We start from the raw sequence: 137138 nt of genomic DNA, 5'->3' as shown, positions 1-137138 counted from the left end.
AACACTAAGTCTAACGCTAAACCAACCCTAGCCCTAACCCTAACTATAATCCTAACCCTAGCCCTAACCCTAACCCTAGCCGGAATCCTAGCCCTAACCTGACCTTGACCATAACGCTGACCAGAACCCTAACATATGGTTAACCATAAGCCTAAACCTCACCATAGCCGTAACCTATGCCTAACCCTAACGCTACGTCTAACGCTAAACCAACTCTAATCCTAACCCTAACTGTAATCCTAACCCTAGCCCTAACCCTAACCCTAACCAAAACTGGACCCTGACCATAACCCTGACCCTAACCCAAACGTAAGTTTAACCATAACCCTAAATCTAAACCTAACCCTATACTAGGCCTAATCCTAATGCTAAGTTTAACCCTAAAACAACCCGAATCCTACCCCTAAGCCTAACTCTAAGATTAAATGTTACCCTAACCCGAACCCTAACCCTAACCCGAACCCTAACATGAACCCTGACGATGACCCTGACCGTAACACTGACCAGAACCCTAACATATGTTTAACCATAAGCCTAAACCTCACGATAGCCGTAACCTATGCCTAACCCTAACGCTAAGTCTAACGCTAAACCAACTCTAATCCTAACCCTAACTATAATCCTAACCCTAGCCCTAACCCTAACCCTACCCTAACCTGACCCTGACCATAACGCTGACCAGAACCCTAACATATGTTTAACCATAAGCCTAAACCTCACCATAGCCGTAACCTAAGACTAACCCTAACGCTAAGTCTAACGCTAAAACAACTCTAATCCTAACCCTAACTGTCATCCTAACCCTAGCCCTAACCCTAACCTAACCCGGACCCTGACCATAAGTCTGACCCTAACCCAAACGTAAGTTTAACCATAACCTTAAACCTAAATCTAACCCTAACCTAGGCCTAATCCTAATGCTAAGTCTAACCCTAAAACAACCCGAATCCTAGCCCTAAGCCTAAACCTAAGCCTAAATGTAAACCTAACCCGAACCCTAACCCTAACTCGAACCATAACCTGAACCCTGACCATGACGCTAACCGTAACGCTGACCAGAACCCTAACATATGTTTAACCATAAGCCTAAACCTCACCATACCCGTAACCTATGCCTAACCCTAACGCTAAGTCTAACGCTAAACCAACTCTAATCCTACACCCTAACTATAATCCTAACCCTAGCCCTAACCCTAACCCTAACCCTAGTCGGAACCCTAGCCCTAACCTGACCCTGACCATAACGCTGATCAGAACCCTAACATATGTTTAACCATAAGCCTAAACCTCACCATGGCCATAACCTAAGCCTAACCCAAACGCTAAGTCTAACACTAAACCAACTCTAATCCTAACCCTAACTGTAATCCCAACCCTAACCCTAACCCTAACCCTACCCCTAAACATACCCGTAACCCGAACCCTAACCCTAACACTAACCTGACCGTGACCGTAACGCTGACCAGAACCCTAACATATGTTTAACCATAAGCCTATAACTCACAATAGCCGTAACCTAAGTCTAACCCTAACGCTAAGTCTAACACTAAATCAACTCTAATCCTAACCCTAACTGTCATCCTAACCCTAGCCCTAACCCTAACCCTAACCAAACCCGGACCCTGACCATAACCCTGACCCTAACCCAAACGTAAGTTTACCCATAACCCTAAACCTAACCCTAACCCTAACCTAGGCCTAATTCTAACGCTAAGTCTAACCCTACAACAGTCCAAATCCTACCCCTAAGCCTAACCCTAAGCCTAAATGTAACCCTAACCTGAACCGTAACCCTAACTCGAACCCTAACATGAACCCTGACCATGACCCTGACCGTAACGTTGACCAGAACCCTAACATATGTTTAAGCATAAGCCTAAACCTCACCATAGCAGTAACCTATGCCTAACCCTAACGTTAAGTCTAACGCTAAATCAACTCTAATCCTAACCCTAACTATAACCCTAACCCTAGTCGGAACCCTAGCCCTAACCTGATCCTGACCATAACGCTGAGCAGAACCCTAACATATGTTTAACCATAAGCCTAAACCTCACCATAGCCATAACCTAAGCCTAACCCTAACGCTAAGTCTAACGCTAAACCAACTCTAATCCTAACCCTAACTATAATCTTAACCCTAGCCCTAACCCTAACCCTAGCCGGAACCCTAGTCCTAACCTGACCCTGACCATAACGCTGACCAGAACCCTAACATATGTTTAACCATAAGCCTAAACCTCACCATAGACATAATCTATGCCTAACCCTAACGCTAAGTCTAACGCTAAACCAACTCTAATCCTAACCCTAACTGTCATCGTAACCCTAGCCCTAACCCTAACCCTAACCAAACCCGGACCCTGACCATAAACCTGACCCTAACCCATACGTAAGTTTACCCATAAAGCTAAACCTAAACCTTACCCTAACCTAGGTCTAATCCTAATGCTAAGTCTAACCTTAAAACAGTCGGAACACTACCCCTAAGCCTAACCCTAAGTCTAAGTGTAACCCTAACCCAAATCCTAACCCTAACCTGAACCCTAACCTGAACCCTGACCATGACCCTGACCATAACGCTGACCAGAAACCTTACATATGTTTAAGCATAAGCCTAAACCTCACCATAGCCGTAACCTATGCCTAACCCTAACACTAAGTCTAACGCTAAACCAACTCTAATCCTAACCCTAATTATAATCCTAACCCTAAACCTAACCCCAGTCGGAACTCTAGCCCTAACCTGACTCTGACCATAACGCTGACCAGAACCCTAACATATGTTTAACCATAAGCCTAAACCTCACCATAGCCGTAACCTAAGCCTAACTCTAACGCTAAGACTAACGCTAAACCAACTCTAATCATAACTCTAACTGTAATCCCAATCCTAACCCTAACCGGAACCCTAAGCCTAACCTGACCCTGACCCTGACCGTAACGCTCACCAGAACCCTAACATATGTTTAACCATATGTCTAAACCTCACCATAGCCGTAACCTAAGCCTAACCCTAACGCTAAGTCTAACGCTAAACCAACTCTAATCCTAACCCTAACTGTCATCCTAAACGTAGCCCTAACCCTAACCCTAACAAAACCCGGACCCTGACCATAACCCTCACCCTAACCCAAACGTAAGTTTACCCATAACCCTAAACCTTAACCTAACACTAGCCTAGGCCTTATCCTAATGCTAAGTCTAACCCTAAACCAGCCCGAATCCTACCCCTAAGCCTAACCCTAAGCCTAAATGTAACCTTAATCCAAACCCTAACCTTACCTGAACCCTAACCTGAACCCTGACCATGACCCTGACCGTAACGCTGACCAGAACCCTAACATATGTTTAACAGTAAGTCTAAACCTCACCATAGCCATAACCTATGCCTAACCCTAACACTAAGTCTAACGCTAAACCAACCCTAGCCCTAACCCTAACTATAATCCTAACCCTAGCCCTAACCCTAACCCTAGCCGGAATCCTAGCCCTAACCTGACCTTGACCATAACGCTGACCAGAACCCTAACATATGGTTAACCATAAGCCTAAACCTCACCATAGCCGTAACCTATGCCTAACCCTAACGCTACGTCTAACGCTAAACCAACTCTAATCCTAACCCTAACTGTAATCCTAACCCTAGCCCTAACCCTAACCCTAACCAAAACTGGACCCTGACCATAACCCTGACCCTAACCCAAACGTAAGTTTAACCATAACCCTAAATCTAAACCTAACCCTATACTAGGCCTAATCCTAATGCTAAGTTTAACCCTAAAACAACCCGAATCCTACCCCTAAGCCTAACTCTAAGATTAAATGTTACCCTAACCCGAACCCTAACCCTAACCCGAACCCTAACATGAACCCTGACGATGACCCTGACCGTAACACTGACCAGAACCCTAACATATGTTTAACCATAAGCCTAAACCTCACGATAGCCGTAACCTATGCCTAACCCTAACGCTAAGTCTAACGCTAAACCAACTCTAATCCTAACCCTAACTATAATCCTAACCCTAGCCCTAACCCTAACCCTACCCTAACCTGACCCTGACCATAACGCTGACCAGAACCCTAACATATGTTTAACCATAAGCCTAAACCTCACCATAGCCGTAACCTAAGACTAACCCTAACGCTAAGTCTAACGCTAAAACAACTCTAATCCTAACCCTAACTGTCATCCTAACCCTAGCCCTAACCCTAACCTAACCCGGACCCTGACCATAAGTCTGACCCTAACCCAAACGTAAGTTTAACCATAACCTTAAACCTAAACCTAACCCTAACCTAGGCCTAATCCTAATGCTAAGTCTAACCCTAAAACAACCCGAATCCTAGCCCTAAGCCTAAACCTAAGCCTAAATGTAAACCTAACCCGAACCCTAACCCTAACTCGAACCATAACCTGAACCCTGACCATGACGCTAACCGTAACGCTGACCAGAACCCTAACATATGTTTAACCATAAGCCTAAACCTCACCATACCCGTAACCTATGCCTAACCCTAACGCTAAGTCTAACGCTAAACCAACTCTAATCCTACACCCTAACTATAATCCTAACCCTAGCCCTAACCCTAACCCTAACCCTAGTCGGAACCCTAGCCCTAACCTGACCCTGACCATAACGCTGATCAGAACCCTAACATATGTTTAACCATAAGCCTAAACCTCACCATGGCCATAACCTAAGCCTAACCCAAACGCTAAGTCTAACACTAAACCAACTCTAATCCTAACCCTAACTGTAATCCCAACCCTAACCCTAACCCTAACCCTACCCCTAAACATACCCGTAACCCGAACCCTAACCCTAACACTAACCTGACCGTGACCGTAACGCTGACCAGAACCCTAACATATGTTTAACCATAAGCCTATAACTCACAATAGCCGTAACCTAAGTCTAACCCTAACGCTAAGTCTAACACTAAATCAACTCTAATCCTAACCCTAACTGTCATCCTAACCCTAGCCCTAACCCTAACCCTAACCAAACCCGGACCCTGACCATAACCCTGACCCTAACCCAAACGTAAGTTTACCCATAACCCTAAACCTAACCCTAACCCTAACCTAGGCCTAATTCTAACGCTAAGTCTAACCCTACAACAGTCCAAATCCTACCCCTAAGCCTAACCCTAAGCCTAAATGTAACCCTAACCTGAACCGTAACCCTAACTCGAACCCTAACATGAACCCTGACCATGATCCTGATCGTAACGTTGACCAGAACCCTAACATATGTTTAAGCATAAGCCTAAACCTCACCATAGCAGTAACCTATGCCTAACCCTAACGTTAAGTCTAACGCTAAATCAACTCTAATCCTAACCCTAACTATAACCCTAACCCTAGTCGGAACCCTAGCCCTAACCTGATCCTGACCATAACGCTGAGCAGAACCCTAACATATGTTTAACCATAAGCCTAAACCTCACCATAGCCATAACCTAAGCCTAACCCTAACGCTAAGTCTAACGCTAAACCAACTCTAATCCTAACCCTAACTATAATCTTAACCCTAGCCCTAACCCTAACCCTAGCCGGAACCCTAGTCCTAACCTGACCCTGACCATAACGCTGACCAGAACCCTAACATATGTTTAACCATAAGCCTAAACCTCACCATAGACATAATCTATGCCTAACCCTAACGCTAAGTCTAACACTAAACCAACTCTAATCCTAACCCTAACTGTCATCGTAACCCTAGCCCTAACCCTAACCCTAACCAAACCCGGACCCTGACCATAAACCTGACCCTAACCCATACGTAAGTTTACCCATAAAGCTAAACCTAAACCTTACCCTAACCTAGGTCTAATCCTAATGCTAAGTCTAACCTTAAAACAGTCGGAACACTACCCCTAAGCCTAACCCTAAGTCTAAGTGTAACCCTAACCCAAATCCTAACCCTAACCTGAACCCTGACCATGACCCTGACCAGAAACCTTACATATGTTTAAGCATAAGCCTAAACCTCACCATAGCCGTAACCTATGCCTAACCCTAACACTAAGTCTAACGCTAAACCAACTCTAATCCTAACCCTAATTATAATCCTAACCCTAACCCTAAACCTAACCCCAGTCGGAACTCTAGCCCTAACCTGACTCTGACCATAACGCTGACCAGAACCCTAACATATGTTTAACCATAAGCCTAAACCTCACCATAGCCGTAACCTAAGCCTAACTCTAACGCTAAGTCTAACGCTAAACCAACTCTAATCATAACTCTAACTGTAATCCCAATCCTAACCCTAACCGGAACCCTAAGCCTAACCTGACCCTGACCCTGACCGTAACGCTCACCAGAACCCTAACATATGTTTAACCATATGTCTAAACCTCACCATAGCCGTAACCTAAGCCTAACCCTAACGCTAAGTCTAACGCTAAACCAACTCTAATCCTAACCCTAACTGTCATCCTAAACGTAGCCCTAACCCTAACCCTAACAAAACCCGGACCCTGACCATAACCCTCACCCTAACCCAAACGTAAGTTTACCCATAACCCTAAACCTTAACCTAACACTAGCCTAGGCCTTATCCTAATGCTAAGTCTAACCCTAAACCAGCCCGAATCCTACCCCTAAGCCTAACCCTAAGCCTAAATGTAACCTTAATCCGAAAACTAACCTTACCTGAACCCTAACCTGAACCCTGACCATGACCCTGACCGTAACGCTGACCAGAACCCTAACATATGTTTAACAGTAAGTCTAAACCTCACCATAGCCATAACCTATGCCTAACCCTAACACTAAGTCTAACGCTAAACCAACCCTAGCCCTAACCCTAACTATAATCCTAACCCTAGCCCTAACCCTAACCCTAGCCGGAATCCTAGCCCTAACCTGACCTTGACCATAACGCTGACCAGAACCCTAACATATGGTTAACCATAAGCCTAAACCTCACCATAGCCGTAACCTATGCCTAACCCTAACGTTACGTCTAACGCTAAACCAACTCTAATCCTAACCCTAACTGTAATCCTAACCCTAGCCCTAACCCTAACCCTAACCAAAACTGGACCCTGACCATAACCCTGACCCTAACCCAAACGTAAGTTTAACCATAACCCTAAATCTAAACCTAACCCTAAACTAGGCCTAATCCTAATGCTAAGTTTAACCCTAAAACAACCCGAATCCTACCCCTAAGCCTAACTCTAAGATTAAATGTTACCCTAACCCGAACCCTAACCCTAACCCGAACCCTAACATGAACCCTGACGATGACCCTGACCGTAACACTGACCAGAACCCTAACATATGTTTAACCATAAGCCTAAACCTCACGATAGCCGTAACCTATGCCTAACCCTAACGCTAAGTCTAACGCTAAATCAACTCTAATCCTAACCCTAACTATAACCCTAACCCTAGTCAGAACCCTAGCCCTAACCTGATCCTGACCATAACGCTGAGCAGAACCCTAACATATGTTTAACCATAAGCCTAAACCTCACCATAGCCATAACCTAAGCCTAACCCTAACGCTAAGTCTAACGCTAAACCAACTCTAATCCTAACCCTAACTGTCATCGTAACCCTAGCCCTAACCCTAACCCTAACCAAACCCGGACCCTGACCATAAACCTGACCCTAACCCATACGTAAGTTTACCCATAAAGCTAAACCTAAACCTTACCCTAACCTAGGTCTAATCCTAATGCTAAGTCTAACCTTAAAACAGTCGGAACACTACCCCTAAGCCTAACCCTAAGTCTAAGTGTAACCCTAACCCAAATCCTAACCCTAACCTGAACCCTAACCTGAACCCTGACCATGACCCTGACCATAACGCTGACCAGAAACCTTACATATGTTTAAGCATAAGCCTAAACCTCACCATAGCCGTAACCTATGCCTAACCCTAACACTAAGTCTAACGCTAAACCAACTCTAATCCTAACCCTAATTATAATCCTAACCCTAAACCTAACCCCAGTCGGAACTCTAGCCCTAACCTGACTCTGACCATAACGCTGACCAGAACCCTAACATATGTTTAACCATAAGCCTAAACCTCACCATAGCCGTAACCTAAGCCTAACTCTAACGCTAAGACTAACGCTAAACCAACTCTAATCATAACTCTAACTGTAATCCCAATCCTAACCCTAACCGGAACCCTAAGCCTAACCTGACCCTGACCCTGACCGTAACGCTCACCAGAACCCTAACATATGTTTAACCATATGTCTAAACCTCACCATAGCCGTAACCTAAGCCTAACCCTAACGCTAAGTCTAACGCTAAACCAACTCTAATCCTAACCCTAACTGTCATCCTAAACGTAGCCCTAACCCTAACCCTAACAAAACCCGGACCCTGACCATAACCCTCACCCTAACCCAAACGTAAGTTTACCCATAACCCTAAACCTTAACCTAACACTAGCCTAGGCCTTATCCTAATGCTAAGTCTAACCCTAAACCAGCCCGAATCCTACCCCTAAGCCTAACCCTAAGCCTAAATGTAACCTTAATCCGAACCCTAACCTTACCTGAACCCTAACCTGAACCCTGACCATGACCCTGACCGTAACGCTGACCAGAACCCTAACATATGTTTAACAGTAAGTCTAAACCTCACCATAGCCATAACCTATGCCTAACCCTAACACTAAGTCTAACGCTAAACCAACCCTAGCCCTAACCCTAACTATAATCCTAACCCTAGCCCTAACCCTAACCCTAGCCGGAATCCTAGCCCTAACCTGACCTTGACCATAACGCTGACCAGAACCCTAACATATGGTTAACCATAAGCCTAAACCTCACCATAGCCGTAACCTATGCCTAACCCTAACGCTACGTCTAACGCTAAACCAACTCTAATCCTAACCCTAACTGTAATCCTAACCCTAGCCCTAACCCTAACCCTAACCAAAACTGGACCCTGACCATAACCCTGACCCTAACCCAAACGTAAGTTTAACCATAACCCTAAATCTAAACCTAACCCTAAACTAGGCCTAATCCTAATGCTAAGTTTAACCCTAAAACAACCCGAATCCTACCCCTAAGCCTAACTCTAAGATTAAATGTTACCCTAACCCGAACCCTAACATGAACCCTGACGATGACCCTGACCGTAACACTGACCAGAACCCTAACATATGTTTAACCATAAGACTAAACCTCACGATAGCCGTAACCTATGCCTAACCCTAATGCTAAGTCTAACGCTAAACCAACTCTAATCCTAACCCTAACTATAATCCTAACCCTAGCCCTAAACCTAACCCTACCCTAACCTGACCCTGACCATAACGCTGACCAGAACCCTAACATATGTTTAACCATAAGCCTAAACCTCACCATAGCCGTAACCTTATCCTAACAATAACACTAAGTCTAATGCTAAACCAACTCTAATCCTAACCCTAACTGTCATCCTAACCCTAGCCCTAACCCTAACCCTAACCAAAATCGGACTCCGATCATAATCCTGAACCTAACCCAACCGTAAGTTTAACCATAACCCTAAACCTAAACCTTACCCTAACCTAGGCCTAATCCTAATGCTAAGTCTAACCCTAAAACAACCCGAATCCTACTCCTAAGCCTAAACCTAAGCCTAAATGTTACCCTAACCCGAATCCTAACCCTAACCCAAACCATAACCTGAACCCTGACCATGACCCTGACCGTAAGGCTGACCAGAACCCTAACATATGTTTAACCATAAGCCTAAACCTCACCATAGCCGTAACCTATGCCTAACCCTAATGCTAAGTCTAACGCTAAACCAACTCTAATCCTAACCCTAACTGTCATCCTAACCGTAGCCCTAACCCTAACCCTAACCAAACCCGGACCCTGACCATAAGCCTGACCCTAACCCATACGTAAGTTTACCCATAAAGCTAAACCTAAACATAACCCTAACCTAGGCCTAATCCTAATGCTAAGTCTAACCTTAAAACAGTCGGAACACTACCCCTAAGCCTAACCCTAACCCTAAGTGTAACCCTAACCCAAACCCTAACCCTAACCTGAACCCTAACCTGAACCCTGACCATGACCCTGACCATAACGCTGACCAGAAACCTTACATATGTTTAAGCATAAGCCTAAACCTCACCATAGCCGTAACCTATGCCTAACCCTAACGCTAAGTATAACGCTAAACCAACTCTAATCCTAACCCTAACTATAATTCTAACCCTAACCCTAACCCTAGCAGGAACACTAGCCCTAACCTGACCCTGACCATAACGCTGACCAGAACCCTAACATATGTTTAACCATAAGCCTAAACCTCACCATAGTCGTAACCTAAGCCTAACCCTAACGCTAAGTCTAACGCTAAAACAACTCTAATCCTAACCCTAACTGTCATCGTAACCCTAGCCCTAACCCTAACCAAACCCGGACCCTGACCATAAACCTGACCCTAACCCATACGTAAGTTTACCCATAAAGTTAAACCTAAACATAACCCTAACCTAGGTCTAATCCTAATGCTAAGTCTAACCTTAAAACAGTCGGAACACTACCCCTAAGTCTAACCCTAAGTCTAAGTGTAACCCTAACCCAAATCCTAACCCTAACCTGAACCCTAACCTGAACCCTGACCATGACCCTGACCATAACGCTGACCAGAAACCTTACATATGTTTAAGCATAAGACTAAACCTCACCATAGCCGTAACCTATGCCTAACCCTAACACTAAGTCTAACGCTAAACCAACTCTAATCCTAACCCTAATTATAATCCTAACCCTAACCCTAAACCTAACCCCAGTCGGAACTCTAGCCCTAACCTGACTCTGACCATAACGCTGACCAGAACCCTAACATATGTTTAACCATAAGCCTAAACCTCACCATAGCCGTAACCTAAGCCTAACTCTAACGCTAAGTCTAACGCTAAACCAACTCTAATCTTAACTCTAACTGTAATCCCAATCCTAACCCTAACCGGAACCCTAAGCCTAACCTGACCCTGACCCTGACCGTAACGCTCACCAGAACCCTAACATATGTTTAACCATATGTCTAAACCTCACCATAGCCGTAACTTAAGCCTAACCCTAACGCTAAGTCTAACGCTAAACCAACTCTAATCCTAACCCTAACTGTCATCCTAAACGTAGCCCTAACCCTAACCCTAACAAAACCCGGACCCTGACCATAACCCTGACCCTAACCCAAACGTAAGTTTACCCATAACCCTAAACCTTAACCTAACACTAGCCTAGGCCTTATCCTAATGCTAAGTCTAACCCTAAACCAGCCCGAATCCTACCCCTAAGCCTAACCCTAAGCCTAAATGTAACCTTAATCCAAACCCTAACCTTACCTGAACCCTAACCTGAACCCTGACCATGACCCTGACCGTAACGCTGACCAGAACCCTAACATATGTTTAACAGTAAGTCTAAACCTCACCATAGCCATAACCTATGCCTAACCCTAACACTAAGTCTAACGCTAAACCAACCCTAGCCCTAACCCTAACTATAATCCTAACCCTAGCCCTAACCCTAACCCTAGCCGGAATCCTAGCCCTAACCTGACCTTGACCATAACGCTGACCAGAACCCTAACATATGGTTAACCATAAGCCTAAACCTCACCATAGCCGTAACCTATGCCTAACCCAAACGCTACGTCTAACGCTAAACCAACTCTAATCCTAACCCTAACTGTAATCCTAACCCTAGCCCTAACCCTAACCAAAACTGGACCCTGACCATAACCCTGACCCTAACCCAAACGTAAGTTTAACCATAACCCTAAATCTAAACCTAACCCTATACTAGGCCTAATCCTAATGCTAAGTTTAACCCTAAAACAACCCGAATCCTACCCCTAAGCCTAACTCTAAGATTAAATGTTACCCTAACCCGAACCCTAACCCTAACCTGAACCCTAACATGAACCCTAACCATGACCCTGACCGTAACGCTGAGCAGAACCCTAACATATGTTTAACCATAAGCCTAAACCTCACCATAGCCGTAACCTATGCCTAACCCTAACGCTAAGTCTAACGCTAAACCAACTCTAATCCTAACCCTAACTATAATCTTAACCCTAGCCCTAACCCTAACCCTACCCTAACCTGACCCTGACCATAACGCTGACCAGAACCCTAACATATGTTTAACCATAAGCCTAAACCTCACCATAGCCGTAACCTATGCCTAACCCTAACGCTAAGTCTAACGTTAAATCAACTCTAATTCTAACCCTAACTACAATCCTAACCCTAGCCCTAACCCTAACCCTAGTCGGAACCCTAGCCCTTACCTGACCCTGACCATAACGCTGACCAGAACCCTAACATATGGTTAACCATAAGCCTAAAACTCACCATAGCCGTAACCTAAGCCTAACACTAACGCTAAGTCTAATGCTAAACCAACTCTAATCCTAACCCTAACTGTCATCCTAACCCTAGCCCTAACCCTAACCCTAACCAAACCCGGACCCTGACCATAACCCTGACCCTAACCCAAACGTAAGTTTAACCATAACCCTAAACCTAAACCTTACCCTAACCTAGGCCTAATCCTAATGCTAAGTCTAACCCTAAAACAACCCGAATCCTACTCCTAAGCCTAAACCTAAGCCTAAATGTTACCCTAACCCGAACCCTAACCCTAACCCAAACCATAACCTGAACCCTGACCATAAGGCTGACCAGAACCCTAACATATGTTTAACCATAAGCCTAAACCTCACCATAGCCGTAACCTATGCCTAACCCTAATGCTAAGTCTAACGCTAAACCAACTCTAATCCTAACCCTAACTATAATCCTAACCCTAGCCCTAACCCTAACCCTAACCAAACCCGGACCCTGACCATAAGCCTGACCCTAACCCATACGTAAGTTTACCCATAAAGCTAAACCTAAACATAACCCTAACCTAGGCCTAATCCTAATGCTAAGTCTAACTTTAAAACAGTCGGAACACTACCCCTAAGCCTAACCCTAACCCTAAGTGTAACCCTAACCCAAACCCTAACCCTAACCTGAACCCTAACCTGAACCCTGACCATGACCCTGACCATAACGCTGACCAGAAACCTTACATATGTTTAACCATAAGCCTAAACTTCACCATAGCCGTAACCTATGCCTAACCCTAACGCTAAGTCTAACGCTAAACCAACTCTAATCCTAACCCTAACTATAATCCTAACCCTAACCCTAACCCTAACCCTAGCAGGAACACTAGTCCTAACCTGACCCTGACCATAACGCTGACCAGAACCCTAACATATGTTTAACCATAAGCCTAAATCTCACCATAGCCGTAACCTAAGCCTAACCCTAACGCTAAGTCTAACGCTAAACCAACTCTAATCCTAACCCTAACTGTCATCGTAACCCTAGCCCTAACCCTAACCCTAACCAAATCGGACCCTGACCATAAACCTGACCCTAACCCATACGTAAGTTTACCCATAAAGTTAAACCTAAACATAACTCTAACCTAGGTCTAATCCTAATGCTAAGTCTAACCTTAAAACAGTCGGAACACTACCCCTAAGCCTAACCCTAAGTCTAAGTGTAACCCTAACCCAAATCTTAACCCTAACCTGAACCCTAACCTGAACCCTGACCATGACCCTGACCATAATGCTGACCAGAAACCTTACATATGTTTAAGCATAAGCCTAAACCTCACCATAGCCGTAATCTATGCCTAACCCTAACACTAAGTCTAACGTTAAATCAACTCTAATCCTAACCCTAATTATAATCCTAACCCTAACCCTAAACCTAACCCCAGTCGGAACTCTAGCCCTAACCTGACTCTGACCATAACGCTGACCAGAACCCTAATATATGTTTAACCATAAGTCTAAACCTCACCATAGCCGTAACCTAAGCCTAACTCTAACGCTAAGTCTAACGCTAAACCAACTCTAATCATAACTCTAACTGTAATCCCAATCCTAACCCTAACCGGAACCCTAAGCCTAACCTGACCCTGACCCTGACCGTAACGCTCACCAGAACCCTAACATATGTTTAACCATATGTCTAAACCTCACCATAGCCGTAACCTAAGCCTAACCCTAACGCTAAGTCTAACGCTAAACCAACTCTAATCCTAACCCTAACTGTCATCCTAAACGTAGCCCTAACCCTAACCCTAACAAAACCCGGACCCTGACCATAACCCTGACCCTAACCCAAACGTAAGTTTAACCATAACCCTAAACCTAAACCTAATCCTAAACTAGGCCTAATCCTAATGCTAAGTCTAACCCTAAAACAACCCGAATCTTACCCCTAAGCCTAACGCTAAGCCTAAATGTAACCCTAACACGAACCCTAACCCTAACCCGAACCATAACCTGAACCCTAACGATGACCCTGACGGTAACGCTGACCAGAACCCTAACATATGTTTAACCATAAGCCTAAACCTCACCATAGCCGTAAACTATGCCTAACCCTAACGCTAAGTCTAACGCTAAATCAACTCTAATCCTAACCCTAACTATAATCCTAACCCTAGCCCTAACCCTAACCCTAGACGGAACCCTAGCCCTAACCTGACCCTGACCATAACGCTGATCAGAACCCTACCATATGTTTAACCATAAGCCTAAACCTCACCATAGCCGTAACCTAAGACTAACCCTAACGCTAAGTCTAACGCTAAACCAACTCTAATCCTAACCCTAACTGTCATCCTAACCCTAGCCCTAACCCTAGCCCTAACTCTAACCCTGACCATAACCATGACCCTAAACCAAAATTAATTTAACCATAACCCTAAACCTAAACCTAACCTTAACCTAGGCCTAATCTTAATGCTAAGTCTAACCCTAAAACAACCCGAATCCTACCCCTAAGCCTAATCCTAAGCCTAAATGTAACCCTAATCTGAACCCTAACCCTAAACCGAACCCTAACCTGAACCCTGACCGTGACCCTGACCGTAACGCTGACCAGAACCCTAACATATGTTTAACCATAAGCTTAAACCTCACCATAGCCGTAACCTATGCCTAACCCTAACGTTAAGTCTAACGTTAAACCAACTCTAATCCTAACCCTAACTATAATCCTAACCCTAGCCCTAACCCTAATCCTATCCCTAACCTGACCCTGACCATAACGCTGACCAGAACCCTAACATATGTTTACCCATAAGCCTAAACCTCACCATAGCCGAAACCTAAGCTTAACCCTAACGCTAAGTCTAACGCTAAACCAACTCTAATCCTAACCCTAACTGTCATCCTAACCCTAGCCCTAACCCTAACCCTAACCATAACCATGACCCTAATCCAAACTTAATTTAACCATAACCCTAAACCTAAACCTAACCCTAACCTAGGCCTAATCCTAATGCTAAATCTAACCCTAAAATAACCCGAATCCTACCCCTAAGCCTAATCCTAAGCCTAAATGTTACCCTAACACGAACCCTAACCCTAACCCGAACCATAACCTGAACCCTGACCATGACCCTGACCGTAACGCTGACCAGAACCCTAACATATGTTTAAGCATAAGCCTAAACCTCACCATAGCCGTAACCTAAGCCTAAACCTAACGCTAAGTCTAACGTTAAACCAACTCTAATCCTAACCCTAACTACAATCCTAACCCTAGCCCTAACCCTAACCGTAGCCGGAACCCTAGCCCTAACCTGACCCTGACCATAACGCTGACCAGAACCCTAACATATGTTTAACCATAAGCCTAAACCTCACCATAGCCGTAACCTATGCCTAACCCTAACGCTAAGTCTAACGCTAAACCAACTCTAATCCTAACCCTAACTGTAATCCTAACCCTAGCCCTAACCCTAAACCTAGCCGGAACCCTAGCCCTTACCTGACCCTGACCATAACGCTGACCAGAACCCTAACATATGGTTAACCATAAGCCTAAACCTCACCATAGCCGTAACCTATGCCTAACCCTAACGCTAAGTCTAACGTTAAACCAACTCTAATTCTAACCCTAACTATAATCCTAACCCTAGTCCTAACCCTAACTCTAGCCGGAACCCTAGCCCTCACCTGACCCTGACCATAACGCTGACCAGAACCCTAACATATGGTTAACCATAAGCCTAAATCTCACCATAGCCGTAACCTAAGCCTAACCCTGACGCTAAGTCTAACGCTAAACCAACTCTAATCCTAACCCTAACCGTCATCCTAACCCTAACCCTAACCCTAACCCTAACCAAACTCGGACCGTGACCATAAACCTGACCCTAACCCAAACGTAAGTTTAACCATAACCCTAAACCTAAACCTAACCCTAACCTAGGCCTAATCCTAATGCTAAGTCTAAGTCTAAAACAACCCGAATCCTACCCCTAAGTCTAACCCTAAGCCTAAATGTTACCCTAACCCGAACCCTAACCCTAACCCGAACCGTAACCTGAACCCTGACCATGACTCTGACCGTAACGCTGACCAGAACCCTAACATATGTTTAACCATAAGCCTAAACCTCAACATAGCCGTAACCTAAGACTAACCCTAACGCTAAGTCTAACGTTAAACCAACTCTAATCCTAACCCTAACTGTAATTCTAACCCTAGCCCTAACCCTAACCAAACCCGGACCCTGACCATAACGCTGACCCTAACCCAAACGTAAGTTTAACCATAACCCTAAATCTAAACCTAACCCTAACCTAGGCCTAATCCTAATGCTAAATCTAACCCTAAAACAACCCGAATCCTACCTCTAAGCCTAATCCTAAGCCTAAATGTAACCCTAACACGAACCCTAACCCTAACCTGAACCATAACCTGAACCCTAACCATGACCCTGACCGTAACGCTGACCAGAACCCTAACATATGTTTAACCATAAGACTAAACCTCACCATAGCCGTAAACTATGCCTAACCCTAACGCTAACTCTAACGCTAAACCAACTCTAATTCTAACCCTAACTATAATCCTAACCCTAGCCCTAACCCTAACCCTAGACGGAACTCTAGCCCTAACCTGACCCTGACCATAACGCTGACCAGAACCCTACCATATGTTTAACCATAAGCCTAAACCTGACCATAGCCGTAACCTATGCCTAACCCTAACGCTAAGTCTAACGCTAAACCAACTCTAATCCTAACCCTAACTGTCATCCTAACCCTAGCCCTAACCCTAACCCTAACCCTGACCATAACCATGACCCTAACCCAAAATTAATTTAACCATAACCCTAAACCTAAACCTAACCCTAACCTAGGCCTAATCCTAATGCTAAGTCTAACCCTAAAACAACCCGAATCCTACCCCTAAGCCTAATCCTAAGCCTAAATGTAACCCTAACCTGAACCCTAACCCTAACCCGAACCCTAACCTGAACCCTGACCACGATCTTGACCGTAACGCTGACCAGAACCCTAACATATGTTTAACCATAAGCCTAAACTTGACCATACCTGTAACCTATGCCTAACCCTAACGCTAAGTCTAACGCTAAACCAACTCTAATGCTAACCCTAACTATAATCCTAACTCTAGCCCTAACCCTAACCCTAGCTCTAACCTGACCCTGACCATAACGATGACCAGAACCCTAACGTATGTTTAAACATAAGCCTAAACCTCATCATAGCCGTAACCTAAGACTAACCCTAACGCTAAGTCTAACGTTAAACCTACTCTAATCCTAACCCTAACTGTCATCCTAACCCTAGCCCTAACCCTAACCAAAACCGGACACGGACCATAACCCTGACCCTAACTCAAACGTAAGTTTACCCATAACCCTAAACCTAAACCTAACCCTAACTAGGCCTAATCCTAATGCTAAATCTAACCCTAAAACAACCCGAATCCTACCCCTAAGCCTAACCCTAAGCCTAAATGTAACCCTAACCTGAACCCTAACTCTAACCTTACCCTGACAGTAACGCTGACCAGAACCCTAACATATGTTTAACCATAAGCCTAAACCTCACCATAGCCGTAACCTAAGCCTAACCCTAACGCTAAGTCTAATGCTACACCAACTCTAATCCTAACCCTAACTGTAATCCCAACCCTAATACTAACCCTAAGCCGAAACCTAAGCCTAACCTGACCCTGACCCTGACCATAACGCTGACCAGAACCCTAACATATGTTTAAGCATAAGCCTAAACCTCACCATAGCCGTAACCTAAGACTAACCCTAACGCTAAGTCTAACGCTAAACCAACTCTAATCCTAACCCTAACTGTAATCCTAACCCTAGCCCTAACCCTAACCCTAACCATGACACTAACCCAAAATAAATTTAACCATAACTCTAAACCTAAACCTAACCCTAACCTAGACCTAATCCTAATGCTAAGTTTAACCCTAAAACAACCCGAATCCTACCCCTAAGCCTAATCCTAAGCCTAAATGTAACCCTAACCTGAACCCTAACCCTAACCCGAACTCTAATATGAACCCTGACGACGACCCTGACCGTAACGCTGACCAGAACCCTAACATATGTTTAAGCATAAGTCTAAACCTCACCATAGCCGTAACCTAAGCCTAACCCTAACGCTAAGACAAACGCTAAAACAACTCTAATCCTAACCCTAACTGTAATCCTGACCCTAGCCCTAATCCTAACCCTAGCCGGAACCCTAGCCCTTACCTGACCCTGACCATAACGCTGACCAGAACCCTAACATATGTTTAACCATAAGCCTAAACCTCAACATAGCCGTAACCTATGTCTAACCCTAACGCTAAGTCTAACGTTAAACCAACTCTAATCCTAACCCTAACTGGAACCCTAACCCTAGTCCTAACCCTAACCAAACCCGGATCCTGACCATAACCCTGACCCTAACCCAAACGTAAGTTTAACCATAACCCTAAACCTAAACCTAGCCCTAACCTAGGCCTAATCCTAATGCTAAGTCTAACCCTAAAACAACCCGAATCCCACCCCTAAGCCTAACCCTAAGCCTAAATGTAACCCTAACACGAACCCTAACCCTAACCCGAACCCTAACCTGAACCCTGACCATGACCCTGACCGTAACGCTGACCAGAACCCTAACATATGTTTAACCGTAAGCCTAAACCTCACGATAGCCGTAACCTATGCCTAACCCTAATGCTAAGTTTAACGCTAAACCAACTCTAATCCTAACCCTAACTATAATCCTAACCCTAGTCCTAACCCTAACCCTAGCCGGAACCCTAGTCCTAACCTGACCCTGACCATAACGCTGACCAGAACCCTAACATATGTTTAACCATAAGCTTAAACCTCACCATAGCCGTAACCTAAGCCTAACCCTAACGCTAAGTCTAACGCTAAACCAACTCTAATCCTAACCCTAACTGTAATCCTAACCCTAGTCCTAACCCTAACCCTAGCCGGAACCCTAGCCCTAACCTGACCCTGACCATAACGCTGACCAGAACCCTAACATATGGTTAACCATAAGCCTAAACCTCACCATAGCGGTAACCTATGCCTAACTCTAACGCTACGTTTAACGCTAAATCAACTCTAATCCTAACCATAACTGTAATCTTAACCCTAGCCCTGACCCTAACCCTAACGAAACTCGGACCCTGACCATAACCCTGACCCTAACTCAAACGTAAGTTTAACCATAACCCTAAACCTAAACCTAACCCTAACCTAGGCCTAATCCTAATGCTAAGTTTAACCCTAAAACAACCCGAATCCTACCCTTAAGCCTAACCCTAAGCCTAAATGTCACCCTAACACGAACCCTAACCCTAACACGAAAAATAATCTGAACCCTGACCGTGAACCTAACCGTAACGCTGACCAGAACCCTAACATATGTTTAAGCATAAGCCTAAACCTCACCATAGCAGTAACCTATGCTTAATCCTAACGCTAACTCTAACGCTAAACCAACTCTAATCCTAACCCTAACTATAATCCTAACCCTAACCCTAGCCGCAACCCTAGTCCTAACCTAACCTTGACCATAACGCTGACCAGAACCCTACCATATGTTTAACCATAAGCCTAAACCTCACCATAGTCGTAACCTAAGATTAACCCTAACGCTAAGTCTAACGCTAAACCAATTCTAATCCTAACCCTAACTGTAATCCTAACCCTAACCCTAACCCTAACCCTGACCATAACCATGACCCTAACACAAAATTAATTTAACCATAACTCTAAACCTAAACCTAACCCTAACCTAGGTCTAATCCTAATGCTAAGTCTAACCCTAAAACAACCCGAATCCTACCTCTAAGCCTAATCTTAAGCCTAAATGTAACCCTAACCTGAACCCTAACCCTAACCCGAACCCTAACATGAACCCTGACCACGACCCTGACCGTAACGCTGACCAGAACCCTAACATATGTTTAACCATAAGCCTAAACTTCATCATAGCCGTAACCTAAGCCTAACCTTAACGCTAAGACTAACGCTAAACCAACTCTAATCCTAACCCTAACTGTAATCCTAACCCTAGCCCTAACCTGACCCTGACCATAACGCTGACCAGAACCCTAACATATGGTTAACCATAAGCCTAAACCTCACCATAGCCGTAACCTATGCCTAACCCTAACGCTAAGTCTAACGCTAAACCAACTCTAATCCTAACCCTAACTGTAATCCTAACCCTAGCCCTAACCCTAACCCTAACCAAACCCGGACCCTGACCATAACCCTGACCCTAACCCAAGCATAAGTTTAACCATAACCCGAAACCTAAACCTAACCTAGGCCTAATCCTAATGCTAAGTCTAACCCTAAAGCATCCCGAATCCTACCCCTACCCCTACCCCTAAACCTAACTCTAACCCGACTCTGACCCCGACCATAACGCTGACCAGAACCCTAACATATGTTTAACCATAAGCCTAAACCTCACCATAGCCGTAACCTAAGCCTAACCCTAACGCTAAGTCTAATACTAAAACAACTCTTATCCTAACCCTAACTGTAATCTTAACCCTAACTCGAACCCTAACTCTAACCTTAACCCTAACCCTGACCGTAACGCTGACCAGAACCCTAACATATGTTTAACCATAAGCCTAAACCTCACCATAGGCATAACCTAAGCCTAACCCTAACGCTACATCTAATGCTAAACCAACTCTAATCCTAACCCTAACTGTAATCCTAACCCTAGCCCTAACCCTAACCAAACCCGGACCCTGACCATAACCCTAACCGTAACCCAAACGTAAGTTTAACCATAACCCTAAATCTCAACCTAACCCTAACCTAGTCCTAATCCTAATGCTAAGTCTAACCCTAAAACAACCCGAATCCTACCCCTACTCCTACACCTAACCCTAACATATGTTTAACCATAAGCCTAATCCTCACCATAGCCGTAACCTAAGCCTAACCCTAACGCTAATTCTAACACTACACCAACGCTATGGGAGGTAGACCTGGGGTCCCGGGGTGGTGGGTATACCTGGGGCCCCCGGGGTGGGGGGTGGACCTGGGGGTCCTGGTGGGGGGGTAGACCTGGGGGTCCTAGGGGGTTTTGTGGACCTCCACTTAGCTCTCAGAGGGCCAAGGGACCGAATCCATCTTCAACAGAGGAAAATGCCACGTGAGCGAACGGCCGCCTTCCTGCATCACCGGGTTCACAGAATCACAGAATCACAGAATCAACTGGGTTGGAAAAGACCTCAGAGATCATCGAGTCCAACCCTTGGTCCAACTCTAGTCTGTTTACTAGATCATGGCACTAAGTGCCATGTCCAACCTCACTTTAAAAACCTCCAGGTACGGCGAGTCCACCACCTCCCTGGGCAGGCCGTTCCAATGCCTGACCACTCTCTCTGTAAAGAATTTCTTCCTAATATCCAGCCTAAATTTCCCCTGGCAGAGTTTAAGCCCATGCCCCCTTGTCCTATTGCTGACTGCCTGGGAGAAGAGACCAATCCCCACCTGGCTATAACTTCCCTTCAGATAGTTATAGAGAGTGATGAGGTCACCTCTGAGCCTCCTCTTCTCCAGACTGAACAACCCCAGCTCCCTCAGCCTCTCCCCATAGGTCTTGTGCTCAAGTCCCTTCACCAGTAGTAGTGTTGCTCTTCTCTGGACCCACTCCAGCACTTCAATGTCTTTCCTGAACTGAGGGGCCCAGAACTGAACACAGTACTCCAGGTGAGGCCTCACCAATGCAGAGTACAGGGGAAGGATCACTGCCCTTGTCCTGCTAACCACGCTATTTTTGATACAGGACAGGATTCCATTGGCCTTCTTGGCCACCTGGGCACACTGTTGGCTCATGTTGAGCTTCCTGTCAATTAGTACCCCCAGGTCCCTTTCTGCCTGACTGCTCTCCAGCCACTCTGTTCCTCTTCAGTGTCTACAGGAACACGAGAAAACACACGCTCGCTAAGCCGTGCCGGCACACGGCGTCGTGGGGTAAACGCTGACCCCTTCCGCAACACCTACCTCCTGCTAAGTTCCACGGAGTTCCGTTCGGCGCGTCGTGCCGCGGGCGCGGTCACAAACCCCCATCGCTGGTGACGCCTAAGACGGCGAGAAGGAAAAGAACTGTAGCGCCTGGAATGAGTCGCCGGCCCCACGCTCCTCCTCACTGCAAATGCTCCTCCCAGTCCAAAGGGCCCATGAAGCGCCTGCGAAGTGAGAAGAAAACACTGAACCCAGTCACCGGGCAATATCGGGCTCCTCCACGCCCTCCGCCGCCTCACCTTCTCGGCTGCCGGCCGGCCTGCGGCTTCACCCCTCGCAGCTCGTCTGCGGCACCTGCCAAACCAGAGGCACGCGCTCGGACGCCGCCCGAAAACACAGCCTGCCCGCAGACGGTCCCATCTCGCCCTCCCTTACCTGGGCCGCTCACCCACCTGGGCGCCCGTGCTTTTGCCTGCTACGCTGGTGACCATGAAGACATTCAGCTACCGCCTGTAAAACGCAACCAAAGGACGCTCAGACCTGCACCAGCAACACGGGACCTGAAAACAGCTGCCGCTTCAGCCCAGCACTCCGTGCTCACCTTGCCCGAGGAGCTGCCGTGCCCATACGCAGCTTTCCTCTTCGCTTCACACCTAGGAAACAGAGAAACGACCAAGCTCAGCGAGAGCCACGCGGCACAGCTTCCCTCTGGCGCCACGCACCGACCCACCTGCTTACAGCGCGCAGCTCGCCTCCTCCGTCGCTCTTCTGTGCCAAGTTGTCCCTCTGCATCTGAAATCAAGGTATTCAACAAGTCACCCAGCAGCTCATCAACAGCTTGACCATCCCACAAGTCAGCTTTCTATTCAGGAATCCCACCAGAATGTCTAAGTCCCAAAGAACACTGGGGAAGGGACAGTCCGCTCCCCTGCCCACAGCTACTCCATCCCAGATGCCTGCAGAACCTCTGCCTACGCAGGTTAACATGTCCACAGATTAACCGCGCACCCCTAGAGCTCCGTCCACCCGCCCCTGACTCCACGCCTCCGGGCAGAGCAGCTCCAGCCAAATGTGCACGTGCACAGACAGACGCGCCTCAGAACATTATAGACAACACATCAACAGCACCAAAAACACTCTGTAACAAGAACGACTCCAAACCAGAGACTGCATCGACCAAAAGAACCTACAGGGAGGCAGCGGTGAGGCGGGGAGCCTCTACTGCAACCCCAGAAAAAAATAAGAGCCGAACATCACGGCCCCTTAAGAGACGGCGGCACTGGCGCAAACACACACACACAGAGACAGCGGTGCTGGCGCAAACACACAGATACGGCGCAAATACGAGAAGCTGCTGCAAGACTTAAAACCTTCAAGATGCTGGGAAGAAGCGCCACTCCCTTAGACTGGATGGGTAGAAAGCAGAGCGGCTGTTGCAGCCCAGAACTACACCATAAAACACAACTGACCGGAAACGTTCAAGTAAGCAGTTACAATAAAAAAAACACCAGGACCCTGGAATTTCCAGGAAAACCCACCGCAGCGCCTCGACGTGTCCAGAGACTGTCGGTGCCGGCTCCGCCAACAACGCGTCCAACGAACCCCACGGTGCTGCCGAGGCTGCGGCAGCGCGATGGAACCGACCGGAGCGCGGGGAGGAGACTCAGCCCAGCAGGTACCGCACGCAACGTGAAACACCGGGCAGCGCAACTTCATTTCAAAGAAGGAACACACACACGGAGCACAAAGGATGTTTGACGCTCTCTCCTTAACAGCTGCACAGCAACATTGTGACTTGGAGATCTGGTGGCAAATGAGGGAGTTCCGCACGTTGCACCTTTCAAATCTGCACACGGAATCACACTTCACCCCACAGGTGACACCAGAAACTAGGAAGCCTCCAAAAAGCATTGACAACCCCACACCCAAACCAGTTCCACCCACCTCCACAACCAATCCTGCTCTATACACATCTCCTTCTCCTTCACGCACCCTTCCACAGCCAGATCCACAGCCGTCTCCTGACGGTCATTGGCTGCACTAAACGCAGTGAACGAAAGCTAAAGGAAACGTATTAAAAACTCCCTGTGTTTTTTTTTGGTGGCATTTTTGGCGTTATTTTCGTTGTGGGACACGTTGGGGTATTTTTAATTAAGGAAACTGCTGTGTGTCGAAATAAATAACTTACGCTTTTTCTATGGATAAACAACTTTTAGTCCAATTCCTTAATTGTATTCCTTAAACACGTGTTCATTAGAGCACAAGCAAAACAGCGCTGGGTGCGCGGGGGATTCGCTCCGCCCAACACGCACACCTTTAAACAACAAGAGCTGTGGGGTCTTTGGGGGTCTTTGGATGAAGCTCCTTCAGCTTCATCACAGTGAACTTTGTACCTTTGGCTCATTATGTTGAATTGACTAGGACCCGAGCGGCCAAGTCGATTGAAACCAGATTAGCGCCCCTTTTTGCTTTAAATCTTCATTATCTTGTCTCCTCAAGTTTACAGCTGGTGCAGTAAAACTTCTTATCTTGGCATTCAATGGGGTTCTGTTCTTCTCAACATAAAGCTCTAAACTAAGCATTTCTTGTGTGGCTAAGCCTTAAAGAGTTAGTTCGTTAGCAGGCACCCATTATATGTTTAGTTAACTGTCGCGGTTGAGACGGACAAACGACATGGACAAGATGAAAGAAATAGATGCCATTTATTGCTACAAGTGCATTTTTATACAATTCTACCAGTTCATGTGTCTTTTCACTCTTGGTTACAAGTTACAGCACTAACTATTAAATCCTGCAAGAATCCGTCTCTAAAATACCGTAGATCAACAATGACAGTCGTAAGTCACAGAGACTCCTCGTTTTCTCTCTGACTCTCACAAAAGTAATAAGTAAGTCCCGAAGGATGGAAAACACCAGGATCGGCTGGGAACGACAACAAAGGTAGGTCAAAGAAGGTAAATGGGGGCTCTCAGAGGTACATTTGAACGATCTACCGGGGGCCGCTGCACGCTGCAAAGGTCCTGGAAACAAAACACTCTTCTAGGAGAGGAGATTTTATTAACAGCTATTAATACAGCAATGCAAACCAAAACACAACACTCCATCTTCATCGTGGTCAGGAATTACTGGAAAATGCGAAGCACCTGGAACTGAATCAGCCAATGAAACATAATGACAAACAACCTTTCTACTACAGCTGCTACTGAACCTTTGCTGCGCCCAAAGCTCTTACCTCAAAGGGACACCTGCGCTTCTGCTAAGACGTCTGCCCACGTAGCCGAAACAGCTCAAAAGCTGCCGACTGCTGAAGGAGCAGCAGAGAACCAGCACTGAAGCTGTCCTGGAGCAGAATGAGCTCCCTACCCGGGGACTGGGGCTCAAATACCCTGAGTCCCGCCCACCCCTTCCCACAATCCCCTGGAAAGGGGAGGGATCAATCACCCCAGGCCCACCCACCACCCTTATCAAATTACCTGGAATCTCACTTGAAGTGACAGCACCTGCACTTTATTGCTGCTATTGCATCTACAATGAGACTCAGTATGGATGTCAACTTAGGTTTTCTAGGGAGCAGATAGAAAAGGAGACACAATAACCAACACTCCATCTTCATCGTGATCAGAAATTACTGGAAAATGCAAAGCACCTGGAACTGAATCAACAAAGGAAACATAATAACAAACAACCTTTCTACTACAGCTGCTACTGAACCTTTGCTGCGCCCAAAGCTCTTACCTCAAACAGACACCTCTGCTTCTGCTAAGACGTCTGCCCACGTAGCCGAAACAGCTCAAAAGCTGCCGACTGCTGAAGGAGCAGCAGAGAACCAGCACTGAAGCTGTCCTGGAGCAGAATGAGCTCCCTACCCGGGGACTGGGGCTCAAATACCCTGAGCCCCGCCCACCCCTTCCCACAATCCCCTGGAAAGGGGAGGGATCAATCACCCCAGGCCCCGCCCACCACCCTGATCAAATCACCTGGAATCTCACTTGAAGTGACAGCACCTGCACTCCTGTCGGGCTTTTTCTACGGATAAACAACGTTTAATTGTATTCCTTAAACACGTGTTCATTAGAGCACAAGCAAAACAGCGCTGGGTGCGCAGGGGATTCGCTCCGCCCAACACGCACACCTTTAAACAATAAGAGCTGTGCTTAAATACAGTGAGGTGTTACATATTCATAATGATCCTGGAACGCCTGTACACATCCATAACCTATCCCAATTCTCATTAAAATGAGTCTCAGAGAACCATTTCCATAGACGCTCCCCTGTTGGCCTGCGCAGCGCCACTTGGTGAATTTGAGGAGGGGTCTTTGGGGGTCTTTGGATGAAGCTCCTTCAGCTTCATCACAGTGAACTTTGTACCTTTGGCTCATTATGTTGAATTGACTGGGATCCGAGCGGCCAAGTTGATTGAAACCAGATTAGCGCCCCTTTTTGCTGTAAATCTTCGTTATCTTGTCTCCTCAAGTTTACAGCTGGTGCGGTAAAACTTCTTATCTTGGCATTCAATGGGGTTCTGTTCTTCTTAACATAAAGCTCTAAACTAAGCATTTCTTGTGTGGCTAAGCCTTAAAGAGTTAGTTCGTTAGCAGGCACCCATTATATGTTTAGTTAACTGTCGCGGTTGAGACGGACAAACGACATGGACAAGATGAAAGAAATAGATGCCATTTATTGCTACAAGTGCATTTTTATACAATTCTACCAGTTCATGTGTCTTTTCACTCTTGGTTACAAGTTACAGCACTAACTAATAAATCCTGCAAGAATCCGTCTCTAAAATACCGTAGATCAACAATGACAGTCGTAAGTCACAGAGACTCCTCGTTTTCTCTCTGACTCTCACAACAGTAATAAGTAAGTCCCGAAGGATGGAAAACACCAGGATCGGCTGGGAACAACAACAAAGGTAGGTCAAAGAAGGTAAATGGGGGCTCTCGGGGCAATGGAATGCTTACCTGTTGATAGGGACAGATTCACATCTTGCAAGACGGGCAACAAGAAACAGGTGACCAAGAAACTGACCAACTGCCTATAACATCCCATTCACGTGAATACTTCATACGAAAGTGGGAGATCACGAGGATCTTGTCCTCTTGGCCCTTTTTGGTCCCTTCTGCCTATGGTGACATTAGGAGAGGACCTTGCTAGTCATCCCTGTGAACTGATGCCTAGTGAGAGACTGAATCCAGCTCCGATTGTCTGCAGAGTCCAGTCCAGGGCTTCGGGTGCCGGCTCTGCAGGTGCTGAGACATTCGAGATTGGTTTTGTATATTTTGTATGATTTTCTCTATTCTTATTAGTAGCATTAGTAAAACACTTAATTTTTCCAAATCTAAGGGGGAGAGGGAGGGGCAAAAGGGGGAAGTGGGGGGGAGAGGGGGTTAACAATACATCTGCCAGGGTGTTACTGTCACCCCGCAATCTAAACCCTCAACAGGGGCCAACAGACGGGGGGTCCTGAGAGGGGACAAGAGGGAACAATGAGGCCTCTGGGATGTGTCAAGAGCAAATGGGCACGTTTTGAGGGGAATTTAATGGGGCGAAGGTCAAACAGGCACCGTGATGCCACCAAAGAGCCTGCAGGGACCCAAAGGCAGGCAGGGTAATCGCAGAGGAACTGGAAGGAAATGGGTTTCTGAGGGAACCAGGGGGCGAGTAAGCTTGTGAGGGGTCCAGAGGCAAAGGGATGTGTCCTGAGGGGAACAAATCGAAAGGTTCTTACCTCTGAGAAGTTGTCCTTGACTTTGGTTCCACCAGCAGCCGTCCTGTGGTCCCGGCACAGCCTGGGGATCCCTGACCCGCACCACCACAACCTTTAACAGGACATGGGGCCGTTCCAGAACCTGGATGACAAACAGCGAGTATTTCTCTAGGACGGCTTTGATGTGGGATTGTTCTGTTTTCCCTGCAGCGGACAGGGAGAAATTTCTCCTCCCCACAGTACCACTGAACACCCCGCCCATGACTCTTCAGGCATTTTGGGGCTATAAGCCCCCATCTCTCGCTGGCCTGCTCCTCCAGTAACATCATCGTCACCCCCCGAGTCCCCCCATTTATTCACTCCAAAAAAAAAGGGAGAAAAGGAAAACGGGGAAAGAAACGGGACGGCAGAGTCAGCAGCCGCATTCTTCACTTCATTTGATGAGGTTATTTATAACTGTTTGGTTTCTCGCTGACAACACATCTGTGAATTCTTAGTTAAATACAAACTAAGCTCTGAGCTTCTAAAAAACGTCTTACTTAACCTTCCGTCTCCCTCTTGTCGTGCAGAACGATCTAAAAGGTGAAAAATGTCCCCTCAAAATGTCAGAAAGCGTTTCCCTCACGTCAACCGGTTAATGAGGGCAACGTCTTCTATAACTTCAGCGCAGCATACGTTACCTTGGCAGCTTCTCTTCAAAAGCGAGAAGAGAAAACAGGGACAGGCGTCTGAAAAAAACAAGGCAGAGAACAAAGAGTTTATAAATCCGCTCTTACCTTTTCATCTGATCTCAACAGAGTGATCTCAGCTCCTCACGCCGCGAGGCACCGCTACCGTCCCATCGCTGGTGACAGCTTATTTGGACCCTAATTCTGATTCGGCTATAAATCTCCTATTCATTTCTTAGCCTCTTTGTCACAGTTTCCTGATGGTGGTTGGAGGAGACAGCCACCTGGGATCAGAGACGTGGCTCCTGTATCGGTCTCCGTCCTTTACGTGGCTGGTTTTACAGCCAATTTATTTCCAGTTTCCTGATCGGTGTTTCCCTTTGCAATGCATGGTGGTGACTTTTCAAGCCATTTTGTGCTGCTACTCGAGTAGCTCCTTCTCCATTCAGTGGAACGTTCCGTTTTACCAGCCTGTGAGCCAAGGACATCCCCCCCGCTTTGCCCCACCTCCAGTCCCTATAGAGCTCGTTTTCCTCCGTTAGGTTTCTGTTACGTTAGGCCCAGTCTTGCTGCCTTATGCCGAGGGCTTTCTAAAAGATTCTTGTTCCTCCTGTCAACGGGAAGCAAGAGGAAGAGCAACAGGCACAGAGAGAGAAGGCGAAGGCAGGGAGGGAGGAAAGAGAAAGACAGGAAGGTCGGGCGACAGAGCAGCACGTACAGACACGGAGAGGAAGAGAGCAGCGGGGGCGGCAGAGCAGCACCAACCCCAATCCGAACCCCGCGAGGTAGACGGGGCCGCCCCCGGCGCGAGGTAGACGGGGCCGCCCCCGGCGCGAGGTAGACGGGGCCGCCCCCGGCGCGAGGTAGACGGGGCCGCCCCCGGCGCGAGGTAGACGGGGCCGCCCCCGGCGCGAGGTAGACGGGGCCGCCCCCGGCGCGAGGTAGACGGGGCCGCCCCCGGCGCGAGGTAGACGGGGCCGCCCCCGGCGCGAGGTAGACGGGGCCGCCCCCGGCGCGAGGTAGACGGGGCCGCCCCCGGCGCGAGGTAGACGGGGCCGCCCCCGGCGCGAGGTAGACGGGGCCGCCCCCGGCGCGAGGTAGACGGGGCCGCCCCCGGCGCGAGGTAGACGGGGCCGCCCCCGGCGCGAGGTAGACGGGGCCGCCCCCGGCGCGAGGTAGACGGGGCCGCCCCCGGCGCGAGGTAGACGGGGCCGCCCCCGGCGCGAGGTAGACGGGGCCGCCCCCGGCGCGAGGTAGACGGGGCCGCCCCCGGCGCGAGGTAGACGGGGCCGCCCCCGGCGCGAGGTAGACGGGGCCGCCCCCGGCGCGAGGTAGACGGGGCCGCCCCCGGCGCGAGGTAGACGGGGCCGCCCCCGGCGCGAGGTAGACGGGGCCGCCCCCGGCGCGAGGTAGACGGGGCCGCCCCCGGCGCGAGGTAGACGGGGCCGCCCCCGGCGCGAGGTAGACGGGGCCGCCCCCGGCGCGAGGTAGACGGGGCCGCCCCCGGCGCGAGGTAGACGGGGCCGCCCCCGGCGCGAGGTAGACGGGGCCGCCCCCGGCGCGAGGTAGACGGGGCCGCCCCCGGCGCGAGGTAGACGGGGCCGCCCCCGGCGCGAGGTAGACGGGGCCGCCCCCGGCGCGAGGTAGACGGGGCCGCCCCCGGCGCGAGGTAGACGGGGCCGCCCCCGGCGCGAGGTAGACGGGGCCGCCCCCGGCGCGAGGTAGACGGGGCCGCCCCCGGCGCGAGGTAGACGGGGCCGCCCCCGGCGCGAGGTAGACGGGGCCGCCCCCGGCGCGAGGTAGACGGGGCCGCCCCCGGCGCGAGGTAGACGGGGCCGCCCCCGGCGCGAGGTAGACGGGGCCGCCCCCGGCGCGAGGTAGACGGGGCCGCCCCCGGCGCGAGGTAGACGGGGCCGCCCCCGGCGCGAGGTAGACGGGGCCGCCCCCGGCGCGAGGTAGACGGGGCCGCCCCCGGCGCGAGGTAGACGGGGCCGCCCCCGGCGCGAGGTAGACGGGGCCGCCCCCGGCGCGAGGTAGACGGGGCCGCCCCCGGCGCGAGGTAGACGGGGCCGCCCCCGGCGCGAGGTAGACGGGGCCGCCCCCGGCGCGAGGTAGACGGGGCCGCCCCCGGCGCGAGGTAGACGGGGCCGCCCCCGGCGCGAGGTAGACGGGGCCGCCCCCGGCGCGAGGTAGACGGGGCCGCCCCCGGCGCGAGGTAGACGGGGCCGCCCCCGGCGCGAGGTAGACGGGGCCGCCCCCGGCGCGAGGTAGACGGGGCCGCCCCCGGCGCGAGGTAGACGGGGCCGCCCCCGGCGCGAGGTAGACGGGGCCGCCCCCGGCGCGAGGTAGACGGGGCCGCCCCCGGCGCGAGGTAGACGGGGCCGCCCCCGGCGCGAGGTAGACGGGGCCGCCCCCGGCGCGAGGTAGACGGGGCCGCCCCCGGCGCGAGGTAGACGGGGCCGCCCCCGGCGCGAGGTAGACGGGGCCGCCCCCGGCGCGAGGTAGACGGGGCCGCCCCCGGCGCGAGGTAGACGGGGCCGCCCCCGGCGCGAGGTAGACGGGGCCGCCCCCGGCGCGAGGTAGACGGGGCCGCCCCCGGCGCGAGGTAGACGGGGCCGCCCCCGCCGGCAACACAGAACCTGAAACCAGCTGCCGCTTCAGCCCAGCACTCCGTGCTCACCTGGCCCGAGGAGCTGCGCCACCCATACGCAGCTTTCCTCTTCGCTTCACACCTAGGAAACAGAGAAACGACCAAACTGAGCTAGAGCCACACGGTACAGCTTCCCTCTGGCGCCACGCACCGACCCACCTGCTTACGGCGCGCAGCTCGCCTCCTCCGTCGCTCTTTCGTGCCCAGTTTTCCCTCTGCATCTGAAATCAAGTTATTCAGCAAGTCACCCAGGAGCTCATCAACAGCTTCACCATTCCACCCACCCCTGCCTGCACACCTCCGGGCAGAGCAGCCTGAAAGACACTCTGCCTTATGGTCCTGCTGCTTCCTTTCGAAATGCTAGAACTCTACTTATAGATATGAGATGCTCATTTTAACCCCTGCTAGATAACCAAAGCATCAGCCCTAGCAGGAAAGATTATATCAGCAACTTGTTACATGCCAATACAAACCATAAATTAACACCTCATCTTCATTGCAGTCAGGAATTTCAGGAAAATGCAAAGCACCAGGAATTTATTCAATAAATGAAACCTAGTTACAAACATACCTTCAACTACAGCTGGTACTGAAGCTTTGCTGCGCTCCTGAAGGTCCTGCGTCAAACAGGCATCTCCACTTCTCCAAACACAACTGCCCAGGAAGCTTAAACAGCCCAAAAGCTGCTGACTGCTGAAGGAGCAGCAGACAACCAGCACCCAAGCAGCCCAGGAGCAGCATCAACTCCTGTTCAGGGGCTGGGGCTCAAATACCCTGAGACACACCCACCCCTTCCCACAATCCCCTGGGAAAGGGGAGGGATCAATCACCCCAAGCCCCGCCCACCACCCTTATCAAATCACCTGGACCCTCCCTGGAAATGACAGCACCTGCACTCCTGTCGGGCCCTGTCAGACACTGTTGAATTAATAAATTAGGATTAATTTATCATTAATACTAATGATAAGTCTAACCCTAACACAACCTGAATTCTAACCCTAACCCTAACCTGACCCTGACCATAACGCTGACCAGAACCCTAACATATGTTTAACCATAAGCCTAAACCTCACCATAGCCGTAACCTAAGCCTACCCCTAACGCTAAGTCTAACGCTAAACCAACTCTAGTCCTAACCCTAACTGTAATCCTAACCCTAACCCTAACCCTAACCCTAACCAAACCCGGACACTGACCATAACGCTGACCCTAACCCAAACTTAAGTTTAACCATAACCCTAAACCTCAACCTAAACCTAACCTAGGCCTAATCCTAATGCTAACTCTAACCCTGAAACAACCCAAATCCTACCCCTAACCCTAACCCTAACCCTAAACCTAACCCGAACCCTAACCCTAACCCTGACCCGAACCCTTACCCTAAGCATAACCTGACCCTGACCCTGACCATAATGCTGACCAGAACCCTAACATATGTTTAACTATAAGCCTAAACCTCACCATAGCCGTAATCTAAGCCTTACACTAACGCTAAGTCTAACGCTAAACCAACTCTAATCCTAACCCTAACTGTAATCCTAACCCTAGCCCTAACCCTAACCCTAACCAAACCCGGACCCTGACCATAACCCTGACCCTAACCCAAACTTAAGTTTAACCATAAGCCTAAACCTCAACCTAACCCTAACGTAGGCCTAATCCTAATGCTAAATCTAAGCTTAAAACAACCTGAATCCTACTCCTACCCCTACCCCTAACCCTAACCCTATCCCGAACCCTAACCCTAACCTGACCCTGACCCTGACCGTAATGCTCACCAGAACCCTAACATATGTTGAACCATAAGCCTAAACCTCACCATAGCCGTAACCTAAGCCTAAGCCTAACGCTAAGTCTAATGCTAAACCAACTCTAATCCTAACCCTAACTATAATCCTAACCCTAACCCTAACCCTAACGCATAGGGCCCCCAGGTCTCCCTCCCATAGGGACAGATTCACATCTTGCGAGAGGGGCAACAAGAAACAGGTGACCAAGAAACTGACCAGCTGTGTAGAACATCCCATTCACGTGAATACTTCATACGAAAGTGGGAGATCACGAGGATCTCGTCCTCTTGGCCCCTTTTCGTCCCTTCAACCCAACCATAACACAACCCTGACCCCCCGACTGTTATTTTGGGATCACCCTGTGATGTGAGGCACCAAAACCCCCCAAAAACAGATTTCAAATCCCGTCACTTTGGGGTGTTTTATTGTCCATGTTCAGCCGCGGGGACCCCGGGACCCGTCGCTGGGGACACCGGGGACACCGGGGACACGCGGCGGTGCCGCTCGCAGACGGGGCGCCCGTTGTCCTCGAAGAAGGTGCCGCGGGGGAAGGGGGAGGCGCATACCTGGGGACAGGGGGACATTGGGGACACGGGGACAGGGGATGTGGGACACCAGGGATGGGGACACACGGGGAACGTGGGGACACCAGGGACCACAGGGGTGATGGGGACATGGGGACACCAGGGACACCAAGGACCAGGAGACACGGGCCGGGGGGACCCCAGTGACACAGAGATGCAGGGACACGGGTGGGGGTGTCCCGGGGGACACGGGTGGGGGTCCCCAGGGTGTCACCTGGCAGACGAAGCACCGCGGGTGCCACAGCCCCCCCATGGCGGCCACGAAGTCGGTGACGACGGGACCCGAGCAGCCCGGGCAGCGCGGGGAGAACAGGAGCGAGAAGTCGCGGGGACAGAAGGGACGGCCGTCCTGCTCCACGAACCCTGCGGGCACCGTGGGGACACCGTGGGGACACCACGGGGACACCACGGGGACATCAGCGGGGTGGGGCGTCATGGGGACATCGTGGGATCAATGGGGACACCACGGGGACACCACGGGGACATCAGCGGGGTGGGGCGTCATGGGGACATCGTGGGATCAATGGGGACACCATGGGGACATCATGGGGACATCGTGGGATCAATGGGGACACCATGGGGACATCACAAGGGCATCATAGGGACGGCACAGGGCCATGGGGATGGGGGGACCGGGGGACATGGGGACGGGGGGGGCAGGGGGATGGGGGGACATCAAGGGGACGGGGGGACATGGGGACATGGGGACAGAGGGACAGGGGGATAGGAGGACGAGGGGACAGGGGGATGGAGGGACAGGGGGACGGGGAGATGGGGGGACGGGGGGACAGGGGGACGGAGGGGCAGGGGGATGTGGGAACATGGGGACAGGGGGACGGGGGGACATGAGGACAGGGGGACGGGGGAACGGGGGGACAGAAGGACAGGGGGACGTGGGACATGGTGACAGGGAGACATGGGCAATCCCTAACATCCTGTGGTTCTGTGATGGGGACATGGGGACAGGGGAATGGGGGGACATGGGGACATGGGGTCATGGGGACAGGGGGACAGGGGGACATGGGGACAGGGGGACATGGGCAATCCCTAACATTCTGTGGTTCTGTGATGGGGACATGGGGACAGGGAGACTGGGGGACTGGGGGATGGGGGGACAGGGGGACATGGGGACAGGGGGACATGGGGACAGGGGGACATGGGGACAGGGGGGGACAGGGGGACGGGGGGACTAGGGGATGGGGGGACAGGAGGACATGGGGACATGGGGACATGGGCAATCCCTAACATCCTGTGGTTCTGTGATGGGGACATGGGGACAGGGGAATGGGGGGACAGAAGGACGGGGGGACAGGGGGACAGGGGTACATGGGCAATCCCTGACATCCTGTGATTCTGTGATGGGGACATGGGGACAGGGGAACGGGGGGACAGGGGGACTGGGGGACATGGGGATGGGGGGACATGGAGACAGGGGGACAAGGGGACATGGGGACAGGGCCACCCACCCTGGTCCCCCAGGGGTTTCCCGCAGTGGGCGCAGCAGAAGTGCTGCGGGTGCCACGTGTGTCCCAGCGCCGTCACCACCTCCTGGGGACACGGGGACGTGGGGACGTCACCGCGGGAGCTCCCGCCACCCCCGTGTCCCCACGCGGCCTCCCGTGACCCCCATGTCCCCCGTAAGGTCCCATGTCCCCCCACATCCCACCATGTCCCTCCCTGCCCCCCCATATCCCCCTAGAAGTTCCCATGTCCCCTCCTGCCCCCCACATCTCCCCATGACCCCCCATAAGGTCCCATGTCCCCCCATAAGATCCCATATCCCCCCCAACCTCCATGTCCCCCCACATCCCCCCATGTCCCCCACAAGGTCCCACGTCCCTCCATGTCCCCTCATGTCCCCACGATCCCCCGTGTCCCCATTGTCACCTGCAGCACGGGCTGGTGGCACTGGGCGCATTTAGGGGCAAAGAGGCGTCCGTAGTCGGGGGGGCAATAGGGGACCCCCCCCCGCTCCAGAAACGGGGACCCCCCCAGGGCCCCCCCGCAATGGCCACACACCAAATGTTCGGGGTGCCAGAGGCGCCCCAAAGCCACCAGAGCCTGGGGGGGACATTAGGGACACCCTCCAGTTGGGGGACACCCCCACTTGGAGGGGGCACCAAAGGACCCCCCCATTTTTGGGGTTCAATGAGGGACCATCCCCATCTTGGTCCCATTGAAGGGTCCTCCAAAGAAGCCCCAACTTTGGGGTTCCCCGCAAGACCCCTCCCCACAACACTGGGGGTTCCCCACCAGCCCCCTCATTTTGGGGTCCACCAAGTGTCCCCCACATGCTGAGGTACACAAACACCCCCCACACTTCGGCGTTCACCAAAAGACCCCCCCATTTTGGGGGTTCAATGAAGAGCCATCCCCATCTTGGCCCCATTGAAGGTACCTCCAAAGAAGCCCCAACTTTGGGGTTCCCCACACAAACCCCCAACTTTTGGGGGTCTCCCCCACCTTTGGGTTCCCCCCCCGCCCCAGGGGGGCCCCCACAAACCTACCTTGCCCACGATTGGCCGCCGACAACCCCCACAAACCCCCTTGTCCTGCGTGGGGACTCCGCGACTGGCCAGGTCCTGCTCCAACGTCACCAGAAGCTCCTCAAGGTTCCCCCCGCTGGGACCCCCCATTTTTTGGGGGGGCTGGGGGGGGAAACGACCCCAAAAGAAACTTATGGGGGGGAGGGGTCATGTGGGGGGGGAAACACCCCAAAACCCCCTGGGACTTACGGGGGGGTGAAGGTTGAAGTCGGCGAGTGAGGCCATCAAACGGTCCAGCTCCTGCATGGCCGATGAGGGGGGCGCCCCCAAATTTCTACGGGGCATGGGGGGAGTTTTGGGGTGAAAACGGCGGGTTTGGGGGGGTCGGGGGGTGGGGAGGTACTCACTGCGCCCCAGATTTGGAGGGAGGTGGGAGCTCTGGGGTCTTCGTGGGGGAGACGTGGGGCTCGAGTTCAGCTGGAGGGAGATTTGGGGCGATTAGGGAGTGATTGGGGGGTGATTTTGAAGGGTTCGGGGGTGATTTGGGGGGATTTCAGGTCCGATTTTGGGGTGATGGGGGAGGTTTCGGGGTCCGGTACCTGCGGGTCCCCCCTGGGTGCCGTCCAGGTCCTGCAGGAGGCGCTCGAGCTGCCCCAGGGTGGGCGGGGCCCGGGGGGGGCGGGGCCTCCACACCGAGCTGGGGGAGGGGACACGGCCCCATGGCCCCAATGGCCCCGTGTCCCCATTGTCCCCATATCCCCATTGTTCCCAAAATCCCCATGTCCCCATTATCCCCATTGTCCCATTATCTCTATTATCCCCGTTGTCCCCATTGTCCCCCAATGTCCCCATGTCCCCCCCCAGACCTGTAAAGCTGCTCCGTGTCCCCCCCTGGCACCTGGGGACAGAAACATTGGGGGATTAAATGGGGACATGAGACATCGTCACCCCCCAGTGCCCCCAATGTCCCCAGTGTCCCCAACGTCCCCAGTGTCCCCAATGTCTCCCAGTGCTCCCAGTGCTCCCAATGTCCCCAGTGTCCCCAACGTCCCCCAGTGCTCCCAGTGCCTCCAATGTCCCCAGTGTCCCCCAGTGCTCCCAGTGACCCCTGTGCCCCCAATGTCCCCACTGTCCCCAATGTCCCTCAGTGCTCCCAGTGTCCCCCAGTGCTCCCAGTGTCCCCTGTGCCCCCAATGTCCCCCAGTGCCTCCAATGTCCCCAGTGTCCCCTAGTGCTCCCAGTGCCCCCAATGTCCCCAGTGTCTCCAGTGTCCCCCAGTGCTCCCAGTGCCTCCAATGTCCCCAGTGTCCCCCAGTGCTCCCAGTGTCCCCTGTGCCCCCAATGTCCTCACTGTCCCCAATGTCCCTCAGTGCTCCCAGTGTCCCCCAGTGCTCCCAGTGTCCCCCAGTGCCCCCAATGTCCCCCAGTGCCTCCAATGTCCCCAGTGTCCCCCAGTGCTCCCAGTGCCCCCAATGTCCCCAGTGTCTCCAGTGTCCCCCAGTGCTCCCAGTGCCTCCAATGTCCCCAGTGTCTCCAGTGTCCCCCAGTGCTCCCAGTGTCCCCAATGTCCCCCAGTGCTCCCAGTGCCTCCAATGTCCCCAGTGTCCCCCAGTGCTCCCAGTGTCCCCAGTGCCCCCAATGTCCCCAATGTCCCCCAGTGCCTCCAATGTCCCCAGTGTCCCCCAGTGTCCCCATCGCTCACATGACCGTAGGGGAGTGGTGGTCGGGGTGGGGGGATGTCCCCGCCGGGGGGGGAGGGGGGGCGCGCCAGCCGTGACGTCATCTCCAGGTCAGCCAATAGGGCGTCTGGGGAGGGGGTGTGAGGGGACTCAGGAGTTCAGGAGGGACCCAGGCGTCCAGGTGTCCCCCCCCCCGCCCAGGACCGACGGACGGACAGACGGACGCAGTCCTTACCCAGGTCCTCCATGGCTGGGACGGGGTGTGGCCCCCCCGGTGACGTCACTGCACGCGGGCCCCTTGGTGGCCTTGTATGGAAGCAGCCAGACGCCGGGACCCCCCCGGACGCCTGGGTCCCAACCCGGAACCGGCCGGATGCGGGGAGGGGCCTGAACGCCTGGGTCCCTCCCGAATTCCTGGGTCCCCCCCAAAACTCCTGGGTCCCCTCACGAACTCCGGGACTCCGAGGGCTGGAAACCCCAAAAATGGGGCTGGAACCCCCCCCAAAGTGGGGCTGGAAACCCCCCCAAAACGGGGCTGGAAACCCCCCAGGAGTGTGGCGCAGGGGGTGGGAACCCCAAGAAGAGGCAGTGACTCTGCTCACCCCCCAATTTATTGCTCAGAACCCCCCCCCCAAAAATGGGGGTCAGGCCTGGACGAAGCATTCCCGGACACCGGGGTCCCCCCCGGACACCTGGGTCCCCTCCCGGACGCCTGGGTCCTCCCAGGATTCAGGGTCCCCCCAAGTGTCAGGGTCCTCGGGGAGCTGGGCCTGGCGCCAGGTGTCAGGGTCCCCCCGGACGCCTGGGTCCTCCAGGACCCCAGGGTCCCCTGTGGTTTCGGGGTGCTCCCGGATGCCTGGGTCCCCTGTGGGGTGGGGTTTTCCCCGGACACCTGGGTCCTCACTGGCTTTGGGGTGCTCCAGGACACCTGGGTCCCCCCAGACGCCTGGGTCCCCTGTAGCATTGGGGTGCTCCAGGAGGCCTGGGTCCCCCCGGACGCCTGGGTCCCCCCGGACGCCTGGGTCCTCAGTGATCCCGGGGTCCCCTGTAGCATTGGGGTGCTCCAGGAGGCCGGGGTCCCCCCGGATGCCTGGATCCCCCCGGACGCCTGGGTCCTCAGTGATCCCGGGGTCCCCCGTAGCATTCGGGTGCTCCAGGAGGCCTGGGTCCCCCCGCACGCCTGGGTCCCCTGTAGCATTGGGGTGCTCCCGGACACCTGGGTCCTCAGTGGTCCTGGGGTGCTCTGTGATTTCAGGGTCCCCCCGGACTCCTGAGTCCCCTGTAGTATTGGTGTTCTCCCGGACGCCTGGGTCCCGCGTGGTCCCAGGGCTCTCCCGGACGCCTGGGTCCCCCATTGTTGGGGTGTCCCCCCAGTCTCCAGGCTCCTCCCAGCTGTCGGGGTCCCCCCAGATGTCGGGGTCCCCCTCGTCCTCCTCTTCCTCCTCTTCCTCGCGGGGGTCGGGGGGGGTCTGGCTGAAATAGGCCTCCCGGGTGACCCCCAGAATCCAGCGCTCGTATTGGGGGGCGGCCGTGAACTTGGGGGGGCCCTGGGCCCCGCAGCCCCCCCCGCCGGCCACCCCCAGCAGGAACCAGACCCCCCGCTCCAGGCAGAACAGGGGGGACCCCGGCGGCGCCTGCGGGGACACCCCAAAGTCAGGGCCATGGCGGGGGGGGGACACCCCAAAAGCGGGGATGGAGTGTCCCGGGGTCACCCCCCCCAAAGGGAGACACCCCGAGGGACCCCAAAACATCCCCAAAGGGACCCCAGAAAGGGACAGGAGGACACCAAGGGACCCCAAAAAGGACCCCAACCCACCCAAAAGGGACCCCAGAATGACACATGGGGACTCCAAAATGGGACCCTAAAACCCCCAAAAAGGGATCTGGGGACCCCAAAAGGGATGTTTGGGACCCCCCAAAGGACCCCAAAGGGACATGGAGACCCCAACCCCCCCCAAAGGGACATGGGGACCCCGGGAGGCCGTGTGGGACCTGGCAGGCGCTGTCGCTTTCGGGGCCGGTGACACAGACGGTGTCAGGGGGGGGCGGGGCCCCTCGGGGTCCCCAGCGTCCCCGCAGGATTCGGCCATTGTCACCTCCACGCTGAGCAGCTGCTCGGGGACCCACGGGCCTGGGGGGACACGGGACATGGGGACGGGGGGACATGGGGACGGGGGGACATGGGGACGGGGGGACATGGGGAGGTGAGGATATGGGGGGACATGGGGACAGGGGACATGGGGACGGGGGGGACAAAGGGAGGTGGGGATATGGGGGGACATGGGGACATGGGGGACAAAGGGAGGTGGGGATATGGGGGGACACGGGACAGGGGACATGGGGACGGGGGGGACATAGGGAGGTGGGGATATGGGGGGACACGGGGACACAGGGACATGGGGATGTGGGAGGACACGGGGACACAGGCACATAGGGATCATGGGGATTTGGGGGGACACGGGGGTTATGGGGGGACATGTGGGGACATGGGGATGTCACCGGGGGGGGACACAAGAGCTGGCAACACCAGGGATGGAGGTGACACTGCAACTGGCGACACCAAGGTTGGGGACATCAGGGCCAAGAGTGACACCAGGGTTGGAGACAACAAGGATGGAGGGGACACCAGAAATGGGGACACCAGGGACAATGGGGACACCAGGGACAATGGGGACACCAGGGACAATGGGGACACTGGGGTGACAGGGGGTGACAGGGGCCGCCCCGGCGCCACTGACCGCGCGTCCCCAGGAGGGTCCAGCAGCGCGTCCCCGGGGGCGGCCGGTGGTCCCCGTAGGGCAGGCAGAGCGGGCGCAGGCTCCTCCCGAGCTGCAGGGGGCGCTGCAGCCGCAGCAGCGCCACGTCGTGGCCCTGCCCGGTGCCCACGAACGCCCCGTGGAGCTGCAGCCGCGACCCCGCGTGGGCGGCACCGCCCGCGGACACCACGCGCCAGCCCTGCGGGTCCTGAGCCCTGCGGGAAACGGGCCTCACCGGACGCCGGGGTCCCTCCCGGACGCCGGGGTCCCCTCCTGAACTCCTGGGTCCCTCCCGGACGCCTGGATCCCCTCCTGAACTCCTGGGTCCCTCCCAGATACCTGGGTCCCCTCCTGAACTCATGGGTCCCCCCCAGACGCCTGGGTCCCTCCCGGACGCCTGGGTCCCCTCCTGAACGCCTGGGTCCCCTCCTGAACGCCTGGGTCCCCTCCTGAACGCCTGGGTCCCTCCCGGATGCCTGGGTCCCCTCCTGAACTCCTGGGTCCCTCCCGGATGCCTGGGTCCCCTCCTGAACTCATGGGTCCTCTCCCGAACTCATGGGTCCCTCCTGAACGCCTGGGTCCCCTCCTGAACTCATGGGCCCCCCGGATGCCTGGGTCCCTCCCGGACGCCTGGGTCCCCTCCTGAACTCCTCCCGGACGCCTGGGTCCCTCCCGGACGCCTGGGTCCCCTCCCGGACGCCTGGGTCCCCTCCCGGACGCCTGGGTCCCCTCCTGAACTCCTCCCGGACGCCTGGGTCCCCTCCCGGACGCGTGGGTCCCCTCCCGGACGTGGGGCGCTGTGGGTGGGTTTCGTGGCTCCCCCCCGCCCCAGGGGGTGTCCGTGGGCGCTGTGGGGTGGGGGTCCCGGGGCTCACTCACCCGATGAAGCACTGGGCGGCCGTGAGCACCCACCGCTCGGCCACCAACGCCCCCCCGCAGCGCGGCTGCCCCTCCAGCAGCAGCGCCACCGCCCAGGGCCAGGCCGGCCGCGGCGGGAACGGGGGCGACAGGGGGGGCCCCCCCTGCATCCCGCAGCCTGGGGGGGAAACGGGGTCACACAGGGCGTCTGGGTCCCCCAACAAACACCTGGGTCCCCCCCCGAGCTCCTGGGTGTCCCCCCGAACCCCTGGGTGCCCCCCCTGTACTCCTGGGTGCCCTCCCGAACTCCTGGGTGCCCCCCTGAACTCCTGGGTGCCCCCCTGAACTCCTGGGTCCCTCCCTGAACTCCTGGGTCCCCTCCCGGACTCCTGGGTCCCCTCCCGGACTCCTGGGTCCCCCCCGGTTCAGGGCTCCCCAGCTCACCCAGGCACAGCCCGTCCTCCAGCCCAGCAGGGGGCGCCTCCCTGGGGCTGGGCGGGAAGGCGGCGGGCGGGAGGTGGCGCCGCAGCCACCGCGCGTGGGCCGGGAGCCCCGTGGCTACAGCCGGACCCCCCGCGCGGGCACAGCCCGCCGAGAACGACAGCACCCCGGCCTGGATCCACCGACCGCCGGACAGACACACAACCGGGCCCCCCGAGTCCGCCTGAGGGGACACAGCCACAGAGACACCATAGAGACACCACGGAGACACTATAGAGCGTCTACAAGCCCCATAGAGACACCAAGGAGACACTCTAGAGCGTCTACAAGCCCCATAGAGACACCATAGAGCATCTACGGGTACTATAGAGACACTCAAAGGCACCATGGAGACCCAAACAGACATCACATACAGACCCACAGACATAAAACAGGCCCCCCCCGAGTCTGCCTGGGGGGTACAGAGCACCTATAGACACCTATAAAGCCCTGTGTATCCATATAGAGCTCTATAGAGCCCCATAGACCAGCCCCAGTGCCCCCAAGTCCGCCTGGGACACCCATAGGGCCCATAGCCCCCCCATGGATTCTGTAGGGGACTCTGCATTCTACAGGATCTGTAGGTGACCCTATGGATTCTATGGCATCTATAGGGTGTTCTGTAGGTCCCTGACAGGCCCCATGCCCCTCCTGTCTGCCCACACACACCAGCGCCCCCGAACCCCCATAACCCCCACACCCCCCGTATCCCTATGGGAGGTTTCCCAGGGTCTATAGGGTGTATAGGTGGTTCTATAGGTACCTGGCAGGCTCCGTGGCCCTCGGTGCCGCCCGCGCACACCATGCCGCGCCGCGCCGGCCGCTCCAGCTCGCGCCGCCGCAGGGTCCCGTGCAGACAGTTACAGGTCGGGGGGCTCAGCAGGGACAGCGCCACCTGCTGGAGGGGGGACCCCGCGGGCAGGGACACTGCAGGGGACAGGGGACATGAGGCAGGGGACAATGGGGACAATGGGATATGGGATAATGGGGACAATGGGGCAGGGGACATGGGGCGGAGGACATGGGGGACAATGCGATATGGGATAATGGGGACAATGGGGCAGGGGACATGGGGACAGGGGGACAATGAGGACAATGGGGATGGGGGAAAATGGGACAATGGGGTCAATGGGACAGGGAGACATGAGGACAATGGGGACAATGGGATATGGGGACAATGGGATATGGGGACAATGGGATAATAGGGACAGGGGGACAGGGGGACAGGGGGACAATGAAGACAATGGGGACGGGGGAAAATGGGACAGTGGGGTCAATGGGACAGGGGACAATGGGGACCATGGGGACAGGGGGACATGAGGACAATGGGGACAATGGGATAATGGGGATGGGGGGACATGGTGACAATGGGTAATAGGGACAGGGGGACATGGGGACGGGGGAAAATGGGACAATGGGGACAATGGAGACAATGAGACAATGGGACAGGGGACAATGGGATAATGGGAACAATGGGCCATGGGGGCCATGTTCCCCCCAAGAGGACCCAGGCGTCCGGGTCCCCCTCACCGTTCTCGGCCACGTGTCCCCAGCCGGTGACCCAGCAGGTGGCGCCGTACGGGAGGGCGTGGCCGGGGCGGGGCAGGCACACGGGGGCCACGCCCGAGCCCGGCCCCGCCCACAGCGGCTCGGCCAATCGCAGCAGGGCCAGGTCGTGACCGCCAGCCACGCCCCGGAAACCAGGGTGAACCAAGATGGCCGACAGCGCCCGCTGCTGCCCGCTGACCTCATCGCTGACGTCATCGCCATCGGCCAATCGGAGCTGCCCGGCCACCACCTGCCACGCCCGCAGCTCCGCCCGGGGGCCTGAGGGGCTGGGGGGGGACAGGGGGACAATGGGGGAGGGGAGGACGAGGAGGGACGGGGTGACAATGGGGGTCTGGGTGGTTCTAGGGGGCTTGGGGGGGTCTAACAGGGGTCTACGTGGCCCAATAAGATTTTAGGTGGCCCAGTAGGGTTCTGGGTGGTCCAACCAGGTTCTAGGTCTCCCAACTAGGTTCTAGGTCTCCCAAGGGGGTTCCAAGTGGTTCCAGGGGGTTCAAGGGATCCCGGTGATGCTCTAGGTAGCCCAATAAGGTCCCAGGTGGCCCAAAGAGGGTCTGGTGGCCCAAAGAGGTTCTAGGGAGTCCAACGGGGATCTGGGTGGCCCAAGGGGGCTCTAGGGAGCCCAATAACATTATAGGTGGCCCAGTGATGCTCTAGGGGGCCCAATGACATTATAGGTGGCCCAGTGATGCTCTAAGGGGCCCAATGACATTATAGGTGGCCCAGTGATGCTCTAGGTGGCCCAGAGGGGTTCCCAGGCTCTCCCAAGGCCCCAGGGGGTCCCCAGCCCCCCCTAAGCCCCCAGACTCACCCTATGAAGCAGTGAGCGGCCGACAGGACCCATTGTGGGGCCACCAGCGTCCCCCCGCAGAAGTGCTGCCCCCGCAGCTGCAGACTCACCTGCCACGGCCACTGCCCGGCCCTGGCGGCCGAGCCCCCGACCACGCGGCCCCGCTCGCGCTGCCGCCCGCACTCCAGCCCTGCCAACAACGCGCCCGCACGCCTGGGTCCACCCCCCAGGACACCTGGGTCCCCCCGGGACACCTGGGCTCCCCTCCCCAGACGCATGGGTCCCCTTAGGGGAGGGTCCCCCGGACTCCTGGGTTCCCCCCACACACATGGGTCCATCCCCCCCAGAAACCTAGGTCCCCCCCAGGACACCTGGGTTCCCCTCCCCGGACGCCTGGGTCCCTCTCCCCGGACGCCTGGGTCCCTCTCCCCGGACGCCTGGGTCCCCTTCTGGACGCCTCGGTCCCCTTAGCGGAGGGTCCCCCCCGCACGCCTGGGTCCATCCCCCCCCCGGATGCCTGGGTCCCTTTGGAGAGGGTCCCCCGGATGCCTGGGTCCGTTGTTCCTCCTCCTCCCATTTCAACTGTCCCGGGGGTTGTTGCGACAGCAGGAAGGGGGTTGCGACAGCGGGGGGCGGGATGGGGGTCCCTCCCGGACGCCTGGGTCCCCTCCCGAACTCCTGGGTCCCCCCGGACTCTTGGGTCCCTCTCCCACACTCCTGGGTCCCCCTGGACTCCTGGGTCCCCCCGGAATGGCTGTGGGAGGAGCCAAGGGGCTGCTCATGAATATGCAGAGTCTCATTTGCATGTTTCTCACCTGGGGGAACCTCCCCAGCTGGAATTTCAGCGTCTGTGGGCAAAAATGACCCATAAAAACGGCGGTGGCAGAACCTGGGACCCCCCCGCCGCTCCCCAGCGAGGAACCCAGGAGTCCGGGAAGGGACCCAGAAGTCCGGGAAGGGACCCAGGCGTCCGGGAAGGGACCCAGGCGTCCAGGGTTCATTTTTGGGGGCGATGACCTCAGGATTTTGGGGGGTGGTGACGCCATTGCCCCTTCCGGTCTGACTGGTCCAGCGGGCACTTCACCCGGACGCCTGGGTCCCTTCCGGCGCCGGACGCCTGGGTCCCCTGGGGGGTCACCCGTGTGTCCCCCCCCCCCCGTGTCCCCCCCACTCACGGAGCAGCAGCAGCAGCAGGAGGGCGGGGCCGGGGGGGGCGGGGCTCCGCATGGGGGGTCCTGGGGGGGAACACAAGGGGGTGGGGGTCAATGGGGGTCTGGGGGGGGTCCCTGTGGGTCTAAGGGGGGTGAGTCTGGGGGTCTTTGAGAGTCTGGGGGTACATGGGGGGTCTCTGGGGGGGGAATCTGGGGGTCTGTGGGGGGTCATTGGGGGTCTATGTGGGTCTGGGGGTACATGGGGGGTCTCGGATGGGGGAATCTGGGGGTCTATGTGGGTCTGGGGGTACATGGGCGGTCTCTGGGGGGGTCCCTGTGGGTCTGTGGGGGGTCATTGGGGGTCTATGTGGGTCTAGGGGTACATGGGAGGTCCCTGTTGGTCTAAGGGGGGTCTGGAGGGTCCTTGCAAATCTGAGGGGAGTCCAGAGCCGTCCTGGGGTGCCTGGGGGGGTCTCTGTGGGGGTCCCTGTGGGTACCTGTGTGTCCCTGTCCGTGTGTCCCCGTCCGTGTGTCCCGGTGTCGCTGTCGCCGCCTCCTCTGCCCAGCCCGGGCCCCGCGGCCGCTTTTGAACCCCCGGGCCCCGCCCGGACGCCTGGGTCCCTTTTTTGCGGGCTCCCCCCTCAGCGCGCACTACAGTTCCCAGCAGCCCCCGCGTCAGGGCGGGGCGCGGCGGCCGGCCAATCAACGTGCGGGCCGCCTCAGCGCGGGTGGGAGGGGCGGCGGGCGCACTGGCCAATCAGCGCGCGGGGCGCCTCAGCGCAGGCGGGGCGGTGGGAGGAGCGGCGGGAGGTTTGGCCCAATGGGCGGGCGCGGCGGGGCGGGGCGGACCAATGGGGAGGGCGGCGATGGCGGCGCGCGCGGCGGTGTGCCTGGCTGGGCTGGCGCTGTCGCTGTACGCGCTGCACGTGGAGCGGGAGCACGCGCGGGACCCCGGCTACCGCGCCGCGTGCGACCTGGCGCCCGCCGTGTCCTGCACGCGCGTGTTCGGCTCCCGGTAACCGGGAAAGGGGGCGGGGGGGGAGGGGGGGGGAGGGAAGGCGGGGGCGGGAGCCGGCGCGCGGGTAAACAGCGCCACGCGGCGCGGGGGGCGGGGCTTTGGCGGCGGCCAATGGCGCGCGGCCGAGCGGGGGGGCGAGACTTCGCGGCGGCCAATGGCGGGAGGGCTTTGGGCGCTAAGGGGGCGGGGCTTGGCTCGCGGGGGCGGTGGGCGGGGCTTGGGGCGGGGTGAGACGCCACAGCAGCGCTATGTACGGACATGGAGGGCGTGGCCATGCGCCCCGCATCGGCGTGGGGGGGCGTGGTCACACCATGTATGGGTATGGTGGCCGTGTCTCGGCAGGTGGGGGCGTGGTCACACTCTATGTATGGGCATGGTGGGCGTGTCTCGGCAGCTAGGGGCGTGCTCACACTCAATGGATGGGTATGGTGGGCGTGTCTCGGCAGGTGGGGGCGTGGTCACACTCTATGTATGGGCATGGTGGGCGTGTCTCGGCAGCTAGGGGCGTGGTCACACTCAATGGATGGGTATGGTGGGCGTGTCTCGGCAGGCGGGGGCGTGGTCACACCATGTATGGCCATGGTGGCCGTGTCTCGGCAGGTGGGGGCGTGGTCACACTCTATGTATGGGCATGGTGGGCGTGTCTCGGCAGGCGGGGGCGTGGTCACACTATATGGGCATGGTGGGCGTGTCTCGGCAGGTGGGGGCGTGGTCACACTCAATGTATGGGCATGGTGGGCGTGTCTCTGCAGGTGGGGGCGTGGCCTCGGGCTGGTGCAGCCGCTGCTGGGTCCCGACAGCGTCGCCAACGTTCCCAACGGCGCCATCGGGGTCGCGTTCTACCTGCTGCAGGGGCTGCTGGGTACGGGCCCTGGGGGCGCTGGAGGGCACTGGGAGCACTGGAGGGCACTGGGTGGGCACTGGGAACACTAGAGGGCACTGGGCGGGCACTGGGAACACTGGAGGGCACTGGGTGGGCACTGGAGGGCACTGGGATGGCACTGGGAGCACTGGAGGGCACTGGGAGGGCACTGGAGGGCACTGGGATGGCACTGGGAACACTGGAGGGCACTGGAAACACTGGGGACACAGGGGGACCCTGTCAACCCATCTCAGAGACACTGGGGGGGGACACTGGGGACCCCTTGGGGACACTGCGGGGGGCACTGGGGACACTGCGGGGAGCACTGGGGACACTGCGGGGGGCACTGGGGACACTGTGGGGGGCACTGGGGACCCCTTGGGGACCCCGTGGGGTCACCAGTGCTGCCGTGTCCCCAGGGCCGGCGCGCGGGCACGCGGTGACGCTGGTGCTGCTGGCGACGTCGGCGGCGTCGCTGGCGGCGTCGCTGTGGCTGGCGGGGGTGCTGGTGCTGGCGCTGCGCGACCTGTGCCTGGTGTGCCTGGGCACCTACGTGCTCAACGGGCTCCTGCTCGTCCTCAACGTGAAGCGGCTGCGGAAACACAAAACCGCCTGAAATCCACCCAAAACTGGGGGGGGGGGTCACCTCACCCTGGTCCCAAATAAAACAGGGGGTATCACCTCATCCCCAAAAAACACGGTGGTGTCGCCTCCTGTGTGACCAACGGGGTCCCAACCTGCGGCTGCAAAAGCACAAAACGCACAGGATTGAACCCAAAATTCAGGGGTGGGGTCACCTGATCCCCCCCCAAAACATGGGGGGGTCACCTCACCACGGTCCCAAATAAAACAGGGGGTGTCACCCCATCCCCAAAAAACACACGGTGGTGTCGCCTCTGGTGTGACCAACAGGGTCCCAACCTGCGGCGGCTGCAAAAGCACAAAACGCACAGGATTGGACTCAAAATTCAGGGGTGGGGTCACCTGATCCCCCCCCAAAACGTGGGAGGGTCACCTCACCCCCGTCCCAAATAAAACAGGGGGGGTCACCTCGTCCCGAACAAGGCAGGTTCACCGTGGGGTGTCGTGTGTGTCACCCCCGCCCAGGGGGGCGCTGGGGGGACCCCAGGAAAGGGACCCAGGCATCCGGGACCCCTCAGGACGGGACCCAGGAGGGCGGGGACCCCCCCGTTCCCGCCCCCCAAAACAGACCCAGGCGTCTGGGGGGTCCCCAGGTCTTGGGAACCCCCACCTGAGGGGGAACAGGTGACGTGGGGACCCCACGAGGGGACACGGGTGACGTGGGGACCCCGACATCCACGGGTTCCCCCTCGGGACTCCATTTCCCGCCCTTCACAAGATGGCGGCGGCTCCTCCCCCTGCCGCGCGCCGTTCCCGCCCTTTCCGGTCACGCGCCGTTCCCGCCCTCTCGGGGAGGGACGAACCATTTTGGGAGGGGGGGAGGAACAGGAACCGTTTTGAGGGGAAGCGAGCGGACAGGACCACTCTGAGGAGAATCCCGGGGGGGGACGCGTCCCGGACGCCTGGGTCCGCCGGTGGGTGAGTCGTGGGGGGCGCCCGGACGCCTGGGTCCCTTGTTTTGGAGGGAGAGGGACACGACACACGAGGACTGAGGGGACGAGGGGGGACCCGGCCGGCTAGCTCCCCCTGAGGGGACAAGGAGGGGCCGAGACGGCCGGGCTCCTGTGGGCCCGGACTCCTGGGTCCCCCTGAGGGGACAAGGGGGGGCCCGAACTCCTGGGTCCCTTGGGGGGCGTGGGGGCCCGGACTCCTGGGTCCCTTTTCGTGGGGGCTGGAAAGGGGGCCCGGACTCCTGGGTCCTTTTTTGTGGGGGCGGGAAAGGGAGCCCGAACTCCTGGGTCCCTTTTCGTGGGGGCGGGAAAGGCGGCCCGAACTCCTGGGTCCCTTTGCGGGGCGTGGGGCCCGAACTCCTGGGTCCCTTGTGTGTGTAGGAGGGTTGTGAGTCCCTGTGGGTCCCCGTGTCCCCCCCCGCCATGAGGGGACCCCGGCGTCCGGGAGGGACCCCGGCGTCCGGGAGGGACCCCGGAGTTCGGGAGGGACCCCGGAGTTCGGGAGGGACCCCGGAGTTCGGGAGGGACCCAGGCGTCCGGTTCCCCCCCAGGCGATGCTGCGGCGGGTCCTGGGGGGCTGCCGGGGGGCCCCCGTGCCCCCCCGCGCCCCCTCCCGCGCCGCCGCCGACCAGCCCCCCCCGGCCGACCTGGCCCGCGAGCGCTCCAAGGCCGTCACCTCCTTCTACCACCAGCCCGCCATCGACGCCGCCGCAGAGAAGGTAGGGGGACGCGAAAATGGGGGGGGGGGGACCCGAAAATGGGGGGGACCCAGGCGTCCGGGAGGGGTAGACCCAGGTGTCCGGGAGGGGACCCAGGCGTTCGGGGGGAAGCTCCTTATTGGCAGGACTGGGTGTCCTGGGGTTCTCGGGGGACCCAGGCGTCCGGGGGGGGACCCAAGCGTCCGGGGGGGACCCAGGCGTCTGAGGAGAAGCTCCTTATTGGCAGGACTGGGTGTCCTGGGGTTCTCAGGGGACCCAGGTGTCCGGGAGGGGACCCAGGCGTCCGGGTGACGTCCCCCCGCTGTGTCCCCCCCCCAATGCAGCCCTCGGTGCGCCTGACTCCAACCACCATGCTGTACTCGGGGCGCTCGCAGGACGGGAGCCACATCCTGGTGAGTGGGGGGGACCCCAACATTGGGGGGGACCCAGGTGTCCGGGAGGGACCCAAGCGTCCGGGTGGGCGGGTCTCTGAGAACAGGGGGAACCTCCCCGTGGCTTTGAGGTCCCGTGTGGGTTTTGGTGGACCCCGGTGTCCCCCCTGAGGGACCCAGGCGTCCTGCTGTGCCCCCCGCCTTGCAGAAAAGCGCGCGGTACCTGCAGCAGGAGCTGCCGGTTCGAATCGCCCACCGCATCCAGGGCTTCCGCGGGCTGCCCTTCATCATCGGCTGCAACCCCACCATCCTGCACGTGGTGAGGGGGGACCCAGGCGTCCGGGGGACCCAGGAGTCCGGGGGGAACCCAGGAGGATGGGGGGGGCGGGACTAAAGTTTCAGGTTATGGGGGTGTGGGGGGGAGGAAAGAATGGGACACTGAGGTGAGTGGGGAATGGATTAGAGGTGACACCAAGGGAAATGGGGGGACCTGGGTAGACCTGGGGGGACCCAGGAGTTCGGGGGGGGACCCAGGAGTTCGGGGGGGGACCCAGGAGTTCGGGAGGGGGACCCAGGAGTTCGGGGAAGACCCAGGAGTTTGGGGAGGGACCCAGGAGTTCGGGGAAGACCCAGGGACCCAGGCGTCCGGGTGCTGACATTTCCCCCCCTCCTCCCCCCCAGCACGAGCTGTACATCCGCGCCTTCCAAAAACTGAGCGAGTTCCCGAGGGTGAGTGTCACGCGGTGTCCCCGTGTCACCCTGACCTTGTCACTCTGTCCACATGTCACCCTTGTCCCCGCCTGCCCCGTCCTCACGTCACTCCCGTGTCCCTGTCCCGTGGGGCGGGGGTGTCACCGGCTGTCCCCATGTCCCCGGGGTGTCCCCACGGTGTCCCCACGGTGTCCCCGTGTCCCCAGATCCAGGGCACAGCGGACGAGGCGCGGTTCTGCGCGCTGCTGCGGGAGCTGCTGGACGATCACAAGGACGTGGTGACGCTGTTGGCCGAGGGGCTGAGGGAGTGCAGGAGACACATCCGGGTACGCCTGGGTCCCCTCCCGGACTCCTGGGTCCCCTCCCGGACTCCTGGGTCCCCTCCTGGACTCCTGGGTCCCCTCCCGGACTCCTGGGTCCCTCCCGAACTCCTGGGTCCCCGCAGGACGAGCAGCTGCTGCGGCCGTTCCTGGACCAGACGCTGACGTCGCGGTTGGGGATGCGCATGTTGGCCGCTCATCACCTGGCTCTGCACGAGGACAAGGTTCCCTATACACCCTATAGATCCCATAGGTCCTATAGGGCCTCCCCCTCACCCCCTATATCCCCCTATATCCCCCCAGCCCGACTTTGTGGGCATCATCTGCACCCGCCTGTCGCCCAAGAAGCTCATCGAGAAGTGGGTCGACTTTGCCCGGTGAGGCGCCTATAGATGTATATAGGGGGGCTGTGGGGAGCCTGGGTGTCCCTATGGGGCTGTAGGGGCTTCTGTGCGTGTTCCCGGGCGTGCCTATGGCTTCCTATAGGCGCCTGTGCGAGCACCAGTACGGAAACGCCCCCCGCGTGCGCATCAACGGACACGTGGCCGCGCGGTTCCCATACATCCCGCTGCCCCTGGACTACGTGCTGCCCGAGCTGCTCAAGAACGCCATGAGGTGCGGGACCTATGGAGGATGTAGGGGCGTACCGAGGGTTATAGGGGGTACAGGGTTTATAGGGGCTATAGGTTCCCAGCTGTCCCGCTGCCCCTGGACTACCTGAGCTGCTCAAGAGGTATAGGGGCTGGAGAGGGATGGGGGCTATAGGGCACTGGGAGGTGTACAGGGGCATATAGGGGACTGGGCGGGGGGGGATAAGGGCCCATAGGGGTGTGTGGGTCTATAGAGTGTGTGGGTCCCTGTTCCCAGGGCCACCATGGAGTGCCACCTGGACACCCCCTACAACGTCCCCGACATCGTGGTGACCATCGCCAACAACGACATCGACCTCGTCATCCGGTACGGACGGACACACGGACACGCGGGGCACAGGGGTCCCCGGGGACGGTCCCCACGGCCGCGTGTTCCCCGTGTTCCCCCCGGTCTCCCGTGTCCCCACGTTGGTGTCCCCACGTTGGTGTCCCCACGTTGGTGTCCACGTCCCCATGCGTTTGTCCCGTGTCCCCACGTTGGTGTCCCCACGTTGGTGTCCACGTCCCCACGCGTTTGTCCCGTGTCCCCACGTGGGTGTCCCCACGTGGGTGTCCCCACGTGTTTCTCCCGTGTCCCCACGTGGGTGTCCACGTCTCCACGCGTGTGTCCCGTGTCCCCAGGATCTCGGACCGCGGCGGGGGGATCCCGCACGAGCTGCTAGACAAGGTGACCCAGTACCACTTCAGCACGGCCGAGAGCAGCGCCCAGGACCCCCGCCTGGGGGGGCCCTTCCGCCGGCTCATGGACCTCAGCAACAGCCCCATGCACGGGTAGGGACGCGGGGTGACCCACGGGGTGCTGTGTGACCCACGGGGTGCTGTGAGCTCAGCAACAGCCCCATGCACGGGTAGGGACGCGGGGTGACCCACGGGGTGCTGTGTGACCCACGGGGTGCTGTGAGCTCAGCAACAGCCCCATGCACGGGTAGGGACGCGGGGTGACCTGTGGGGTGTGACCCACGGGGTGCTGTGAGCTCAGCAACAGCCCCATGCACGGGTAGGGACGCAGGGGGACCCACGGGGTGCTGTGTGACCCACGGGGTGCTGTGTGACCCACGGGGTGCTGTGAGCTCAGCAACAGCCCCACGCACGGGTAGGGACACAAGGGGTGACACGGGGTGGGGGTGACACGTGGGGTGGTAAAACTGACGGGTGTAACCGAGGGGGTGTAACATCTCAGGGTGTGAGCCGTGGGCTGGTGACACCCGCAGGGTGGTGACCTGGGGGAGACCCAGTGCTGACCAGGGGTGTTTGACCCACGGGGTGGTGACACCGTGGTGACCCGGGGGGTGGTGTGACCCACGGGGTGTGACCCACGGGGCATTTCCCACGCAGGTTCGGGTTCGGGCTGCCCACGTCCCGCGCCTACGCCGAGTACCTGGGGGGGTCCCTGGCGCTGCAGTCGCTGCAGGGGGTGGGCACCGACGTGTACCTGCGGCTGCGGCACATCGACGGCAAGGCCGAGAGCTTCCGCATCTAGGGCTGGACCCACAGCCCCCGCAGACCCCCGGCGGCACCGCGGAGCTGAGCGCGGGCCTGCGGAACCCGGCCCGGGGGCGCCGGGCGTCGTGGAGAACCCGCCGGTGCGTCTTGGTCAACGTGGAGATCAGGATGGACCTGAGAACATCCCCATGTTGGACGTTGGTCACCGTGGACCTGGAGAACATCCTTGTGGTGGACGTTGGTCACCATGGACCTGGAGAACATCCTCATGTTGGACACTGCTCACCATGGACCTGGAGAACATCCTTGTGGTGGACGTTGGTCACCGTGGACCTGGAGAACATCCTTGTGGTGGACGTTGGTCACCGTGGACCTGGAGAACATCCTTGTGGTGGACATTGGTCACCATGGACCTGGAGAACATCCCCGTGGTGGACATTGGTCACCATGGACCTGGAGAACATCCCCGTGTTGGACGTTGGTCACCGTGGACATGGAGAACATCCTTGTGGTGGACACTGCTCACCATGGACCTGGAGAACCTCCCTGTCTTGGACATTGGTCACCATGGACCTGGAGAACATCCCCATGTTGGACGTTGGTCACCATGCACCTGGAGAACATCCCCATGTTGGACGTTGGTCACCATGGACCTGGAGAACATCCCCGTGTTGGACACTGGTCACCATGGAGGTCCAGGAGCTCCTGGAGAACATCCCCATGTTGGACATTGGTCACCATGGACCTGGAGAACGTCCCCATGTTGGACACTGGTCACCATGGACCTGGAGAACGTCCCCATGTTGGACATTGGTCACCATGGAGGTGAAGGAGCTCCTGGAGAACGTCCCCATGTTGGACACTGGTCACCATGGAGGTCCAGGATCTTCTGAAGAACCTTCTCCTGGTGCCTCTTGGTCGTGTGGAGGTCGAGGGGCTCCTGGAGAACCTTCTGCTGGTGGATGTTCATCCCCATCAGGGTCCCGTGGACCTGGAGACCCCCGGTCGCCATCGACCCGTGCGGGTCAAGCTGGGCCTAGAGTCCCTGCTCTGATTGGTCACTGACCCCGGAGACCCTGCTCTGATTGGTCACTGACCCCGGAGACCCTGCTCTGATTGGTCACTGACGCCCGAGCTCCGCCCCCTCGTTAGCGGAGCCTCATTAAAGCCGCAGCTGCCAGCAGAGGCCAGGGGGAATCATTGGGGGCCCTGTAGGACCCCCTATAGCTTGGTCCCCAGCCCCATAGGGGACACTGGGGGTTCTCTGTACATCACTCCCCAGCCCTATAGGAGATACCCAGCCCTATAGGAGCCCTTGTGCATCACTCCCCAGGCCTATAGGGGCCAGTGGGGGCTCCCAGCGGCGCAGCAGAGCCCGGCAGGGGTCGCTAGAGGGTTCCTATAGGGCTCCCGCGGCCGCCATAGGGCTCCTGTAGGTCTTCCATAGGCTCCTATAGGTCCCTACGAGCGGCGGGTGCCTCCCCGAACCACGTGACCCCGGTGGCTCCGCCCACCTCCCTGAGCCCTTTGATTCCCCCTCAGCGGACGGAACCATCGCAGCACCGCGGGGGGGGGGGGGGGTGAGAAGCGGTTCCCCCCCCCCTTCCCGGAAGTGGCACGCGCCGGCCGAGGTTATAAAAGGCGGGCGGGGGCAGCGGGGCCGCAGTCGCCACGTGGACGGGGAAGCGCAGGGTCCGCGATGGCGTCCAACGGTACGGGGGCGATTGGAGGGAGGTCCTAATGCCCCCCCCATTAAACCGGGGCGGGGGGTCCCTATTGCTCCCCTTAAACCGGGGAGGGGGGGTCCCTACAGGCACCGCTCAACCCGGGGGATGGCGCTAAAACCGCGGGGGGGGCCCTAAAAACGGGGGGTGGCCCCGCAGGGTCCCAGTGCCCCCACCCCACAACCGCTTGCGTTCGGTTCGTTTTTAAAAGATATTTTTTAAATCGAGCGGGTTTTTCTATTTATTCGCTACCTTATTAACCGTGCAACTGGTTAATTTTGATCGTTATCGCCCTGGGCGGGAGGGGCTGTGAGGTGATGCCTCCCCCCCTCCGCGTGTAATTGTTCAGTAGTCCCGTTCCTCCGCTTTATTGTTCGTGTTTTTAAGTGTCCGCCATTGAGCCTCATCCCGCTGCACTTTGAGCGTAAACTCCATTTTGTGTTTGTTTTGGTTTCCTTTAAATAGGCGGATGGCGGGGGGGGCGGACAAAGCGCTGATGGCGCACAGAGCGGCGGAAGGGGGGAATTAAAACATAAACCTCTGGGTTGATACATGAGAAGTTTATGGATTAAAGTGTGAGAAGCGCGGTGTAGATGGAAAAAAAAGAAAGGGTGGTTTTGGGGGGGGCGGATTTAACGGGCCCGTTGGCGCCATTTTGTGCGGGGCGGTTCCCGCCGGCGCCATTTTGTGCGTGCGCGCGCTGCCGCAGTCCCACATCCGGGCACTTCCCGCCTTTTAAATCACCCCCCCCACACACCCGGGGGCCATAAAACTCATGAAAGCCCAAAAAAATAACCCCCCCCCCCCCCGGAAAAATAAACAGTACGCGTTTAAAAAACACCCCCCGGCGGGGAATGTGGGGTTTAAGAGCTTTATTCGCGTGTGAAACCCCCTGGGCCGCTGTGAGGGCGCCCGCTCCGCTCCGCCGCCATTTTGTGAGGGGTCGGACCCCCTTTTGTTCGGGTAAACCCGCATACGGCCCCGCTTTGTGCCTTATTTCCGCTGTTTTCCGCTTTTTGGCGGTGAATAAACGATGTTGTTCGGTTCGTAACACAAAGTCGGTTGTGTTTGTTTACACAAGTAGTGATTTCTGGGGTAAATTTCTGTCAGTTTGCTTTAAAAAGCGGCTGCTCCGCTATGGGGGGCGGGGGGCAGACCCCCCTTTTCTTACACAAATCTGAGGAAAAATCCGGTATTTCCATTTGTCTTTAACTTGGTAAAACGCACAACAGTTACATTCATCATTTAGGGGCGTTTTTAAGGGGGATTCTCCCTTTTAAAGTGGATGTTTCGCTGCCCTGAGATGAATAAGGACCCGCAGCCTTCACTTGGTGAACAAAGTCACCGTATTGAGAGTATAACAGCGGTGGTTTTAATGCCAATTAACTGAGGGTAGAACGCGGCTCTGCGTGTTCATTGAGCCAATTAATTACGGGTTTGGATGTATTTGGGGTATTTACCTTTAAATTTGGGGTTCTGAGAGGGATCAGCATTCGCATCTTGTGTCTAACTGATAGTATGAAGTATGGAGTTGACAGCACTGAATGTATAAGATACATTTGTGTTTAATCTTATTAAGTAATAATATCAAGTATACAACTGACAGCACTGAATGCATAAGGTACATTTGTGTTTGATTTCATTAACTAATAATATCAAGTATACAACTGACAGCACTGAATGCATAAGATACGTTTGTGTTTAATCTCACTAACTAATAATATCAAGTATACAATTAACAGCACTGAATGTATATAGATACATTTGTGTTTAATTTCATTAAGTAATGTCAAGTATACAACTGATAGCACTGAATGCATAAGGTACATTTGTGTTTAATCTCACTAACTAATAATATCAAGTATACAACTGACAGCACTGAATGCATAAGATACGTTTGTGTTTAATCTCACTAACTAATAATATCAAGTATACAATTAACAGCACTGAATGTATATAGATACATTTGTGTTTAATTTCATTAAGTAATGTCAAGTATACAACTGATAGCACTGAATGCGTAAGGTACATTTGTGTTTAATCTCACTAACTAATAATATCAAGTATACAACTGACAGCACTGAATGCATAAGATACGTGTGTTTAATCTCACTAACTAATAATATCAAGTATACAACTGACAGCACTAAATGCATAAGATACATTTGTGTTTAATCTCATTAAGTAATAATATCAAGTATACATCTGACAGCACTGTATGCATAAGATACATTTGTGTTTAATCTCCTGTGCATTTATTGGCGCAATTAACGACATTTTTGGGGTGTTTCTCCCCCCAGATTACAGCCAGACGGCGACGCAGAGGTACGGCCCCCCCTTTCCTCCCCTTTGTCCCCCCCGGCGCTTCGGAACGCCGCCTTTGGCGGGGATTTGACCGTTTCTGGCCGTTTCGGCCCCGTTTGCGCAGCTACGGCGCGTACCCGACGCCGCCGAGCCAGGGCTACTCGCAGCAGAGCAGCCAACCCTACGGGCAGCAGAGCTACGGCGGCTACAGCCAGAACAGCGACAGCTCCTACGGCCAGAACAGCTACAGCTCCAGCTATGGGCAGAGCCAGAGCAGTGAGTGCGCGGACGGGACCGGGGTTCTGTGGGGCAGGAAACCCCGTCCAGACGGGACCGGGGTTCTGTGGGGCAGAAAACCCTGTCCGGACGGGGCTGCGGCTTCTGTGGGGCAAAAACCCCGTCTGGATGGGGCTGCGGCTTCTATAGGGGAACAAAACCCCGTCCGGATGGGGCTGCGGCTTCTATAGGGTAGCAAAACCCCGTCCGGATGGGGCTGCGGCTTCTATAGGGCAACAAAACCCCGTCCAGACGGGGCTGCGGCTTCTATAGGGGAACAAAACCCCGTCTGGACAGGGCTGGTATAGGGGAACAAAACCTGGGTGAATGGGGCAGGGGCTTTTGACCCCATTCCAAACAGCCTTAGGGTCACTTGACCCCATTCCGGGGATTTTACAGAGGTTATAGTGACAAAAGCACCATTCCAAACGGGTTTGGAACGTTGGGTCCCGTTCCAAACGGGGTTGGGGCGTTGGGTCCCGTTCCAAACGGGGCTGGGGCGTTGGGTCCTGTTCCAAAGGCGTTTGGGGCGTTGGGTCCCGTTCCAAACGGGTTTCCTAGGTCCCCGCACGGTTTGGGTGTCCCCCCCCGCGTCTGACGCGTTTGCCCCCGCAGGCTACAACACGCAGTCGGCCCCCCAGGGCTACGGCAGCGGCGGCTACGGCAGCGGGCAGAGCTCGCAGAGCTCCTACGGACAGCCCTCCTCCTACCCCAGCTACTCACAGCCGCCCGCGGGGGGCGGCAGCTCCGGAAGGTACCCGGGGGGGCAGTCGGGGGGTTTAGGGTGGGAACGGGGCGTTTTGGGCAGGAATGGAGCGTTTGTGCGCTTTGCCGTTGCAGCAGCTACGGGAGCAGCTCGCAGAGCTCCAGCTACGGGCAGCCCCCCCCCAGCAGCGGCTACAGCCAGGGGGGGTACAGCGGGGGCCAGGGCGGCTACAGCCAGCAGGGCTACACCCCCAGCAGCAGCTACAGCCAGCAGAGCCAGTACAGCAGCAGCACCTGTGAGTGGCGGCGGCCCGAGAGGTTTGGGGGAACCCAAGGGGTTGGGGGGTCCCCAGGGGCTTTGGGGTTGCTGAGGGGCTTTGGGAGGTCCTGAGGGGCTTTGAGGGTGCTGAGGGGGTTTGGGGGGTCCCGAGGGGCTCGGGGGAACCCAAGGGGGTTGGGGGGTCCCCAGGGGCTTTGGGGTTGCTGAGGGGGTTTGGGGGGTCCTGAGGGGGTTGAGTGGTCCTTGAGAGGCTTTGGGGTTGCTAAGAGGCTTTGGTGGCTCCCGAGGGGGTTGGGTGGTCCTTGAGGGGCTTTGGGGGGGTCCCGAGGGGCTTTGGGGATGCTGAGGGGCTTCCGATGTGGTTTGGGGGGGTTTGGATGTGATTTCGGGGCCGTTTGTGCCCGTTTCGGGGCCGTTTGTGCCCATTTCGGGGCCATTTGTGCCCGTTTCGGGGCCGTTTGTGCCCGTTTTGGGGCCGTTCCCGAGCCGCGTTTGGTGTCTGCAGCCAACAGCTACGGGCAGGAGCAGCCGGCGCTGGGCGGCGGGTACCAGGACTCCAGCGGCGGCTACGGGCAGCAGGAGCGGAACCGCGGCCGCGGCGGCTACGGCCGGGGGGGCTACGAGCGGGGGGGCCGCGGCAGCCGGGGCGGACGCGGAAACACCATGGGGTAGGTGTCCGGGGGGGAGATGGCGCTTTGGGGACAAAAACCCGCGGTTTGGGGACAAAAACCCGTGGTTCGGGGACGAAAACACGCGGGTTAAAGACCCCACGGTTTGGGGTTGAAAAACCCGCAGTTTGGGGGGTCAAAAGCCCCACAGTTTTGGGTTGAGAAGCCCACAGTTTGGGGGTCAAAAGCCCCACGGTTTGGGGTCGACGAGCCCACAGTTTGGGGTTGGAAAACCCACAGTTTTGGGTTGAAAAAACCTGTAGTTTTGGGTCAAAAAGCCCCACAGTTTTGTGTCAAAAAAACGCACAGTTTTGGGTCAAAAAAACCACACAGTTTTGGGTCAAAAAAACGCACAGTTTTGGGTTGATAAACGCACAGTTCTGGGGTCCAAAAACCCCACGGTTTTGGGTCGATAAACCCACAGTTTGGGGCTTAAAACCTGCAGTTTTGGGTCAAAAAAACGCAGAGTTTTGGGTTGAGAAACTCAGAGTTTTGGGGTCCAAAAACTCACAGTTCGGGGTTGAAAAAGCTGTAGTTTGGGGTCAAAACCGCTCCCGGAAATAAAGGGCTGGAGGGGGTGCGGCCCAGGTGCCATATTTGAACCAAAATCGGCACAAACACCCCCAAAATGCAACCGAGAGCGGGGGGCGCCGAGAGGTGGTTGAACCCTCCCCGAAACGGGGGGGAAAAGGTGCTTTTTGGGCAAAAAGCAACACTCGGCAAAGCTGGTTGTGACGGTCACCGGAGTCTCTGGTCGCAATGGGCTTTTGGGGCAAAAAAGGAGGAAAATGGTGCGTTTTGAGGTCACTGCGGAGCAAAGCGCTAAAAACCACGTGGTTGGGCTTAAACTTAACCATAAAAACGCTGGTTTTGGGTGTTTGAGAGCGTGTGTGCGGCGCAGAACACAAAGCGTTGGGTTTGCGCGTGTCGCCCCCCCGTTTTGGGCCGAAAATGACGCTTTTTGGGCCAGCGGGAGGTGAGTATTGGGGGGGGCGCTCGGCGCCTTTTCGGTGGTTTTTTTTTGGGGTGTTTTGAGGGTTTTTTGGTACCTTTTTGTCGTGCCTGTTAACAAACTGTGCGTTTTGTGTGCCGCAGGTGCGAAAGGCAGCGAAACCTGCCCAATGCGACGCTCTTTTTGGGTTAAAAAATGGCAAAAAAGGGGGCAAAGTGCAAAAAATAACCACAAAGCCAAACTGAGGATTAAAAAGCCGAAAAAAGGCGATGTGAAAAATGTGAATTTTCAGGGTTGGGAAGCGACGCCAGGGGGAGGGGGGGAAAATGAGGTGAAAACAGCCAAATTGGGGGTTTTTTGGTGCATCCGGCGGCTGAGACGAAGCGGCGGCGGCGGCTGGAGGAGGAAACTGCTCAAAAGCGCTCATTTGGCCCCAAAAATAATAGGCAGGGTGATTAAAATCCAACGTGATTATCTTCCCGTTTATCTCCTCAGCGGTGGTGAGCGCGGTGGCTTCAATAAATTCGGTGGTAAGTGCCAAAAGTTGGGCGTTTGGACCCAAAAACGCGCCGAGGTCAAAGTGTTTTTAACCCATTTCTCCCCCCGTGAGCAGTTTTGGGGCGAAAAACCCCAAAATAGGGGTTTGTAGCGAGCGGCCGGAGGCGAAATATCCATCAAAAGGGGCGATTTTGGGGTAAACGGTGGAAAAACAAAGCGGCGCACAATGGGTTGAAAAACACCCGCAATGGGACTCGCAGAAAATGGTTTTTGAGCGAAAATGGTGGTTTTTGAACGGAAATGGTGGTTTTTGAGCTAAAATGGTGGTTTTTTGAGGTAAAATGGGTGGTTTTGAGGCAAAACGGTTGCATGTGGTGGTAAAAAAAACGGATCGACAAAAGGTTTGGTGCAAAGTGCGGTCATGGGGAAAATGAGCTGAAAAAGGTGAATTTTGGGGCCTGGTGTGAAGTGCCGGTGACCGGAGGTTGGTGAAAATGGTGAAATGTGGGGTTTTGGCCCCAAAACGGGGCGCGAGCCGCAGTGAAGCTGGTCCGACCCAATCCCGCACCGTTCTCGTGGGCGTTTTGAGGTGAAAACGGAGCGTTTCGGGACAAAACGCAAAGCGAAGCGCCCCCGTTTTGGGGAGGAAACGGTGAAAAGCACGAGTTTGGCCAAAATGGTGATTTTTCGCCCCAAAAAGGGGCGCGGGTTCAAGGAAACAAGGCGGTTTTTTCCCCCCGTTTGTCCCTTTTTGGGGGGTGGGGGGAGGGGCCGGGGGGTGAGACTAATTAGCTAACGAAGCAATTAATGCTCGGCCTTTTGATTCTTGCATGTGCTGAAGGACCTCGGGACCAAGGGCTGCGGCACGATCCTGGTAACGAGGGCTAATTAATTAATGGAGGGGTAATTAGAGGGTTAATGGGGGGGAAGGGGCAATTGGAGGGTAATTAGGGTTGATGAGGGGGAGAGGGTTCATTGGGGGGGTAATAAGACGATTAACTGGGGTTAATGACGGGGGGAGAGGATTAATTGGGATAATGGGAAGATTAATTAGGGGCTAACAAGAGGATTCATGTGGGATAATGCAGGGGAGATTAATTAGGGGCTAAGGAGAGGATTAATGAGGGGGAGAGGATTAATGAGGGGGAGAGGATTAATGGGGCAGAAGGATTAATTGGGGGCTAATAGTTAATTGGGGTTAATGGAGAAATATATTAATAGGGGTAATGGGGGAGAAGATTTAATTGGGGGGCTCATGAGGGCTAATTGGGGTTTAATTAGGGTGATTAATTAGGGGCTAATGAGGGGAATGGGGCTGCTCAGTGTTAATGATGGCGGAGGGTTGATGAGCTCGTTAAGGCCAAAGGGCTCCGGGGGTGGGTTAATGAGGTCGGGCAGGGGGTTAACGGGGCCGGGGCCGCTAATGAGCACTAACGAGGCAGCGCTAACGAGCCGTTCCCGCAGGCGAGCAGGATAACTCGGACAACAACACCATCTTCGTGCAGGGCCTGGGCGAGAACGTCACCGTGGAGTCGGTGGCCGATTACTTCAAACAGATCGGCATCATCAAGGTGGGAGCCCAATTAACCCCCCCGAGGCGCTAATGAGGCGCTAACGAGGTGCTAACGAGGCTCTTCCCCCCCAGACCAACAAGAAGACCGGGCAGCCCATGATCAACCTGTACACGGACCGCGAGACCGGGAAGCTCAAGGGGGAGGCGACCGTGTCCTTCGACGACCCCCCCTCGGCCAAGGCCGCCATCGACTGGTTCGATGGTGAGACCCGAAACCCCCGGAATTCACCCCAAAACTTCCCTCCTCATCCACTGGTTTCACAGCCCAAACCCCCCCCCCCATCAACTTGGTTCGACCCAAACTCCTCACCCCGCCACCTTGACTTGGTTTGATCCACCTCCCCCCTCAGCACTGATTGGTTCAACCCCCCAGAATTCACCCCAAAACTTACCTCCTCATCCACTGGTTTCACAGCCCAACCCCCCCCCCCATCAACTTGGTTCGACCCAAACTCCTCAACCCCCCACCTTGACTTGGTTTGATCCAACTCCCCTCCCTCAGCATTGATTGATTCAACCCCCTGAAATTCACCCCAAAATGACCCCCCACCACAACTTGGTTCGACCCAACCCTCCTGGTTTACTTGATTTGATCCAAACCCCCCCCCCAGCTTCACTTGGTTTGACCCACCCCCCCCAACTATTGACTGGTTCAACAATGAGACCCAAAACCCCCTGAATTCAACCCAAACCTCCTAAAATTCACCCTGAACTCCGTCACTATTGACTTGGTTTGACCCAAAACGCCCACTCTATTGACTGGTTTGACGCTGACACCCAAATTTATCCCAAAATCCCCCTTTACCAAGTGGTTTGACCCCCCGAATTCACGCCAACGCCCCCGCCGTTAACATGGTTTGACCCACAACTCTGTCACCAACTGTCTTGACAGACCCAAAACCTCCTGAATTCCCCCCAGACCCCCTCATTTTGGGCTGAATCCGCTGCTTTTCAGGCAAGGAGTTCTCCGGGAACCCCATCAAGGTGTCGTTCGCCACCCGCCGCGCCGACTTCAACCGCGGGGGCGGCCGGGGCGGCCGCGGCCGGGGAGGTGAGACCCCAAAACTGCTGCGTTTCACCCCAAAACCGCTGCGTGTCACCCCAAAACTGCTGCATTTCACCCCAAATCTCCCCTGTGTCCCCGCGCAGGCCCCATGGGCCGCGGCGGCTTCGGCGGCTCTGGCTCCGGTGGCTCCGGCCGCGGTGGCTACTCGAGCGGGGGAGGGGGCCAGCAGCGCGCCGGCGACTGGAAGTGCCCCAACCCGTGAGTGGGGGGACTGGGGGGCACTGGGATACACTGGGGGGGACTGGGAGGAGATTGAGGGGGGACTGGGAGGGGATTGGCGGGGGACTGGGATATACTGGGGGGGACTGGGAGGGGATTGGGGGGGACTGGGATATACTGGGGGGACTGGGAGGGGATGGGGGAGACTGGGAGGGAACTGGGATATACTGGGGGGACTGAGAGGGGATTGGGGGGGGACTGGGAGGGGATTGGGGGGACTGGGATATACTGGGGTGGACTGGGAGGGAATTGGGAGGACTGGGATGGACTGGGAGGGGATGGGGGGGGACGGGGATATATTGGGAGAGGATTGGGATATGCTGGGGTGGACTGGGAGGGGATTCGGGGGACTGGGATATACTGAGAGGAGATGGGAGAACTGGGATATACTGGGAGGGATTGGAGGGGACTGGGATAGACTGGGAGGGAATTGGGGGGACTAGGAGGAGGGGATTAGAGGGGAGTGGGGGCACTGGGCTGTACTGGGGGACACTGGGCTGTACTGGGGGGCACTGGTCCGTACTGGGGGGTAACTGGTGTCCCGGTCCCCCCAGGGCCTGCGAGAACATGAACTTCTCGTGGCGCAACGAGTGCAACCAGTGCAAGGCCCCCAAACCCGAGGGGCCCGGCGCCCCACACATGGGGGGCAAGTACCCCGGGGGGGGCGGCCCCCGCGGGGCCAACCACATGGGTGAGAGACCGGGGCGCTGGGGGGAGCCGGGAGGGGGCTGGGGGCAACTGGGAGGGACTGGGAGGGGGCTGGGGGGAGCTGGGATGGACTGGGGGGAACTGGGATGGACTGGGAGGGGATTGGGGGGAACTGGGATGGACTGTTAGGGGATTGGGGGGAACTGGGAGGGGATTGGGGGAACTGGGAGGGGATTGGGGGGAACTGGAATGGACTAGGGAGGAACTGGGATGGGCTGGGGGGAACTGGGATGGACTGGGGGGGCATCAGAGAGGAAGGGGGGGAATGGGAGGGGATGAGGGGGATCTGGGTGGGCACGAGGGGGATCTGGGTGGGCACTGGGGCCCCCCGTGCCCCCTCAACCCCGGTGCTGGGCCGGCAGGCGGCGGTGGCGGGTTCGGCGAGGAGCGGCGCGGCGGCCGCGGCGGATTCGACCGCGGTGGCTACCGGGGCGGCCGCGGCGGCGAGCGCGGCGGCTTCCGAGGGGGCCGGGGAGGCGACCGTGGTGGCTTCGGACCCGGGAAGATGGATTCCAGGTAACTGCGGGGGGCGTTCGCGCTGGAGACTACTGACATGTTATCAGTAGGTTCCAGAGTTAACGCTGCACCGGGCGCGCTGTAGATGTTATCAGTAGGTTCCAGCGTTAACGCTGCACCGGGCGCACTATAGATGTTATCAGTAGGTTCCAGAGTTAACGCTGCACTGTGTGTGCTGTAGAGGTGATTAGTAGGTCGCAGAGTTAACACCCCATTCTGTGCCCCGTGGAGGTGCTGGAGGCTGTTAACTCTGGAGCCTACTGACAGCGCTCTCGGCAGTTCCCGTGGGGTGCTGCCATCGTTATGGCCCAGAGTGAACGCTGCGTTGCTGCTTCCTGCCTGCAGGCTGTTGAGACAGCGCATTAACTCTGGGCCCTACTGATGGTCGGATTCCAAGCTGTGTTACTGTTAACTCTGGTCCCTACCGACAGCCACTGTTAACTCTGGTCCCTACTGCCAGCTGCTGTTAACTCTGGTCCCTACCAATGGCCGCTGTTAACTCTGGTCCCTACCGACGGCCACTGTTAACTCTGGTCCCTACTGACGCCTGTCCCTTCTCTCCGCAGGGGCGACCACCGGCAGGATCGCCGCGAGAGGCCCTACTGACCCCCCCCTGCACCCCCTCACGTTTTTTACTCGGGTCCCCTCCCCCCGGCCCCGCCCCGCGCGGGGTCCCCCTGCTTTTAACCCCCCTCCCCCTCCTGCCCCCATTAAAGTCTGTGGGACAACTCGGCCTCGCCTGTTGCTGGGGGAGGGGAGGGGGGGCGGCTGCTTGTTGTCCTCATTAGGCTCCAGAGTGAACGCGGCCCTAATGAGGGGCTTCCGGCCACCAGGCTCATTAAGGTGCTCGTTAATGCCTCGTTAGGCCCTGACGTGGCTCAGGGCGGGGCCCGGCCCCTTCCGGTGCCCGTGACTCAATGTATATATTGTATATATCCCTATAGGGGGAGGGAAGGATAGGGGAGTCTGGGGTAGGAGGGACCTATAGAGGCAGCTATAAGGGGGCTGGGGTCGGGGGAACTATAGGGACCCCTGTGGGGGAGCCTATGGGGGAAGGGTTATAGGAGTAGTTATGTATGGGAGGGGTTAGACCCTATGGAAAATGCGGGTTCTCTGGACTCGGAAGCCTGTAGAACACGTGTGGGGCTCCCATGGTTGGGGAATCCACGTATAGAAAACTCAGGGAACTTATAGGTTCCCTGGGGTTGGTTGGAATAGGGGTTGAACTCCCTATAGGCTCAGGGGGTTCCATATAGTGCCGGTATAGAGGGCGCTGGGCCCTTTAAGGGGGCGTGGCCGCGCAGGTGGTGGTGGGCGGGGCCTTGGGGCGGCAGTTGCCACTGGAGCCGGGCTGTGGGCGGGGCCCTGGGGCGGTGGGCGGGGCCTCGGGGCGGCAGGTGCCGGGGTGGGCGGGGCCTCGGGGCGGCAGGTGCCGCCGGAGCCGCCGGAGCCGCCGGGGCCCGAGCGCGATGGGGCGGCGGGAAACGGCGCTGGGGCTGCTGCTGCTGCTGGGTGAGGGGACATGAGGGGACACGGGGCGTGCGAGGGACGCGCGAGGACACGAGGGGAGTTCCGGGGTCCCGAGGGGACACGGGGGCGTGGGGGGACACGGACCATCGGGGGGACTCGGAGCGACACCGAGACGTGAGGGGACACGGGGGGAGTCGCGGGGTTGTGGGGGACACGGGTCGTTCGGGGGGACACGGGGGGAGGTAACGGATCCCGAGGGACGCGGGTGGTTCGGGGGACACGGGGTGTGAGGGGACACGCTGGTGTGCGGGGGTCACGGGGGGACGTGGCGGAACGTGACGGATCCAGAGGGGACAAGGGGGACCCTGAGGGGACGGGGACACAGCGGGGACTCCAGGGGGCCTGAGGGGCGCGGATGGACTGGGGGGCAGGGAGGGGACAGGGGGACCACAGGGGGGTGTCGAGGGACACGAGCGGACCGCGGGTGACACGGGGGGAGGTGACACGCGTGTCCCCACCGCTCACATTCCTCGGGGCAGGTTTTTCCGGCTCCGGCCATTGTCCCAGTGCGGGGGGGGCGAGCGGTGGCCCCGGATGCCTGGGTCCCCTCCCGGATGCCTGGGTGTCCCCCCGCACTCCTGGGTCCCCTCCCGCACTCCTGGGTCCCCTCCCGGATGCCTGAGTGTCCCCCCGCACTCCTGGGTCCCCCCTGAACTCCTGGGTCCCCCCCGAACTCCTGGGTCCCCCTGAACTCCTGGGTCCCTCCCGAACTCCTGGGTCCCCCCCTGAACTCCTGGGTCCCCCCTAAACTCCTGGGTCCCCTCCCGAACTCCTGGGTCCCCCCTGAACTCCTGGGTCCCCTCCCGAACTCCTGGGTCCCCCCGTGAACTCCTGGGTCCCTCCCGTGAACTCCTGGGTCCCTCCCGCACTCCTGGGTCCCTCCTGAACGCCTGGGTGTCCCCCCTAACTCCTGGGTCCCCCCGAACTCCTGGGTCCCTCCCGCACTCCTGAGTCCCTCCCGAACTCCTGGGTCCCCCCGCCCCCAGCAGGGGTGTCCCCAGCGCGGCTTTGACGTCACCGTTGTCCCCTTGGTCCGCAGGTCACTGGGGGACGGTGGCGGCCGAGGAGGAGTCAGGCGAAGGTGGGGGGGTCGTCGGGTCCCCCTGTTCCACTCCAAAGCTCTTTCACCCCAAAATCCCTTCTTTTCACCCCAGAACTCTTTTCACCCCAAAACTTTTTCACCCCTAATTTCCTAATTTCCCCCCTTTTCCACCTTGACTCCTTGTGGGGGGTGGGGGGGGGGGGGGTGTGTGTGTGGTGTCCCATGTTTTGGGGTGGCGTTCCCGGGTGCTCGTGTCCCATAGAGAGGACATGGGGCGGGGGGGACTTGGTGAGGACTTGGGGCGGGGGGGGGGTGGGTCCTGTGTCCCATAGACGGGGGGGGGGGGGTTCCTGTGATTTGGGGGGGGGGGGCGAGTCCTGGGGGTTCTGCGGGACCCCCGACCCCCGTGTCCCTGCAGTTCCGTGCGGGACACCCTGACCCCCACCCCGTGTCCCCCCAGTTCCGTGAGGGACCCCCTGACCCCCCGTGTCCCCCTGACCCCCGTGTCCCCGCAGTTCCGTGCGGGACCCCCTGACCCCCCCATGTCCCCCTGACTCCCGTGTCCCCCTGACCCCCGTGTCCCTGCAGTTCCGTGCGGGACCCCCTGACCCCCCCATGTCCCCCTGACCCCCGTGTCCCCGCAGTTCCGTGCGGGACCCCCTGACCCCCCCATGTGCCCCTGATCCCCCGTGTCCCCCTGACCCCCGTGTCCCCGCAGTTCCGTGCGGGACCCCCTGACCCTCGTGTCCCCCTGACCCCCGTGTCCCCGCAGTTCCGTGCGGGACCCCCCTGACCCCCCCATGTCCCCCTGACCCCCGTGTCCCCCTGACCCCCGTGTCCCCGCAGATCCGTGCGGGACCCCCTGACCCCCCCATGTCCCCCTGACCCCCGTGTCCCCGCAGTTCCGTGCGGGACCCCCTGACCCCCCCATGTGCCCCTGATCCCCCGTGTCCCCCTGACCCCCGTGTCCCCGCAGTTCCGTGCGGGACCCCCTGACCCTCGTGTCCCCCTGACCCCCGTGTCCCCGCAGTTCCGTGCGGGACCCCCTGACCCCCCCATGTCCCCCTGACCCCCGTGTCCCCCTGACCCCCGTGTCCCCGCAGATCCGTGCGGGACCCCCTGACCCCCCCATGTCCCCCTGACCCCCCGTGTCCCCCTGACCCCCGTGTCCCCGCAGTTCCGTGCGGGACTCCCTGACCCCCCGTGTCCCCCTGACCCCCGTGTCCCCGCAGTTCCGTGCGGGACCCCCGTGCGCAGCCGCATCGTGGGGGGCCGGGGGGCGCGGGCCGGTCAGTGGCCCTGGCAGGTCAGCGTCACCTTCCGGGGGCGACACGTCTGCGGGGGGGCCCTGATCGCCCCCCAGTGGGTGCTGAGCGCCGCGCACTGCTTCCCGCCGTGAGTGCCCCGAACCGGCCCCACAGAGCCCCCCAAACCCACAGAGCTCCCCAAACCCACAGAGCTCCCCAAACCCACAGAGCCCCCCAAACCCACAGAGCTCCCCAAACCCACAGAGCCCCCCGAGACCCACAGAGCCCCCCGAGACCCCCTCTGTCCCCCAAACATCCCCCAGCACCCTGAATCGCCCCCAGCCCCCCTGGGATCCCTCCAGGCCCCAGACAGACCCCTGGGACCCCCCCTCAGGACCCCCAATCCACCCCTGGGACCCCCAAACCCCTCCTGGGACCCCAATTCCCCCCTTGGGACCCCAATTCCCCCCCTGGGACCCCAAATCCCCCCCTGAAACCCCAATTCCCCCCTTGGGTTCCCAAATCCCCCCTGGGACTTCAATTTCCTCCTTGGGACCCCAATTCCCCCCGGGACCCCAATTCCCCCCCCCAGCACCCCAAATACCCCCCTGGGATACCAAATCCCCCCGGGACCCCAATTCCCCACTTGGGTCCCCAATTGCCCCCTGGGACCCCAAATACCCCACCCTGGGACCTCAATTCCCCCCCCAGGACCTCAATTCCCCCCGAGACCCCAATCCCCCCCTGGGACCCCAAATCCCCCTCCCCGGCAACCCAAGTCCCCCCCAGGACCTCAAATTCCCCCTTGGGTCCCCAATTGCCTCCTGGGACCCCAAAACCCTGCCTGGGACCCCAACCCCCACCCCCCTGAAACCCCAAGCCCCCCCCTGGGACCCCAAAACCCTGCCTGGGACCCCAGTTCCCCCTCTGGGACCCCAAATCCCCCCTTGGGTCCCCAAGTGCCCCCTGGGACCCCAGTTCCCCCTCCGGGACCCCAATTCTCCCCCGAGACCCCAAATCCCCTCCTGGTACCCCAAATCCTCCTGGGACCCCCAATTCCCCCCCAGGACCCCAAATCCTCCTGGGACCCCAATTCCCCCCCAGGACCCCAAGTCCTCCCTGGGACCCCAAATCCCCTCCCTGGGACCCCAGTTCCCCCCCTGGGACCCCAAATCCCCCCTTGGATCCCCAATTCTTCCCTGGGACCCCAATTCCCCCCCAGGACCTCAAATCCCCCCGGGACCCCAAATCCTCCCTGGGACCCCAATTCCCCCCTGGGACCCCAAGTCCCTGGGACCCCAATTCCCCCCCCCAGCACCCCAAGTCCCCGGGACCCCAGTTCCCCCCCAGGACCCCAACCCCCCCCGGCACCCCAACCCCCCCCGGGTGTCCCCAGCGCCCCTCGGAGTGTCCCCAGCGCCCCCGGGTGTCCCCATCGCCCCCGGGGTGTCCCCAGCGCCCCCAAGTGTCCCCAGCTCCCCAGGGGTGTCCCCAGCGCCCCCGGGGTGTGAGCAGCCCCCGGGGTGTCCCCAGCGCCCCCCGGGGTGTCCCCAGCTCCCCCGGGTGTCCCCAGTGCCCCCGTGTCCCCATCGCCGTCGGGGTGTCCCCAGCGCCCCCGGGTGTCCCCAGCGCCCCCGGGTGTCCCCATCGCCCCCGTGTCCCCATCGCCCCCGGGTGTCCCCATCGCCCCCGGGGTGTCCCCATCGCCGCCGTGTCCCCATCGCCCCCGTGTCCCCAGCTCCCCCGGGTGTCCCCATCGCCCCCGTGTCCCCATCGCCGCCGTGTCCCCATCGCCGCCGTGTCCCCATCGCCCCCGGGTGTCCCCATCGCCCCCGTGTCCCCATCGCCCCCGGGGTGTCCCCATCGCCGCCGTGTCCCCATCGCCGCCGTGTCCCCATCGCCGCCGTGTCCCGCAGGGAGAACCCGCTGTCCGAGTACCGGGTGGCGCTGGGGGTGCTGCAGCTGCTGGCCCCGCCCCCCGGCGCGCAGGTGCGCGCGCTGGCCTCGGTCACCCGCCACCCGGCCTACGCCGAGGGGGGCGCCCCCGGGGCGGGACACGGCGGCCCGGCCGGGGACATCGCGCTGGCGCGGCTGGACCCCCCCGCGCTCATCACGCGGATGGTGCGGCCCGTGTGCCTGCCCGGCCCCGGCGTCACCGTCCCCCCCGGCACCCGCTGCACCGTCACCGGCTGGGGGGACGTGCGCACGGCCGGTGGGTCCGGGGCACCCGGGGACACCCGGGGGGTTTGGGGGCACCCAGGGGGGTTTGGGGACACCTGCGGGGGTTTGGGGACACCCGGGGGGGGTTGGGGACATGGTGGGGACACATGAAGGGGTTTGGGGACACGGTGGGGACACCTGCGGGGGTTTGGGGGCATCCGGGGGGGGTTGGGGACATGGTGGGGACACCTGCAGGGGTTTGGGGGCACCCAGGGGGGTTGGGGACACGGTTGGGACACTTGTGAATGGGTTTGGTGGCACCCGGGGACACGGTGGGGACACCTGCGGGGGTTTGGGGCACCCGGCGGGTCGGGGACACGGTGGGGACACTTGTGAAGGGGTTTGGGGACACGGTGGGGACACCCGGGGGGGTTCGGTGGGGACACGGTGGGGACACCTGCGGGGTTTGGGGGCACCTGGGGGGACATGGTGGGGACACCTGCGGGGGTTTGGGGGCACCGGGGGGGTTGGGGACACGGTAGGGACACTTGTGAAGGGGTTTGGTGGCACCTGGGGGGGTTGGGGACACGGTGGGGACACCTGAAGGGGTTTGGGGACACCTGGAGGGGTTTGGGGGCACCCGGGGGGGGTTGGGGACACGGTGGGGACACCTGAAGGGGTTTGGGGACACCTGGAGGGGTTTGGGGACACCCGGGGACACGGTGGGGACACCTGCAGGGGTTTGGGGACACTCGGGGGGGTTTGGGGGCACCCAGGGACACGATGGGGACACCTGCAGGGGTTTGGGGACATGGTGGGGACATTTGAAGGGGTTTGGTGGCACCCGGGGGGTTGGACCCGTTCGGCACGGGCTGCACCCCCAGCGGAAAGGGACACCTGTCGCGGTGCCAGGGGGGACCCTTGGGGACATGGGGGACATGTGGTGACACGAGTGTCCCCGCAGGGCCGCTCCCGCCCCCCAAGACGCTGCAGCAGCTGGAGGTGCCGCTGCTGAGCGCCCGGCAGTGCCGCTGCCTGTACCGGGGGACCGAGGGGACCGAGGGGACAATGGGGGCGCCCGCGGGGGACACGCTCTGCGCCGGCTTCCCCGAGGGGGAGCGCGACGCCTGCCAGGTCGGTGCCACCGGGTCACCGGGTCACCTCCCCGGGCCCCCAGCTCACCGCGTCCCCAGGGTGGCACTGGGGGTCCCTGTGTCCCCGGGGTCACCCCCAGGGTGGCTGTGTCCCCATTGTCCCCCCGGGGGTCCCCAATGCTGACCAGTGTTCCCCCATTGTCCCCACAGTGACTGTGTCCCCCTTGTCCCCAGGGTGACTCCAGGGGGTCCACGGGGTGACTCTGGGGTCCCCCAATGCTGACCAGTGTCCCTATTGTCCCCAGAGTGACTGTGTCCCTATTGCCCCCAGGGTGACTCCAGAGGGGGTCCCCAGGGTGACTCTGGGGTCCCCCACGCTGACTGTGTCCCCTTGTCCCCAGGGTGACTCCGGGGGGTCTGTGGGGTGACTCTGGGGGTCCCCCACGCTGTGTCCCCCTTGTCCCCAGGGTGACTCCGGGGGTCCCCAGGGTGACTCGGGGGTCCCCCACGCTGACTGTGTCCCCTTGTCCCCAGGGTGACTCCGGGGGGTCTGTGGGGTGACTCTGGGGTCCCCCACGCTGACTGTGTCCCCTTGTCCCCAGGGTGACTCCGGGGGGCCGCTGTCGTGCCGCCTCGGTGACCGCTGGCTGCTGCTGGGGGTGACGAGCTGGGGTGACGGCTGCGGCGTCCCCAACCGCCCCGGCGTCTACACCCGCGCGGCCGCCCACGCCGCCTGGATCGCGGCCACCGCGCCCGGCGTCACCCCCCTGCACCCCCCGGGGACGGGGACCCCGCCCGGGGATGGGGAAACCCCCGGGGAAACCCCCTGGGAAACCCCCGGGGACCCCCTGGGACCCTGCGAGGACCTGGACGGGTGGCACCAACCACTGGACCCCGCAGGGGGGGACACGGCGGGGGCGGCACCAAGTGCCCGGGGGGGGGTGACGCTGCTGCTGGCGCTGGGGGTGCTGGGGGGCACCGGGGGGTGGTGACGGCGACACGGGCACCAAAACCGCCTCGTTTCACCCCAAAAAGACCTCGTAGGACACCAAAACTGCCTCGTTTCACCCCAAAAAGACCTCATAGGACACCAAAACTGGCTCGTTTCACCCCAAAAAAGACCTCGTAGGACACCAAAACTGCCTCGTTTCACCCCAAAAAGACCTCATAGGACACCAAAACTGGCTCGTTTCACCCCAAAAAAGACCTCGTAGGACACCAAAACTGGCTCGTTTCACCCAAAAAAGACCTCGTAGGACACCAAAACCGCCTCGTTTCACCCCAAAAAAGACCTCGTAGGACACCAAAACCGTCATGTTTCCCCCCAAAAAGACGTCACGTGACACTGCGACGACTCATTTCATCCCAAAAATGGACCAAAGACCCAAAGGACTCGTGGCACCAAAAAGTGACTCAATTTGACCCAAAATGCGGCTCCTCGGTGCCCCCCCCCCCGCCATGGATCACGGCACCCAAAAGTGACGCTTTTCACCCCAAAACAACGGCTGGGAGACCGAGGTGGTGCCAGAAACGGCTCATTTCACCCCAAAATGGGCCCCCGAGGAAACCGGACTCGCTGCACCCAAAAGCGCCTCATTTCACCCCAAACGGGGCTCATGTGACCCAAACAAAGACTCAACAAAGGAGCTGGTTGCACCCAAAAATAGACTTTTTTGACCTAAAAAGGACCCGCCGGCCCCAAACCCACCTCGTTTCACCCCAAAGTGGCACCGGGGCGGGGGGTGGGGGGGGGGGTCCCCCAAATCCCAGGGTGGGAGGAAGCCCAAAACCCAGGGGATTCACCCCAAAACGCAGACGGGCCCAAAAATCCTGGAGATTCACCCCAAAACGCAGAGGGACCCCAAAATCCTGGGGATTCACCCCAAAACCTTCGCCGTCCTCGTCACTTCTTGGGCACTTTGGCCTGTTTGTGCTTCGGGGGGGCCCAGCGCAGGCAGATGGAATCCACTGCGGTAATTAGCGGTAATTAGGGAGGGGCTAATCAAGGTGGGTGGGGCAATTAAGGGGTTCATTAGGGGTTAACGAGTGTTAATTAGCGCTAATTACCCGTGATGGGGGGGGGGGGGGGTCTCTTGAGGTGCAAACTGGGGGCACTGGGGGGTGCAGGGGTTCGGTTCCAGGGGTTCCTCAGTGTGCAGTTCATTAGGGGCTCGTTAGCGGCTCGTTAGGGGCTCAGGAACCGTTAATGAGCGCTAATTAGCGCTAATTACCGGTGATGGGCGGGCGCTTGTACTGGGCGCTCTTGAGGTGCAAACTGGGGCCACGGGGGGGTGTGGGGGTTCGATTACAGGGGCTCCTCAGGGTGCAGTTCATCAGGGGCTCATTAGGGGCTCAGGAGCGGTTAATGAGCGTTAATTAGCGCTAATTACTGGTGACGGGCGGGCGCTTGTACTGGGCGCTCTTGAGGTGCAAACTGGAGGCACTGGGAGGTGTGGGGGTTCGGTTCCAGGGGTTCCTCGGGGCACTGGGAGCACTGGGGGGCTCATTAGGGGCTCGGGAGCCGTTAATGAGCGCTAATTGGCGCTAATTACCGGTGATGGGCGGGCGCTTGTACTGGGCGCTCTTGAGGTGCAAACTGGGAGCACTGGGGGGTGTGGGGGTTCGGTTCCAGGGGTTCCTCAGTGTGCAGTTCATAAGGGGCACTGGGGGGCTCATTAGGGGCTCGGGAGCCGTTAATGAGCGCTAATTGGCGCTAATTACCGGTGATGGGCGGGCGCTTGTACTGGGCGCTCTTGAGGTGCAAACTGGGGGCACTGGGGGGTGTGGGGGTTCAGTTCCAGGGGTTCCTCGGGGTGTGGCGTATTAGGGGCTCGTTAGGGGCTCATTAGGGGCTCAGGAGCGGTTAATGAGCACTAATTAGCGCTAATTACCGGTGATGGGCGGGCGCTTGTACTGGGCGCTCTTGAGGTGCTCCTCCACCAGCTTGGGGGTGACGCAGATGACGTGCTGCCCCTTCCAGTACTTGACCATGTTGAGCGACTGCAGCGTGCTGATGATGTCCGACTGCGTGATGCTCGTCATCTGGCTGCGGGGGGGCACACGGGGGGTCACTGGGGGGGTCTCTGGGGGGGCGCTGGGAGCACTGGGGGGCACTGGGAGTGCGGGGGGGGTACTGGGGGGTCACTGGGAGTGCCGGGGGGGCACTGGGGGGGTCACTGGGGGGGTCACTGGGGGCACTGGGGGGGTCACTAGGGGCACTGGAGGTCACTGGGAGCACTGGGGGGCGCTGGGGGGTCACTGGGAGCACTGTGGGGGGTCACTGGGAGGGTCAGGGGGGGGTCACTGGGAGCATTGGGGGGGTCACTGGGAGCACTGATGGGGTCAGTGGAGGGGTCAGTAGGGGGGTCACTGGGCGTCACTGGGGGGGTCACTGGGGGGGTCACTGGGAGCACTGAGAGCACTGGGGGGGGTCACTGGGAGCACTAGGGGGGGTCACTGGGGGGGTCACTGGGAGCACTAGGGGGGTCACTGGGGGGGGTCACTGGGAGCACTGATGGGGGTCACTGGGAGTCACTGGGAGTGCTGTGGGGGGGGTCACTGGGAGCACTGATGGGGGTCACTGGGGGTCACTGGGAGCGCTGTGGGGGGGGTCACTGGGAGCACTGATGGGGGTCACTGGGGGTCACTGAGAGCGCTGTGGGGGGGGTCACAGGGAGCACTGATGGGGGTCACTGAGAGCACGAGGGAGGGTCACTGGGGGTCACTGGGGGGGTCCCTGGGGGGTCCCTGGGGTCCCACCTGAGGTCCTTGATGGACAGGGTGCCGCGGAAGTCGCGCAGGATCTCCAGCAGCACCCAGGACCAGTAGCTGCGGTAGCTCAGCTTGCCCAGGTCCGACAGCGGCTTCTCGGGGGACCCCACGGTGTTCTCCAGCTTCGACAGCTCGTAACCTGCGGACCCCGCCGTCCGGGGGGACCCCGGCGTCCGGGGACACGGGGGTCAGGGGACACGGGGGTGCAGGGGGACCCAGGAGGTCGGGGAGGGACCCCGGCGTCCGGGGGGACCCCGGCGTCCGGGGACACGGGCTTCAGGGGACACGGGCTTCAGGGGACACGGGGGTGCAGGGGGATCCAGGGGGACAGAGAGGGACCCAGGAGTTCGGGGAGGGACCCAGGTGTCCGGGGGACACGTGGGTTCAGGGGACACAGAGGTACAGGGGGACCCAGGGGGTCAGAGAGGGACCCAGGAGTTCGGGGGACATGGGGGTTCAGGAGGACCCAGGCGTTCGGGGAGGGACTCAGGCGTCCGGGGGACATGGAGGTTCAGGGGGACCCAGGGGGTCAGAGAGGGACCCAGGCGTTCGGGGGACAGGGAGGTTCAGGGGGACCCAGGCATTCGGGGAGGGACCCAGGCGTCCAGGGGACACGGAGGTTCAGGGGGACCCAGGCGTTCGGAGGGGGACCCAGACGTTCAGAGGGGGACCCAGGCATTCGGGGCCCCATTTCAGCCACCCCCAGCCCCCATTCATTCCTATCCCCCCCACTTTAGCACCCTCCCCTCTCTAAAAATCCCCCATCCCACTTCGGGAACCCCCCCAGCCCCATTTTAAGGCCCCTCCCTCCCGTTTTACACCCCCCCCTCCATTTTCGGGGACCCCCCCATGGGTGTCCCCCCCCTTTTTGGGGTGCGGCGCTCACTGAAGGCGATGAGGAACTTCCCGTAGCCGCGGCGCTGGTACGGCGGCAGCGTCAGGATGCACGCCACGTTGTTCCCGTCCGGAGACTCCTTCTCCTGGGGACACCGGGGGTGACGCGTCCCCAGGTGACCCCAGGTGACCCCAGTGTCCCCAGGTGACCCCACGGACCTTGGAGAAGTAGCCGACGATGTGCGCGCCGTGGCGATCGACCTCGGTGAGCAGGTAGAACACAAAGGGCTCCACGTCGAAGTAAAGGGTCTTGTGGTCCAGGAACAGCTTGGCCAGCAGACACAGGTTCTGGCAGTAGATCTGGAGACGCGGGGTCACAGGGGTCACGTGGGGTCATGCGGGGTCATGCGGGGTCATGCAGGGTCACACGGGGTCATGCGGGGTCACACACGGGGTAACGTGGGGTTGCAGAGGGACATGGGGTCACGTGGGGACACACAGGGTAATGTAGGGTCACACGGGGACGCAAAGGGTCACATGATGACATGGGGTCACACAGGGTCACACAGGGTAACGTGGGGTCACGGAGGGACATGGGGTCACATTGGGACACACAGGGTCACATGGGGTCACAGGGGACACACAAGGTCACATGGGGTCACACAGGGTCACACGGGGTCACAGGGGACACACAGGGTCACACGGGGTCACAGGGGACACACAGGGCAACGTGGGGTCACAAGGGACACACAGGGTCACATGGGGACACATGGGGTCACAGGGTCACGCAGGGCAATGTGGGGTCACCAGGGACACGGGGTCACAAGCGACACACAGGGTCACATGGGGACACAGGGTCACAGGGTCACATGGGGTAATATGGGGTTACAGGGGACACACAGGGCAACGTGGGGTCGTACAGAGACACGGGGTCACAAGGGACACACAGGGTCACATGGGGTCACAAGGGACACACAAGGTCACATGGGGACACATGAGGTCACAGGGTCACACAAGGCAACGTGGGGTCACCAGGGACACGGGGTCACACAGGGTCACATGGGGACACACAGGGTCACAAGGGGTCACGCAGGGCCACGCGGGGTCACCCGGGGTCAAGGTCACCTTGTGGTCCTTCCCGTCCACCTCGTACACCGAGATGTTCCCCTTGCGGTAAATCTCGCGGCCCGGCGGCTGCCGCCACTGGCACTGGCCCTGGGGACACGGGCACGCGGACGGGGTCACGCGTGGGACGGGGGGGTCACGCGTGGGACGGGGGGGTCACGCGTGGGACGGGGGGGTCACGTGTGTGGCTGGGGGGGGTCACGTGTGTGGCTGGGGGGGTCACATGTGTCCCACCACGTCCCCACATTCCCTGTGTCCCCACGCGTGTCCCCACACATGTCCCCGTGTCCCCACGTGTCCCCCCATGTCCTCACGCGTGTCCCCCCATGTCCCCTGTGTCCCCACGCGTGTCCCTGTGTCCCCACACGTGCTCCTGTGTCCCTACACGTGTCCCCGTCCCCCTGTCCCCATGTGTCCCCACACGTGTCCCCGTCCCCATGTTCCCTGTGTCCCCACGCGTGTCCCTGTGTCCCCACACGTCCCCCCACGTCCCCAAGCGTGTCCCCGTGTTTCCTATGTCCCCACACATGTACCTGTGTCCCCACGTGCCCCCTGTCCCCATGTGTCCCCCCACGTCCCCACGCGTGTCCCCCTGTCCCCATGCGTGTCCCCCTGTCCCCACATTCCCTGTGTCCCCACGCATCCCCCCCGTCCCCACGCGTCCCCCCGTGTCCCCCCGCGTCCCCGCGCACCAGGTGGTGCCGGTAGGTCCTCTCCAGCTTCATGTACTTGAGGCAGAACTCGCAGATCCAGAGCTTGGGCTGCTTCCCGAACTCCTCGGGGAACGGCGAGAAGTACCAGGCGTCGATCTCAAAGTGCCCGATGTGGATCTTGTCCACGTACTTCACCTTCGTGATCTGCACGAGGGCGGGGGGGCGCTCGGGACACCCCCAGACCCTCGGGGACACCCCAGGGACATTGGGGACACCCCAGACCCTCGGGGACACCCCAGACCCACAGGGACACCCCAGGACATTGGGGACACCCTGGGTCTCCCAGTGCCCCACATGGATCTTGTCCATGTACTTGACCTTGGTGACCTGGACAAGGGTGTGGGGGGCACGTGGGACACCCCCAGACCCTCGGGGACACCCCCAGACCCTTGGGGACACCCCAGGGACATTGGGGACACCCCAGAACCTCGGGGACACCCTAGAACCTCGAGGACACCCCAGGACATTGGGGACACCCCCAGGTCTCCCAGTGCCCCACATGGATCTTGTCCATGTACTTGACCTTGGTGACCTGGACAAGGGCGTGGGGGGCACTTGGGACACCCCAGACCCTCGGGGACACCCCAGGGACATTGGGGACACCCCAGACCCTCGGGGACACCCCAGGGACATTGGGGAACCCCCAGGTCTCCCAGTGCCCCACATGGATCTTGTCCATGTACTTGACCTTGGTGACCTGGACAAGGGCATCAGGGACGCTTGGGGACACCCCCAGACCCTCAGGGACACCCCAGGGACACTGGGGACACCCCAGGACATTGGGGACACCCCCAGACCCTCGGGGACACCCCAGGGACATTGGGGACACCCCAGACCCTCAGGAACACCCCAGGGACACTGGGGACACCCCAGACCCTCGGGGACACCCCAGGACATTGGGGACACCTGGGGGACACTGGGGACCCCCCGGACTCACGGCCTCGTGCTCCTTCTCCAGCGCGGCGGTGGTGGGATCCATCTCAGCGTAGGTCTGTGGGGACCAGTACAGACCGGTAAGGACCAGTAGCTCCCAGTGACCCCCCAGCATCTCACCAGCTCCCCACATGCCCCTGCCAGTGTCCCCCAGTCCCTCCCAGTATCACCCAGTGCCTCCCAGTTCCCCCCCAGTGTCCCCCATTGTCCCCCAGTGCCTCCCAGTTCCCCCCCAGTGTCCCCAGCTCCCCCCCAGTGCCTCCCAGTTTCCCCCCAGTGCCCCCCAGTCCCTCCCAGTGTCCTGTCAGTGTACCCCAGTGTCCCCCATTGCCTCCCAGTTCCCCCCCAGTGCCCCCAGCTCCCCGCCAAGTGTCTCCCAGCGCTCTCCCAGTATCCCCCAGTGTCTCCCATTGTCTCCCAGCTTCCCCCCAGTGTCCCCCAGTTCCCCCCCAGTGCCTCCCAGTTCCCCCCCAGTGTCCCCCATTGTCCCCCAGCTCCCCCCCATTGTCCCCCAGTTCCCCCCCAGTGTCCCCCAGTTCCCCCCCAGTGCCTCCTAGCTCCCCCCCAGTGTCCCCCAGTGCCTCCCAGTTCCCCCCCAGTGTTCCCCCCAGTGCCCCCAGTTTCCCCCTCAGTGTCCTGTCAGTGTCCCCCACTGCCTTCCACTGTCTCCCAGTGCCCCCAGTTCCCTCCCAGTGTCCCCTAGTTCCCTCCCAGTGTCGTCAGTGTACCCCAGTGTCTTCCACTGTCCCTCAGTGCCTCCCAGTTCCCCCCCAGTGCCTCCCAGTTCCCCCCGTGTTCTCCAGTGTCTCCCAGGTCCCCCCCAGTGTCCCGCATTGTTCCCAGTTCCCTCCCAGTGTCCCCAGCTCCCTCCCAGTTCCCTCCCAGTTCCCCCCCAGTGTCCCCCATTGCCTCCTAGTCCCTCCTAGTGCCTCCCAGCTCCCTCCCAGTGCCCCCAGTTCCCCCCCAGTGTCTCCCAGTTCCCTCCCAGTGCCCCCAGCTCCCTCCCAGTGCCCCCAGCTCCCTCCCAGTGCCCCCAGCTCCCCCCCAGTGTCCCCCAGTGTCTCCCAGTTCCCCCCCATTGTCTCCCAGTTCCCTCCCAGTGCCCCCAGCTCCCTCCCAGTGCCCCCAGCTCCCTCCCAGTGTCCCCAGCTCCCTCCCAGTGTCCCCAGCTCCCTCCCAGTGCCCCCAGCTCCCTCCCAGTTCCCTCCCAGTGCCCCCATTGCCTCCCAGTTCCCCCCAGTTCCCCCCCAGTGCCCCCATCTCCCACCTTCTGCACGTGGTTGATCTCGTCGTGCCGGCGCTTCTGGTTGCGCGTGATCTTCCTCTCGGGCTGCTCGCCCGCGTCCCCCAGCGCCGTGTCCCCGCGGCTGCGCGCGCCCTCGCGCAGCGCCAGCCGCCCCTTGGCCACCCACTCGTCCAGACGACGGTTAACTGGGGGCACTGGGCTCACTGGGACGGCCCGGACCCGCCCCGGCCCCCCGGGCCCCCCAGTGCTCCCAGTACTCACAGCCCACGTAGTGCACGTAGAACTCCTCCCGGCCTTCCTGCTCGTTCAGCCGCGACTGGATCACCTCGGCGGGGTCTGCGGAGTGGGACCGGTTACCCCCGGCACTGGGACCGGTTACCCCCGGCACTGGGACCGGTTACCCCCGGCACTGGGACCGGTTACCCAGCACTGGGACCGGTTACCCCCCGGCACTGGGACCGGTTACCCCCCGGCACTGGGACTGGTTACCCAGCACTGGGACCGGTTACCCCCCGGCACTGGGACCGGTTACCCCCGGCACTGGGACCGGTTACCCCCCGGCACTGGGACCGGTTACCCGGCACTGGGACCGGTTACCCCCGGCACTGGGACCGGTTACCCCCCGGCACTGGGACCGGTTACCCAGCACTGGGACCCGTTACCCCCCGGCACTGGGACCCGTTACCCCCCGGCACTGGGACCGGTTACCCCCCGGCACTGGGACCGGTTACCCCGGCACTGGGACCGGTTACCCCCCGGCACTGGGACCAGTTACCCCCCAGCACTGGGACCAGTTACCCGGCACTGGGACCGGTTACCCGGCACTGGGACTGGTAAGAGCCCGGCACTGGGACCGGTTACCCCGGCACTGGGACCGGTAAGAGCCCGGCACTGGGACCAGTTACCCCCCAGTACTGGGACCAGTTACCCCCAGCACTGGGACCAGTAAGAGCTCAGCACTGAGACCAGTATAACCCAGTCCCCCCAATCCCTCCCAGTATAACCCAATCCCCCCCAGTATAACCCAGTCCCCCCAATCTCTCCCAGTATAACCCAGTTCCCCAATCCTTCCCAGCATAACCCAGGCCCCCCAATCTCTCCCAGTATAACCCAGTTCCCCAATCCCCCCCAGTATAACCCAGTCCCCCCAAACCCTCCCAGTATATCTCAGTCCCCCCCAGTATAACCCAGTTTAACCCAATCCCTCCCAGTATAACCCAGTCCCCCCAATCCCTCCCAGTATATCGCAGTCCCCCCCAGTATAACCCAGTTTAACCCAATCCCTCCCAGTATGACCCAGTCCCCCCCAATCCCTCCCAGTATGACCCAGTCCCCCCCAATCCCTCCCAGTACAACCCAGTCCCCCCCAGTATAACCCAGTCCCCCCCAATCCCTCCCAGTATAACCCAGTCCCCCCCAATCCCTCCCAGTATAACCCAGTCCTCCCAATCCCTCCCAGTCCCCCCAATCCCTCCCAGTACAACCCAGTCCCCCCCAATCCCTCCCAGTATAACTCAGGCCCCCCAACCCCCCCATTCCCCCCCCGCCCGGCCCCGCCCCGCTCACGCCATGTCCCGTCCGCCCGCCGGCACAGATACGTCTCCCCGATCTCCACCGTCACCTCCGCGTCCCGCGGGGCCGGCGCCGCGCCCGGGCCCCTCCCGCCCGCCGCCGCCGCCTCCTCGGGGCCGCCCCCGCCCGCCGCCGCCTCGGGACCCGGACCCGGACCGCCGGGACCCGGCCCCGGACCGCCCGGACCGGGCCCCGAACCGCCGGGACCGCCCGGACCGGGCCCCGAACCGCCGGGACCCGCGGGGCCGCCGGAGCCCCCGCCCGCCGCGGCCTCCGCCATCGCCCTGCGCTCCGGCGGCGCGCCGGAAGTGGCGTCACAGCTGCGACGGGGAGCGCCTGGGTTGGCGTTGCTAGGAGACGGGGAATAGACCCGGAAGTGGCGGGAGTCGCGCGTTGCTAGGAGACGGTCGGGGGCCCGATCCTGCCCCCCCCCAGTGCCTCCCAGTGTCCCCCAGTGTCCCCAGTGCCTTCCAGTGTCCCCCCAGTGTCCCCCAGTGTCCCCCAGTGTCCCCAGTTCCTCCCAGTGTCCCCCCAGTGTCCCCCAGTGTCCCCCAGTGTCCCCCCAGTGTCCTCAGTTCCTCCCAGTGTCCCTCCAGTGTCCCCCAGTGTCCCCCCAGTTCCCCCCCAGTGTCCCCAGTTCCCTCCCAGTTTCCCCCAGTGTCCCCAGTTCCCCCCTAGTTCCCCCCAGTGTCCCCCAGTGTCCCCCAGTGTCCCCAGTTCCCCCCCAGTGTCCCCCAGTGTCCCCAGTTCCCCCCTAGTTCCCCCCAGTGTCCCCCAGTGTCCCCAGTTCCCTCCCAGTGCCCCCCAGTGTCCCCCAGTGTCCCTCAGTGTCCTCAGTTCCCCCCAGTGTCCCCTCAGTGTCCCCCCAGTGTCCCCAGTGACCCCAGTTCCTCCCACTGTCCCCTCAGTGTCCCCAGTTCCCCCCAGTGTCCCCCAGTGTCCCCAGTGACCCCAGTTCCTCCCACTGTCCCCCCAGTGTCCCCCAGTGTCCCCCAGTGTCCCCAGTGACCCCAGTTCCTCCCACTGTCCCCCCAGTGTCCCCAGTTCCCCCCAGTGTCCCCCAGTGTCCCCCCAGTGTCCCCCAGTATCCCCAGTGTCCCCCAGCCCCCCAGTAACCCCCAGTGACTCCAGTGACCCCAGTAACCCCAGTAACCCCAGTGCTCCCAGTGACCCCAGTGACCCCCAGTGACCCCAGTGACCCCAGTGACCCCAGCCAGGAACGGCACCGTTCACCGTTTATTGCCAAACCGGGGGGACACAGGGACCAGGGGACGGTCGGACACCACGATGGACCCCGGGACGGTTCTCCAAGGCGGAACCGTGGCCTTGGGCAACATGGTGGACCCTGCGATGGGCCTGGTGGGTCTCAGGATGGTTCGTGATGGGTCTCAAGATGGTTCGTGATGGGTCTCAGGATGGTTCTTGTTGGATCTCAAGATGGCTCTTGATGGATCTCAAGATGGTTCCTGATGGATCTCAAGATGGTTCCTGATGGATCTCAAGATGGTTCCTGATGGGTCTTGATGGATCTCAAGATGGTTCTTGATGGATCTCAAGATGGTTTCTGATGGATCTCAAGATGGTTCTTGATGGATCTCAAGATGGTTCCTGACGGATCTCAAGATGGTTCTTGATGGGTCTCAAGATGGTTCTTGGTGGATCTCAAGATGGTTCTTGATGGGTCTCAAGATGGTTCTTGATGGGTCTCAAGATGGTTCTTGATGGATCTCAGGACACCATGATGGGTCTCAGGATGGTTCTTGATGGATCTCAGGATCGTTCTTGATGGATCTGAGGACACCATGATGGATCTCAGGACACCATGATGGATCTCAGGATGGTTCCTGATGGATCTCAGGACACCATGATGGGTCTCAGGATGGTTCTTGATGGATCTGAGGACACCATGATGGATCTCAGGACACCATGATGGATCTCAGGATGGTTCTTGATGGATCTCAGGACACCATGATGGATCTCAGGATGGTTCTTGATGGATCTCAGCATGGTTCTTGATGGATCTGAGGACACCATGATGGATCTCAGGACACCATGATGGATCTCAGGATGGTTCTTGATGGATCTCAGGACACCATGATGGGTCTCAGGACACCATGATGGATCTCAGGATGGTTCTTGATGGATCTGAGGACACCATGATGGGTCTCAGGACGGTTCCTGATGGATCTCAGGATGGTTGTCCAAGCTGGAACCTTGGAGACACCCTGGGTCACTCGCGGTGTGTGCGCCGGTGCTTGCTGAGCGCCGAGCTCCACGCGAACGTCTTCCCGCAGCGCCCGCAGGCGAAGGGCCGGCGTCCCGCGTGCGCGTGCCGGTGCTCCAGCAGGTTGCCGCTCTGCCGGAACCGCTTGCCGCAGTCGGCGCAGGCGAAGGGGCGCTCGCCGGTGTGCGTGCGCCGGTGCTTGGCCAGGTGCGAGCTCTGGCCGAAGCTCTTGCCGCAGTCGGCGCAGGCGAAGGGGCGCTCGCCGGTGTGCGTGCGCCGGTGCTGCCGCAGGTTGCCGCTCTGCCGGAACGCCTTCCCGCAGTCCCCGCAGCGGAACGGCCGCTCCGCGCCGTGCGTGCGCCGGTGCTTGGCCAGGTACGCGCCCAGCGCGAAGCTCTTCCCGCAGTCCCCGCAGCGGTGCCGCGGCGCCGCGCCGTGCGTGCGCCGGTGCTCCGCCAGGTTGGAGCTCTGGCTGAAGATCTTGCCGCACTCGCGGCACGCGAAGGGCTTCTCGCCGGTGTGGGTGACGCGGTGCCGCAGCAGCTTGGAGCTCTGCGCGAAGCCCTTGCCGCACGCCTCGCACCGGAAACGGTTGGCGGCGCTGGGGTCGGCGCGGCGCGGTCGGGGCGGCGGCGCGGGGTGGTGGCGGCGGCGGTGCCGCGCCAGCTGCGCGGTGCCCGCGAAGCGCTGCGGGCACAGCGGGCACGGGAAGGCGCCGGCGTGCGCGTGGAGGTGCAGCAGGAACGTGGGCGCGTGGCGGAACCGGCGCCCGCACTCGGGGCAGCGCTGGGAGTCGGCGGCGTCGGCGGCGCCGCCGGGAAGGTCCACGGGGCTCCCCGTGGATCCGTGGGCGCCACCGGGGTGTTGGGGGCCAGGGGGAACAAGCGCCGTGGTGGCGCCGGCGTGGGGTCCATGGAGCTGCTCGTGGTGTTCCTTCCGAGGTCCAATGCGGTCACGGTCGCCGCTGACCTTCTCGTGGTGCTCCTTCCCATCCTCCGTGGTGTCACCACCATCTCCATTGACCTTCTCGTGATGCTTCTTCCCATCCTCCATGGTGTCACCACCATCTCCATCATCCCTACTGACCTCCTCGTGGTGCTCCTTCTCATCCTCTGTGGCGTCACCACCATCTCCATGGTCTCCATTGACCTTCTCATGACGTTCACTCCAACGTGCACCATTCACCGTGGTGTCTCCACCATCTTCATGGTCTCCATTGACCTCCTCATGACGTTCACTCCAATGTGCACCATTCACCATGGCATCTCCACCATCTCCATGGTCTCCATTGACCTTCTCGTGGTGCTCCTTCCCATCCTCCATGGTGTCACCACCATCTCCATTGACCTTCTCATGATGCTCCTTCCCATTCACCATGGCGCCACCACCATCTCCACAGTCACCACCGACCTTCTCACGACGTTCCCCGCACCGTCCGCCCCCGTCGCGGCGCTGCCGCCCCCCGTGCGCCCCCCTGCGGTGCTTGGCCAGGTCGGAGCTGACGCCGAAGCGGCGCCCGCAGTCGGCGCAGGCGTAGGGCCGCTCGCCGGTGTGCGTGCGCCGGTGCGCGGCCAGCGTGGACCGCCTCCCGAAGGCCCTCCCGCAGTCGGCGCAGGCGAAGGGGCGCTCGCCGGTGTGCGTGCGCCGGTGGTGCGCCAGCGTGGAGCTCTGGCTGAAGCGGGCGCCGCACTGGCCGCAGCGGAACGGCTTCTCGCCCGTGTGGACGCGCTGGTGCTCCAGGAGCGTGGACCCGCGCGCGAACGCCTGCAAGCGGGACGGCGAGGGGCCGTGTGGGGGAGGGCGGCACCGGGGGGTACGGGCGGGGGGGACCCTGGAGGTCGGCCGGGCTTGGACTCGGTCAACTGGGTCAACTGGGTCAACTTGGAACTCGGTCAATTTGGTCAACTGGGTCAACTTGGAACTCAGTCAACTGGGTCAACTGGGTCAACTGAGTCAATGGGGTCAACTTGGCCAACTTGGTCAACTGGGTCAACTGGGACAACTTGGCCAACTGGGTCAACCAGGTCAACTGGGTCAGCCGAGTCAACTGGGTCACCGGGTGAACTTGGTCAACTCAGCCAACTTGGTCAAATTGGTCAACTGGGTCAACGGGGTCAACTTGGCCAACTCGGCCAACTGGGTCAACTGGGCCAACTCGGCCAACTGGGTCAACCTGCCTAACTGGGTCAACTGGGTCAACTGGGTCAACTTGGAACTCAGTCAACTGGGTCAACTTGGTCAACTCAGCCAACTCAGACAACTTGGTCAACTGGGTCAACTGGGTCAACTCGGTCAACTGGGACAACTTGGTCAACTGGGTCAATGGGGTCAACTTGGCCAACTGGGTCAACAAGGTCAGCTGGGTCAACCTGGTCAACTCAGCCAACTTGGTCAACTCGGTCAACTTGATCAACTTGGTCAGCTTGGCCAACTGGGTCAACTTGGAACTCGGTCAACTGGGTCAACTGGGTCAACTGGGTCAACGGGATCAACGGGGTCAACTTGGCCAACTGGGTCAACTGGGTCAACTGGGTCAACTGGATCAGCTTGGCCAACTGGGTCAACTGGGTCAACTTGGAACTCAGTGAACTGTGTCAACTTGGTCAACTGGGTCAACTGGGTCAACTTGGTCAACTGGGTCAACTTGGTCAACTGGGTCAATGGGGTTAACTGGGTCAACTTGGTCAACTGGGCCAACTGGGTCAATGTCCCCCGAACCCCACCAGGGGACCCAAAATCCCGCCCCAAATACCTCAAAAGGCCCCAAATCCCCCCTCAAAGCCCCCCCAAAATCCTCACCCACCCCAGCGACCCCAAGGGGACCCCGATACCCCCAAATCCTCCCGAAACCAACCCCACAGAGCCACCCAACCCCGGTCATTAACGGAGATAACGAAGGTAATTAGCACTGGCCTTGCCGCACTCCCCGCAGCGGTGGGGACGTGGCGGGGGGGCGGCCACGGTGGCGCCTCCGGCATCACCTGCGGGGACAACGGGGGTCAGTTGTGCCTCAGTGTCCCTGTTACACCCCAGGGACACCAATGGGGACACCAATGGGGACACCAATAGGGACACCAATGGGGACATCAATGGGGACACCCAGGGACAGCAATGGGGACACCCCGGGACACCCAGGGACAGCAATGGGGACACCCAGGGACACCAATGGGGACACCAATGGGGACACCAATGGGGACACCCAGGGACATCAATGGGGACACCCCAGGGACATCAATGGGGACACCAATGGGGACACCAATGGGGACACCTCAGGGACACCAATGGGGACACCCAGGGACACCAATAGGGACACCAGTGGGGACACCAATGGGGACACCCCAGGGACACCAATGGGGACACCAATGGGGACACCCCGGGGACACCGATGGGGATACCCCAGGGACACCAATGGGGACACCCAGGGACATCAATGGGGACACCCCGGGGTCGGTTGTGCCTCAGTTTCCCTGTGACTCACCCGGTGGCCGCGCGGTGGCCGGTCCTGGTCCCGGTGACAGTTCCGGTGTCACTGACGAGCTGTGGAGATGGGGGGGTCGGGTCCATGTCCCCAACTCCAACCCGTGTCCTCATCCCCATGTCCCCACCCCCATGTCCCCCTCCCCGTGTCCACATCCCCGTGTCCTCCCCGTCCCCAACCCCGTGTCCCGGTCCTTGTCCCCAACCCCACATCCCTGTGTCCCCATCCTTGTCCCCATCCCTGTGTCCCCCTCCCCACATCCCCATCCTTGTCCCCACCCCCATGTCCCCCTCCCCATGTCCCACCCCCGTGTCCCCCTCCCCATGTCCCACCCCCCATGTTCCCACCCCCATGTCCCCCTCCCCGTGTCCCCCTCCCCGTGTCCCCCTCCCCGTGTCCCACCCCCGTGTCCCCCTCCCCATGTCCCACCCCCCATGTTCCCACCCCCATGTCCCCCTCCCCGTGTCCCACCCCCGTGTCCCCCTCCCCATGTCCCACCCCCCATGTTCCCACCCCCATGTCCCCCTCCCCGTGTCCCCCTCCCCGTGTCCCCCTCCCCATGTCCCACCCCCCATGTCCCACCCCCGTGTCCCCCTCCCCATGTCCCACCCCCCATGTCCCACCCCCGTGTCCCCCTCCCCATGTCCCCCTCCCCGTGTCCCCACCTGCTCTCCCCGTGTCCCGGACGGGTCCCGTTGCCGCCGCCGTCCGCGCCCTGGGGGTGACAATGGGGTCACCATGGGGTGACCATGCGGTGACCATGGGGTGACCGTGGGGTGATCGTGGGGTCACCATGGGGTGATTGACAATGGGGTGACCGTGGGGTGACAATGGGGGTGACCATGGGGTGACAATGGGGTGACATGGGGGTCCCCCCCCCCCCGCAGCGCCCCCTGCCGCCGCGCTCACCGCCATTGCTGCCGCCGGGGCTGCTGGGAAACCGCGGCCACGCCCCACGGGGGGCGGGGCTCCCGGGCGCTTCCGCTTCCGCCGCCCGGACGCCTGGGTCCCCTCCGGATCTCCTGGGTCCCTCCCGGATCTCCTGGGTCCCCTCCCGGACGCCTGGGTCCCCCCCCGGATCTCCTGGGTCCACAGCCGGACACCTGGGTCCCCTCCCGAACTCCTGGGTCCACACCCGGACGCCTGGGTCCCCTCTGGATCTCCTGGGTCCCCTCCCGGACGCCTGGGTCCCCTCCTGGACACCTGGGTCCCCTCCCGGACGCCTGGGTCCCTCCCGGACGCCTGGGTCCCTCCGCGCCAGGTAAGTCCCCGAAACTCTGGGATTTCCCCCCAAATCGCGGGTGGGATCCGCGACCCAGCTCGTTCATTAATTAATCGCAGCCCAGCCAATTAATGGCGATTAATTAATTGCGCTCGGGGGATCCGTGACTCGCTGCGTTAATCGCGACCCAAACTCGTTTGACCCGTGGAATTAATTGCAATTAATTAATTAATTGCATTAATTAGAACCCATGTAATTAGTGGCGTTAATTAGAGTTAATCGCTATAGCTCTTGGTTTGGGCCACAATTAATATCAAATTATTGCAATGAGTTTAAAGCTGCAATGGCTTGAAATGCAATTAATGCAATTAATGCAATTAATGCAACTAAATTAAAGAAGGGACGCAATTAATCCAATGAGTTACGTGTAATTAGGGTCGTAATTAATGCAATAGGTTGATGCAGCTAATTAGTGCAACGAGTTTAAAGCTGCAGCGATGACTTGAAATGCAATTAATGCAGTTAATGCAATTAATGCAACTAAATTAAAGGGACACAATTAACTGCAATTAATCCAATGGATTACACTTGATTAGGGTCGTAATTAACGCGACGGGTCGATGCAGCGAATTCCAATTACTGCAACGAGTTTAAAGCTTGAAATGCAATTAATGCAATTTATGCAATTAATGCAATTAATGCAATGAATGCAATTTATGCAACTAGACTAAAGGGACGCAATTAAGACCAATTAATCCAATGCATTACACTTGATTAGGGTTGTAATTAACGTGATGGGTCAATGCAGTGAATTCCAATTACTACAACGAGTTTAAAGCTTGAAATGCAATTAATGCAATTAATGCAATTAATGCAATTTATGCAATTTATGCAATTTGTGAAATTTGTGCAATTAATGCAATTTATGCAATTAATGCAATTTGTGCAATTTGTGCAATTAATGCAATTTATGCAATTAATGCAATTTGTGCAATTTGTGCAATTAATGCAATTTGTCCAATTAATGCAATTAATGCAACTAAATTAAAGGGACGCAATTAACAACGATTAATCCGATGGGTTTCATTAATTAGGGCCGTAATTAACGCGACGAGCCACCGCATCGAGCCCCATCACCGCAGCGACCCGCACCGCAACGCCCTAATTACACCGCCGCTAATTACCTCCGTCGTCGCCGCCCCCCTCCCTTCCCCAGCTCTCGGCCCCGCCCCCCGCGGTCGCGGGCCAATGGCGCAGCGCGGGGCAGGCGGGGGGCGTGTCCCGGGCGGGGGGCGGTACCGGGCGCGGTGGTGCCGGCTGCGGCGCGCGGCGCGGGCGCTGGTGTTCCAGAACGGGGCGCTGGTGGACGAGCTGGCGCGGCTGGAGCGGAAGTGGCTGCGCGCGCGGCACGAGCGGCGCTTCCTGCTGGCGCGGCTGCTGCGGCTCGGCCGGGACACGCCCCCCCGCGACGCGACGGCCAATGGCGACGCGCCCGGTGCCGGGGACACGCCCCCCGCCCGCGAGGCGGGGAGCAGGAGGGCCAGGAGGGGAGGGGCCAAGGGGGCGGGGGCGGTGAGGGAAGGGGGCGGGTCATTGGGGTCAAGGGAGGGGGGTGGGTCATTGGGGTCAATGGGGTCATTGGGGTCAAGGGAGGGGGGTGGGTCAATAGGGTCAAAAGATGGGGCGTGGTCAATGGGCTCAACCAATGGGGGTGGGGCAAAAGATGGGGTGTGGTCAATGGGGTCAAGCAATGGGGGTGGGGCAAAAGATGGGGTGTGGTCAATGGGGTCAACCAATGGGGGTGGGGCAAAAGATGGGGTGTGGTCAATGGGGTCAAGCAATGGGGGTGGGTCAATGGGGCCAATGGGGTCGAGGGATGGGGCGTGGCCAAGTAATGGGGGTGGGGCAAAAGATGGGGCGTGGTCACTGGGGTCAGCCAATGGGGTTGGGTCAATGGGGCCAAGGGATGGGGTGTGGTCAATGGGGTCAACCAATGGGGGCGGGTCAAAAGAAGATGGGGTGTGGTCAATGGGGTCAACCAATGGGGTGGGATCAAGGGATGGGGCGTGGCCAATGGGGTCAAGGGTTGACCCAACACCCAACGGCCCCGACCTGGGCGTGTCCGCGGCCGCCATCTTGAGCCCCGCCCACGACGCCGCTGGCCCGCCGGCCGCCATCTTGAGCGGGGGGCGGGGCAAGGGCCCCCTGGGGCCAATCACGTCCGAGGGCGACGATGACGACGACGATGACGACGACGACCCCGCCTTCCCCTACGCCTTCCTCAGCAGCCCCGCCCACTCCGACGACTGACCCCGCCCCCTCAATAAACCACGGCGCCGCCATCTTGGCGCGGGACCGGGACGGTGTTTATTGCGGCCGCGGCGCCGCCGCCTCCTCCCATTGGATGTTGTGGTGGCAGCGCGCGACGTCGGGGTGTCCGTCCAGCGCCCGCAGGAGGCGCCGCGCGCGCTCCCTGGCCTCCCCCGGCAGCGCCGCGCGTGCTCGCGGCACCAACCGCACCGCGGCCTCCAGGGGGCGCAGCCCCGCGGCCTCCAGGGCGCGCGACACGGCGCCCAGCGCCCCCGGCGCGCACAGGAACTGCGGACGGATGGACGGACGGATGGACGGACGGGGGGCGGTGAGGGGGGCGGTGTTGGTGCGGTGGCCAATGGGAGTGGAGAACGGCCAAAGAACGGCCAATGGGGTTGGGTAATGAATGCTCAAGGTCTATTGGGCGTGACTGTGCACCAGCCCCGCCCATCGTGAGCCCCGCCCCCTTCCAGCCCCACCCACCTCGGGCTCCACCCACCTTGGGCCACACCCCTTCCACCTTGAGCCCCGCCCCCTCAACCCCACCCACCTCAGGCCCCACCCTCCTCGAGCCACACCCTTAGCCCCACCCACCTTGAGCCATGCCCCCAGCCCCACCCACCTTGAGCCCCACCCACCTCAAGCCCCACCCTCAGCTCCACCCACCTTGAGCCACACCTCTTCCACCTTGAGGCCCGCCCCCCTCAGCCCCACCCACCTCCGGTCCCACCCACCATGAGCCACACCCCCCAGCCCCACCCACCCTGAACCCCACCCACTTCAGGCCCTGCCCTCTCCAGCCCCACCCACCTCAAGCCCCACCCTCAGCCCCATGCACCTCGATCCACGCCCACAGTCCCACCCCCTCAAGCCACACCCCCAGCCCCACCCCCCTCGAGCCACACCCCTTCCACCTTGAGCTCCACCCTGTCAACCCCACCCACCTCTGGCCCCACCCTCAGCCACACCCACCTCAAGCCACACCCCCTCAGCCCCACCCACCTCAAGCCCCACCCCCTCAGCCACACCCACCTTGAACCCCACCCACCTCAGACCCCGTCCTCTCCAGCCCCGCCCACCACAAGCTCCACCCCCTCCAGCCCCCCACCCACTGGAGCCGCCCCAGCCCCAACCCTCCAGCCCCGCCCACCTTGAGCCCCGCCCACCTTGAGCCCCGCCCACCTTGAGCCCCTCCCCCTCCTCATCCTCCTCCACGTCGGTGGCTCCGACGTCCAGCGCGGTCTCCAGCGCCCCCTCCAGGCCGAGCGGCCGCCCCCGCGCGTCACGGGGCGCCACGCGCACCACGCCGCGCTCCTCGAATGCGCCGCACGGCCCCTCCCGCAGCGCCGCCCTGCGCCGCACGCACGGCCTCAGCGCCGGACGCCTGGGTCCCTCCCCCCGCCCACCCCCCACTCCCAGACGCCTGGGTCCCTTCCCCCCGCCCCCCACTCCCGAACTCCTGGGTCCCTCCTCGCCCCCCACTCCCGGACGCCAGGGTCCGCCCAGACGCCTGGGTCCACCCGGACGCCTGGGTCCCTCCCCGCCCCCCACCCCTGGACGCCTGGGTCCCTCCCCGCCCCCCACTCCCAGACGCCTGGGTCCTCCCGGACGCCTGGGTCCCTCCCTGCCCCCCACCCCCGGACGCCTGGGTCCGCCCGGACGCCTGGGTCCCTCCTCGCCCCCCACTCCCGGACGCCTGGGTCCACCCGGACGCCGGGGTCCGCCGCCTGGACGCACCCGTGCTGCGCGAGCAGCAGCCGCACGTCGCGCTGGCTGCGCCGTGGGTTGTCGGTGACGATCTCCAGCAGGATGGCGGCGCCGCCGGGACCTCGCGCCTCCCACAGCAGCCGCGTGTCCGGCGACGGCCGCTCCTGGAGGGGGGAGGGGCTCAGCGAGGACCCGGGGGGCCCGTCTGTGTGTCCGTCTGTCCGTCCCCCCGCCGCACGTACCGCGCTCTGGATGGCGGCCGCGATGGACGCCTTGGGCATGTTGTTGGCGCGACATTGCTCCACCACGTTGGCCAGCTGGGGGTTGAGCGCCGGGTCTGGGCCGCCCTCTGCGGGGGGACCCCACAGCCAATGGGGTCCCACCAGCCATCCAGGAGCCAATGGGGTCCCACCAGCCACCCAGGAGCCTATGGGGTCCCACCAGCCACCCAGGAGCCTATGGGGTCCCACCAGCCACCCAGGAGCCTATGGAGGCCCATCAACCCTCCAAGGAACCAATGGGGTCCCAACAACCCATGGAAGCCCCAGTGGGGTCCCCACACCCCCCAAAGACCCAGTTGGGTCCCAACACCCCCCAAAAACCCAGTTGGGTCCCCCCACCCCCCAAAGACCCAGTTGGGTTCCCAACAGCCCCCAAAGACCCAGTTGGGTTCCCAACACCCATGGAAGACCCAGTTGGGTCCCATATGGAAGACCCAGTTGGGTTCCCCCCACCCCCCAAAGACCCAGTTGGGTCTCAACACCCATGGAAGACCCAGTTGGGTCCCATGGATGCCCCGGTTGGGTCCCCCCACCCATGGAAGACCCAGTTGGGTTCCCACCACCCCCCAAAGACCCAGTTGGGCCCCCCCAACCCCCAAAGAGCCAGTTGGGTTCCCACCACCCATGGAAGACCCGGTTGTGTCCCCCCACCCATGGAAGACCCAGTTGGGTCCCATATGGAAGACCCAGGTGGGTCCCACAGATGCCTCGGTTGGGTCCCCCAACACCCATGGAAGACCCAGTTGGGTCCCATGGTAGCCCTGGTTGGGTCCCCACCACTCCCCAAAGACCCAGTTGGGTCCCATGGACACCCCAGTTGGGTTCCCACCACCCATGGAAGATCCGGTTGGGTCCCCAACAACCTCCAAACACCCAGTTGGGTCCCCCCACCCATGGATGCCCCAGTTGGGTCCCATGGTAGCCCTGGTTGGGTCCCACCACCCCCAAAGACCCAGTTGGGTCCCATATGGAAGACCCAGTTGGGTCCCAACACCCATGGAAGACCCAGTTGGGTCCCACGGATGCCCCGGTTGAGTCCCCAACACCCATGGAAGACCCAGTTGGGTTCCCACCACCCCCAAAGACCCAGGTCGGTCCCAACACCCCCTAAAGACCCAGTTGAGTCCCCACCACCCCCAAAGACCCGGTGGTGTCCCCCGCCGTGCCCGGCCGTACCGCGCGCCGCGGAGCGCAGCAGCAGCGCCAGGCGCTGGAAGGTCCGTCCGCGCTCGGCGTCGCGCGGGCCCTTCACGTTGCGCACCTTGGACCAGCGGTTGTGCCCAGCCCCGCGCCGCGGCGACCACGGCCACGGCCACGCCGGCCACGGCCCCCGCGCCAGCGCCGCCACCCGCGGCCACCGCGCCAGCACCGCCGGCGCCGCCATGGCGCTGAGGGACCGCGTCAGCGGGCGCCACGGGCACCCCGCGCCCGGGACGCCCCAGCGGGGACCCAGGAGTTCGGGGGGACCCAACGGGGACCCAGGAGTTCGGGGGGACCCAGGAGTTCGGGGACAACCCAACAGGGGGGACCCAGGAGTTCGGAGGGACCCAGGAGTTCGGGGGGGACCCAATGGGGGGACCCAGGAGTTCAGGGGGACCCAGGTCGATGGGGACCCAGGAGTTCAGGGGGACCCAGGAGTTTGGGGACACCCCAACGGGGACCCAGGAGTTCGGAGGGACCCAGGAGTTCAGGGACGTCCCAACGGGGGGACCCAGGTCAACGGGGACCCAGGCGTCCGGGACGCCCCAACGCAGAGACCCAGGAGTTCGGGGGACCCAGAAGTTCCGGAATGCCCCAACGGGGGGACCCAGGAGTTCGGGGGGACCCAGGAGTTCGGGGGGACCCACATAGGGGACCCAGGTGTCCGGGACCCCAGGAGAGGACCCAGGTGCCCGGGGAGACCCCCAACAGGGGACCCAGGAGTTCGGGGAGAGCCCAACAGGGGACCCAGGAGTTCGGGGAGAGCCCCAACAGGGGACCCAGGTGTCCGGGAGCCCAGTGGAGGACCCAGGAGTTCGGAGACACCCCAGAGAGGGACCCAGGAGTTCGGAGACACCCCAGAGAGGGACCCAGGCGTCCGGGAACGCAAGACTCGCCCCTCACCTCGTCCGGGGACCCAGGCGTCCGAGCGCAGCCCCGCCCCTTCCCGCCGCGGGGGCCGCTGGGTAACCCCGTGTCGTTAGCGTATATTTGCATAAACCCCTCCCCTTCCGCTTGGGGAGGGGCCGGGAGGGAAGGGGGCGGGGCCGTGAGGGAGCGGGGCGGGGCCGGAGGAAGGGGGCGGGGCCGTGAGGGAGCGGGGCGGGGCCGGGGGAAGGGGGCGGGGCCGGGGAAGGGGGCGGGGCCGTGAGGGAGCGGGGCGGGGCCGGGGGAAGGGGGTGGGGCCAGGGGAAGGGGGCGGGGCTGTCACCCCCAAAAGCGCCTTTTTCACCCCAAAACGCCTTTTCCCCCCTGGGCGGGGGTGGCGGGTGTGGGGGAGGGGCTGATGGGGGGGAGGGGTGTTGGTGATGGGGGGTGATGATGGGGGAGGGGTGTTGGTGATGGGGGGTGATGGGGGGAGGGGTGTTGGTGATGGGGGGTGATGGGGGGGAGGGGTGTTGGTGATGGGGGTGATGGGGGGAGGGGTGTTGGTGATGGGGAGGGGTGTTGGTGATGGAGGTGATGGGAGGGAGGGGCCGTCACCCCCTGTCTCATTGTTGGGGGTCTGGGGGTGACAAGGGCCCAGTGACCCCAACACCCCCCCCTTCCCCCCCGGTGACCCCATGACCCCGCGGTGACCCTGCGGTGACCCCGTGGGGGTCGCAAAGGCCCCCGGGGTGGGGGTGGGGGGAGGGGCCGCTGTCCCAAGGGACGGGAAGTTGGTGACGTCACCGCGGTTGCACAAGGGGGGTGGGGGTGCTGGTGACAACCCAACTTCTGCTTCAGGTCCCCATTGTCACCATGTCCGTCCGTCCTGTCGCGTCCGTCCGGCGGCTCCTCGTCCTCCTGGGGGCCGGTGGGTGCCCGGACGCCTGGGTCCCCTATTTGGGGTGGGGGTGGGTGACACCCGGACGCCTGGGTCCCCTATTTGGGGTGGGGGTGGGTGACACCCGGACGCCTGGGTCCCCTATTTGGGGTGGGGGGTGGGTGACACCCGGACTCCTGGGTCCCTTATTTGGGGTGGGGGTGGGTGACACTCGGACGCCTGGGTCCCCTCCTGGGGTTTGGGTGCCCGGACGCCTGGGTCCCCTATGTGGGATTTCGGTGCCCGGACGCCTGGGTCCCCTATTTGGGGCTTGAGTGCCCGGACGCCTGGGTCCCCTGTTTGGGGTTTGGGTGCCCAGACGCCTGGGTCCCCTATTTGGGGTGGGGGTGGGTGACACCCGGACGCCTGGGTCCCCTCCTGATGTTTGGGTGCCTGGACGCCTGGGTCCCCTATTTGGGGCTTGGGTGCCCGGACGCCTGGGTCCCCTGTTTGGGGTTTGGGTGCCCGGACGCCTGGGTCCCCTATTTGGGATTTGAGTGCCCGGATGCCTGGGTCCCCTGTTGGGGGTGGGGTCCCGGACGCCTGGGTCCCCTCTTGGGATGGGGTCCCGGACGCCTGGGTCCCCTGTTGGGATGGGGTCCCGGATGCCTGGGTCCCCTGTTTGGGGTTTGGGTGCCCAGACGCCTGGGTCCTCTATTTGGGGTTTGAGTGCCCGGACGCCTGGGTTCCCTGTTTGGGGTTTGGGTGCCCGGACGCCTGGGTCCCCTGTTGGGATGGGGTCCCGGACGCCTGGGTCCTCTGTTTGGGGTTTGGGTGCCCGGACGCCTGGGTCCCCTGTTGGGATGGGGTCCCGGACGCCTGGGTCCCCTGTTGGGATGGGGTCCCGGACGCCTGGGTCCTCTGTTTGGGGTTTGGGTGCCCGGACGCCTGGGTCCCCTGTTGGGATGGGGTCCCGGACGCCTGGGTCCCCTATTTGGGGTTTGGGTGCCTGGACGCCTGGGTCCCCTGTTTGGGGTTTGGGTGCCCGGACGCCTGGGTCCCCTATTTGGGATTTGAGTGCCCGGACGCCTGGGTCCCCTGTTGGGATGGGGTCCCGGATGCCTGGGTCCCCTGTTTGGGGTTTGGGTGCCCAGACGCCTGGGTCCCCTATTTGGGGTTTGAGTGCCCGGACGCCTGGGTCCCCTGTTGGGATGGGGTCCCGGACGCCTGGGTCCCCTCCTGGGGTTTGGGTGCCCGGACGCCTGGGTCCCCTGTTTGGGGTTTGGGTGCCCAGACGCCTGGGTCCTCTATTTGGGATTTGAGTGCCCGGACGCCTGGGTCCCCTGTTGGGGTGGGGTCCCGGACGCCTGGGTCCGTTTCTCGGCCGCAGCGCTGACGTGCGGTGGCACCGGCGTGGACGTGGAGTCGGTGACAACGTTCTCCGGTGACGCCGGCGCCGCCTTCGGTCACAGCGTCGCCCAGTTCAGCGACGGGTGAGGAGACACCGGGCTGGGGGGGTGGGGGGACACCCCAAATTAACCCAAAATCGTGCGAATTAACCCCAAAATCCCGGCAGGGTGCTGGTGGGCGCCCCCCTGCGCCGCGACGGCGACAACCGCTCGGGGGCCGTCTATTGGTGTCGCCAGCGCCTGGGGACGTGCCAGGAGGTCTCGGTCACCGGTGAGACCCCCCCCATGTCCCCCCGTCCCCACCCGGACGCCTGGGTCCCCCCGGAAAAGGGGGTGATGACCCCCCCGCCGTGTCCCCACAGGGGCCCCCAATGCGTCGCTGGGGCTGGCGCTGGCGGCCGGGGACACCGAGGCCGTGGTGAGTGGGGTGACAGCTCATGGGGTGACAGCTCATGGGGTGGCAGCTCATGGGGTGACGTCTCATGTGGTGACAGCTCATGGGGGTGGCATCTCATGGGATGACGTCTCATGGGGGTGACAACTCAGGGGGTGACAATTCATGGGGGTGACAGCTCATGGGGTGACAGCTCAGGGGGTGACAACTCATGGGGATGACAGCTTATGGGGTGACAGCTCATGGGGTGACAGCTCATGGGGTGGAATCTCATGGGGTGGAATCTCGTGGGGGTGACAGCTCATGGGGTGACAACTCAGGGGGTGACAACTCGTGGGGTGGCAGGAGATGAACCCCCCCCGATCCGTCACCTGATGTGTCCGCGTGTCCGTCCGCGTGTCCGTCCAGGTGTGCGGCCCCACCGCCCCCCAGCTCTGTGGTCACAACGTCCACGTCCGCGGCTTCTGCGTCGTCCTGGATCCCGCGCTGCAGCCGCTGCGGCGCCTCCCGGCGGCCACGCCGGGTACGGGACACGGGGACAATGGGGACATGGGGGGACATGGGGACAATGGGGGGACATGGGGGGACATGGGGACAATGGGGGGACATGGGGACAATGGGGACAATGGGGACAATGGGGGGACATGGGGACAATGGGGGGACACGGGGGGACATGGGGACAATGGGGGGACATGGGGGGACATGGGGACATGGGGACAATGGGGGGACACGGGGGGACATGGGGACATTGGGGACAGGGGGGGACATGGGGACATGAGGAGAATGGGGGGACATGGGGGGACATGGGGATAGGGGGTGACACAGGAACATGGGGGACATGGGGACAGGGGGACAATGGGGGGACATGGGGACATGGGGACAAGGGGGGACATGGGGACATGGGGGACATGGGGGGACATGAGGGGACATGGGGGGTCATGGGGACATGGGGACAATGGGGGCACATTGGGACAATGGGGGGACATGGGGACATGGGGGACACGGGGACATGGGGGATATGGGGGACATAGGGACATGGGGACATGGGGACAAGGGGGGGACATGGTGGGACGTGGGGACAGGGGGGACATGGGGACATAGGGGACATGGGGGGACATGGGGACGGGGGGGACATGGGGGGACATGGGGACAATGGGGGGACATGGGGGGACATTGGGACGGGGGGGACATGGGGATATGAGGGGACATGGGGGATATGGGGGACATGGAGGGACATGGGGACAATGGGGACATGGGGACAATGGGGGGACATGGGGACATGGGGGGACATGGGGGGACATGGGGGACATGGGGATATGGGGATATTGGGAGGACATAGGGACACAGGGGACACAGGGACATGGGGCCATGGGGCCATGGGGCCACGGAGCCGCGGTGCCGTCCCCGGCAGAGTGCCCGCGGCGCCGCTCGGACATCGCGGTGCTGGTGGACGGGTCGGGCAGCATCAGCCGCCAGGACTTCGGCACCATGAAGAACTTCGTGCTGGAGGTGATGAGAAGGTTCCAGGGCACGGACACGCAGGTGCGGGGACACGGGACACGGGGGACAGCCCATGGGGTGACAGACCATGGGGGGACAGATCATGGGGTGACAGATCATGGGGTCATGTCTCATGGGGGTGAGGTCTCATTGGGGTGGAATCTCATGGGGTGGAATCTCATGGGGCGACATCTCACGAGGTGACATCTCATGGGGTGACATTTCATGGGGTGACAACCCATGGGGCTGAATCTCATGGGGTGACAACTCATGGGGTGACATCTCATGGGGTGACAACCCATGGGGCTGAATCTCATGGGGTGACAACTCATGGGGTGACATCTCATGGAGGTGACATCCCATGGAGGTGACATCTCATGGGGTGACATTTCATGGGGTGACAACCCATGCGGCTGAATCTCATGGGGTGACAACTCATGGGGTGACAACTCATGGGGCTGAATCTCATGGGGTGACATCTCATGGGGTGACAACTCATGGGGCTGAATCTCATGGGGTGACATCTCATGGGGTGACATTTCATGGGGTGACAACCCATGCGGCTGAATCTCATGGGGTGACAACTCATGGGGTGACAACTCATGGGGCTGAATCTCATGGGGTGACATCTCATGGGATGACATCTCATGGGGTGACAAGTCATGGGGTGGAATCTCATGGGGGTGACATCTCATGGGGTGACATCTCATGGAGTGACATCTCATGTCATGGGGTTTCACGTCATCAGGGTGATGTCTCACGGGGTGACATCTCATGGGGCTGAATCTCATGGGGGTGGAATCTCATGGGGGTGACATCTCATGGGGGTGATGTCTCATGGGGTGGAATCTCATGGGGTGTCATCTCGTGGGGTGACATCCCATGGGGTTGAATCTCATGGGGGTGACATCTCACGGGGTGACATCTCGTGGGGGTGACATCCCATGGGGTCCCACGTCTGTCGCCGCCGTCCCACGCGCGTCCGCGTGTCCCCAGTTCGCGCTGTCCCAGTTCTCCCACCTCGTCCTCGACCACTTCGGCTTCTCGGCGTTCGCGGCGGCCGCCGACCCCGCGGCGCTGCTGGCGCCGGTGCAGCAGCTGGGCAGGACCACGCGCACGGCCACCGCCATCCGACACGTGCTGTGCGTCACCCTCACCGCCTCACCCTCACCCCCGCGTCACTGTCATCCCTGTGTCACCGTCACCCCCGTGTCAGCATCACCCCCGTGTCAGCGTCACCCCCACGTCACCGTCACCCCCGCGTCACTGTCACCCCCGCGTCAGCGTCACCCCCGCATCACTGTCACCCCTGCGTCACCGTCACCCCCGTGTCAGTGTCACCCCCACGTCACCGTCATGCCTGTGTCACCATCCCCCCTGTGTCACCCTCACCCGTGTCACCGTCACCTCTGTGTCACTGTCACCCCCGCATCACTGTCACCCCCGTGTCACCGTCTCCCCTGTGTCAGTGTCACCCCCATGTCAGCGTCACCCCCATGTCACCGTCACCGCTGCATCACTGTCACCCCCGTGTCACCGTTTCCCCCCGGTCACCGTCCCCCCCTGTCACCGTCACCCCTGTGTCACCGTCACCCCCGTGTCACTGTCCCCCTGTGTCACCATCACCTCTGTGTCACCATCACCCCTGTGTTACCATCCCCCCCACGTCACCATCCCCCCTGGTCACCGTCACCCCCGCATCACCGTCCCCCCGTGTCCCCGTCCCCCCGTGTCACCATTGTCACCCCTTGTCACCGTCACCCTGTGTCACCTTCCCCCCCGTGTCCCCGTCCCCCCGTGTCACCGTTGTCACCCCATGTCCCCGTCCTCCCCGTGTCACCATTGTCACCCTGTATCACTGTCCCCCTGTCTCATCGCTGTCCCCCCGTGTCACCATTGTCACCCCGTGTCACTGTCACCCCGTGTCACCGCTGTCACCCTGTGTCACTGTCACCTCGTGTCACCGCCGTCACCCCATGTCACCACGCCCCGTGTCCCCGTGTCCCCGTGTCACCATTGTCACCCCTTGTCCCCATCCCCCCGTGTCACTGTCACCCCGTGTCACCGCTGTCCCCCCATGTCACCGTTGTCACCCCTTGTCCCCGTCCTCCCGTGTCACCATTGTCACCCTGTATCACTGTCCCCCTGTCTCACCGCTGTCACCTCATGTCACCGCTGTCCCCCCGTGTCCCCGTCCCCCCGCGTCACCGCTGTCCCCGCGTCGCCGGCAGGACGACGGCGTTTTCCGCGGCGCGGGGCGCGCGCGCCGACGCCACCAGGGTGCTGGTGGTGGTGACGGACGGGAGGAAGTTCGACGACCCGCTGGGCTACGAGGACGTCGTCCCGCTGGCCGACAGCATGGGGGTGACGCGCTACGCCATCGGGGTGCGGCCATTGTCCCCAACAATGTCCCCGTGTCCCCAACCACAGCCCCGTGGCCACAACAATGGCCCTGTGTCCCCAACAACATCCCCTTGGTCATCCCAACGTCCCCAATGTCCCCTTGGCCACCCCAATGTCCCCAACATCCCCTTGGCCATCCCAATGTCCCCTTGGCCATCCCAATGTCCCCAACGTCCCCTTGGCCATCCCAATGTCCCCTTGGCCATCCCAATGTCCCCAATGTCCCCTTGGCCATCCCAATGTCCTCAACATCTCCTTGGCCATCCCAATGTCCCCTTGGCCATCCCAATGTCCCCAACGTCCCCTTGGCCATCCCAACATCCCCAACATCTCCATCCATCTCCATCCATCCATCTGTCCATCCATCCCCAACATCTCCAACCTTATCCGTCCATCCGTCTGTCACAGGTGGGCGGGGCGTTCTGGGGGTGGGGTCAGTCTGTCTGTCCGTTGATGTCTGTCTGTCCATCCAGGTGGGCGGGGCGTTCCGGGGGTGGGGTCAGTCTGTCTGTCCGTTGATGTCGGTCTGTCCGCGCAGGTGGGCGGGGCGTTCCGGGGGGGGTTGTTGGTCTGTCCATCCATGTCCATTGATGTCTGTCTGTCCGCGCAGGTGGGCGGGGCGTTCCGGGGGTGGGGTCAGTCTGTCTGTCCGTTGACGTCCGTCGGTCTGTCCGCGCAGGTGGGCGGGGCGTTCCGGGACGCGGAGGCGCTGCGGGAGCTGCAGACCATCGCGTCGCCGCCCGCGGAGCAGCACGTGTTCCGCGTCGACAACTTCCAGGCGCTGCGGGGGATCCAGCAGCAGCTGCGGGACCAGATCTTCGCCATCGAGGGTGGGCGGGGCCGGGGGCGGGGCCCCGGGGTGCGGCCACGCCCACCTGCGGGGGGGCGGATAGGGGCGCGGACGGACGGACGCCTGGAGGGGTTTAGGGTGGGTGGATGGGGTTGGGGATGGATGGAGATGGATGGACAGGTGGATGGAGATGGGATGGATGGACAGATGGATGGAGATGGATGGACAGATGGGATGGACAGATGGACGGACAGATGGATGGAGATGGGATGGACAGATGGGTGGAGATGGATGGACAGATGGATGGACAGATGGATGGATGGATGGACAAGAGGAGATGGGATGGACAGATGGATGGAGATGGGATGGACGGACAGATGGATGGATGGAGATGGATGGACAAGTGGACATGGGATGGACAGATGGATGGATGGATGGAGATGGATGGACAGATGGATGGACAGATGGATGGACGAATGGACAAGTGGAGATGGGATGGACAGATGGATGGACAGATGGATGGATGGGTGGATGGAGATGGATGGACAGATGGATGGGTGGGTGGATGGACAGATGGATGGATGGGTGGATGGAGCTGGCCGGACAGACGGACGCCGGTCCCCGTGCCGCAGGCACCCGCTCGGCGCACAGCAGCTCCTTCCAGCTGGAGATGGCCCAGGAGGGGCTGAGCGCCCTGCTGACCCCCGTGAGTGACCCACGTCCCCAAGTCCCCACGTACCCCATGTCCCATGTCCCCACGTCCCCGTGTCTCCACGTCCCCCTGTGTCCCCGTGTCCCCCATGTCCACACGTCCTCGTGTCCCCACATCCCCGTGTCCCCGTGTCCCCACGTCCCCATGTTCCCACGTCCCCACGTCCCCATGTCCTCGTGTCCCCACACCCTCGTGTCCCCCATGTCCCCCGTGTCCCCACGTCCCGTGTCCCCACGTCCCCCCATGTCCCCATGTCCCCATGTCCCCATGTCCCCCGTGTCCCCATATCCCCACGTCCCCGTGTCCCCACGTCCCCGTGTCCCCATGTCCGTGTGTCCCCACGTCCCCCCGTGTCCCCACATCCCCCCGTGTCCCCATGTCCCCCGTCCCCCTGTGTCCCTACGCCCCCTATGTCCCCACATCCCCGTGTCCCCACGTCCCCGTGTCCCCACATCCCCATGTCCCCACGTCCCCCCACATCCCCCCATGTCCCCCTATGTCCCCCATGTCCCCATGTCCCGAGTCCCCACGCCCCCGCTGTGCACCGTCAGGATGGGGCCGTCCTGGGAGCCGTGGGCGCGTACGACTGGTCGGGCGGCGCCGTTGTCACCAGCGCCGGGGGGGACAGCGTGTTCGTCAACGCGTCGCGCGGGGACGGCGGCGACGCCAGCGACGCCTACGCGGGTGAGACAGCGGCGCCGGGTCACCGCGCTGCTCGGGGGACACCGGGGTCACCATGAGAGTCCTGGGCCGTGTTGGTGCCACCGCGGTGCTCGGAGGACACCGGTGTCCCCATGAGATCCTGGGCCGTGCTGGTGTCCCTGCGAGTGTCTTGGGGACATCAGTGTCCCCATGAGGTGTTGGTGTCCCCACCAGGATCCTGGGGCTCTGGGGCTCCCTGGTGACACCCCAACCCCGTGTCCCCCGTGTTCCCCCATGACCCTGATGTACCCCCTGACCCTATGTCCCCGTGTCCCCATGTCCCCATGTCCCCGTGTCCCCACATCCCGTGTCCCCATGTCCGTGTGTCCCCGTGTCCCCATCTCCCGTGTCCTCATGTCCCATGTCCCATGTCTGCGTGTCTCCACATCCCCATGTCCCCATGTCCCGTGTCCCCATGCCCACGTGTCCCCTGTCCCCACGTGCCATGTCCCCATGTCCCCACGTCCCCGTGTCCCCACATCCCCACGTCTGCATGTCCCCACATCCCGTGTCCCCATGTCCCGTGTCCCCCGGTCTCCCGTCCCATGTCCCCTGTCCCATGTCCCCACATCCCTGTGTCTCCACATCCCCATGTCCCCATGTCCCGTGTCCCCTGTCCCCATGTCCCATGTCCCCCATGTCCCTACATCCCCATGTCCCCATCTCCCCTGTCCCATGTCCCATATCCCCTGTCCCATGATGTCCCCTGTCCCCTGATGTCCCGTGTCCCCCATCCCATGACCCCTGTCCCTGTCCCCTGTCCCATGATGTCCCCTGTCCCATGATGTCCCGTGTCCCATGTCCCCTGTCCCATGATGTCCCGTGTCCCCTGTCCCATGATGTCCCCCGTCCCATGATGTCCCCATGTCCCCTGTCCCCTGTCCCATGATGTCCCCTGTCCCCCGTCCCATGATGTCCCCCGTCCCATGATGTCCCCTGTCCCCATGTCCCCTGTCCCCTGTCCCCCGGTGCGGCAGGGTACGCGGTGGAGCGCCTGTCGCTGTCCGTGTCCGGGGGCCGCGCGCTGGCGCTGGGCGCCCCCCGGTTCCGCCACGTCGGGCGCCTCCTGCTGTTGGTGCAGCGGCCGCACGGGGACGCCTGGGACCTGCGGGCGGAGGCCACCGGGACGCAGGTGAGCACGGGACACGGGACACGGGACATGGGACACGGGACACGGGGACATGGGGGACATGGGGGACACAGGGGACATGGGGACATGGGAGACATGGGGGACATGGGGATATGGGGGACATGAGGACATGGGGGACATGGGGACATGGGGGACATGGGGACACAGGGGAACATGGGGGACACAAGGGACACGGGGGACACGGGGACACGGGGGACATGGGGACATGGGAGACATGGGGACACGGGGGACATGGGGGACATGGGGACATGGGGGACACGGAGGACGTGGGGGACATGGGGGACATGGGGACATGGGGGACATGGGGACACGGGGGACATGGGGGACATGGGGACATGGGAAACATGGGGACACGGGGGACATGGGGGACATGGGGGACATGGGGGACATGGGGACATGGGGGACACGGGGACACGGGGGACATGGGGACATGGGGGACATGGGGACATGGGGGACATGGGGGACATGGGGGACACGAGGGGACATGGGGGACACGGGGACATGGGGGACATGGGGACATGGGGGACGCAGGGGACATGGGGGGATGAGGTTCTGGAGATGCTGGTTGAAGTTCTGGAGATGTTGGTTGAGGTTCTGGAGCTCTCGGTGTCCCCATGAAGTTCTGGAGATGCTGGTTGAGGCTCTGGAGGTGTTGGTGTCCCCAAGAGGAACCTGGGGACACTGGTGGCCCTATGGGGCTCCGGAGCTGTTGGTGTCCCCAAGAGGAACCTGGTGGCTCTATGAGGCTCTGGAGCTCTTGGTGTCCCCATGAAGTTCTGGAGATGCTGTTTGAGGTTCCTGGGGACATTGGTGTCCCCACAAGGTTCTGGAGATGCTGTTTGAGGTTCTGGAGATGCTGGTTGAGGCTCTGGAGCTCTCAGTGTCCCCAAGAGGAACCTGGGGACACTGGTGGCTCTACGGGGCTCCGGAGCTCTTGGTGTCCCCATGAAGTTCTGGAGATGCTGGTTGAGGTTCTAGAGATGCTGGTTGAGGTCCTGGAGATGCTGGTTGAGGCTCTGGAGCTCTCGGTGTCCCCAAGAGGAACCTGGGGACACTGGTGGCCCCACAAGGTTCTGGAGATGCTGGTTGAGGTTCTGGAGCTCTTGGTGTCCCCATGAAGTTCTGGAGATGTTGGTTGAGGCTCTGGAGCTCTCGGTGTCCCCAAGAGGAACCTGGTGGCCCTATGCGGCTCTGGTGTCCCCAGGTGGGCTCGTACTTCGGGGCGTCGCTGCTGGCCCTGGACGCGGACGGCGACGGCGCGGCCGAGGCGCTGCTGGTGGGGTCGCCCATGTTCTTCGGGGGCGGCGGCGGCGGGCGCGTGTCCGTGTGTCCCCTGCGCCCCCGCGGGGGGCGGCTGCCGTGCCCGGGGACGCTGCGGGGACAGCCCGGCCACCCCCTGGGCCGCTTCGGCGCCGCGCTGGCCGCGCTGGGCGACCTGGACGGCGACGGCCGCGCCGAGGTGGCCGTGGGGGCGCCCATGGAGGACGAGGGCGCCGGCGCCGTCTACGTGTTCCCGGGGGACCGCGGCGGCGTCAGGGACACCTACAGCCAGGTGGGACATGACATGGGGACACCTGCGGCCAGGTGGGACATGGGGACATGGGACATGGGATGGGGACACCTACAGCCAGGTGGGACATGACATGGGGACATCTGCAGCCAGGTGGGACATTGGGGACATGGGACATGGGATGGGGACACCTACAGCCAGGTGGGACATTGGGGACATGGGACATGGGACATGGGACATGGGACATGGGATGGGGTGACACCTACAGCCAGGTGGGACATGAGGGACATGGGACATGGGACATGGGACATGGGATGGGGTGACACCTACAGCCAGGTGGGACACTGGGGACATGGGACATGGGATGGGGACACCTACAGCCAGGTGGGACATTGGGGACATGGGACATGGGATGGGGTGACACCTACAGCCACACATTGGGTGTTGGGGACACATTGGGGACACGTTGGGGACATGGGTGGTGGGGACGTGTTGGGTGATGGGGACGTGTTGGGTGGTGGGGACACGTTGGGGACACGTTGGGTGGTGGGGACACATTGGGTGATGAGGACATGTTTGGTGTTGGGGACACATTGGGGACACAGGTGGTGGGGACACGTTGAGTGGTGGGGACATGTTGGGGACACATTGGGTGTTGGGGACACGGTGGGGACACGTTGGGTGGTGGGGACGTGTTGGGTGATGGGGACACATTGGGGACATGTTTGGGACACAAGTAGTGGGGACGTGTTGGGTGATGGGGACACGTTGGGTGTTGGGGACGCATTGGGGACATGTTGGGGACACAGCTGGTGGGGACACATTGGGTGATGGGGACACATTGGGTGATGGGGACATGTTGGGTGTTGGGGACACGTTGGGGACACATTGGGTGATGGGGACATGTTGGGTGGTGGGGACATGGTTGTAGGGACCATGTTGGGTGTTGGGGACCCTGTGTGCCCCCAACATCCCCAACGTCCCCACTGTCCCCATGTCCCCATGTCCCTGCTGTTCCCATGTCCCCTGACATCCCCCTGTCCCCATGTCCCCATGTCCCCAACATCCCCATGTCCCCCCTGTCCCCAACGTCCCCATGTCCCCACTGTCCCCAACGTCCCCATGTCCCCACTGTCCCCATATCCCCCAACACCCCCATGTCTCCACTGTCCCCATGTCCCCACTGTCCCCATGTCCCCAATGTCCCCACTGTCCCCATGTCCCCCAACATCCCCATGTCCCCAACGTCCCCATGTCCCCACTGTCCCCAATGTCCCCATGTCCCCATGTTCCCTGATGTCCCCATGTCCCCACTGTCCCCACTGTCCCCCATGTCCCCATGTCCTCTGATGTCCCCATGTCCCCACTGTCACCAACATCCCCAACATCCCCAACGTCCCCATATCCCCACCATCCCCACGTCCCCACGGTCCCCGTGTCGGTGTCCCCAGCGCGTCCCCGGCCGCGGTTTGGCCGGCGCGCCGCGCTTCTTCGGCCAATCTCTGAGCGGCGGCCGCGACGTGACCGGGGACAACCTGCCCGACGTGGCCGTGGGCGCGCGGGGACGCGTCCTGCTGCTCAGGTGACACCGCGCGCCCCCCGGGGACATCGGGGACATCGAGGTGGGGGGACGCGGCCACACGACCCGCTCGCGCGTCCCCTCCCCCCCCCAGGGCCCCCCCGCTGCTGCGGCTCCGCGTGGCCGTGACCTTTGACCCCCGCGAGGTCCCCGCGGTCACCGAGTGTCCCCAAGGGGACGCGGCCCCGCGGGAGGTGGCCCGGGCCACCCTGTGCTTCAGCGCCACCAAGAGGACGCCGGACGCCTTCGGTGAGACCCCCGGGGTCCACACACCCCACACATGTCCCCAGGGCCCCCAAGATGTCCCCAGGGCCACCCAGATGTCCCCAAAGCCACCCACGTGTCCCCAAAGCCACCTACATGTCCCCAGACCCCCTACATGTCCCCAAGACCACCCAGATGTCCCCAAACCCCTCACATGTCCCCCAAACCCCCCACATGTCCCCAAGACCACCCAGACGTCCCCAGACCCCCCACATGTCCCCAAAGCCACCCAGATGTCCCCAAAGCCACCCACATGTCCCCAAGGCCACCCACATGTCCCCAGACCCCCCCCATGTCCCCAAAGCCACCCAGATGTCCCCAGGGCCACCCACATGTCCCCAAAGCCACCCACATGCCCTCAGGACCCCCAAACCCACCGTGTCCCCTGTCCCCTCAGGTCCCCAAGTCTCAGTGGCCCTGGACCCTGTGTCCGTGTCCCCAACTCCTGTGTGCCCCATGTCCCATGTCCCCATGTCCCCGTCTCCCTGTGTCCCCATGTCCCCAGGTGCCCATGTGTCCATGTCCCTGCGGTACCACGTCCCATGTCCCCATGTCCCGTGTCCCCATGTCCCCAGGTGTCCGTGTCCCTGCGGTACCGCGTGTCCCATGTCCCCGTGTCCCATGTCCCATGTCCCCATGTCCCCATGTCCCCATGTCCCCGTGTCCCATGTTCCCAGGTACCCAGGTGTCCATGTCCCTGCAGTACCGGGTGTCCCATGTCCCCATGTCCCCATGTCCCATGTCCCCATGTCCCATGTCTCCAGGTGCCCAGGTGTCCGTGTCCCTGCGGTACCGCGTGTCCCATGTCCCCGTGTCCCATGTCCCCGTGTCCCATGTCCCCATGTCCCATGTCCCCAGGTGCCCAGGTGTTCGTGTCCCTGCGGTACCGCGTGTCCCATGTCCCCGTGTCCCATGTCCCCGTGTCCCATGTCCCATGTCCCATGTCCCCAGGTGCCCAGGTGTTCGTGTCCCTGCGGTACCGCGTCCCATGTCCCCGTGTCCCATGTCCCCGTGTCCCATGTCCCATGTCCCATGTCCCCAGGTGCCCAGGTGTCCGTGTCCCTGCGGTACCGCGTGTCCCATGTCCCCATGTCCCCACGTGTGTCCCCAGGTACCCAGGTGTCCGTGTCCCTGCGGTACCGCGTGTCCCTGGACCCCGGGCGCGCGAGGGTCCGCGCCGTGTTCCCCGGGGACGTCACCGTTGTCACCGGGACCCTGAGCCTGCGCCCGGGACGGACGTGCCGGAGCCTGCCCGTGGCCTTGGCCGTGGGTGACACGGGGACACCGGGGTGACAGGGGGGGTCCTGGGGGTCACTGGGGTCACCCGGCCATTGGGACTTGGGGGTGACATGGGGAGTCCTGGGGGTCCCAGGGGTGACATGGGGGTTCATGGGGGTCACAGGGGTCACCCGGCCATTGGGACTTGGGGGTGACATGGGGAGTCCTGGGGGTCCCAGGGGTGACATGGAGGTTCATGGGGGTCACAGGGGTCACCCGTCCATGGGGACATGGGGGTGACATGGGGGTCCTGGGGGTCACAGGGGTCACCCGTCCATGGGGACATGGGGGTGACACTGGGGGGGTCACACGGGGGTCACCTGTCCATGGGGACATGGGGGTCCCAGGGGTGACATGGGGGGGTCACAGGGGGTCACCTGTCCATGGGGACATGGGGGTGACATGAGGGTTCATGAGGGTCACCTGTCCATGGGGACATGGGGTGACCTGGGGGGGGACACGGGGGTCCCAGGGGTGTCCCCAGGACACGCTGACCCCCCTGAAGCTGCAGTTGAGCTACGAGGCCACCGGGGACCCCCTGGGAATGGCCGGGGGGCTGAGACCAGCGCTGAGCCCCGACTCGGACACCGGGACAACGGCCACGGTGGGGACATGGGGACAATGGGGACATGGGGACAATGGGGGCGATGGGGACATGGGGACAATGGGGACAATGGGGACAATGGGGGCTGAGACCAGCGCTGAGCCCCGACTCGGACACCCCGACAACGGCCACGGTGAGGGGACATGGGGACAATGGGGATATTGGGGACAATGGGGACAATGGGGACATGGGGACAGTGGGGACAATGGGGACATGGGGATAATGGGGACAGTGGGGACAATAGGGACATTGGGGACAATGGGGACAATGGGACATGGGGACAATGGGGACAGGGGGACATGGGGACAATGGGGACAATGGGGACATTGGAGACAATGGGGACAATGGGGACATGGGGACAGTGGGGACAATGGGGACAATGGGGACATGGGGACAATGGGGACAGTGGGGACAATAGGGACATTGGGGACAATGGGGACATAGGGACATGGGGACATGGGGACAGGGGGACATGGGGACAATGGGGACAATGGGGACAGGGGGACAATGGGGACATGGGGACATGGGGACAATGGGGACAATGGGGACATGGGGACAATGGGGACAGTGGGGACAATAGGGACATTGGGGACAATGGGGACAATGGGACATGGGGACAATGGGGACATGGGGACATGGGGACATGGGGACAATGGGGACATTGGGGACAATGGGGACAATGGGGACATGGGGACAATGGGGACAATGGGGACATGGGGACAATGGGGGCAATGGGGACAATGGGACATGGGGACAATGGGGACATGGGGACAATGGGGTGGCCGGACGGACGGACGCCGTGTGTCCCCAGCTCCCGTTCCAGCAGAACTGCGGCTCTGACGGCGTCTGCACCGACGACCTGCGCGTCACCTGCGCCATCACGGGGTGCGTGTCCCCGGCTGTCCCCAACTGTCCCCAAGTGTCCCCAGCTGTCCCCAAGTGTCCCCAAGCCCTGTGTGTCCTCAACCCCCCCAACCCGATGTCAGTGTCACCCTCCGTGTCCCCGCCAGCCCGGACATGCTGGTCCTGGGGGTGTCACTGTCACTGTGTCCCTGTGTCACTGTTCCTGTGTCACCGAGTCCCTGGGTGTCACCGTCACTGTGTCACTGTCACTGTGTCACCGTCACTGTGTCACCATCACTGTGTCCCTGTGTCACTGTCCCTGTGTCACCGAGTCCCTGGGTGTCACTGTCACTGTGTCACCGTGTCACCGTCACTGTGTCCCTGTGTCACCGTCCCTGTGTCACCGTCACTGTGTCACCGAGTCCCTGGGTGTCACCGTCACTGTGTCACCGTCACTGTGTCCCTGTGTCACCGTCACTGTGTCACCGAGTCCCTGGGTGTCACCGTCACTGTGTCACCGTCACTGTGTCCCTGTGTCACCGTCACTGTGTCACCGAGTCCCTGGGTGTCACCGTCACTGTGTCACCGTCACTGTGTCACCATCACTGTGTCCCTGTGTCACTGTCCCTGTGTCACCGAGTCCCTGGGTGTCACCGAGTCCCTGGGTGTCACCATCACTGTGTCACCGTCACTGTGTCCCTGTCACTGTGTCACTGTCCCCGTGTCACTGTCACTGTGTCACCGTTCCTGTGTCACCGAGTCCCTGGGTGTCACCATCACTGTGTTACTGTCCCTGTGTCACCGAGCCCCTGGGTGTCACCGTCACTGTGTCACCATCACTGTGTCACCGTCACTGTGTCACTGTCCCTGTGTCACCGAGTCCCTGGCTGTCACCGTCACTGTGTCACTGTGTCACTGTCCCTGTGTCTCCGAGTCCCTGGGTGTCACCGTCACTGTGTCACTGTGTCACTGTGTCACTGTCCCTGTGTCACCGAGTCCCTGACTGTCACCGTCACTGTGTCACCATCACTGTGTCACTGTCCCTGTGTCACGTGTCCCTGTCCCATTGTCCCCAGGCTGGACACGCTGGTGTTGGGTGTCACCGAGTCCGTGACTGTCACCGTCACTCTGGCCAATCACGGCGAGGACTCGTACGGGGCCCTGGTCACCCTGGGCCACCCGCGGGGGCTGCGCTACCAGCGCGCGACGGTGCTGCAGGTGACGTCCCCAACATGTCCCCGGGGTCCCCAAGATGTGTCCCCAAGTTCTACAGGCGTCCCCAAGGTCCCCAAGACCCCCCAGGTGTCCCTGAGACTCCCCAGTTGTCCCCAAGAGCCCCCAGAGTCCCCAAGACCCCCCAGATGTCCCCAAGGTCTCCAGATGTCCCCAAGAGTCCTCAAGACCCCCCAGGTGTCCCCAAGACCCCCCAGACGTCCCCAAGAGCCCCCAGAGTCCCCAAGACCCTTGAGATGTCCCCAAGGTCTCCAGGGGTCCCCAAGACCCTCAAGATGTCCTCAAGACCCTTGAGATGTCGCCAAGGTCTCCAGATGTCCCCAAGAGTCCCCAAGAGCCCCCATGTGTCCCCAAGACCCCCAGAGTCCCCAAGACCCTTGAGATTTTCTCAAGACCCCCCAGGTGTCCCCAAGGTCTCCAGGGGTCCCCGAGACCCTCAAGATGTCCCCAAGACCCTTGAGATGTCCCCAAGCCCCCCCGGTGTCCCCAAGCCCTCCATGTCCCCAAGGTCCCCCATGTCCCCAAGCCCCCCATGTCCCCAAGCCCCCGCCATGTCCCCAAGCCCCCCATGTCCCCAAGCCCCCCGCGTCCCCCCCCTGACCCGCGTGTCCCCCAGGCCAGCGGGCGCCCCGTGTCCCTGCGCTGCGGCGCCGACCCCCCCGAGGGCCACGGGGACCGGGGACAGGGGGACCGGGGACAGGGGGACGCGGGGCGCGGGGCCACCCACTGCCTGCTCAGCCCCCCCATCTTCCGCGCCGCCTCCCAGGTGGGTGTCCCTGGCCCCATTGTCCCACTGTCCCGTTGTCCCATTGTTCCATTGTCCCCATGTCCCATTATCCCATTGTTCCATTGTCCCCTTTATCCCATTGTCCCAAATATCCCCATGTCCCATTATCCTACTGTTCCATTGTCCCATTGTTCCATTGTCCCCATGTCCCCATTGTCCCATTGTCCCAAATGTCCCCATGTCCCTTTATCCCATTGTTCCATTGTCCCATTACCCTCATTGTCCCATTGTCCCCATTGTCCCCTTTATCCCCATTGTCCCCATGTCCCCAATGTCCCATTATCCCCATTATCCCATTATTCCCATTGTCCTAATTAGCCCCATGTCCCCATTGTCCCCTTTATCCCATTGTCCCCACTATCCCATTGTTCCCATTATCCCCTTGTCCCCATTGTCCCCCATTATCTGTATTGTCCCATTAACCCCATTGTCCCCATTAAACCCATGTCCCCATTGTCCCCCATGTCCCCCATTATCCCATTGTCCCCATTTTCCCCCATGTCCCCCTTTATCCCACTGTCCCCATTATCCCATTATCCCCCATGTCCCCATGTCCCCGATGTCCCCCATGTCCCCGTTGTCCCCACTGTCCCCATTGTCCCCATCGCCCCCATTGTCCCCCATGTCCCCATGTCCCCGTTGTCCCCACTGTCCCCATTGCCCCATTGTCCCCACCATCCCCATTATCCCCACTGTCCCCACTGTCCTCATTGTCCCCATCGCCCCCATTGTCCCCATGTCCCCACTGTCCCCATTGTCCCCATCGCCCCCATTGCCCCCATTGTCCCCAATGTCCCCACTATCCTCGTGTCCCCAATGTCCCCATGTCCTCTTTGTCCCCATTGTCCCCATTATCCCCCACGTCCCCATTGTCCCCATTGTCCCCACTGTCCCCATTATCCCTCATGTCCCCACTGTCCCCATTATCCCCCATGTCCCCATTATCCCCCATGTCCCCACTGTCCCCATCGCCCCCATTGTCCCCATTGCCCCCATTGTCCCCATTGCCCCCATGTCCCCATTGTCCCCATTATCCCATTGTCCCTATTATCCCCCATTGTCCCGCTGTCCCCATGTCCCCGTGTGGCAGGTGACGTTTGCGGTGACGCTGTCGGTGTCCCCGCTGGCGGAGCTCGGGGACGTGCTGGAGGTGACGGCCAACGCCAGCAGGTCGGGGACACGGGGACACGGGGGGACACGGGGGGACACGGGGGGGACACGGGGGGACCCGCCTGTGACGTCACTTCCTGCCGCAGCGACAACGGGGTGATGGGGCCGCGGGGACATCGCGCCACCGTCCCGGTCAAGGTCGGGGTCACCGTGGTTGTGGCCAGGTAGGGACGGCACCGCTGCCACCCCCTGTCCCCATGGCCCCGTGTCCCCATGGCCCCGTGTCCCCATGGCCCCTGTGTCCCCTTGTCCCCAGTGTCCCTATGTCCCCTGTGTCCCCATGTCCCCAATGGTGTCCCCATGTCCCCAGTGGTGTCCCCTGTGTCCCCATGTCCTCTGTGTCCCCATGTCCCCCTGTGTCCCCATGTCCCTCATGTCCCCCAGTGTCCCCAATGTCCCCAGTGTCCCCAATGTCCCCCAATAGCTCCCCGGACTCCACCAAGTTCGTCACCATTTCCAAGGGAGAGGACAGAGCCAACGTCACCCACAGATACGAGGTGACGCCGCCCAGACGCCTGGGTCCCCCCGAACTCCTGGGTCCCCCTCCTGAACTCCTGGGTCCCTCCCGAACTCCTGGGTCCCCTCCCGAACTCCTGGGTCCCTCCCGAACTCTTGGGTCCCCCCGAACTCCTGGATCCCCTCCTGGACTCCTGGGTCCCGCCCCGAACTCCTGGGTCCCCCCGAACTCCTAGGTCCCCCCCCGAACTCCTGGGTCCCCCCGAACTCCTGGGTTCCCCCCTGAACTCTTGGCTCCCCTCCCCGAACTCCTGGGTCCCCCCGAACTCCTGGGTTCCCCCCTGAACTCCTGGCTCCCCTCCCCGAACTCCTGGGTCCCCCTCGAACTCCTGGGTCCCCCCCGAACTCCTGGGTCCCTCCCCGAACTCCTGAGTCCCCCTCCGAACTTCTGGGTCCCCCGAACTCCTGCGTCCCTCCCGAACTCCTGGGTCCCCCCAGGTGAAGCTGCTGGGGGGCCGTGTCCCCCCCCTCAACGTCACCATCCTGGTCCCCACGGTGCTGGGGGGGATGCAGCTTTGGGAGCAGCTGGAGGTGACACCCGAGGAGGTGACGTCCGTGTCCTCCCCCAAAAAACGGGGTCACCCCCCCCAAAAACGGGGAGACCCCCCCAAACACGGGGTCACCCCCCCCAAAAACGGGGTGACCCTCCCAAACGGGGTGACCCCGCGCCCCCTGACCTGTGTCCCCAGGCCGCGGTTGAGTGCTGGGGGGTCACGGAGCACCCGGGGGTCCCCGACCCCCCCCCGCTGCGCGAGCGCCCCCTGCTGGTGAGTGACACGCACGGGGACCCGTGTACTGACCCCGTGACCCCTGACCCCTGTGACCTCTGTGACCCCGTGACCTCTGTGACCCTCCTGATCCCCTGATCTCTGTGACCCCGTGACCCTCCTGACCCCCTGACCTCTGTGACCCTCGTGACCCTCCTCACCCCTCTGACCTCTATGACCCTGTGACCTTTCCTGACCCCTGTGACCCTCCTGACCTTTGTGACCCCGTGACCTCTGTGACCCCCGTGACCCTCCTGACCCCCGTGACCCCCTGACCCCTGTGACCCCTGACCCCGTCGCTGCGCCCCAGGACTGCGCGGTCGCCGGGTGCCGGGAGCTGCAGTGCCGGGTGCCCGCGCTGGAGCCCCCCCGGAGCCTGGGGGTCAGGGTGGGGGGCACCCTGCGGCTGGCCTGGATGGTGAGGGGCGGGGGGGCTGGGGGGTGGGGGATGTGGGGCTGGGGGGGGATGTGGGGACGTGGGGGGGCTGTGGGGAAATGTGGGGAGATGTGGGGCTGGGGAGTGATGTGGGGCTAGGGGGGTGTGGGGGGATGTGGGGCTAGGGGGACATGGGGGGGATGTGGGGGATGTGGCGCTGGGGGGGATGAGGGGCTGGGGGGTGTGGGGGATGTGGGGCTGGGGGGCTGTGGGGCTGGGGAGATGTGGGGCTGGGGGGGACATGTGGGGACATGGGGGAGATGTGGGGCTGGGGGGGTGTGGGGGATGTGGGTCTGGGGGGGATGTGGGGCTGGGGGGGTGTGGGGGACATGGGGGGGATGTGGGGCTGGGGGAGATGTGGGGCTGGGGGGGGATGTGAGGAACATGGCGGGGTGTGAGGGGAATGTGGGGGATGTGGGGCTGGGGGAGGATGTGGGGGATGTGGGGCTGGGGACATGGGGGGGCTGGGGGGCTGTGGGTCTGGGGGATGTGGGGACATGGGGGGGGTGTGGGGCTGGGGGGATGTGGGGCTGGGGGTTGTGGGGGCTGTGGGTCTGGGGGGTGTGGGGCAGCCCCCCAGGCCCGGGGCCGCAGGGGCCGCGGGTGACCCCCCGCCCCCAGGCCCAGCAGCCGCGGGCGCTGCTGCGCAGCTCGGCTCAGCTGCAGCTGGACCCGCGGCACCGCAACCGCGCCGGCGCGCAGCGCCCGCAGGTGCGCCCGGACGCCTGGGTCCCTTGGTTGGGGGGTTGGGGCTCCCGGACGCCTGGGTCCCTCATGGGTTGTGGGTCCTGGATGCCTGGGTCTCTTGGTTGGGGGTTTGGGGGTCCCGGACGCCTGGGTCCCTTGGTTGGGGGTTTGGGAGTCCCGGACGCCTGGGTCCCTCATGGGTTGGGGGTCCCGGACACTTGGGTCCCTTGGTTGGGGGGTTGGGGGTCCCAGACACCTGGGTCCCTTGGTTGGGGGTGTTTGGGTCCCCCGGATGCCTGGGTCCCTCAGGTGGAGTTCCCGGACGCCTGGGTCCCTCATGGGTTGGGGGTCCCGGACACTTGGGTCCCTTGGTTGGGGGGAGTTTTGGGGCTCCCGGACACCTGGGTCCCTCTGGACTTGGGGGTCCCGGACGCCTGGGTCCCTCAGGTGGAGTTCCCAGACACTTGGGTCCCTTGGTTGGGGAGTTTTGCGTCCCCCGGACGCCTGGGTCCCTGGGTTGGGGGGTTGGGTTCCCCGGACGCCTGGGTCCCTTGGTTGGGGGGTTTTGGGTCCCCCGGACGCCTGGGTCCCTTGGTTGGGGGGTTGGGTCCCCCGGACGCCTGGGTCCCTGGGTTGGGGGGTTGGGTCCCCCGGACGCCTGGGTCCCCCGCAGGTGCAGACGGAGCTGGAGCGCCCGGAGCCCCCCAACCCCCTGCCCCTCATCCTGGGGGGCAGCGCGGGGGGGCTGCTGCTGCTGGGGCTCGCGGCCCTGGGGCTCTACAAGGTGAGGGGGCGGGGCCTGGGGAGCCACGCCCACTTGGGGGGACGGGGGCGGGGCCTCCTGCCCCTCCCCCACCTCACCCCCCCCCCCCATTTCCTGCCCCCCAAGTTGGGGTTCTTCAAGCGCCGCTACAAGGAGCTGATGGAGGGGGAGGGGGCGCCCACGGCCCCCCTGGGCGACCCCCAGCAGTGACGGGACCCCCGGACGCCTGGGTCCCCCCCGGATGCCTGGGTCCCCCCCTGAACGCCTGGGTTTCCCCCCGGACGCCTGGGTCCCCCCCGGACGCCTGGGTCCCTCCCGAACTCCTGGGTCCCCCCCTGAATGCCTGTGTCCCCCCCTCGGACGCCTGGGTCCCCTCCAAGATTCCAGAGGGGTGACTCCCGGACGCCTGGGTCCCTTCTGAGGGGGGTCACCAGGACGCCTGGGTCCCCTCAAACTTAGAAGGGGGGGTCACCCGGACGCCTGGGTCCCTCCCCGGACGCCTGGGTCCCCCCAGTCTGCCAATAAACCCGCTTGGCTGCTCCTGTCTCAACTTGAATGTTTTAGGGGGGTCGGGGGGTCACACCCGGACGCCTGGGTCCCTCCTGAACTCCTGGGTCCCTCCTGAACTCCTGGGTCCCCCCCTGAACTCCTGAGTCCCCTCCCGAACTCCTGGGTCCCCCTCGAACTCCTGGGTCCCTCCCGGACGCCTGGGTCCCCTGGGGATCAGTGTCCCCCTCACCCCCCTCCTCCAAGGACCCAGGCGTCCGGGCCCCCCCGTGTCCCCCTCGCCCTTGAGCCGGGTCCATATTTAAGCCGGGTCCATATTTAGGCCGGGTCTATATTTAGGGGGGGCGGAGACTCCGCCCATTGGCTGGGGGGAGTTGGGGGGCGGGGCTGCACTTGACCTTGGCTGTGGGCACTTGTGGGGCTGCCCCACAGCGGGGGAGGGGGATGGCGGCCACGACCCACAGAGGAGGTGGGGAAACGGGTCATTTCGGGGGGAATCGGGGGGATTTGGGTCATTTGGGGTGGATTTGGGTCATTCGGGGTGGATTTGGGTCATTTGGGGGTGAATCGGGGGGATTTGGGTCATTTGAGGTGGATTTGGGCCATTTGGGGTGGATTTGGGTCATTTGGGCTGGATTTGGGTCATTTGAGGGTGAATTGGGGGATTTGGGTCATTTGGGGTGGATTTGGGTCATTTGAGGTGGATTTGAGGGATTTGGGGTGGATTTGGGCCCTTTGGGGTGGATTTGGGTCATTTGGGGTGAATTGGGTGGATTTGGGTCATTTTGGGGTGGATTTGGGGGATTTGGGGCTGTGTTGTGTGTTTTGTGGTGGTTTTGGGGCAGAATCCCATGGATTTGGGGTCTATTTTGGGGTCTGTTTCGGGGCAGTTTCCCTCAGATTTGGGGGGTATTCGGGGTGCGTTTTGGGGCAGTTTCATGCAGATTTGGGGCTGCTTTGGGCTGTATATTTTGGGGCAGAACCACACGGATTTGGGGTGCACTTTGGGGCAGAACCACTTCGATTCAGGGAATATTTTGGGGCAATTTCAGGCAGATTTTGGGCATCCCGAACATGGCATCCTCCCCGTCTCTCACGCTGTTCCCGCCCGTTTGGCGCCGTTTTGGGGCCATTTCCCTCAGATTTGGGGCTGCTTTGGGCTGTATATTTGGGGTGCACTTTGGGGCAGAACCACTTAGATTCAGGGCCATTTTGGGACAATTTCAGGCAGATTTTGGGCTATTTTGGGCTGATTTTGGGCATCCCCACATGGCATCCACCCCATCTCTCGCGCCGTTCCCGCCCGTTCGGCGCCGTTTTGGGGCCATTTCCCTCAGATTTGGGGCTGTACATTTTGGGACAGAACCACTTAGATTCAGGGAATGTTTTGGGGTAGTTTCAGGCAGATTTAGGGCCATTTTGGGGCAATTTGAGCAGATTTTGGGTTGTTTTGGGCATCCCCAACGTGCGTCCGCCCCGTCTCTCGCGCCATTCCAGCCTGTTCGGCGCCGTTTTGGGCCATTTCCCTCAGATTTGGGGCTGCTTTGGGCTGTATATTTGAGGTGCACTTTGGGGCAGAACCACTTCGTTTCAGGGCCATTTTGGGGCAATTTCAGGCAGATTTGGGCTGGTTTTGCCTGTTTTGAGAAGCCCCAACGTGCGTCCGCCCCTTCTCTCGCGCCGTTCCCGCCCGTTTGGCGCCGTTTCGGGGCCGTTTCGCACCGTTTCGGGGCCGTTTCCTGCCGTTTTGGCCATTTTGGAGCCGTTTGGGGGGCGCGGGGGCGTTTTGGGGTGTTTTGGGGCGTTTTGGGGCGTTGTGACGCGTTTTGGCGCGCAGGGCGGCTGTGGCGGTCGCTGTCGTTCCTGGTGGCGCTGCCGTCGGTGGGCGTCTGCATGGCCAACGTGTGGCTGGCGCAGCGCGGGGGGCACCGCCCGCCGCCCCCGTTCCGGCCTACCACCACCTGCGCATCCGCACCAAGGTTCGGGCTGAAAAACGGCGGGTTTGGGAAAAACGGGGTGTTCTGGGGGGAAATGGGGGGGGTTGGGGGGAAACGGGTGGGTTTGGGCGAAACGGGGTGTTCTGGGGGGGAAACGGGGGGGTTTGGGGAAATAGGGGGGGGTTTCGGCAAAATGGGGCAGTTTGGGGGGAAATGGGGGGGTTTTAGGGGGAAACAGGGGGGTTTGGGGGGAAATGGGGTGTTCTGGGGGAAACGGGGTGGGTTTTGGGGGGAAACGGGTGTGTTTTGGGGAAAATGGGGGATTTGGGGAAAAACAGGGGGGTTTTGGGCAAAATCGGGTGTTCTGGGGGGAAACGGGGCGGGTTTGGGGAAAAATGGGGGGGTTCAGGGCAAAAACCGGCACGTTTGGGCAAAACAGGGCAGTTTGGTGGAAACGGGGGGGGTTGGGGCAAAACGGGGTGTTCTGGGGGGAAATAGGGGGGTTTGGGGGAAATAGGGGGGGTTTGGGGGGAAACAGGGGGTTTTGGGGAAAAACGGGGGGGTTTTGGGCAAAACGGGGTGTTCTTGGGGGAAGGGGGGTTTTTGGGCAAAATGGGGCAGTTTGGGGGGAAACGGAGTTGGTTTGGGCAAAACGGAGCGGTTTTGGGGGGGAAATGGGGTGGTTTGGGGCCAAAAACGGCGGGTTTGGGCAAAACGGGGTGGTTTGGGGGAAAAATGGGGTGTTCTGGGGGAAATGGGGGTTTGGGGAAAAACAGGGGGGTTTTGGGCAAAATGGGGTGTTCTGGGGGCAAATGGGGTGGTTTGGGGAGAAATGGGGGTTTGGGGCAAAAACGGTTGGGTTTGGGCGAAACAGGGTGTTCTGGGGGGAAATAGGGGGGTTTGGGGGGAAATGGGGTGGTTTGGGGCAAAAACGGGTGGGTTTGGGCAAAATGGGGTGGTTTGGGGGGGAAACAGGGGGGTTTGGGGAAAAACGGGGTGTTCTGGGGGGGAAACAGGGGGGGTTGGGGAAAAACGGGCGGGTTTGGGCAAAACGGGGTGTTCTGGTGGGGGAAACGGGGGGGTTTTGGGGGGAAATAGGAGGGTTTGGGGGGAAATGGGGTGGTTTTGGGCAAATGGGATGGTTTGGGGGGAAATGATGTGTTTTGAGGTGAAATGATGTGTTTTTGGGGGAAAAGGGGTGTTTTGGGAAAAAGGGGTGTTTTGGGTGAAATGATGTGTTTTGGGGGGTAAACGGGTCATTCTGGTGTAAACGGGCATTTTGGGCTAAATCTGCATTTGGGGTGTATGTGTTAATGTGTCATTATGGATGTACCAGCTCGATTTTGGGGGATTTGGGTGAATGTTTCATTATGGTGGCAAAGATGTCAGTTTAGGTGCCATATGTGCGGGAAACGGTGCGATTTTGGGGCGATTTATCTTGTTTTCGTTGCAACTGGGGGATTTTGAGGTTGATTTTGGGGTGATTTCCTGTGTTTTTGGGGTGATTTTGGGGTGATTTCGTGTGTTTTTGTGGCAGCCATTCAGTGGGGCGACGGGAAACCACTCGCTGTTCCACAAACCCCTCGAACCAACCCGCTGCCCACGGGATACGAGATTTGAGGCGAAAACCAGCGGAATCGGGCAAAAAGGACCCCGAGGACGAACCTGCACACGGGGGACGGATTCCGGGCGAAAAACGCCGGAATCGGCAAAAAAAACGGTGAAAATAAACCCAAAATCGGTCAAAATGAAGCGCCACAATGTGCCGCTCGTGGGGCACGAGATTTGAGGGAAAAAACATCAAATCGGGCAAAAAAAACCCTGAGAATGAAGCGACACGACGCGCTGCACGGTGGGGGATGAGATTTCAGTTAAAAAGCACCAAAAATAGTAAAAAAATATGGTGAAAATAAGGCAAAAGTGGTGAAAATGAACCACCCCAATGTGCTGCCTGTGTGGGGGGGGGGGGGGAGATTTGAGGGAAAACACCCTGAAAATGGTGAAAATAAAACGCAAAAATGGGGAAAAGGCCAAAATGTGGGAAAACAGCCAAAAATGGGGAAAAAAAGACCAAAATGGGGAAAAAAAGGCCAAAAATGAAAATGGCGGGAAAACAGGCAAAATGGGGGAAAATGGCTCAAAATGGGGGAAATAGCCAAAAAATGGCGGGAAAACCATCCAGCCAAAAAATGGCGGGAAAACGGCCCATTAGGCTGAAATTCAGGGAAATGCGCCCAAAAAAAGGGTGAGTTACCCCCGAAAAGAGGCTGAAACGGCGGAAAATGCCCCAAAATGGAGAGAACGGACACGAACTGGGTGAAATTTGCCCCGAATTGGGTGAAATTCGCCTCAAAGTGGGTGAAACCGGCCCCGAATCGGGGGGGTGGGGGTCCCCTGAACTGAGTGAAACTGGATGAAATTGGCCCCGAATCGGACGAAACTTGCCCTGGATTGCGTGAAACTGCCCCAAAGCGCGTGTCCCGGCCCTTAAATTGGGTGGAAAAACGAGAATTAAAAACCAAAACAACAACAAACAAAGGCGTTACTTGCCAACACGATCGCTCGCCCGGCGCCTCAAGATGGCGGACCAACATGGCGGGCCAACATGGCGGACCAACCACCGAGGCGGCGGGCGGCGGGGACTACATTTCCCATCACACCCCACGGGCAGCCGACTACATCTCCCATCGTCCCCGCGGGGCGCGGCAGCCAATCACAGCGGGACTACATTTCCCGCCGCGCCGCGGGGTGTCCCTTCCCGGCCGCCGTCCGCCCGCCCGCCCGCCCCTTCGCCGCCGCGATGGCGGAGCCGCTCGGCCGCTGTGTGGACGCGGTTCGGGCGGCGGCGGCCGCGCCGGGGCCGGTGCGGGCCGAGCCGGGGCTGCTGCGGGCGCTGCTGAGCCTGCGGACCCGCCACACGCGGCGGCCGGGCGGCGCCGCTCGGTTCCGGGAGCGCGGCGGGTTGGGGCCGCTGCTGGAGCTCCTGGCGCCCGACGGGTCGCGGAGGGTCCTGGACCTGGCGCTCAGCGTCCTCGGGAACTGCTGCACAGAGCCCGGCTGCCGCCGCCAGGCACGCAGCCTCGGCGGGATCCCCCGGCTGGGTGAGTGCGGGGAACGGGGGGATGCGGGAACCCCCGCGAGGACAGTGGGACGGTCCAGATCCCCCCGCGGGGACAGTGGGACGGTCCAGACCCCCCCGCGGGGACAGTGGGACGGTCCAGAGTGCCCTGTGGGGACAGTGGGACATTCCAGACCCCCCCGCGGGGACAGTGGGATGGTCCAGACCCCCCTGTGGGGACAGTGGGACGGTCCAGAGCGCCCTGTGGGGACAGTGGGACGGTCCAGATCCCCCCGTGGGGACAGTGGGACGGTCCAGACCCCCCCACGGAGACAGTGGCACTGTCCAGACCCCCCCCCTGTGGGGACAGTGGGACGGTCCAGACCCGCCTGTGGGGACAGTGGAACGGTCCAGACCCGCCTGTGGGGACAGTGGGACGGTCCAGAGCGCCCTGTGGGGACAGTGGGACCGTTCAGACCCCCCCCCCCGCCCCGTGGAGATAATGGGACAGTCCAGTCCCTACCGTGGGGACAGTGGGACAGTCCAGTCCTCCCCGTGGAGATAATGGGACAATCCAGTCCCTACCGTGGGGACAGTGGGACATTCCAGACCCCCCCCCGTGGGGACAGTGGGACGGTCCAGACCCCCCCCGTGGGGACAGTGGGACGGTCCAGACCCCCCCCGTGGGGACAGTGGGACGGTCCAGATCCCCCCACGGGGACAGTGGGACGGTCCAGCGTGCCCTGTGGGGACAGTGGGACAGGCCAGACCCCCCCGTGGAGATAATGGGACAGTCCAGTCCCTACTGTGGGGACAGTGGGACAGTCCAGACCCCCCCACGGGGACAGTGGGACCGTCCAGACCCCCCCACGGGGACAGTGGGATGGTCCAGACCCCCCCCGTGGAGATAATGGGGCAGTCCAGTCCCTACTGTGGGGACAGTGGGACAGTCCAGACCCCCCCACGGGGACAGTGGGACAGTCCAGACCCCCCCACGGGGACAGTGGGACGGTCCAGAGCGCCCTGTGGGGACAGTGGGACAGTCCAGACCCCCCCACGGGGACAGTGGAACAGTCCAGACCCCCCCCGTGGAGATAATGGGACGGTCCAGACCCCCCCACGGGGACAGTGGGACCGTCCAGACCCCCCCACGGGGACAGTGGGACGGTCCAGAGCGCCCTGTGGGGACAGTGGGACAGACCAGTCCCCCCCGTGGGGACAGTGGGACAGTCCAGACCCCCCTCCCTCCCTCCCCACCCAGGGCATACCAGGTCAGTGTCCCCCTGCCATGGTGACAGTGGTTCAGTCCCAGCCCCATTGACCCCAATGGAGAATCCCCCCCATCCCCAGTGGTTCAGTCCCAGCCCCATTGACCCCAATGGAGAATCCCCCCCATCCCCAGTGGTTCAGTCCCAGCCCCACAGACCCCAATGGAGAATCCCCCCCCATCCCCAGTGGTTCAGTCCCAGCCCCATTGACCCCCTGTGTCCCCCCTTTGTCCCCGCAGTGACCCTGCTGTCCTCGTCCCCCCCCGAGAGCGTCCTGAACCGGGTGGCCCGGACCTTGGCCAACCTGGCGCTGGAGCCCGAGGGCGCCCGCGACGTCCTGGAGGCCGGTGAGTGTCCCCAGGGTCCCTTGGGGTGTCCCCAGGGTCCCCCCGTGTCCCTTGGGGTGTCCCTTGGGGTCCCTGAGTGTCCCGTGGGTCCCTTGGGCCCTTTAAGGGGTCCCCAAGTGTCCCCTGTGTCCCTTGAGGGTGTCCCCAAGTGTCCCCTTGGTCCCTTGGGGTGTCCCCTGGGTCCCTTATTGGGGTCCTCAGAGTGTCCCCAAGTGTCCCCTTGGGGGCTCCCTTGGGGTGTCCCTTGGGATGTCCCCAAGTATCCCCTGTGTCCCTTGGAGGGTTCCCTTGGTCCCTTATAGGGGTCCTTGGGGTGTCCCCTGGTGTCCCTTGGTGGTGTCCCTTTGGGGTGTCCCTTGGGATGTCCCCAAGTGTCCCCTGTGTCCCTTGGGGGGTCCCCTTGGTCCCTTATTGGGGTCCTCAGGGTGTCCCTTGGGGTGTCCCCAAGTGTCCCCTGTGTCCCTTGGGGGGTTCCCTTGGTCACTTATTGGGGTCCTTGGGGTGCCCCCAAGTGTCCCCTGGTGTCCCTTGAGGGTGTCCCCAAGTGTCCCCTTGGGGGCTCCCTTGGGATGTCCCCAAGTGTCCCCTGTGTCCCTTGGAGGGTCCCCTTGGTCCCTTATTGGGGTCCTCAGGGTGTCCCTTGGGGTGTCCCCTTGGTCCCTTATTGGGGTCCTTGGGGTGTCCCCAAGTGTCCCCTGATGTCCCTTGAGATGCCCCTTGGTGTCCCCTAGGGTGTCCCCAAGTGTCTCTGGTGTCCCCTGGGGTGTCCCTTGGGGTGTCCCCTGGTGTCCCTTGGGGTGTCCCCGAGTGTCCCCTGGTGTCCATTGGGGTGTCCCTTGGGGTGTCCCCTGGTGTCCCTTAGGACATCTCCTGTGTCCCTTGGGGTGTCCCCTGGTGTCCCTTGGGGTGTCCCCGAGTGTCCCCTGGTGTCCATTGGGGTGTCCCCTGGTGTCCCTTAGGACATCTCCTGTGTCCCTTGGGGTGTCCCCTGGTGTCCATTGGGGTGTCCCCAAGTGTCCCCTGTTTCCCTTGAGACATCTCTTGTGTCCCTTGGGGTGTCCCCTGGTGTCCCTTGGGGTGTCCCCAAGTGTCCCCTGCTGTCCCTTGGGGTGTCCCCAAGCGTCCCCGCTGTCCCCGCAGGCGCGGTCCCGCTGCTGGTGTCCCTGTCCTCGTCCTGCGTCACCCCCTGGTGCCTGCACAGCGCCGCGCGCGCCCTGCGCGTCCTGGCGGCGTCCCCGGCGTCCCCGACGTCCCCGGCGTCCCCGCGCGCCGCCCTGTGCCGCGCCGGCGCCATCGCCGCGCTGTCCGCGCGCCTGGCGCGCCTGTCCCCGTGTCACCCGGCGTGCGCCGCCGTCACCCGCGCGCTGCGCGCCCTCGCCGGGCCCCCGCACCCCCCGGACCTGGGCGACGTGGCGCCCGCGCTGCCCGTGCTGCTGGACATCGTCACCGCGGCCGCGCAGGGACACCGCGACGACGGCGGTGTCACCGGAGTGTCACCCGATCAACACCGCGACAACGGGAGTGTCACCGGAGTGTCACCCGATCAACACCGCGACAACGGGAATGTCACCAGAGCATCACCAGGTTGTCACCAGGACACTGGGGGTGTCACCAGAGTGTCACCCGATCAACACCGCGACAACGGGAGTGTCACCAGGGCGTCATCAGGTTGTCACCACAACATTGGGAGTGTCACCAGAGCATCATCAGGTTGTCACCACAACACTGAGGGTGTCACCAGAGTGTCACCCGATCAACACCAGGACAACAGGAGTGTCACCAGGGCGTCATCAGGTTGTCACCACAACACTGAGAGTGTCACCAGAGTGTCACCCGATCAACACCCGGACAACGGGAGTGTCAACAGAATGTCACCTGATCAACACCGGGACAACAGGAATGTCACCAGAGCATCACCAGGTTGTCACCACAACACTGGGAATGTCACCAGAGTGTCATCAGGTTGTCACCAGGACACTGGGGGTGTCACCAGAGTGTCACCCGATCAACACCGGGACAACAGGAATGTCACCAGGGTGTCATCAGGTTGTCACCACAACACTGGGAATGTCACCAGAGTGTCACTCGATCAACACCGGGACAACAGGAGTGTCACCAGGGCATCATCAGGTTGTCACCACAACACTGGGAATGTCACCAGAGTGTCATCAGGTTGTCACCACAACACTGAGAGTGTCACCAGAGTGTCACTCGATCAGCACCGGGACAACAGGAGTGTCACCAGAGTGTCACCTGGCTGTCACCAGGACACTGGGAATGTCACCAGAGCGTCACCTAATCAACACCGGGACAACAGGAGTGTCACCAGAGCGTCACCAGGTTGTCACCACAACACTGGGAGTGTCACCAGAGTGTCACCAGGCTGTCACCACAACACTGGGAGTGTCACCAGAGCGTCACCTGCTCAACACCGGCACAACAGGAGTGTCACCAAAGTGTCACCGGGTTGTCACCACGACAACAACGCCACCGAAGCGCTGGGGGGGTGTCACCAAAACGCGGTCGCCGGAGCGGCCCCGGTGTCACCGCGCCCCACGTTGGGCGCCCGCGGTGGGGTCACAGCACCCGATTTGGGGACCGATCCGGGGACACTGGGGACAACGTCAGGACATCGTCGTCGAGGGGCTGGTGTCCCCAGGGTGTCCCCTGCGTGTCCCCAAGGCGGTGGTGTCACCAGAGTGTCCCCAGGGTGTCCCCAAGGCGGTGGCGTCACCAAGGTGTCCCCCGCGTCTCCCCAAGGTGCCGACGTCCCCCGGGTGTCCCCCACGTGTCCCCAAGGCGCTGATGCCACCAAAGTGTCCCCTGCATCTCCCCAAGGCGCTGATGTCCCCCAGGTGTCCCCCATGTGTCACCAGGGGGATGATGTCCCCCAGGTGTCCCCAATGTGTCACCAGGGGGATGATGCCACTGAATTGTCCCCAATGTGTCCCCACGGTGCCGATGTCCCTTGGGTGTCCCCAATGTGTCACCAGGGGGATGATGTCACCAAAGCGTCCCCCGCCTGTCACCACTGTGCCGACGTCCCCAAGGTGACCCTGGCATGTCACATGGGGTATGACGTCACCAAAGCGTCCCCCATGTGTCACCATGGTGCCAATGTCCCCATGGTGTCCCCCGTGTGTCACCATGGTGTCAATGTCACCAAAGCGTCCCCCACGTGTCACCATGGGGATGACGTCACCAAAGCGTCCCCCACGTGTCACCATGGTGCCAATGTCACCAAAGCGTCCCCCACGTGTCACCATGGGGATGACGTCACCAAAGCGTCCCCCACGTGTCACCATGGTGCCAATGTCACCAAAGCGTCCCCCACGTGTCACCATGGTGCCGATGTCACCAAAGCGTCCCCCATGTGTCACCATGGTGTCAATGTCCCCAAAGCGTCCCCCACATGTCACCATGGTGCCGATGTCACCGAAGCGTCCCCCATGTGTCACTGTGGCGCCAACGTCACCAAAGCGTCCCCCATATGTCACCATGGTGTCAATGTCACCAAAGCGTCCCCCACGTGTCACCAGGGGGATGATGTCCCCATGGTGTCCCCGTCGTGCCACCAGGGTGCCAATGTCACTGAAGCGTCCCCCATGTGCCACCATGGTGCCAATGTCACCAAAGCGTCCCCGTCGTGTCACCATGGTGCCAATGTCCCCGAAGCGTCCCCCGCGTGCCACCGCGGTGCCGACGTCCCCGTGGTGTCCCCCGCGTGCCACCACGCGGCGCTGTGCGTGCTGGCGGCCGCCTGCAGCCGCGCGTGGCTGCGCCCGGCGCTGGGCGCCATGGGCGCGGTGGAGGCGGTGACGGCCGAGGTGTGGCGGGCGCTGCGGCGGCGCCCGGACGCCGGGGTCCCCGCGCTGCTGGAGCCGGGGGCGCGGGCGCTGTGCCTGCTGTGCCGCGAGGCCGTGAACCGCGCGCGGCTGCGCGCCGGCGCGGCGCCGGGGCTGCGCGCGCTGCTGGGGGTGCTGCGCCACCCCCGCGCCCGGCGCTGGCGCCCGCGGGTGCTGCTGGCGCTCGCCGCCTTCGCCTACGACGCCGACGCCATGGCCGCGCTGGTGCCCATGGGGGTGGTGCCCGCGCTGGGGGAGGCGCTGGGGGGGGTGGGGGGGGGGGAGGGGGAGGGGGGGGAGGGGTGGGGGGAGGAGGGGGAGGGGGAGGGGGAGGGGGGGTGGGGGGAGGAGGGGGAGGGGGAGGCGTCGTGGGATCTGCCCAGGGACCCAGGAGGAGGAGGAGGAGGAGGAGGGGACGGCGGGAGCTGCAGGGGGCGCAGGTGAGGGGGGGGTGGGGGTGATGGGGGGAGTGGGGATGTTTGGGGGGTGGGGACATCGGGGGGGGTTGGGGGCCATGGGGGGGGTGGGGGGCATTGGGGATCATGGGGGTCTTGGGTATATTGGGGGGACCCTGTAGGGGGTTGTGGACATTGGGAACCATGGGGGGGTTGGGGGCATTATGGGGGGGGGGGATGTTGGGGGGGTGGGGGACCATGGAGGGGTTGGGGGCATTGGGACTATGGGGGGGCATTGGGGATCATGGGGGTCTTGGGTATATTGGGGGGACCCTGGCGGGGGATTGGGGACCATGGGGGCATTGGGATTGGGGACTATGGGGGGGTTGGGGGCATTATGGGGGAGGGGATGTTGGGGGGGTGGGGACCATGGGGGGGTTGGGGATCATGGGGGGTCTTGGGTATATTGGGGGGACCTTGGTTGGGGATTGGGGACCATGGGGGGGCGTTGGGGATCATGGGGGGTCTTGGGTATATTGGGGGACCCTGGTTGGGGGTTGGGGACTATGGGGGGGCATTGGGGACCATGGGGGGGTTGGGGCATTGGGGATCGTGGGGGTCTTGGGTATATTGGGGGGACCCTGGCGGGGAGTTGGGGGCATTATGGGGGGTGGGGTGGGATGTTGGGGGGATTGGAGATGTTGGGGGGTTGAGGACCATGGGGAGGCATTGGGGATCATGGGGGTCTTGGGTATATTGGGGGGACCCTGGTTGGGGGTTGGGGACATTGGGGGCTATGGGGGGGCATTGGGAACTATGAGGGTGTGGGGTCCCTGGGGGATTTGGGGACATTGGGGGTCCCCATTGTTTGGGGTCCCTGGGGGGGATTTAGGACCCTGGGGGGTTTGGGGGTCCCCATTGGTTGGGTTCCCTGGGTGGGGGGGGTTGGGGTCCTGGGGGGGGTGTTGGGGACATTGGGGGTCCCCGTTGTTCGGGGTCCCGCTCTGACCCCCGCCCCCCCCCCCCTTTCTTCTCCCCCCCCCCAGGTCGGGCCCGCTCCCCCCGCTGCACGCGCTGGCCCTCCCGCGGGGGGGGGCGGGTTTCGGGGACCCCCCGCGCCCCGAGACCCCCGCGCTGCTGCTGCTGAGCCGCCTGGCCTGCCAGGCCCCGCCCCCCCGCGCCCTGGCCACGCCCCCTCTGCTGGGCGGGCTCGTGCGCTACCTGCTGGCCACGCCCCGCCCGCCCCCGCCGCGCTGCGCCTGCTCCGGCGCGTGGCCGGGGGGGGGCAGCCCCCCTGCTGGGGCCGCTGCTCGCGAGCTTCGGCCCCTCCCACCTGCACCTGCGCCTCGTGCGGGGGCTGCCCCGGGGACCCAGGCGTCCGGGAGAGCGCCCCCCCCCCCCGGACCCCGAGCAGCAGGGAGCGCCTCAGGGAGCTGGGTGAGTGGGGGGGGGGGTGGGGGTCATGGGAGGTCATGGGGGGGTCATGGGGGTCTGGGGGTGATTGAGGGTCTGGGGGTGCCTGAGGGACCCAGGCGTCCGGGAGAGCGCCCCCCCCCCCCCGGACCCGAGCAGCAGGGAGCGCCTCAGGGAGCTGGGTGAGGTGGGGGGGGGGTGGGGGTCATGGGAGTCATGGGGGTCATGGGGGTCGGGGGGTGATTAGGGGGCTGGGGGTGATTGGGGGTCTGGGGGTGCACAAGGGACCCAGGCGTCCGGGAGAGCGCCCCCCCCCCCGACCTGCAGAGCAGGGAGCTGGGTGAGTGTGGGGGGTATGGGGGTCATGAGGGGTCATGGGAGGTCATGGGGTCTGGGGGTGATTGGGAGTCTGGGGGTGATTGGGGGTCGGGGGGGTGTGCGAGGGACCCAGGCGTCCGGGAGAGCGCCCCCCCCCCACCCCGGGCCCATGGGGAGCGCCTCAGGGAGCTGGGTGAGAGTGGGGGGGTCTGGGGGGTGCGCAAGGGACCCAGGCGTCCGGGAGAGCGCCCCCCCCGGGCCTGTGGGGAGCGCCTCAGGGAGCTGGGTGAGTTGGGGGGGGGGGTATGGGGGTCAGTGGGGGGTCAAAGGGGTCATGGGGGGTCCCGGGGTGTCCCTGACGTCCGTCCGTCCGTCTGTCCGCCCCAGGCCCGGTCCGTCCTGCTGTCCCTCTGTGCCGCCCTCTCACCCCGTTCGGTTTGGGGCTTTTGCGGCAGCTGCTGCGCCGGGGGAGCCCCCGGGGCCGCCTGGGGGGGGCGACGGCCGTCGTGCTGCTGGCAGGTACCTATAGACACCCTATAGATCATATAGATACCCATAGATGTAGATCATATAGATACCCTATAGACCCCGTAGATCCTGTACAGACCCCATAGAGCAGCTACAGAGCCCCCGGGGCCGCCTGGGGGGGGCGACGGCCGTCGTGCTGCTGGCCGGGTACCTATAGACCCTGTAGATCATATAGATACCCTATGGATACTTTATAGATATCTATAGACACCTACAGATCATATAGATCTTGTATAGGCCCTGTTATCCCGTGTTCCCCACGATGCCCCATTGTCCCCATTGTCCCATTGTCCCATTGTCCCCATTGTTCTGTTGTCCCCATTATCCCATTGTCCCCATTGTCCCCGTTGTCCCCATTGTCCCCATGTCCCCGTTGTCCCCTTGTCCCCATTGTCCCCCTACCCCATTATCCCCATGGTCCCATTGTCCCCATTGTCCCCTTGTCCCCATTGTCCCACTACCCCATTATCCCCATGGTCCCATTGTCCCCATTGTCCCCATTGCCTCCATTGTCCCATTATCCCATTGTCCCCATTGTCCCCTTGTCCACATTGTCCCCTTGTCCCATTACCCAATTGTCCCCTTGTCCCCATTGTCCCCTTATCCCATTGTCCCATTGTCCCCATTGTCCCCTTGTCCCATTACCCCATTGTCCCCTTGTCCCCATTGTCCCCTTCTGCCATTGTCCCCATTGTCCCCATTGTCCTCATTGTCCCCTTGACCCATTACCCCATTGTCCCATTGTCCCCTTGTCCCCATTGTCCCCTTGTCCCGTTATCCCATTGTCCCCGTGTCCCATTATCCTATTGTCCCCATTGTCCCCTTGTCCCATTATCCCATTGTCCCCTTGTCCCCATTACCCCGTTGTCCCATTACCCCATTGTCCCCTTGTCCCCATTGTCCCCGTTGTCCCCATTGTCCCCATTGTCCCATTGTCCCCTTATCCCCTTGTCCCCATTGTCCCCTTACCCCTTGTCCCGTGTCCCCAGGCCGGGGTCTCCGCTGTGCTCTCTGCTGTGGGGCCCGCAGGGGGCGCTGGCGCAGCTGCTGGAGGCGGTGACGTCATCGGCGACGTCATCGGTGACGTCATCGGAGTCCCCCTGTCACCTCCCCCCGGCCTTCGTGCTCTACGCGGCCGACGCCATCGCGGAGGTCAGGGGACACCGGCACGCGCAGGTGGGGACGTGGGGACCCCTTGGGGACATCGGGGACCCCTTGGGGACATGGGGACCCATTGGGGACATGGGGGACCCCTTGGGGACATGAGGGACATGAGGGGGCAGGGACATCGGGGACATGGGGGACCCCTTGGGGACATTGGGGACATTGGGGACATGGGGTTGATAGGGACATTGGGGACCCCTTGGGGACATTGGGGACATGGAGGACCCCTTGGGGACATTGGGGACATTGGGGACATGGGGTTGACAGGGACATCGGGGACCCCTTGGGGACACAGGGACATCAGGGACATTGGGGATGGCTTGGGGACATTGGGGACGTGGGGACATCAGGGACATGGGGGGAACAGGGACATTGGGGACCCCTTGGGGACATTGGGGACATTGGGCACATGGGGCTGACAGGGACATTGGGGACCCCTTGGGGACATGGGGACATTGGGGACATTGGGGTTGGCTTGGGGACATTGGGGGGACAGGGACATTGGGGACATGGGGGGACTCCTTGGGGACACTGGGGACATGGGGTTGACAGAGACATTGGGGACCCCTTGGGGACACAGGGACATTGGGGACATGGGGACATCAGGGACCCATTGGGGACATTGGGAACATGAGGGAGACAGGGACATTGGGGACCCCTTAGGGACAGGGACGTTGGGGACCCATCGGGGACATTGGGACCCCTTGGGGACCCATTGGGGACATTAGGGACCCATTGGGGACATCTGGGACATGGGGGACATTGGGGACATGGGGGACATTGGGGACACACTGGGGATGGGGGTGTTGGGGACATCACAGGGCCCTTGGGGACATCACTGGGGACACGGGACCCGCAGGTGGACGGTGACACCGCGGAGCTTTGGGGACCTGCGAACGGACACGGGGACAGCGGTGACACCCATGGGGACAGCGGGGACCTGCAGGACCCCTGGGGACACCCGGTGACACTCGGGGACAGCTGGGGACACCCGGACGGACACCTGGACACTGGGGACACCTGGGGACACCCGGACGGACATGGGGACACCCGCGATTGTCCCCAAGCGTCCCCAAGGGCCCCCAAACGCCCCCCGGGGTCCCCGTGTCCTCACGTGTCCCCAGCGCCCCCCAAACGGCCCCTCTGGGACCCCCCGTCCTGTCCCCAAGTGTCCCCAATCTCTTCCACCCCATGTCCCCCATCACCCCCTTGTCCCCAAGTGTCCCCAGACCCTTCCAACCCATCTCAATGTCCCCCACTGTCCCCAAACCCCATCACCCCATTGTCCCCATTGTCCCCAAACCCCTCTGACCCATCTCAATGTCCCCAAGTGTCCCCATTGTCCCCAACCCCCTCCAACCCTTGTCCCCAAGTGTCCCAAGTATCCGCAACCCCCCCCAACCCCTGTCCCCAAGTGTCCCCATTGTCCCAAACCCCTCCAACCCATCCCAGTGTCCCCAAGTGTCTCCAAACCCTTCCCATGATTGTCCCCAAGTGTCCCCATTGTCCCCAACCCCCTCCAACCCATCTCAATGTCCCCAAGTGTCCCCAAACCCCTCCAACCCCTCTCAATGTCCCCAAGTGTCCCCAAACCCCATCACCCCATTTTCCCCAACCCCTCCCAACTCTTGTCCCCAAGTGACCCCAAACCCTTCCAACCCCTGTCCCCAAGTGTCCCCATTGTCCCCAACCCTCTCCAACCCACCTCAATGTCCCCAAGTGTCCCCACTGTCCCCAACCCCCTCCAACCCATCCCAATGTCCACCAGTGTCCTCATTGACCCCAAACCCCAGTGTCCCATTGGCCCCAAACCCCATCACCCCATTGTCCCCAACCCCCTCCAACCCATCTCAATGTCCCCAAGTGTCCCCAAACCCCTCCAACCCCTCTCAATGTCCCCAAGTGTCCCCAAACCCCATCACCCTCATTGTCCCCAACCCTCTCCAACCCATCTCAATGTCCCCAAGTGTCCCCAAACCCCTCCAACCCCTCTCAATGTCCCCAAGTGTCCCCAAACCCCATCACCACATTGTCCCCAACCCCCTCCAACCCTTGTCCCCAAGTGACCCCAAACCCTTCCCATGATTGTCCCCAAGTGTCCCCATTGTCCCCAACCCCCTCCAACCCTTGTCCCCAAGTGACCCAAACCCTTCCCATGATTGTCCCCAAGTGTCCCCATTGTCCCCAAACCCCATCACCCCACTGTCCCCAACGCCCCCCACCGCACCGCAGGGTCCCCCCGCGCGCCCCCCGTGCCCGTACTGGCGCTGCCCCCACGACGTGCGGCTGCTGCCGTCGGGCGCGGCGCGGCGCGGGGTGCCGGCGCTGCGCGTGGCGCTGAGCCGCGCGTCGCCGGCGCTGCGGGCGCTGCTGCGCGCGCCGTTCGCCGAGCGCGGCCGGGGCGCGGTGCGGCTGCGCCGGTGCCCGCGGCGCGCGCTGCTGCTGCTGCTGCACTTCGCGCACGGCTGCCGCGCCGCGCCCTGCCCCCGCATGGACCCCCCGCCCCCGCCCGGGGTCGCCGGTGCCGCCGTGGCGCTGGCGCGGCGCTTCCTGCTGCCCGGCTTCGAGGCGCACGTGGCCGCGCTGCTGGCGGGAGACGTGTCCCCGTTGGCCACAAACCCCGGCGCCCCGGTGTCCCCAAAGCCCTCCAACCCATCCCAATGTCCCCCAGTGTCCCCAAAGCCCTCCAACCCATCCCAATGTCCCCCAGTGTCACCATTGTCCCCAAACCCCTCCAACCCATCCCAATGTCCCCCAGTGTCACCATTGACCCCAAACCCCAGCACCCCATTGACCCCAGACCCTTCCAACCCATCCCAATGTCCCCCAGTGTCCCCACTGACCCCAAACCCCATCACCCCATTGACCCCAAACCCCAGTGTCCCATTGACTCCATTGACCCCAAACCCCTCCAACCTATCTCAATGTCCCCAAGTGTCCCCATTGTCCCCAAACCCCCATCTCCCCATTGTCCCCAAACCCCTCCAACCCATCTCAATGTCTCCCAGTGTCCCCAAACCCCCCCAACCCTTGTCCCCAAGTGTCCCCATTGTCCACAAACCCCTCCAACCCTTGTCCCCAAGTGTCCCCACTGTCCCCAAACCCCCCCAGCCCTTGTCCCCAAGTGTCCCCATTGTCCCCGCCGTTGTCCCCGGTGTCGCTGTGGGCGCTGGCCGAGCGCTGGGGCTGCGTCCCCCTGGGTGCCCGCGCTGCAGCTGCCATGGTGGCCGGGGACGTGGTGACGCTGGCGCGGCGGCTGCGCCGGGCGGCGCGCGTGGCGCGGTGTCCGCGGCGCCTGGCGCGGGCGCTGCTGCTCGCGCTGTCACCGTCACCGTCACCGCCGTCACCGTCACCGCCGTCACCGCCACCGCCCGCGGGTCCCGGGGAGCCCTGGGGACAGGGGGACCCGCTGCTGCTGCGCCCCGACAGTGATGATGATGATGGGGACGATGATGATGGGGACGATGATGATGGGGACGATGATGATGACGGGGACCAGCTGGAGGAGGATTTCGGGGTCCCCCCCGAGGCGCTTGGGGACGATGGGGACGAGCTTGGGGACATCTGGGAGCTCGAGGACACCTGGGGGCTCGGGGACAACGCGGGGGACGCTGGGGACGTGGCCGTGGACCTTGGGGACACCCCAGTGGATCTTGGGGACACCTCAGTGGATCTTGGGGACACCCCAATGGATCTTGAGGACACCCCAATGGACACTGGGGACACCTCAATGGATCTTGGGGACACCTCGGGTGACAATGATGGGGACACAGGGACCAAGGTGACTTGATGGGACCTTGGGGACTCCCTGGGGGAATGTGTCAGTGGATCTTAGGGACACCCCAATGGATCTTGGGGACACCTCAGTGGACCTTGGGGACACCCCAATGGACCTTGGGGACACCTCAGTGGACACTCCAATGGACACTGGGGACACCCCAATGGATCTTGGGGACACCTCAGTGGACCTTGGGGACACCCCAATGGACCTTGGGGACACCTCAGTGGACACCCCAATGGACACTGGGGACACCCCAATGGATCTTGGGGACACCTTGGGTGACAATGATGGGGACACAGGGACCAAGGTGACTTGATAGGACCTTGGGGACCCCCTTGGGGACACCTCAATGGACACTGGGGACACCCCAATGGATCTTGGGGACACCCCAGTGGATCTTGGGGACCCCACAAGGACCTTGGGGACACCTCGGGTGACAATGATGGGGACACAGGGACCAAGGAGCCCCGATGGGACCTTGGGGACATTTGGGGCCATTTGGGGCCGTTTGTCCCCCGGGGGGGTCCCGGTGGCGGGCGCCCGCGTTTTGGGCGGAATTCACGGGGTTTTGGGACTTTGTAGCGGGAAACGCACAATAAAGGAGGTGAAAGCACCGCTGTGTGGACCCAGGCGTTCGGGAGGGACCCAGGAGTTCCGGGGGGACCCAGGCGTTCGGGGGGGGACCCAGGAGTTCGGGGAGGACCCAGGAGTTCGGGAGGGGGACCCAGGCGTTCGGGAGGGACCCAGGAGTTCGGGAGGGACCCAGGAGTTCGGGGGGGGACCCAGGAGTTCGGGAGGGACCCAGGAGTTCGGGGGGGGACCCAGGAGTTCGAGGAGGACCCAGGAGTTCGGGAGGGGGACCCAGGCGTTCGGGAGGGACCCAGGAGTTCGGGAGGGACCCAGGAGTTCGGGAGGGGACCCAGGAGTTCGGGAG

At 61.0% G+C, this 137138-nt stretch overlaps 12 protein-coding genes across 23 annotated transcripts; 7 read left to right on the top strand and 5 right to left on the bottom strand.

Annotated features, from left to right (window-relative positions):
- Positions 1-33610: 33610 nt before the first annotated feature.
- On the bottom strand, positions 33611-38185 carry LOC308051171 (transforming growth factor beta-1-induced transcript 1 protein-like; the record flags this gene model as incomplete). Its single annotated transcript, XM_080361501.1, has 11 exons — positions 33611-33754; positions 33987-34135; positions 35239-35320; positions 35660-35833; positions 36280-36420; positions 36508-36592; positions 36666-36735; positions 36858-36955; positions 37125-37156; positions 37961-38064; positions 38173-38185. 11 exons carry the CDS (start codon positions 38183-38185, stop codon positions 33611-33613), a joined length of 1092 nt encoding a protein of 363 aa, XP_080217627.1.
- Positions 38186-38530: 345 nt separating this feature from the next.
- On the bottom strand, positions 38531-46141 carry LOC308051134 (serine protease 53-like). Of its 2 annotated transcripts, XM_080361449.1 has the most exons (11): positions 46036-46141; positions 45563-45622; positions 45203-45235; positions 44409-44577; positions 43562-43866; positions 42795-42958; positions 41996-42215; positions 41573-41729; positions 40676-40908; positions 39930-40068; positions 38531-39571 (listed from the first exon to the last, which is right to left on the bottom strand). In XM_080361449.1, exons 2-11 carry the CDS (start codon positions 45612-45614, stop codon positions 38548-38550), a joined length of 2496 nt encoding a protein of 831 aa, XP_080217575.1. In that variant the 5' UTR covers positions 45615-45622; positions 46036-46141; the 3' UTR covers positions 38531-38547. The 2 variants fall into 2 exon arrangements, with proteins under 2 accessions (XP_080217575.1, XP_080217576.1); XM_080361450.1 differs by lacking the exon at positions 40676-40908.
- Positions 46142-46395: 254 nt separating this feature from the next.
- LOC308051133 (vitamin K epoxide reductase complex subunit 1-like protein 1) lies at positions 46396-48254 on the top strand. The gene is made up of 3 exons (XM_080361448.1): positions 46396-46553; positions 47309-47418; positions 47838-48254. The coding sequence occupies exons 1-3, from the start codon at positions 46405-46407 to the stop codon at positions 48032-48034; spliced, it is 456 nt and encodes a 151-aa protein (XP_080217574.1). The 5' UTR covers positions 46396-46404; the 3' UTR covers positions 48035-48254.
- A 613-nt stretch (positions 48255-48867) lies between these two features.
- BCKDK (branched chain keto acid dehydrogenase kinase) lies at positions 48868-53386 on the top strand. 4 transcript variants are annotated; one of them, XM_080361461.1, is made up of 12 exons: positions 48868-48974; positions 49562-49729; positions 50053-50121; positions 50309-50419; positions 50782-50829; positions 51018-51137; positions 51257-51355; positions 51435-51508; positions 51618-51746; positions 51999-52088; positions 52403-52552; positions 53117-53386. In XM_080361461.1, exons 2-12 carry the CDS (start codon positions 49565-49567, stop codon positions 53259-53261), a joined length of 1200 nt encoding a protein of 399 aa, XP_080217587.1. In that variant the 5' UTR covers positions 48868-48974; positions 49562-49564; the 3' UTR covers positions 53262-53386. The 4 variants fall into 4 exon arrangements, with proteins under 4 accessions (XP_080217587.1, XP_080217588.1, XP_080217586.1 ...); XM_080361462.1 differs by having other exon boundaries at positions 48873-48978; positions 50309-50416; XM_080361460.1 differs by having other exon boundaries at positions 48873-48978.
- A 903-nt stretch (positions 53387-54289) lies between these two features.
- Positions 54290-65437, top strand: FUS (FUS RNA binding protein). Of its 6 annotated transcripts, XM_080361459.1 has the most exons (16): positions 54290-54936; positions 56528-56569; positions 57249-57273; positions 57377-57528; positions 58144-58282; positions 58369-58529; positions 59019-59181; positions 60629-60663; positions 61473-61505; positions 62137-62202; positions 62277-62406; positions 63160-63255; positions 63354-63468; positions 64044-64180; positions 64560-64713; positions 65280-65437. In XM_080361459.1, exons 2-16 carry the CDS (start codon positions 56561-56563, stop codon positions 65317-65319), a joined length of 1455 nt encoding a protein of 484 aa, XP_080217585.1. In that variant the 5' UTR covers positions 54290-54936; positions 56528-56560; the 3' UTR covers positions 65320-65437. The 6 variants fall into 6 exon arrangements, with proteins under 6 accessions (XP_080217585.1, XP_080217581.1, XP_080217580.1 ...); XM_080361455.1 differs by lacking the exon at positions 56528-56569 and having other exon boundaries at positions 58372-58529; positions 62096-62202; XM_080361454.1 differs by lacking the exon at positions 56528-56569 and having other exon boundaries at positions 54291-54936; positions 62096-62202.
- A 745-nt stretch (positions 65438-66182) lies between these two features.
- LOC308051170 (serine protease 33-like) lies at positions 66183-72778 on the top strand (the record flags this gene model as incomplete). Its single annotated transcript, XM_080361500.1, has 6 exons — positions 66183-66225; positions 67283-67324; positions 68518-68680; positions 70449-70744; positions 71657-71826; positions 72389-72778. The coding sequence occupies 6 exons, from the start codon at positions 66183-66185 to the stop codon at positions 72776-72778; spliced, it is 1104 nt and encodes a 367-aa protein (XP_080217626.1).
- Positions 72779-73434: 656 nt separating this feature from the next.
- KAT8 (lysine acetyltransferase 8) lies at positions 73435-82268 on the bottom strand. 3 transcript variants are annotated; one of them, XM_080361481.1, is made up of 11 exons: positions 81975-82268; positions 80670-80744; positions 80430-80593; positions 79167-79220; positions 78209-78373; positions 77517-77606; positions 76611-76751; positions 76444-76537; positions 75546-75696; positions 74678-74832; positions 73435-73754 (listed from the first exon to the last, which is right to left on the bottom strand). In XM_080361481.1, exons 1-11 carry the CDS (start codon positions 82258-82260, stop codon positions 73690-73692), a joined length of 1440 nt encoding a protein of 479 aa, XP_080217607.1. In that variant the 5' UTR covers positions 82261-82268; the 3' UTR covers positions 73435-73689. The 3 variants fall into 3 exon arrangements, with proteins under 3 accessions (XP_080217607.1, XP_080217605.1, XP_080217606.1); XM_080361479.1 differs by having other exon boundaries at positions 76444-76751; XM_080361480.1 differs by having other exon boundaries at positions 76444-76751; positions 78209-78289.
- Positions 82269-83125: 857 nt separating this feature from the next.
- Positions 83126-88629, bottom strand: LOC308051130 (uncharacterized protein). Its single transcript, XM_080361443.1, has 5 exons — positions 88592-88629; positions 88348-88397; positions 87683-87741; positions 87118-87185; positions 83126-85968 (listed from the first exon to the last, which is right to left on the bottom strand). Exons 1-5 carry the CDS (start codon positions 88595-88597, stop codon positions 84211-84213), a joined length of 1941 nt encoding a protein of 646 aa, XP_080217569.1. The 5' UTR covers positions 88598-88629; the 3' UTR covers positions 83126-84210.
- Positions 88630-90874: 2245 nt separating this feature from the next.
- TACO1 (translational activator of cytochrome c oxidase I) lies at positions 90875-95344 on the bottom strand. The gene is made up of 6 exons (XM_080361470.1): positions 95306-95344; positions 94379-94590; positions 93164-93270; positions 92952-93085; positions 92397-92565; positions 90875-91502 (listed from the first exon to the last, which is right to left on the bottom strand). Exons 2-6 carry the CDS (start codon positions 94584-94586, stop codon positions 91272-91274), a joined length of 849 nt encoding a protein of 282 aa, XP_080217596.1. The 5' UTR covers positions 94587-94590; positions 95306-95344; the 3' UTR covers positions 90875-91271.
- Positions 94585-118182, top strand: LOC308051169 (integrin alpha-X-like; the record flags this gene model as incomplete). The annotated part of the gene is made up of 30 exons (XM_080361499.1): positions 94585-94657; positions 97537-97639; positions 97723-97826; positions 97918-97973; positions 98358-98472; positions 99361-99491; positions 100446-100591; positions 101681-101834; positions 102532-102682; positions 103275-103348; positions 103906-104084; positions 104231-104271; positions 105034-105188; positions 106411-106758; positions 108168-108298; positions 108390-108544; positions 109671-109825; positions 110310-110441; positions 111253-111326; positions 112361-112502; positions 113134-113283; positions 114395-114474; positions 114561-114638; positions 114899-114971; positions 115429-115536; positions 115680-115757; positions 116068-116175; positions 116815-116904; positions 117554-117664; positions 117770-118182. 30 exons carry the CDS (start codon positions 94585-94587, stop codon positions 117851-117853), a joined length of 3579 nt encoding a protein of 1192 aa, XP_080217625.1. The 3' UTR covers positions 117854-118182.
- A 412-nt stretch (positions 118183-118594) lies between these two features.
- LOC308051168 (cytochrome c oxidase subunit 6A2, mitochondrial-like) lies at positions 118595-121707 on the top strand (the record flags this gene model as incomplete). Its single annotated transcript, XM_080361498.1, is given in 5 exon segments — positions 118595-118619; positions 119988-120095; positions 120098-120129; positions 121625-121663; positions 121666-121707. Coding segments are annotated over 5 exon segments (246 nt in total).
- A 1166-nt stretch (positions 121708-122873) lies between these two features.
- Positions 122874-128869, top strand: LOC308051166 (uncharacterized protein; the record flags this gene model as incomplete). Its single annotated transcript, XM_080361496.1, has 3 exons — positions 122874-123188; positions 124653-124760; positions 125901-128869. Coding segments are annotated over exons 1-3 (3378 nt in total), but the record flags the coding sequence as incomplete, so codon positions are not given.
- Between the last annotated feature and the right edge of the window lie 8269 nt (positions 128870-137138).

The sequence above is a fragment of the Nesoenas mayeri genome, assembly GCF_963082525.1.
Source record: "Nesoenas mayeri genome assembly, chromosome: 32".
NCBI lineage: Eukaryota > Metazoa > Chordata > Aves > Columbiformes > Columbidae > Nesoenas > Nesoenas mayeri.
Note: the sequence above shows the minus strand (reverse complement) of the source record. Positions and strands in the feature narration are given on the sequence as shown.

Excerpts from the sequence above, each read along its gene's own strand:
- LOC308051134 (XM_080361449.1), bottom strand. The coding sequence starts at position 45,614 with ATGCGGAGCCCCGCCCCCCCCGGCCCCGCCCTCCTGCTGCTGCTGCTG. Across the intron at positions 44,578-45,202 it reads AGCTGGGGAGGTTCCCCCAG|GGCTGGAGTGCGGGCGGCAG; the intron begins GTGAGAAACATG and ends CGTTGTTGGCAG. Across the intron at positions 40,909-41,572 it reads GCCGCCCAGTGCTTCATCGG|GGCTCAGGACCCGCAGGGCT; the intron begins GTGAGTGAGCCC and ends CGTTTCCCGCAG.
- LOC308051133 (XM_080361448.1), top strand. The coding sequence starts at position 46,405 with ATGGCGGCGCGCGCGGCGGTGTGCCTGGCTGGGCTGGCGCTGTCGCTG. Across the intron at positions 46,554-47,308 it reads ACGCGCGTGTTCGGCTCCCG|GTGGGGGCGTGGCCTCGGGC; the intron begins GTAACCGGGAAA and ends GTGTCTCTGCAG. Across the intron at positions 47,419-47,837 it reads CCTGCTGCAGGGGCTGCTGG|GGCCGGCGCGCGGGCACGCG; the intron begins GTACGGGCCCTG and ends CCGTGTCCCCAG.
- BCKDK (XM_080361461.1), top strand. The coding sequence starts at position 49,565 with ATGCTGCGGCGGGTCCTGGGGGGCTGCCGGGGGGCCCCCGTGCCCCCC. Across the intron at positions 50,420-50,781 it reads ACCCCACCATCCTGCACGTG|CACGAGCTGTACATCCGCGC; the intron begins GTGAGGGGGGAC and ends CCTCCCCCCCAG. Across the intron at positions 50,830-51,017 it reads AACTGAGCGAGTTCCCGAGG|ATCCAGGGCACAGCGGACGA; the intron begins GTGAGTGTCACG and ends CCGTGTCCCCAG.
- FUS (XM_080361454.1), top strand. Across the intron at positions 57,529-58,143 it reads CTATGGGCAGAGCCAGAGCA|GCTACAACACGCAGTCGGCC; the intron begins GTGAGTGCGCGG and ends TTGCCCCCGCAG. Across the intron at positions 59,182-60,628 it reads GGACGCGGAAACACCATGGG|CGGTGGTGAGCGCGGTGGCT; the intron begins GTAGGTGTCCGG and ends TTATCTCCTCAG.
- KAT8 (XM_080361479.1), bottom strand. The coding sequence starts at position 82,260 with ATGGCGGAGGCCGCGGCGGGCGGGGGCTCCGGCGGCCCCGCGGGTCCC. Across the intron at positions 80,594-80,669 it reads CTACGTGCACTACGTGGGCT|TTAACCGTCGTCTGGACGAG; the intron begins GTGAGTACTGGG and ends CAGTGCCCCCAG. Across the intron at positions 77,607-78,208 it reads GGACCTACCGGCACCACCTG|GGCCAGTGCCAGTGGCGGCA; the intron begins GTGCGCGGGGAC and ends CCGTGTCCCCAG.
- LOC308051130 (XM_080361443.1), bottom strand. Across the intron at positions 87,742-88,347 it reads CCGGGACACGGGGAGAGCAG|CTCGTCAGTGACACCGGAAC; the intron begins GTGGGGACACGG and ends CCATCTCCACAG. Across the intron at positions 87,186-87,682 it reads GGCCACCGCGCGGCCACCGG|GTGATGCCGGAGGCGCCACC; the intron begins GTGAGTCACAGG and ends TTGTCCCCGCAG.
- TACO1 (XM_080361470.1), bottom strand. The coding sequence starts at position 94,586 with ATGGCGGCGCCGGCGGTGCTGGCGCGGTGGCCGCGGGTGGCGGCGCTG. Across the intron at positions 93,086-93,163 it reads CGGCCGCCATCCAGAGCGCG|GAGCGGCCGTCGCCGGACAC; the intron begins GTACGTGCGGCG and ends TCCCCCCTCCAG. Across the intron at positions 92,566-92,951 it reads CTGCTGCTCGCGCAGCACGG|GGCGGCGCTGCGGGAGGGGC; the intron begins GTGCGTCCAGGC and ends CGTGCGGCGCAG.